At 45.9% G+C, this 144,179-nt stretch overlaps 2 protein-coding genes and 1 long non-coding RNA gene across 4 annotated transcripts in view; 1 reads left to right on the top strand and 2 right to left on the bottom strand.

Annotated features, from left to right (window-relative positions):
- The window catches only part of Scrn1 (secernin 1), a 67,884-nt gene extending 13,472 nt beyond the window's left edge, over positions 1-54,412 (top strand). The window contains exons 2-8 of the mRNA XM_052173765.1: positions 4,881-5,040; positions 27,302-27,483; positions 37,403-37,605; positions 40,091-40,285; positions 43,052-43,217; positions 50,860-51,040; positions 54,156-54,412. Coding sequence (XP_052029725.1) covers positions 4,882-5,040; positions 27,302-27,483; positions 37,403-37,605; positions 40,091-40,285; positions 43,052-43,217; positions 50,860-51,040; positions 54,156-54,314 — 1,245 coding nt within the window. The 5' untranslated portion in view covers position 4,881 and the 3' untranslated portion in view covers positions 54,315-54,412. The remainder of the gene's footprint in view (positions 1-4,880; positions 5,041-27,301; positions 27,484-37,402; positions 37,606-40,090; positions 40,286-43,051; positions 43,218-50,859; positions 51,041-54,155) is intronic.
- Positions 21,745-26,905, bottom strand: LOC127678642 (uncharacterized). Its single transcript, XR_007976612.1, has 3 exons — positions 26,840-26,905; positions 26,533-26,675; positions 21,745-22,038 (listed from the first exon to the last, which is right to left on the bottom strand). It is a non-coding gene; the product is annotated as an uncharacterized LOC127678642 (long non-coding RNA).
- A 5,915-nt stretch (positions 54,413-60,327) lies between the features above and the next one.
- Wipf3 (WAS/WASL interacting protein family member 3) lies at positions 60,328-135,452 on the bottom strand. 2 transcript variants are annotated; one of them, XM_052173763.1, is made up of 9 exons: positions 135,184-135,452; positions 110,024-110,185; positions 80,197-80,329; positions 77,321-77,455; positions 75,536-76,315; positions 72,830-72,952; positions 71,798-71,899; positions 63,677-63,753; positions 60,328-62,737 (listed from the first exon to the last, which is right to left on the bottom strand). In XM_052173763.1, exons 2-9 carry the CDS (start codon positions 110,126-110,128, stop codon positions 62,714-62,716), a joined length of 1,479 nt encoding a protein of 492 aa, XP_052029723.1. In that variant the 5' UTR covers positions 110,129-110,185; positions 135,184-135,452; the 3' UTR covers positions 60,328-62,713. The 2 variants fall into 2 exon arrangements, with proteins under 2 accessions (XP_052029723.1, XP_052029724.1); XM_052173764.1 differs by lacking the exon at positions 71,798-71,899.
- Between the last annotated feature and the right edge of the window lie 8,727 nt (positions 135,453-144,179).

Genomic DNA, 144,179 nt, shown 5'->3' with positions numbered 1-144,179 from the left:
CCAGCCATTAAATAATTAATTAAAGAATTTTTCTTCGGGAACCTAGAGAGCACAAATGTGCTTTAAAATGTTCCCAGCACGGACTTGGGAGCTGCTTGTTTAGCATCGCCATTGATGGGAGTTAAATTAGAATGTTTCATTAATTAGAACTGAATTGCTAACCTGGCAAGAATCCTAATTAGCTTGTGCCACAAAGCAGCCATATTCAGCAGGCAGGCCTACCCCCTGGTCTGCTGCTTTTAAGGCTTTTTTCCTTGAGATCCCCAGTGACTGGGGAACGCTGTGTCAGTCCGGCATGCACAGAAATATGTTTGTGCGGATATACACAGACCAACTTTGCCTATGGCGGTACTCACCCTTACTCTGTGAGAAGCACATATTTATTCCACCCCGTCACCCACAAGAGGACCGGAGCCTCGGGTTTGGAAAGTGCTGCCTTGGTAGCACTGCCTCTATCAACAGTGAGTGTCCCCTACCCCCTCACACACACAAACAACTTTTCTTTCTTTTGAGATTATAATTACAACATTTCTCCCTTCTCTTTCCTCCCTCTGATCCTTTCCATGTAGTCCTCCTTGCTCCTCTTCAAAGTCATGGCCTCTGTTTTCACTAATTGTTATTGCATGCATATATGTATTTCTATATATGTATATATTCCTAATTATAACCTGTTGAGTCTATGTGATGTTATTTGTATGTATGTTTTCAGGGCTGACCGTTTGGCACTGGACAGCCAGTTGGTGTGTTCCTCCCTGGAGGACCACCTCTTCCGCTCCCAGTTTTACTCAGTTGCTATGGGGTTGAGGCTTCATGGGCTTTTTCCTGCAAAGAAGGCTAGGAAGCCATGCCTGCTCAGGGGAAATGGGTGGAAGTTGGAAGTGGGAAAAAAAATGAAGGCATCAAAGATCTCCAAAGAGAGGAAGTAAAAAAGACAACCCAGGGTAAGACGATATTGTCTTCCTGGTGGATTCTGCCTTACCACCATGATACTCACATCGGGATAAAAGAATATCCATTGAGAATGTCAGCTTTGGTGTCCTCGCCTCTCATCTTTGCTAATGTTAGGGGTTTTGTTGTTGTTGTTTGTTTTGTTAGAGGCAGGGTTCCACTCTCTGGTCCTGGCTGACTTGGAATTTGTTAGCTAGACTATGCTAGCCATCACCACACAGAGCTCCTCCTTCCTTCAGCATGCTGGGACTAAAGGGTCTGTCTGCTACAGTGCCCCACAACTGGTCACTAATTCGGTTTTGGTGGCTGATTAAGTATTTTGGCTAAATGGGCATGTTTCCAAAGTACTTTGGAGTTAGCAGGAACCTTGATGTAGAAGTCTTCATTTCTGGGTTTCTTTGGGAAATGATATATCCACTCTACCCAGTAGAGTTCTTAGGTGGCATATATGTCAGCTGAAATGTAATTGTTAAGCTTTTTTTTTTTTAAAGAAAAACCAAAAACCAAAACCAAAAAAAAAAACAACAAACAAATAAACAAACAAAAAACAACCCCAAAGTTGACAGTTCAGTTCTGTGTCTAAACTGTGGAGTTCTGAATGTACTCCAGTGGCTGTGTAAGGCTAGTGGTCACCACACTAGAGTGAGATGCAACATTTCCATCATCAGCTAGTCCAGGAGTCTTGTTCAGTCACCTCTGAGGCTAGTAGATGAGACTCAGGCAAATTAAGTTGATGCTTACCTCAGCTGATAGTTGTGAGATAGTTTACTAGTTCTTTTAGCACTACACACACACACACACACACACACACACACACACACACACACACGGCAGAGGTTGGGGGGAGAAATATTGATTGATTGATCCTACCACCTTCTAGCATTCCTGCTTATCCACAAAACCCGGTGAAAAAGCCAGAGTCACTGCTTCCTGTCTCCCTGGGCTTTTCTTCTGTGTTCTCTTCCTGTTTACCTGACGGAGCAACCCAGCTGACTTACTGAGCAAGCAGAAGACCTGACTGACAACTAGGTGCTTCCTAAAAAAACCCTTGGATTTTGTGTATTCTTGGAGTACCTCTTACAAATGAACGACCTGTGCTTGGTGTAGCCTGTGCATAGAACTGATCAGGTAGTTTCTAAACATGGCTGACTCTGAGACTCGATAGCTGCTGTAGGTATGAATGAATGAAGCTAGCCAATTTTGACTGGCTTGGTCAGGGGAAGTTTACTCTATTTGAAAAGTCAACCCCAAGTTATCTTCTACTTACACAGTCTCCAACATTTATAAAATATGTCTTTTGGGTCGTTTAATTTGACACTCGTAAGGAGAAGCGCATGGGCCAAGACAAAATATTTGTGGAAGCGGCTGAGGGAGCTGGAGGGGCTTGCCTGCGGTCACACAGCTGGTAGCTGACAGAGTTGAGCGTTGGGTCAGCCTAGAGCAGTGACTCTCTACCTTCCTAATGCTGCGGCCCTTTATACAATTCCTCATGTTGTGGTGACCCTCAGCTGTAAAATTCTTTTCATTGCTATTTCATATCTGTAATTTTGCTATTTTATGAATCATAATATAAATATTTGTGTTTTCCCCTAGTCCTAGGTGACTCCTGTGAAAGGGTCATTTGATGCTCAAAGGGGTGGTCACCCACAGGTTCAGAACCACTACTGTAGAAAGTGGACTCAATGAGTGTCCTTAATGCTGGACTTGGAGAAGGGTTCACTGTAGTTGGGTGGCAGGGGACCTGCCCTCAAGGGCCAGCTCTCTCTCTCTCTCTCTCTCTCTCTCTCTCTCTCTCTCTCTCTCTCTCTCTCTCTCTCTCTGATGTAGATTTTTATTTCAAAGCAACCAACATATGCTATTTTAGACCAAGCTGAATGTGTTAGTGCTCATGGATACTGAGTAACTGGCGGGGTCCTTTCTGGAGCAGGCCTCTTTCCAGTTCTCCAACCTTTGATGGTTGGAGCCTCTGCCCCACCTCTTTCTCCACTCCTACTCTGTCCCTGCTTCCTGTGTAGCTGTAACTGGAACAGCTTCTGCTCAAGTTCAAACAGCGTTCCAGCTCCAATGACCATGTTACACCAAAAGCCTGTCTTCTGCATTTGAAGTGACAAGCACAGTCTGAAACACTTCTATAATGCCCTCATTGTCAGTAGCTTTGAATGAGTTCATGATATGCAAAAAGACTCAGGGAAAAGGTTCTCAGGTGCAGAGGTCACAGCAAAGGAGACACTTGTAGACAGAAACTTCAGTTTGTAGAATGTTAGAAAGCAAGAGGGGGCTTGTTTATTGAAAATACACTGTGCATAATAGATGTTGTGGATCCAGGTTTACATGGTCACAGAAGCTAGAATGGTGTTTGAACTTGAGCAGAAGCTGTTAAGAGTTGCTATCCAGAGAGCAGGGAGAGGGCTGGGGTGGAGATGGGAGCAGAGCCAAGGCCTAGGGTGTTGGAGAACTGGAAAGATGCCTGGGTGCTGCAGACGGGGCAGGGGTGAGTAGGGTGGGGGCAGGGGTAAGTAGGGTGGGGGCAGGGGTGAGTAGGGTGGGGGCAGGGGTGAGTAGGGTGGGTGGGCTGAGGCAGGGAGACACAGGCTGATTAGGCTTCATTTACCAGGCCTTTGTTTTAAGAGCTGTCATCAGCTTTCAAAGTATTTAAAGCAGAGATTACATATTGAATGCATTCTTTAAAAAAAAATTGCTTTGGCAGCAGTGTGGAGAATGTTTTGAAGTAGAAGTAGGCAGTGTTTTGTTGGTCTTTTTTTTTTTTTTTTAAAGAAGTTCCTGGCTAGAGATGGTGGTGCACAGTGGTGTCAGTAGGAGATGGTGAAGCAGCCAGTGAGGGGCTTCTGAGTGCTGGTGCTTTAGTGGGATGGATGGTGGAGCTGACCTCGAAGTCTAGAACTTTGAGAAAAGGCTCATCTAGACAAAGATCAACCTTGGACATCAGAGAGGTAGCAGGACAGAGTGCTTGGAGACTCAAGTTGAGAACTGAGCTGGGCTTAGCTGTCAAAGGTACCGGTGTAAGGAGCCCCTGGGTATGTGAATCCTGCCACTACCCAGGGAGAAGAGAGCAAGCCCAGGAGCCAGCAGAGAGGTGGAGGAACACCAGAGAACTGGCATATTATGCCACTGTGGCTGAGTAAAAGCTGATTTTAAAGGAGTGCCCACCTTTTAAATCTCTAAATCATTTTCCTCATAATGCCCAAATGCATTAAGTGGTGGCCTCCATGCATCTCTGGTCCAAGGGACGTTGACTCACTGCATCATTGCTGGTCCTAAATGTATGGTTTCAGACAACTGAGTGTCAGAAAAGAGGAATTGCATTGAAACTAAACACACACAGACTACTGCATCCTGTTATTCCCCAAACAATATAGTATTTGAATTATTTATGTAGCATTTACACTGTGTTAGACATTCTAAACAATCTAGAGATGATTTAAAAGTCTACAGGAAATGTGTATAGGTTATAAGTGTATAGGTTATAAGCAAATACTTTTATAGGAGGGTCTAGGTGTCTCTGCAGGATCCTGGCATCAATCTCCTGTGAATACCAAGAGATAACTGTATATCATTTATTCATGTGATTGTGGAGTGTGTGTGTGTGTGTGTGTGTGTGTGTGTGTGTGATATACCAGGAACAATAACCTCTTTTCCTCTCTCCTACATCACTGCCCTTTTTGGCCGCCATTATGGCCTGCTGCCAAGTTGAGTTTACTTAACCCAGGAAGAACTGAGCATGTGTGGTCTCTGCCACTGTGCAGTTCTCCATCAGACTGCCCGGATTGATGCCAGCGGGATTCTGTTTGGAGTTAACCACAGCAGATCGATAGTTAGCCTGCATTTCTGCTGCTGTGTGAGTTAAGCGCCAGTTGCTGAAGTGCTCGCTGTCTAACCTGCTGCCTTGTCCCTCGCTGCTGTTCTCATTGCAGGATGTCTGGCGCTCCTCCGAGTTACTCTTTTGTGGCTTTACCACCTCGAGCTAAGGATGGTCTGGTGGTGTTTGGGAAAAATTCAGCTCGGCCCAGAGACGAAGTCCAGGAGGTTGTGTATTTCCCAGCTGTTGACCATGAAGCTGAGAGCAAAGTTGAGGTAAGTGATAGATGTGGTCCCTCTGCTCCTTCAAATGGCTTCTTCTGGCTTCACCTCTAACCACCGACTTCTTCCCCGGAAGCCTGCTTACCTTCCAGATGGTTTTGTCATTTCAACTGCTTCTGTTTTTCATGTAGATGTGCTCAGAGCCTTAACAACAAGAGAACACCTGAAGAATTCTGTGTTCACAATTGTCTTATGGTTAAGGAAAATAATTAACGTAATTCCAAAGACAAATCTGGAAAATGAGATAGATTCATCGAAGGTTATCTTGCCTCCTTACTCTGATTCTTTTCTCTCCATGAGAAAGCTTGAAAGCAGTCTCCTTGCCTCGGCCCCCGAGTGCTGGGATTATGGAATTACATGAGTACACTACAGCTGGGCTGCTTTTATGTTTCAACAGAATTCATATTGTGGTGTATCATTACCTTTCTATTGTTATGATAAAACGCCATGACCAAACCAACTTACAGAAGGGAGGGTGTGTTTGGGTAAGAGGGGTAAGAGTTCATCACCACCACACTGGGACTGGCACAGGCAGGCATGACAACTGGAGCAGCAAGCTGAGCGCTCACATCTCAAACTGAAAACAGGAAGAAAAGAGCACTTTGGGAATTGCACATGGCCTTTAAAAGCCCAAAGTCCACCCTCAGCGATAAACTTCCTCTGGTAAAACCATAGGTTCTAAACCTATCCAAACAGTGCCACACAACACACTAGGGACCTAGTGTTCAACCGTCTGAACCCATGGGAACATTTACACAGAAGCCATCACACTTGGAGGTCGGAAGATTCAGTGTATACTTCATAGGCATCTCCACTGTGTAGCTGTGCACTTAGTGGCTCTGCCGGCCACCCTACACTGGTGTTGGACACTGGCTTGTTTTCCAGGTCTTTGCTGCTATTAGCGGTGCTGGATGAATAGTTGTAGCCTTTGTCTTTTATTTAAGATCTATCACAGAAATTTTTTTTTTGTATTTCTATCATGTTAAAGATTGTCCATCATTTTCTATTTTGAATGCTTTAAAATTTCATTTTTATTAGTACTTGTCTGGGGTACATGACTAGGAATGAGAGTCCAGGCCACAAGCTAAATAAACATGTGATCTTACTTCTTTTCAGAGGCGGTTTACTATTTTGCATGTCCACCAGAAATGCATGACAGTGTGTGTCTCTGTATTTCTCGAGAGTACTATTGGACTTTCATGATGGTTATCTTATGTTATTTTTTTAAAATCCAGATATTTTACCAAATTCTTTGTCAGCGGTGTCAGCTTTTGCTGTAGATGCATTTGGTGTTTCCAGGGGTCCTGTCACCCTGTCACGGCCTCGGGGGTGGGTGGGGAGGTGGGGTAGGGGGTGGGGAGAGGTCCTTTGATTCCTGTACCTCTGATTCTCTTCTTGTCTGATTGTGCTGGCTTCTATCTTGAATGCAATAAGATAGTGGTGCCTTTGCAACTGGGCCTGATCAGAGTGGGAGTACCTGTAAACACCCCATCAGGATGCTGGTGGGGGACCAAGACTTGTATAGCTTTATTTATCAAAGTCTCTGCATACATTCCTATTTAAATGTCTTAAAATAGGTCAGAAGTATGTGCTAAATTCTGTTGAAGTTCTTTTTATTTTTGCCACTTAAGAGGAAGATTGCCTAATTCCTTCCTTTCTATTTCTTTGATAAATTGAGCCATGGGTTATGCTTCTTAGTTATGGTATACTTAGTTGTGTGTTTAAATGGTAGTTGTTACATGATTAAGAGCTTATAGCTGGGTAGTGCTGGCGCACGCCTTTAGTCCCAGCACTTGGGAGGCAGAGGCAGGCAAATTTCTGAGTTCAAGGCCAACCTGGTCTACAGAGTGAGTTTCAGGACAGTCAGGGCTACACAGAGAAACCCTGTCTCTGGGGGGGAAAAGGAGTTTATAAAGAAAAACTGGGCTGGTGAGTGAACAAGCTCTTTCTACATCTAAACTCCTTAGTATTCTATGTTGGAACAAATAAACGATTTTTCTAGCATCCCGCTTGGTTTTAAAGGTGCAGTTACCAACATTTCTGAACTGTTTCTGTTTAATCTTTTAAGTACACATCAGCCCCAAAAGGTGACAGACCCCCAATGAGGAGCTACCTGTTTTGAGGAAGGCAAAGTTGGGTGTGACTTGGTGTAGTCATTCATGTACAGGAGACTGTGTCCCATGGGGCTTTCGGCAGGACCACTTGCTTCCCGAGTTGAGCACTAACTAGGCCATATCTCCTGCCTTCAGTGTCATTCTCATGCAGGCGAAGAGAAGCGTGAGTTTCTCTGGTGTGCCTGTCAGATTCCACTGTCTATTCCTCAGTGAGTGAATACCAGTGACATTTGGATGGGAATGTTTGTCTTTTCCAGGAACAGAGAAGACTGCATGGATGAAACTTGCTGGCTTGAGTTGTTGCCCTCTCCTGTCTGCTTTCCTGAATATCTTTGCCCCTCTCCTGATTCTGACTGTAGCGACATACAAACTGAAACAGTCTTATAGATTTTAGAGGTTGGATTTAAATTCCCAAAGGCAGTGGTGTCAAGGACCATCCCACGTGTACTTCTTATAACGTGAAGAGCGGTCCTCGCAGGCAGATGGATGGTTGGGGTCTGCATCATTCACCCCAACCACAAACATGGATGTTGCTGATGGCTGGTGATTTCTCTGACCAGTGGGTCTTGGAGAAGCGGTGATACTGAGTGATGCCCAGGACTGGATAATAAGACAGTGTTGCTTTTTTTCTGTCCGTCCATGGACTCTATGCTAAGAACTCAGTCATCTGTCCTGCTAGGAGGTATGAAAGCAGTCCACATATGAAGACAGGTCCCACATTGATGAAACCCAAGGACTAATAGTCAGCTACCAGCATTAACTGTCTGCATGTGGATGAAAGACATTTTTGTTGATCAAGCCCCAGATGCTGGTGTGGAGAAAGGAAATACAGTGCCCGTCTGTTTGCTATTCTCATGCCTAATCCATTGAATCTACGAGCACAATAAATGGTTGCTAATACCATTTGCTTTAGGGATAATTTGTTAAGTAACCATAGTATCTATGCTATTATACAAAATCCCGGTATAAACTTTTATAGGGGTGAAGGCTGCTCTGTCCGAGAACCCTGGTTCAAATCCCGCACTCACATGGCAGCTCACAATCATCCCTGACTCCAGTTCCAGGGGATCTGGCACCCTTTTCTGAATTCTTCAGGCACCAGAGATACTTGTGGTGCATAGGCATACACACAGACAAAACATACATATTTTTTTTAAAAAAATAGTAAAAAGTAAAATTAGTAAAAAAAATAAAAGTTTCAGAAAATCTGTTTTCTTTCTTCATTAACAAGCTAAGTAGCTACTGGCACTCTGCTGGTCCATCAAGCAAGAATCATCTCAGGAAACAGACAAGGCTCTGTTCACTGGCTAACCCACTCATGTATGCTGTAAGTTAAATCATGAGCTCTTGCATAGATGGAGGCAGGGTTAGCTGGTCCCTGAGACACTCCTGACCTCTTCTCTAGGCTCTGCATCTCTGTTGAGAGCTTCTGCTGCGTGCATGTCCATTTGGCAGGTAAAACAATACCCCAGGGGAAACCACATCCGCGGCCTCTATTCCACTTGTCTCCTGTCCGTCCACACCACTGCATACACACAATTCACACTGGAAGCCTCTCACAGAGGCTGGCCCTCTCCACATTCCCACATCCCAGGATGCACAGGGACAGCTGTCATTGTCACACCCCACTGTTCCCATCTCATTCCTACGGTCTGGTCCTCATCTGCCTTCTGTTAATCTCTTCTTGCTGGTACCCACTTCTCTCTGCCTTGGGTCCTTTCTCTTGAAAGATCACCAGTGGTTTCTGTACAGAGGAAAGCTGCCCCTGCCTTTTTGAAGTGTTTGGCTGGATGACAGTCAGAGCTGACATGTGTGCTGTGTAGAACTCTTCTTAAGGTGCACCCTGTCCGCTTCTTTCCTTTCCTTTCCTTTCTTTTTTAAATTATTTAAGTTTTTTTAAAGAGCAATGTTATGTTTACAAGAACGCGAGCAGAAAGTGACTTCCCACAGACCCCTCATTTGTGCCCACCCTGCCCCCCTCCCGCATCTGGTGCATTGGTGTAGCTGATGGATGGATATGCATATGAGCTACGTCATCTCATTTATGCTTCTATCTGTCTTTGCTCTTAGTTACTCATTCAGCTTGAACCCTAGGCCTCAGCCACACCGAGCTCCTGCCATTTCTTAGACACACAACTCATATTCCCCTGTTCTTTTGGTCTTCCTGTCTCTGTCCTTTCTTCCACTCTTGCTTCATTTCTTTGGTAGACCCCTAGGCATCCTTCAAGGTCTCTATCCCAATATGTCCTTTCTCTTCTACTCTGAGACTCCTCTACAGATATGGAGCATGTTATGCATGATCCTGAAGCCAACACACTGAGTTCCGACCTGATGATCTCTGTGTTGACTTTTCTTTCCTTTAATCAAACAATGTTTGATCCAGAGGCTCAAACTCAGGTCTTCAGGGTGGGCTGCAAACCCCTTTCCCTGTTGAGCCGTCTTGCTGACCCAAAATCTGAGTCTTAAGTGACTTCCAAAAGCTCATGTGTTGAAGGCCTGGTCTGCAGATGGTGGTGATGTTGAGAAGCAGTGGAAACTTCGGGGCCTGGCTGGATGAAGTGAGTCTCTGGGGGCCCAGTCCCCTCCCTTTCTCTGCTTCCTGGTCACCATGAGGTGAACAGCTGTGCTCTAACACACACACACACACACACACACACACACACACACACGCACACGCACACGCACACGCACACGCACACGCACTCACACACACACACCACACACACACACACACACACACACACACACACACACACACTGCCATGATCTGCTGCACCACAAGCTCAGTAACAGCAAGCAGAGCGTGGTGTTGTGAGCCAAAGCACGTGGTCCCTGGCGCAGGTCTCAGGGATGGATTGTCAGTGATGTCTGTGTCTCAGCCTGCTTGGCTGTCTTCCTCTTGCTGCTTTTGCTTCTTATAGGTGTGAGACTCCATTTTATCCTTGTCATTTGTGTTTGTTGTTTTTATTTGTTTGTTGCTGTGAACCACAACCACTACCATGAGACTTCCTTAGAAGTATTCTACGACACAGACTTAACAAAACAAAACAAAACTCTCAGAGCCTCTCATAAAAACAAACAAAAAAACCCCAAAACAAAAACAAACAAACAAACACCAGGCAGGGTCTGGAGAGATGGCTCTGTGGTTAAGAGCACCCGTTGCTCTTGCAGACGACTCAGGTTCAGTTCCTGTCACCCACATGGTAGTTCACAATCATCTGTGACTCCAGTTCCAGAAGATCTGATGACCTCCTCTGACTCCCATGGGCACCAGGCTCACAAGTACAGGAAGGCAAAACACTCATGCACATAAAATAAAAATGAACCTAGAATTTATTTATATCATCATTTAATAAAATCAACATCTCACCCATCTCTTGCTGGTGTAGGCACATAGGTCCTGAAGTTTGCTTAGAAATGCCCACGAGGGTGTTAAAGCAGCCTCCTGACATGACAGCTAGCTTCCTTCCATGTTGACCCCACCTTGATTGTTCACCTGCCCTTCTGTCTCTCCCCCACCCTCCCTCTTCCCCTCAGTCATGCCTATCTACCTGTCACCCTGCTTGAGATGCTGAGAATAAGAATTGGGGTTCCCCCAGCACACGATGATTCTCAGTTCTAAATTTACACCGAGCGCCTTTGTTCTAGCGCACAGCTGGGGCACTGAAACATCTGAGTTTGATATTCTTTAGTCTTTCAATGAGGATTCTCAGTTTATAACAACTTCTTTGAGGGCTGGAGACTACTTTTTTCTTTTTTTTCTTTTTTTTTTTTTAACGCTGTGTTGAGACAAAAGTTTATTTTTTTTATTTTTTTTATTTTTTTTATTATTCGATATAATTTATTTACATTTCAAATGATTTCCCCTTTTCTAGCCCCCCCCACTCCCCGAAAGTCCCGCAAGCCCCCTTCTCTTCCCCTGTCCTCCCACCCACCCCTTCCCACTTCCCTGTTCTGGTTTTGCTGAATACTGTTTCACTGAGTCTTTCCAGAACCAGGGGCCACTCCTCCTTTCTTCTTGTACCTCATTTGATGTGTGGATTATGTTTTGGGTATTCCAGTTTTCTAGGTTAATATCCACTTATTAGTGAGTGCATACCATGATTCACCTTTTGAGTCTGGGTTACCTCACTTAGTATGATATTCTCTAGCTCCATCCATTTGCCTAAGAATTTCATGAATTCATTGTTTCTAATGGCTGAATAGTACTCCATTGTGTAGATATACCACATTTTTTGCATCCACTCTTCTGTTGAGGGATACCTGGGTTCTTTCCACCATCTGGCAATTACGAATAGGGCTGCTATGAACATAGTAGAACATGTATCCTTATTACATGGTGGGGAGTCTTCTGGGTATATGCCCAGAAGTGGTATAGCAGGATCTTCTGGAAGTAAGGTGCCCAGTTTTCGGAGGAACCGCCAGACTGATTTCCAGAGTGGTTGTACCAATTTGCAACCCCACCAGCAGTGGAGGAGTGTTCCTCTTTCTCCACACCCTCTCCAACACCTGCTGTCTTCTGAATTTTTAATCTTAGCCATTCTGACTGGTGTAAGATGAAATCTTAGGGTTGTTTTGATTTGCATTTCCCTAATGACTAATGAAGTTGAGCATTTTTTAAGATGTTTCTCCGCCATCCGAAGTTCTTCAGGTGAGAATTCTTTGTTTAACTCTGTACCCCATTTTTTAATAGGGTTGTTTGGTTTTCTGGAGTCTAACTTCTTGAGTTCTTTATATATATTGGATATTAGCCCTCTATCTGATGTAGGATTGGTGAAGATCTTTTCCCAATTTGTTGGTTGCCGATTTGTCCTCTTGATGGTGTCCTTTGCCTTACAGAAACTTTGTAATTTTATGAGGTCCCATTTGTCAATTCTTGCTCTTAGAGCATACGCTATTGGTGTTCTGTTCAGAAACTTTCTCCCTGTACCGATGTCCTCAAGGGTCTTCCCCAGTTTCTTTTCTATTAGCTTCAGAGTGTCTGGCTTTATGTGGAGGTCCTTGATCCATTTGGATTTGAGCTTAGTACAAGGAGACAAGGATGGATCAATTCGCATTCTTCTGCATGCTGACCTCCAGTTGAACCAGCACCATTTGTTGAAAAGGCTATCTTTTTTCCATTGGATGTTTTCAGCCTCTTTGTCGAGGATCAAGTGGCCATAGGTGTGTGGGTTCATTTCTGGATCTTCAATCCTGTTCCATTGATCCTCCTGCCTGTCACTGTACCAATACCATGCAGTTTTTAACACTATTGCTCTGTAGTATTGCTTGAGGTCAGGGATACTGATTCCCCCAGATTTCCTTTTGTTGCTGAGAATAGTTTTAGCTATCCTGGGTTTTTTGTTGTTCCAGATGAATTTGATAATTGCTCTTTCTAACTCTGTGAAGAATTGAGTTGGGATTTTGATGGGTATTGCATTGAATCTGTATAGTGCTTTAGGCAAAATGGCCATTTTAACTATATTGATTCTACCGATCCATGAGCATGGGAGGTTTTCCCATTTTTTGAGGTCTTCTTCCATTTCCTTCTTCAGAGTCTTGAAGTTCTTGTCATACAGATCTTTCACATGTTTGGTAAGAGTCACCCCAAGATACTTTATACTGTTTGTGGCTATTGTGAAGGGGGTCATTTCCCTAATTTCTTTCTCAGCCTGCTTATCCTTTGAGTATAGGAAGGCCACTGATTTGCTTGAGTTGATTTTATAACCTGCCACTTTGCTGAAGTTGTTTATCAGCTGTAGGAGCTCTCTAGTGGAGTTCTTTGGGTCACTTAGGTAGATGATCATGTCGTCTGCAAATAATGATAGTTTGACTTCTTCCTTTCCAATTTGTATCCCTTTGACCTCCTTATGTTGTCGAATTGCCCGAGCTAGTACCTCAAGTACAATATTGAAAAGATAAGGAGAAAGGGGGCAGCCTTGTCTGGTCCCTGATTTCAGTGGGATTGCTTCAAGTTTCTCTCCATTTAGTTTGATGCTGGCTACCGGTTTGCTGTATATTGCTTTTACTATGTTTAGGTATGGGCCTTGAATTCCTGTTCTCTCCAAGACTTTAAGCATGAAGGGATGCTGAATTTTGTCAAATGCTTTTTCAGCATCCAATGAAATGACCATGTGGTTTTGTTCTTTGAGTTTGTTTATGTAGTGGATTGTATTGATGGATTTCCGTATATTGAACCAACCCTGCATTCCCGGGATAAAGCCTACTTGATCATGGTGGATGATCGTTTTGATGTGTTCTTGGATTCGGTTGGCAAGAATTTTATTGAGTATTTTTGCATCGATGTTCATAAGGGAAATTGGTCTGAAGTTCTCTTTCTTTGTTGGGTCTTTGTGTGGCTTTGGTATCAGCGTAATTGTGGCTTCGTAGAAGGAATTGGGTAGTGTTCCTTCTGTTTCTATTTTGTCGAATAGTTTGAAGAGTATTGGTGTTAACTCTTCTTTGAAGGTCTGGTAGAATTCTGCACTGAAGCCATCTGGTCCTGTGCTTTTTTTGGTTGGAAGACTTTCTATGACTCCTTCTATTTCTTTAGGCATTATGGGACTGTTTAGATGGTCTAGTTGGTCCTGATTTAATTTTGGTATTTGGTATCTGTCAAGGAAATTGTCCATTTCCTCCAGATTCTCCAGTTGTGTTGAGTATAGGCTCTTGTAGTAGGCTCTGATGATTTTTTGGATTTCCTCAGTTTCCGTTGTTATATCTCCCTTTTCATTTCTAAGTTTGTTAATTTGGATACTTTCTCTGTGCCCTTTGGTCATTCTGGCTAAGGGTTTATCTATCTTGTTGATTTTCTCAAAGAACCAGCTCCTGGTATTGTTGATTTTTTGTATGGTTCTCTTTGTTTCTACTTGATTGATTTCGGCCCTGAGTTTGATGATTTCCTGCCTTCTACTCCTCCTGGGCGAAATAGCTTCTTTTTGTTCTAGGGCTTTCAGGTGTGTCATTAAGCTGGTAATGTATGCTCTCTCCATTTTCTTTTTGGAGGCACTCAGGGCTATGAGTTTTCCTCTTAGCACTGCTTTCATTGTGTCCCATAGATTTGGGTATGTTGTGTTTTCATTTTCATTGTGTTCTAAAAAGTCTTTAATTTCTTTCTTTATTTCTTCCTTGACCAAGGTATCATTGAGTAGAGTATTGTTCAGTTTCCACGTGTATGTGGGCTTTCTGTTGTTTCTGTTGCTATTGAAGACCACTTTTACTCCATAGTGATCAGATAGGAGGCATGGGATTAGTTCGATCTTCTTATATTTGTTGAGGTCTGTCTTGTGACCAATTATATGGTCGATTTTGGAGAAGGTACCATGAGGTGCTGAGAAAAAGGTATATTCTTTTAGGATAGAATGTTCTATATATATCTGTTAAATCTAATTGGTCCAAAGCTTCAATTAGTTTCATTGTGTCCCTGTTTAGTTTCTGTTTTCCTGATCGGTCCATTGAGGAAAGTGCAGTGTTGAAGTCACCCACAATTATTGTGTTAGGTGCAATGTGTGCTTTTAGTTTTAATAAAGTTTCTTTTACGAAAGAGGGTGCCCTTGCATTTGGGGCATAGATGTTCAGGATTAACAGTTCTTCTTTTTGTATTTTTCCTTTGACCAGCAAGAAGTGTCCCTCAGGGTCTCTTTTGATGACTTTGGGTTGAAAGTCAATTTTATCTGATATTAAAATGGCTACTCCAGCTTGTTTCCTGAGACCATTTGCTTGTAAAATTGTCTTCCAGCCTTTTACTCTAAGGAAGTGTTTGTCTTTGACCCTGAGGTGTGTTTCCTGTAAGCAGCAAAATGTAGGGTCCTGTTTATGTATCCATTCAGTTAGTCTGTGTCTTTTTATTGGGGCATTAAGTCCATTGATGTTAAGAGATATTAAGGAATAGTGATTGTTACTTCCTATCATTTTTGATGTTATTTTTTAAATTTGAATGCTTAACTTCTTTTGGGTTTGATGAAAGGTTACTATCTTGCTTTTTCCAGGGTGAAGTTTCCCTCCTTGTATTGGTGTTGTCCTCCTATTATCCTTTTTAGGGCCGGGTTTGTGGATAGATATTGGGTAAACTTGGTTTTGTCACGAAATATCTTAGTTTCTCCATCTATGGTGATTGAGAGTTTTGCTGGATATAGTAGTTTTGGTTGGCATTTGTGTTCTCTTAGAGTCTACATGAGATCTGCCCAGGACCTTCTAGCCTTCATAGTCTCAGGTGAAAAGTCTGCTGTGATTCTGATAGGTCTTCCTTTATATGTTACTTGGCCTTTTTCTCTTACTGCCTTTAGTATTCTTTCTTTGTTTAGAACATTTGGTGTTTTGATTATTATGTGACGGGAAGTATTTCTGTTCTGGTCCAGTCTGTTTGGAGTTCTGTAGGCTTCTTGTATATTCATGGGCATCTCTCTCTTTAGGTTAGGGAAGTTTTCTTCCATAATTTTATTGAAGATGTTTGCTGGCCCTTTAAGTTGTAAATCTTCACTCTCATCTATGCCTATAATCCTTAGGTTTGGTCTTCTCATTGTGTCCTGATTTCCTGGATATTTTGGGTTACAAGCTTTTTGCATTTTGCATTTTCTTTAACTGTTGAGTCCATGGTTTCTATGGAATCTTCAGCATCTGAGATTCTTTCTTCTATCTCTTGTATTCTGTTGTTGATATTTGCATCTCTGTCCCCTGATTTCTTCCCAAGGCTTTCTATCTCCAAAGTTGTCTCCCTTTGAGTTTTCTTAGTTGTTTCTACTTCTGATTTTAGATCCTGGATGGTTTTGCTTAGCTCCTTCACTTGCATGTTTGTGTTTTCCTGTAATTCTTTAAGAGATTTTTGTGTTTCGTCTTTCATGACCTCAGCCTGTTGACCAAAGTTCTCCTGTATTTCTTTAAGAGATTTTTGTGTTTCGTCTTTCATGACCTCAGCCTGTTGACCAAAGTTCTCCTGTATTTCTTTAAGTGTTTTTTGCATTTCCTCCTTGTTGGCTTTTGTATTCTCCTGGATTTCTTTCAATGATTTTTGTGTTTCCCTTGCAAGGGCTTCTAACTTTTGATCCATTTTCTCCTGAATTTCTTTATGTATGTCCTTCATGTGTTCCTGTACCAGCATCATGACCAGTGATTTTAAATCCAAATCTTGTTTTACTGGGGTGATGGGGTATCCAGGAGAGGAGAATTGGGTTCAGATGTTGCCATATTGCCTTGATTTCTGTTAGTGACGTTCCTGCGTTTGCCTTTTGCCATCTAGTTCTCACTGGTGTTAGTTTATCTTGTCAGTGCTGGACTCACCAGTGCAAGCTGCCCCTTCCCAGTTGGCCTCTGGTGCACAGCTTACCTCCTGCACTGCTTGTAGACAGTGTGCTGCTGCCCAGGCTGTTCCGATCCCAAAGCAGGCACCCGAAGGCTCCCGCTGGGGCCCTCTGGATTCACTGGAGCACACTGACCTCTCCCAGCTGGCTGCCCGGAAGCCCAGCTAGCCACTTGCAGGACTTGGAGATGTAATGCTGCCGCCCAGACTGATCTGGATCCGGAAGCGGAGAGAGTAGAGCTAAGGGCTTCTGCCTGAGCCCTTGCCCCAGATTGTGTCTGTGGACCAGATGGAGCCTGTGTGCACCCCCAAGGAGTGCCGACAGTGTATGCTACTGTGACCTCCCCTGTGTTCCGCTCACTCCACTGGGCAGCCGATCCGCCAACCGGGCTGTCGCACACAAGGTTAGCCTGGCCGCCCAGTCCCTGAGTCCAGGCAAAAGCCTGGGAGGCCAAGGTCCGAGCAAAGTTCCCCTAGGGCTATGACTGTTAATTGGGTCCGTCAGGTGACTAGGATGGCGGGCGTGCGCGCCCGCGCTCCCTGAAAGCGCTGGGAGAGTCTAACAATCACCTGGGCGGGTTGACTCACAGATGGCCCACCAAGCCGCCCAGTTCTTGGGGTCAGTCCTGTGCCTTTTGGGGACTGGACCCCCGCTTTGTTAGCCTTAGGCTATGCCTGTTACAGGTCTGCCCACCTGAGCTCTCTGTCGTCCTGCAGGCAAAATGGCGGCGGCGCGCTCGCAGGCCTGGGCAAAAAACCTCCTGGCTGGGTTGGCACCCCGATGGCCCCCCGACCCGCCCAGTGCCTGGGTGCAGGCCAACGCCCGTCGGGCTCAGACCACCGCGGTGTTGGCCTCGGATTATGTTTGTGTACCTCAGTCTGTCCGATCCCTGGAGTATGGAACCAAGATGGATGCACCTCTCCTGACTGGTGGGAGGCCGAGTTCTGAAGTGGCCTCCGTGCAGGAAAGGCGCCGCACAACTGCAGCTGCTTGCTGCCCAGCTGGTCAGCGAAGGTCAGTGGTCGTGGGCGCAGGGCCTAACTGGTCCCTGTGACGCCTTGGTTCCACTGCTGATGGCCCTTCAGCTGGAGCAGCCACTGCTGCTGCTGCCGCCGCCGCCGCCGCCCGACCAAGACCTTTTTTCTATTTATTATTATGTATAAGAACTATTGTGGAAATTATGTAAATCCCCCCAGGTGCTTCTACCCTGCCTTTGGTTATTGAGTTCCCAGATAAAACACACTCCCTGCCTTTATATTTACCGTAAGCCTTAATCAGCACAAGAGCTGAGCAGTGCCTACCCTCCGTGCTGTTAGAACCTATTTTCCTATCGATGATTCTTACTTATCGATTATTACTTACTATGTTTCATCTGGGCTGCTCTTAGCTCTGTTCGGGCAGCCCTCAGGGCCACACTCTCCTGACTCTTAACCCATGGCTACTCCTCCTTCCCCTCCTGCGCCTTCTTCCTTCTTGTTGTTCTCCTTTTCCCCTAAGCCCTCAAAAGCTAAACCCCACCGATGTCTCTTCTGTCCAGCTATTGGTTGTCCAATTTACCAACAGAATTAACAGGGGATCAGAGTCACAATGGCAACTCCTGGTCTGGGGGGCCTGCACTTAGCATTACAATAGACAGTAAAAGACAAAACCTCAACAAAGGACTGTGCTAATCTCCATGTGATTCTAATTTTAGAGTCTGTGTCACTGTAGTCAGTTCCTATATTTATCTTTGAAAGCCCTCTCTGCTGTCTGGGGATGTTGTATTGCTGTGAATCTCATGCTTCATCTCTGTCTTAGGGGGAGAATGTGTGCAGCTTTTCCTGGCCTGGGAGGGGAAGCGAGAGGAAGCAGATGAACATCTTCCTGGCTTATGTTATACTGTGTATGTGTGTCTCTGTGTATCCATATATGTTTGTGGACACACATTTATCCTTCTATGGCCAGTTCTTCTATTTAGGAAAGCATTTTACCAACATTAGAATACTGTTTCATTAAAAAATGAGGTTTTAGTAAAGTTCATATTTATACTTGGTGCCCACGAGAATAAATGTTAATAGCAAAGTTAGATTTGCTATTAACACCTAATATATCCTGAACGAGTCCAGTGCTGCTCAGTAATGAGCCTCAGTCACTGTTATTTTGCAGTTTGTTGTTTCCCTTGTTTATTCTTTTGGAGGTCCATTTTTATTTATGTCCATTTTTTTTTTAACATGGAGGACTTGCAAGGCATGTAGTCTCAATGAGTCTATTTAACTTCCATGATTTGGGATGAGCTTTTGTTAAATTATTTCTCTTGCTCCCCAGGGAAAATATTTATGAAAAGAGTAGAAATAAAAAAAATGGGATGATGACTTGTACATTGTTAGGAACATGGTTTATATGGAGACTATAATTGTGAGGTGCGTGGGTGCAAAAACTATAGCTCTCCTCTTAAATGGAATAAGAGACAGTTTATTCTGGAACCAAAAATTTGGGTGACCGTAACCTGCGAATACATATTTACATTACCCCAAATTCTATGTTCCAGCATAGAAGCAATTCCATGAAGTTTTATAGTTTTACAGAAAAAAAGAAAGGCATGAATCAAGGCAAGTTTAAAATACCTGGTATAGTCTCAGGATGCTATCTGATATTCTTAACATTTGGATTGGTGGAGGCTTGAGGTCTGCTAAGCTAATAGATTCTAAAAGGTTTCTGCCTGTTATTCACAAGATGTTAGTGCCATCACAGAGGTGGTCAAGGGATGGCTATTCTGGAAGGCTAGAACTAGCCCAAGATAAGGTAATTAATTAGCCTCTGGATCTGCAACATTCCAACCTCTCCACAGTGCTGCAGTTCTCATAGTCTCTCAATGTTTGTAGACAGTCTCTTTCCAGAAATTCCCCTTCACAGGTGTGTGTGTGTGTGTGTGTGTGTGTGTGTGTGTGTGATTTTACTCTGTAGGTAATTCCTTATAACAGGTGAACACAGTTCACTGTGGCATCACTGTCACAGTTTCAGGGAAATGTTAGGCAGTTCTGAAATGTGATCAAGAGTGGTCTTCTGTGCCCTCAGCACCTTCTTTAGAACCCAGTGAGAGGTCAAATAGCAGATGTGACTCTGGGCTAGAACAAGCCCCTGGCCTAAGCCCTCGGAATCAGGATAACACTGCTTTAAAGAGGCAGGCCTCCTAGCGTTCTTTCCCAAGCCGGCCAGTCTCCAGCCCTTTCTCTTCTGCCCTTGAAGTCTGGCTGACTCATCAGCTCTCCCACAAAGGTCCTCCCTGGTGGTGTCAGGACTGTGGTCCCCATCTGAGTACAGTAGGGAAGATACAATGGCTGCATTTCACAAGCTGAAATGCCTATTGTGTGAGTCTGTGTCGCCCTTTCACTGGGTGACGTCCAGAAATAGCGTGCTCTGGAACTCGGGTGGCCTAGACACCCATGAAGCTGACCTTGCCTTCCAGTTTCCATCCCGCCCCACAGGACAGTGGAGGGCTTGCTCTACACAGTGTTGTATCTGTCCTTGTATGTGGGGTCTTTTGAAGGCCTAGCTTCTCTGCTTCCTCCCTCGGGTGTCCTCCTGAAGCCACCTGAAAGAATGAGACCTCAGGAGAGGTAAATGCTGACTGACAATGGAAAGTGCCCCTCCTGCTCAGGTCTCCCTCTGTTCTTGTGGCTTTGACACCAGACGTCACACTCACTGACAGACTGTTTAATGGAAGGCAGGGTGGGAGGGGCTGTGGGGCTGTGGGACAAGATGCTCATTCCTTTCCTTAGATTCTTCTAAGTGGTATATTTTGTGTACACATGTGTTCATGTATGTGCACAGTGTGTGTGCGTGTGTGTGTGTGTGTGTGTGTGTGTGTGTGCTCACGTGTTCCACTTAAATATTGGAGAAAGAATTTCTCACTGAACATGGAGCCTACCAGTTTGGCAAGACCAGCGGGCATCCCCCTGTCTCTGACTCACCAGTATTAGTGTTACAGGTGAGTTCCACTGCGGAGAGCATTCCCTGGGTTCTGAGATTGGACTCACATCCTCACGCTTGGGTGGCAAGCACTTAATCTTCTGAGACCTCCCCCTACCCTCTGGTCTTCTGGGTCTTGATGTTTGTTTTACTATAAATTTAACTAGGAATTTTGACTTGGGATGCTCACCTGCTTTTGCCATGAAAGATTTCCGGTGCTTTCTGGATCTGTGTTTCTGGGTGCAGGGGATGCCTCTGTAGCTCACTTCTGCTTCTTCTATTCCTTATTAATTATAGCATAGTTGCCAAGGGCCATTGATTTTATTTATAAAAACAACTTCTTCAGAGCCCAAGTTCTAGATGGCTGGCTGAAGAAAACCTCACTATTTCATCTGTTGTGAATGGCCCTGGTTTTGTGAAATTTACTTTCCCACCGGCACAGTGAGTGTAACCAGCTGTGTGAGTGTGTGATGCTCACTGCCCCCCAACCCAGCCCCACCCTCAGGCAGGCTTGTGATTAGCTGTGTTTAACTGACAGTGAAGCAGAGAGGGCTTGAATAGCCGTCACCCAAGGCCCCTTGTCAAGCCAGGGCTCCTGTGGCCTGTGACAGAAGCTTCTGGGGGCATGTGTTACAGGCTCCCCGAGGCTCCCCTAGAGGGTGGATTTGGAGCACTCTGAAGGAGCTGACTCCACCCATCTGGTCACTTGGGAATCCCCTTCCTTCCTCATCATCTAAATTTGGCCTGAACAGTGTCAGGTTGGCTGCATGGATTTTTAACTCCCACAAATACCATCTGATCCTTCTGATTCAGTGTGGGACACATTTACCATCCAGCCCTTACTGAACCCTTGTAGTTCTGTGCTGCCACAGAAGCTCCTCTCAGTGCCACTGAAGGGGTCTTTTTAAACTGTGAACATACAAGGAACATATGGTTTTCTGGTCTCAGTTCTGCATGAGATCTCCGATGCCCAGACCACTTTATAATTACTTCAGATGTCCCTTCCTTGGTAGAGTGGCCAACTAGATGTATTGCTTATATCTTATGAGACCTTTCTTTTCTCTCTCTCCCAGCAAAAAATTCATTGACATGTCTGGAGAGATGACTCAGAGGTTAAGCACTTGCTGCCCTAATGGAGGACCTGAGTTCAGTTCCCTGCACCCACATGGTGGCTCATGGCTGTCTATAACTCCAGTGCCAGGGGATCTGACATCTTCTGCTGGCTATGACAGCAGAATGTATACAGTGCACACACATACATGCAGACAAAAATTCATACACATTAAATAAAAATAAATCCTTAGAAAAGCTCTCTGACAATTACTAAGTTCAACCTCAGGATGTGTTAATAAGCTAGCCAACAAAAACATCTTTATTAGTAGAACTGACATCCCCACTGAAGGAGGCAGCAGTTGTGTAAATGACACATATAATTAAAACATCAATTATACAGAATAGAATAGGAAGCATGATAAAGCTAATCAGAGAAGGGTCACAAGATACCATGTGTATGAGATACACAGGCCCCTGTGACATGCCCTGAAGTCATCCTGATGATGGTCACCATTGTGCATGTTCCTTCTCCTTCCCATTCACAAGCAGGGACTGGCCTCCATGATGTCATCCAACAGTAGTAAGTATATGATGTCAGTGCTCTTGAGGCAAGATGGAAATAAAAACCAAAGGGAATATGAGGAAATCTCTTTGCAGATGAAAGTCAGAAAATCCAGTGTAACATTTGCTGTAAAGGTGGCCTACGTGGTGACATTACTCCTTAAACAAATACATTTCAAATATACATATTAAAATAGCAATGGACTGTGTTTGAGGACCACAACAGTGAAATCAGTTATCAAACTTGTTAGGATCTAGAAATCACCCAGGAGATAAACCTCTCACCATGCCTGTGAGGGAGTATCTGGGTTGGGTTAGCCTCTGACCATGCTGGTGTGGGAGTACCTAGTTTGGGTTAGCCTCTGACCCTGCCTATGAGGGATTATCTGGATTAGACACTTTGACAGAATTCTGGGCTTTGGTCCTCACTGCGTGAACAGGGGAGAGGGAGCTTGCCCCAGAGTCTCCGGTTCTCTGATTTCTAACTGTGGACTATGTGACCAGTTGCCTTCAGCTTCTGCACCTGGACTTTCCTGTTGGGGCTGACTGGACCTGGTAACTGTGAGCGCAGATAAACCCTTTGTTTATTTGTCTCCAAAGTTGCTTTGTTTGTCAGGATACAAAGTTGCTTTTTTGGGGGTGGGGGTGGGGGTCAGGCTACTCTGTCACAGCAATGAAAAAAACAAGGCAAAGAGCGATTGTATCAGGCTTGAGTGGAGCCTTTCCTCTGTTACCCACCATAATCTGCAGTTTCCAGGGACCCAGAACAGGTGTCTCTAGCCTTCTGGAGCTGCTCCTATGACTCAAGATTTACCTTACAGACTAAAGCCCTTTCAGGACATCCCCAGAGATACCCTGTAATCCCATTTAGAGTAAATAGGAAGGAAATAATGCTTCTTAGCAGTCTTTTGAGGTGCAACTTGACAGCTGCCACAGTGCTGAAGTATGGTCTCCCTTAATCTAAACCCCACACTTGAGTTTATCTTCTGTTTTCCTTGAGTGCTTTTATACTAACCTCCGCACTTAAGCCTCTAAGCTCTCTTAATTAACTAAAGCTCTGTCTCAACCTGACTTGTCCTGAAATTATTTTCTGTCCTCAAATCAAGAATTGTACTTCCCCTGAGTAGACGCTACTAGAAAGAACTCCCGAGTCTCTGGCCCAGGCTCCACTGCGGCTGTCACTATCTCTGAGAGCAGTGGGTACACTGCAAATAGTTGGAAATGAGTGTGTAAAAATGAACCTAGGACAAATTAATAAGACCATGTTGTACTTTAACTTTGTTCCTGTCTTTAAAAAAAAGCAACAATTAATCTATATACTTAAGAAGCCACAGCTCCTTCCTGGAGTCACTCATTCTTTTCAAGATAAAATTTGTCACTGTGTCTTTGGGGAAGGAGTTGTAAAGAGTCTGGGCCAGTGCCTGAATTAGTCAAGCTTTTATCAGGATAAAGCTACTCCAGATAGGTAGGCTTTACAGGGAAAGGATTTATTTTGGCTCCCAGTATGGGGGTCCCAGTTGTGACTGTTGGGTCTGTGGGAAGGCACGCCATTAAGGCAGAAGCACGTGGTTAAAAACCACTTACATCAAGACTAAGGGATCAAGGTAGAAAGAGGCCAGAGTCTATAGTCCCCCTAAGAACACCTCTGAGAACCCAAGGCTTTCACAAGGTTGCACCTCTAAAGGACTCAATGATAGGTTTTGAAGCTTTTGCTACGATACATCAGCTCCTCGTCTGGCCCCCGCAGGTAACTGAAAGCAGGAGAAAGACCTTTGCCTTGGTTTCTCTACCATTTTACTTTGTGTAAGATTCCTTCCTAGCAAGAGAAAGACCTTTGCCTTGGTGTCTCTGTCTTGTCATTTTGTGTCAGACTCCTGCTTACTAACGCACATCGGCCTGGCCTGTTAGTCACCCCAGGTGTGTCTGCAGTGGAGGTCAAGGAACCCATCCTGACAGGACCAAGGATAACCTCAGCTCAGGAAAAGCTGGATGCTTGGCTCTGGCACACAAAGGAGTTTCAGGATGAGCCAGAGTGAAGCAGAGATAGTAAAGTTAGGCATTTAGGCAGGGATCTGTACAGGAAATGGTAGGTAGTGCTCAATCTCAGCGCAAAGACACTGCCTTCTCTAGGGACTTGGGAGTCCTGTGACTGTAAGATTGATCCTGAGGCTTTCTAAGTTACAGTCCTCAAAGGATGTAACTTACAGAATTTAAAGATTAAGCAATGCTTAAAATGAAAAGTTTCAAATTAAGGGAACAATGTGAGATGACGTAGTTTTTATATATCAATAATTTCTCTTTGTAAGTGCAATTTCATTTGTAGAAGAGAGGTGTTAGGACTTAGGCATGAATGAGGGAGGAGAGCTAGTTCAGTGGACCTCAGGTATACAAACATTCTGGGCTTCAGTAAGCACCAATCATTTGTTATTTATTTTTGTTTTATGTGTGTAGGTGTTTTGCCTGTATATATGTCTGCATCCCATGTGCAAGCCTGGTGTCCATGGAGAGCAGAAGGAGGCAATAGATGTTCCGGAATTGGAGTTATAAACAGGTGTGGGCCGGTGGTGAGCCGCGATGTGGGTGCTGGGAATTGAACCCAGGTTCTTTGAAAGAGAGGCCAGTGCTCTTAACTACAGAGCCACTTCTCTACCTTCCTTATCTGTTGCATTGAATATTTTTGTTTGAGATATTTCTAGGAAAGACCATAGGTAATATGTCCTTGCCAGTTGTGTTGAAGCTTCTAGGCTCTCACACGGCAAACTCAATCCCAGAGTGAGGGGCTTTCCCCCGCTTCTCATGTCCATTTAAGTTCCTCTGTCTTTCTATTGGGCCTCGTGTTGCTTTGCCTATCTTACTTCCTGACAAGGATGCGCGCACACAGGCCATCTGTTGTCTGAAACCTGCAGTCACTTTGAACTCCAGGAACAGCAGTGCCTCACTGGATGACCACCTCCCAGAAGAAGGCAAGGCCGAAGCCTCAGACAGAAGTGATCATCTCCAGAGAACCAGCTTGGCCCACAAGCAACAAGTCATTCTTAGATCATCTCCCAGAATCACCTGGGTCAGTGATCAACAGACTGCACCCCGACTTTGTGTATACCCTGTGCTCTCTCTCCCTGTTAAAACCTAGAGCTCATCACCGGTAACCGGAAGATGGAGTTGGGGTCCTTGGACTCTTCCTGACATCCACTAGCTCCCTGTCATTCTCTTTCACCATGGTAGCTCCTTTTAATTGTCACACTGCATAGGCAGCAGAGCCTAGTCTGCTGGGGCTCCTGGAGCTGGGGAGACAGCCCTAAATGTCTGGTGACAGATCCACCGTCTCCCAGTAGTACCATCCTGAGGATCAGGCCTTTAAGACATAGGCACCAGGGGACATTCCGCAGGAAGCCATGGTGATGCAGAACTGCTTGCTTTGTACACTGTAGTGAATACATTTCGAAGATGGAGACTTCAGTTCCATTTAGAGAAGCATGGAGAAATATAGTTGTAAGTTCTGCTGGGTCAGATTTTTGTTCTGCAAGAATCCTTTTTTAAAACAAATTATTTTCAGCAAGTAAGTCAGGGAAAACATTTCAAGAGTGTTTTACTGTCAGTTTAAGACACATAATTACACGCGCATAAATACACACACACATACACACACACACACACACACACACACACACACACACACACACCCCTCTCAAGGGTTTCTTGGCAACCTCTGGGATTAATTAACATTTGGTTTCCAAAAGTGTATCAGGCAATTTAATATTATCCCTGTGCTGAGAAACACCTGGTGCAGAGGCTGAAGCCATGGAGTGTGTGCACTGCCCGTGTTTCAGAGAGATCTAGGGATTACAGGGAATCAGTGCAGAGTGACTATGTGGGCTGCATTCAGTCACTTGAGAAAAAGAAGGCTATCTCAGGCTATCTCAGGCTATCTCAGGCTGCTTTGGATCCAGTGCTTTCAGCCTCCCAATTTGAAATGGAGATGGCGCCCACAGCTAGCTTAGTGCTTCTACTCCACACACACCATACAACACGCAAGTTACAGGCTTACAGAAGGTGGTCATGAGGCCCCATGGATAACTGAGTGCCACAGCCCAGTCCCCAGGATGGAGGTGGGGGATGGAGTGAGACAATGATGTGGGAAGAGGAAAGGAAGCAGTGTAGGCAATGGTCCAAGCGGCTCTTCCCATTCCGCGGCCTCCCCACCATGGTCTCGCGCCCCTTCCCACTGATGCTGCGCTAGCTCTCTCTGTTCTTTTTTGTGCAACAGTTTGTTTGAAAGAAAGATGCTTATATTTTTTGTTGCTGTCTTGTTTATTAATTTACTTATTGACACCGGATCTCACATAGCCCAGGCTGGCCTTGAATTTATTACATAGCTTTGAACTTCTGATACTCTGCCTCCACCTCCCAAGTTCTGTGATTACCCATGCATGCCACTGTAACTGAAGTGTGGCTTCAAGCTCAGGACATTCTGGAAAATAGGGAAGCACTCTACCAACACCCCAGCCCATGGCAGGAGGATCCAAGATTAAAAATACCTTACAAATCGTTCCATTAGGCTCGAGTTCTTGGAGAAGTGGGAACGGTGGCTCGGTCAATGGTGAAGTACACCTCTCCAGAAAGTTTTTCTGTTGGTGGCTTCATTAGCTTAAACGGGCGAGTCCCGTGGTTAGGCTGGGGACTGAGTGTGAGAACACCTTGTCATGTGGAAGGGTACTGTTTCTGGTTCCCCTTAACTACACCACTGAGACCATAGGTTGTCAAATGTCCTACAAACCCTGGGGAGGGATCCTCTTGGGCTCAGAAGTCCTGTTTTAGTTTGCTTTAGACAAAGTATCTGCTTACCTGCTTTCTGGGTCAGGCTTCTGGGTAAAGTTTCATTTGAAGCTAGAGATCTATGATTTCTAGAAGGTTTGGAAACCACTGAGATAGCTGGGGTTTTGCATGTGGGTTTTCTGGGGGCCACATGGGACTGTGAGCGGGGAAGGGCAGTGCAATGGTCAGCTCGACACCTGGCTGAGGATGATGCTGTGGGGAAACTTCTGTGAACAGACCAGCTGGAACCAAGCATAGCATGCTTAGTACAGGAGCCCCAGGCTGACCACGCCCCGTGGTGTCTGGAGGCTGGGGGGGGGGTGTGCTCAGCAGAAAGCCCAGGGCTACCCACACCCTGTGGTGTCTGGGGGCTGAGGGTCTTTTACTCTCTGCTCTCTAACTAATATGATGGTCCAGCGTAGGTACCAAGGTGGAAACCGAGAGGTCTCTGACAGCTGACTTTGATACCTTCTTGCTTGTGTTCCTTCCCAGTGTACGTACATCTCAATTGACCAAGTTCCTAGGACCCACGCCATCGTGATAAGCAGACCTGCCTGGCTCTGGGGTGCAGAAATGGGAGCCAATGAACACGGGGTGTGCATAGCCAATGAAGCCATCAACGCCCGAGAACCAGCTGCTGAGACGGAAGCCTTGCTGGGCATGGATCTGGTCAGGTACAGAAGGGTGATTCTTTGAAACAACTGCCAATGGGTGTGGGGATTGGTGTTTTCCTGGACTTCCTGCATTGTAAGAAGTTTTATTTAATGGAATTCTAAGATGATGGGGAGAATAGAATAGATGGCAATGCAATATTATTTGCCAATAAAAAAGGATTGAATACTGCTGTGTGTTACAAATAGGATCTTGAGAACTTGATAAATACCAAGTGAAAGACACAGATCCAAAAGCTACTTGTGTGAATCATAGAAGTTACAGAGGCGGGAGAATGCATAGAGGAATGCTTTTTGGGTTGGGGTGGGATAGGGGAATGGGAAGGAGAATGTCTTTGGGAATAATGAAGATGTTTTTAAATTTAGGCTGTGGTAGTGGCTATATAAATTGTTTTACTAAAAACCCTGAGAGTGGAGAATTATGCTTTTAAAATATGTCTTTAAAATTCCTCATTTACAAGCTCATGTTTTGAACCTTTATAGACAATATTTTAAATAGAATTCTATTGAATTAGAAATTATAATAACATACGAGAAAATAATAAATATAGTGCATAAAATATTAGAAGAACAAAGAACATCCTCATCTGTCTACCACTTGGTGGTCTTTCTTGCTTTCTCCCTATTTTCAAACACATGGCCCAGAAGAAGACAGATGTGGCAGTTGGGGGCTAGGATCTTGGCATCTGGTCACCCCTGAGGCACAAGGACTGGGGAGTGGGTCTGGCACTGAGGGTGATAGGTAGCTGAGTGAATGACGAGAACAGAGTGTGGGAGAGAACAGGACTCCTCTGAAATGGAATCATAATATCACTGAATGAAGATGGGGCTGGAGGGCGTGGTTTTCAGAGTGGAGTGGATGGAGGGCGTGGCTTTCAGAGGGAGTGAATGGAGGGCGTGGCTTTCAGAGGGGAGTGGATGGAGGGCGTGGCTTTCAGAGGAGAGCAGATGGAGGGTGTGGCTTTCAGAGGAGAGCAGATGGAGGGTGTGGCTTTCAGAGTGGAGTGGATAGGAATAGGAAGTAATGGTTGTTCTCTGTGCTAGGTTTCCTTGGGCTTTCAATATGAGGCCTATATTGGACAGCTTTAGAACTTCCTCCCAACGCTAATTTCTTTTTTCTTTTTCTTTTTTAAAAGATTTATTTATTTATTATTTGTAAGTACACTGTAGCTGTCTTCAGACACTCCAGAAGAGGGCGTCAGATCTCATTACGGATGGTTGTGAGCTACCATGTGGTTGCTGGGATTTGAACTCAGGACCTTTGGAAGAGCAGTCAGTGCTCTTCACTGCTGAGCCATCTCTCCAGCTCCCAACGCTAATTTCTTAAGAAAAATAATTGAGGTTTAGACAATTTATTTTTCTAGAGGAAAATTGCCCATACACCCAGAAGCCCCCATGACCCATGGCTTCTGCCAGCCCTGAGTAGATCTGCTAGGGACAGCCCTTGGGAAGTGTTTCTAGGTCATTTTCTGTTTTTATTTTCTTTCCCTTCCTCTCTCCCTCCCTTCCTCTGAGACAGTGTTTTACTTTGTAACCTATGCCTCCCAGGCCCAGCCATGTGAGCGCTGAGGTGTTAGTCTGGGTAAAATAAGAATTGGGGCAGCACCATTTGTTGAAAAAGCTATCTTTTTTCCACTGGGTGGTTTTAGCTCGTTTGTCAAAGATCATGTGACCATAGCTGTGTGGGTTCATTTCTGGGTCTTCAATTCTATCCATTGATCCACTTGCCTGTCACTGTGCCAATACCATGCAGTTTTAAACACTATTGCGCTGTAGTACTGCTTGAGGTCTGGGATACTGATTCCCCCAGAAGTTCTTTTACTGTTGAGGATAGTTTTAGTTATCCTGGGTTTTTTGTTATTCCAGATGAATTTGAGAATTGATCTTTCTAACTCTATGAAGAATTGAGTTGGGATTTTGACAGGGATTGCATTGAATCTCTATATTGCTTTTGGCAAGATGGCCATTTTTACTATATTAATCCTGCCAATTCACGAGCATGGAAGATTTTTCCATCTTCTGAGGCCTTCAATTTCTTTCTTCAGAGACTTGAAGTTTTTGTCATACAGATCTTTCACTTGTTTGGTTAGAGTCACACCAAGATACTTTATATTGTTTGTGGCTATTGTGAAGGGTGTCACTTCCCTAATTTCTTTCCCTCAACAGAAGAATAGATACACAAAATATGGTATATTTACACTATGGAATACTACTCAGCCATTAAAAAACAATGAATTCATGAAATTCTTAGGCAAATGGGTGGAACTGGAGAATATCATCCTGAGTGAGGTAACTCAATCACAAAAGAACACACATGGTATGCACTTACTGTTAAGTGGATATTAGCCAAGAAGCTCAGAATATCCAAGACACAATTCACTTATCAAATCATTCCCATGAAGAAGGAAGGAGAGGCCCTGGGTCCTGGAAAGACTCGATGCAGCAGTGTAGGGGAATACCAGGACAGGGAAGCCAGAGGGGGTTGATTGGGGAGCAGGGGGAGGGAAGAGGGCTTATGGGACTTTTGGGGAGCAGGGAACCAGGAAAGGAGAAATCATTTGAAATGTAAATAAAGAATATATCTAATAAAAAAGTTAAATAAGGTACATGTTTAGAGTTCAAATAAAAAGAGGCCACATTTTTCTAAAAAAAAAAAAAAAAATAGAACTGGAAAAAAAAAGGCAGAAAAAGCTTTATATGTTCAATGGTTTTTCTCTCCAAGAAAACAAGTAGAAACCAAGTTTTGGGTTTTTTGCTTTTTGTTTTTTTTGTTTTTTGTTTTTTTTTTTTTTGCAGCTCCCTTAATGTGTTGTTTCTTTTAAATAAACATTTACATTTAGTAGAAACCACAAAATGAAGAAACAGCAACAAAAGTCACCTGTAAGCTCTTCGCCAATGGCTTTATGATAGTTTTTCAGATTGGGACCTAGGGAGTCAGCAGAAATCCTAATCATAGAAGTTAACTTTGGAGTGTTGGTGGGGAGCACCCTTCCTCCCTGAGAGCTTCCTGTCTTCCTGAGACTGTGAGCAGTGTAGCCTGCTCAGGATCAGCGTCTCCTCCCTCTCTGCACAGGAAAAGCTCATGGCTGCACAGAGATGATAGTCTGCTTGTAGGGAGAGGACAGCAAACCGGACAGCACAGACTATAAAAAAATCAAATCAAGAGAAACAATTATTTTTAAGCTTTATTATGAAAAGCTTTGCAAATAAATAAATAAATAATATCACACACACACAATTTAATCAGACCAAACATCTATACAACCTAATGAATTTATATGACAGTGGTTCTGAACCTTCCTAATGCTGAGACCCTTTGATACAGTTCCTCATGTTATGGTGACCCCCCCCAACCATAAAATTATTTTTGTTGCTTCATAACTGTAGTGTTGCTTTTGTTATAAATTGTGATATAAATATTTGATATTCAGGATATCTGAAAGGGTCGTTTCAGACCCGCAGGTTGAGAACTACTGTTATATTGTTAGGATTAAGTTATAAATCTGCTTTATTTTGGATATGATTCTACCATGGATTATTTTTGGGTTTCGGTGGTGGATCAGTGAATAAAATATAAGCAATACTGAAAGTGTAAAATTTAATGGGAAGGGTCACAGTAAACGTGTGAACGTTAATTTTACGTAAACAACACAAATCTAAGGGTGACTGAGGTGACAGAGAGGAAGCAGGGAGATCTGGGATATGATAACACAGATGTGGTACAAAATTCCAGAGCTAGCCCTCCACAGACCCTGCAGGATGTGAATTCCAGAGCTAGCCCTCCACAGACCCTGCAGGATGTGAATTCCAGAGCTAGCCCTCCACAGACCCTGCAGGATGTGAATTCCAGAGCTAGCCCTCCACAGACACTGCAGGATGTGAATTCCAGAGCTAGCCCTCCACAGACACTGCAGGGTGTGAATTCCAGAGCTAGGATTCCATTCGTCCCTGCCTGGGGCACTTGAGATATTCAGGAGAGATGTGCTCCGGGTGAGTGTACAGGGCTGAAGGGTAGGGACAGAAGCTGTGTTTGGTGGATAATGACTGCTGTGAGAGTCACCAAGGTCTGCAATAAGGACAAATGCAGGAGCAGATAATGACTGACCAGTCGGTCCCTAGAATAGACTTCTAAGTTCAGGGCCAAGTTCAAAGTCTGGTCCCAGCTTTAACCTGGATAAACCTAATCTTTCATACCAAGCAAGTCCTATGAATGACTCCTGAGCTCCAGTGTTAACTGGGGAGCTGTGGATACTGTAGATCAAAACCACAGCGCTGCACGTAGCAAGGTTGTAGGGCAGCAGTTCTCAAAGCATGGCCTCCATCAAAACACTGCCCAGGAGACAGCTAGGAAGGCAAGTACACCCCCCTGAGACAGACAGACAGACAAACAGACAGACAGGCACACACACACACACACACACACACTGTATACGGGGTTGGCCCACAGTCTACCTCAGCAAGGCGGGTGGAGCACATGGCCTAGAATACACTGCTGCACAGCTGGAGATCGCCTTCCTCACAGTGCTGGGGCTCTTCCAGCTGTTGCTGTTAGCAGCCTCATTTCTTGCGCTGTCCTTGCTTGTCCTCTGTGCTTGGCTTCCAGCTTCCTAGGCAGAACAGGCTATTTATATTTCACATGCGACTTCAAGTGTCTGTGAGACTGTGGCTGATTATTCAAAGAATATGGCTGCTCCCCATCTGCGTACCCTGGTCCTTTGTGCCTTCCAGCCACAAAAGACATAACTGAGTGGCAGCTCCAAAAGACATAACTGAGTGGCAGCCTCAGTTTAATAGGCACTGTCTTCAGGGTAAAGGTATAATTTGCATGTGCTTCTTAGAGGTGTGTAGGAATGTAAGCATTAAGCAGCACTTGTTATAATTCATTCATAGTGGTAAAAGCCAAGCATTGTCTGTTCCATTGCCTCTCCTACTCCCTCCCTCCTTCTTCCTTCCTCCCTCCCTTTCTTCCTTTCTTCCTTTATTTGTCTCTGAATAGTCCTCCCACCAGCATTCCTAACACCAAGAGGTATGTCAACCCCCCCCACACACACACACACGCATGCACGTACTCGCACACATACACACATAGTTTTGTTTCTTGGTGACTACAGATCCAAGTACCAAGAAGTGGGTAGGAGCTAACATTAAAATAGGGGGTCATTTTTTGGAAGTCAAAGTGTCTCTTACATCTGGACTCCGTCAAATCTAAGGTCTATTTGTCCTGATGATGCCTCTTGGCCTCCATCATGATGAGGCCCAGGAGGTATTTGGGTCCCACTAATTAGAGAACATGTTGGGAATCATCTAGAAGCAGGGCTGGGGTGGCAGCCCTAAATTGTGGCTTCTCCAACACCTGTGGTGTAAAGATGATGAAGGATTAGCAGCTAGCTCAAAATCCCCCAAGTTTAACCTCTGTTCTCTGAGCAGGTGGGGTGCTAGCTGGCTCCAGAGAGCGCTGCTTTCCGTTCATGCGCTGTGCCTGACTGACCCTTAGAGTCCGACTTTATCCTCTTCTTTTTCTGTAGAGTCCCCCACCATCCATTTCATGTGTCTGTGTGTGCAGTATGCACGCATGTGGAGGCCCAAGGTTCAGAATCTTCTTTTATCACTTTGCCCCTTCATTCTTTTAGGGAGGGTCTCTCAACAAGATCCAGAGCTTTCTGGTAGAGCTAGCTTACCAGCCAGCTTGCTCTGGGTGTTCCTCTGTCTTTGAATTCCCAGGCGGCTGGAATCACAGGTGAACAGCCAGCATTACATGGTATCTGAGCTCTGGTCCTCTGAGCCATCGTTCTGCAGACTGACTTTTCCTACTTCTAATTGAGTTTGGTGTTGGCACAAAACCTGGCCATTCTCATTGTTTCAGAGCATCTTGTCATTCTAAACACAGCCCACCAGCTGCCACTCATGTCAGAAATCTCAGAAGATCTTGAAAGAAAGTTGAGGAAAAGTTGGAAAGGTGTGTGGTTTTTTTGGGTAGGTTCTTAGTGAACGTGGGAGCTCCCGGGTGATGGGAAAGTGGAAGCACTGGTTCAGTTAAGGTCGTAATTTCCCTGTCTCAGGAGACTCGCTTTATATGTGCTATTTCATTTAACACTTATAACAAGCCAAAGAGCTAGGTTTTCTAATTCCTTATGGAAGATGAGCAAACTGGACTCGCCCAGCACCCCCGGGCTGGAAGGTGGCTGAACTCGGAGCACCAGGGCACCACTTCTCTCAAGAGTAGGTACTGCTTTACTTCTTCTAGTGAGACGGGACACTGAGACTGAAAGGAGTCAAAGGGTCTCAAAGAAGAAATGACAGCAGATTCATTTTTAGACTGAGTTGGCGTTTGTTCCTGACGCAGGAACCCAGGCAGCCTTCACTCTGGAGAACAGAAAGCTCCCAGAAGACAAACGTGGAGCACTGGCTTTATAGAGTTAGAGTGGAGGTGGAGAAACAGGGGGAAGAGAAAAAGAAACCCATTAGCATTATGCGATTCAGGTTAGTTTTCTGTAAGGGTTACGGCTACAGGGATGTCCTTATGCTGACTCAGGCAGACTAGAATCTATTGCTCATTAAAGAGGGGTAAGAGTGGGATATCGCTGTCCCCCAAAAGCTCCAGTTATGGGATCTTTAGCATATGTAACTCCAGTTTGGTCTGGATCGGCCAGCTGAAGCCTGTTGTAGAAGCTCAATACAAATCAACGACCTTCCATAAAGTTTAAAGTTCAAGTCCACACAGCACATAACATCCACTATTCTTAATCCATGTGGAGTGCTGTAGCAAAGGCATAACATCCTGGGAGGTTTAAATGACAGATCTTTTGTATTTTGGCTCTAGAGGCTTGGAAGTTGGAGATCACAGTGCCAAAAGGTCCCATCTGAGGTACAGAAGGCCAGAGTACAGGGAGGGCAACCTTTTGTGTCTCTTTGCTAAGGACCCTGATCTCACCGCAGACTCCACTCTCATGGCTCCAAAGCTCTAAAGCTCTAATTGCCCCAACAGGAGAAGCGGCTTCAGCTCTTGAAGACAGGCACAAACTTTCTGATCTTAGCCTCATTCTGAGTCCAGTCCTTGCTAAAGGCTGAGAATCTTCTAACTGTCCAAAGGACTACACACCAGAGAGACCGTGAGGATGTGTTGGTAGGAAGGGGTAGGGTAATTTGCACGAGAGTCCTTGAAGAACTGAGTTCCCGAGAGCAGAGTCCTCTAGGGGTGGTCTATCAATTACTTTCATTACTTGCTCCAGAATAGCAGTTTTTCAAACTCAATCCAGTTTGGGGTATAGAGGGGAGCCCCTTCTAATCTACAGAGTCATAGATACAGCTAAGCTCAGCGGGCAGATTTCTAAACCAAAGTGTGGGTGCTGTCTGACAAAGTCTTTCAGGCCACAATCCTCATTTTTTTTCCTCTCATAAAACCAAGAATTGAATTCAGGAGCGTCTAACTTTCAGAGCCAGAGCAACTTGGTCAAAGCACTTTGGAAGGTTGTAGATGTTTGAATGGACTAGCCTGGGTCCTTCCAACCCATCTCTGTCTGGTCTCTATTAGGCTAAGGCACATCCACTAAGTCAACTTAGGCACTGCGTCAGAAACATGCTCTTTTCATTTGGAAAATGTGCATCTAACCCATCTGGAAGTGAGAATGGGTGGGGACGGCTTGAAAATGTGCCTTAGGATGCTGAGTGATGTCTTCCTGTCCAGTGACTTGGGATTCATCTACACTCTTAAGCTCAGGAGGAGAGGATAAAGTCCCAGTGTCCTTACCTACTTGTTCTGTGCAGCGGGCAATTCTGTCCTCATCCCATGTCCAGGAAGCCAGGTGGGAATGGTCATGTGGGTTAAAGGTATAGATGGCATTTTACCCATGGTGCTGATCTGAGGAGCAGTGAAGTCAGAATCCTACCTGCATTTTGGGATGGAGGAAAAGTACAGGTACCGAACTTGAGTGGGATACCAGCAGCCACACACACTGGAATCTAGAGAACAGGAATTCTCCAAAGGTTATTACGCCAGCCACTGTCCCATGCTCCTGAAATATGCTCCTGTGGGTCATATTTCATCCTACATGAGGCACTGTGACCAAAGACCCTGGAAAAGGCTTTGTTTCAAATCTTGTTAGGAGGTGATGGCTTCAACACAGGGAAATCTACTTCATTTAGACTTCAGTGAGAATGTTCTCTTTATTCATGCCAGAACTCCCTCTCTCAGACAGCAGTCTGAAGCCCAGCTACCCTATTTGTGAATTCCATGGCTCAGGATTTTCTCTTATTACTCTTTTAAGGCTCTTTTAACGTTGTAAATTATGGCTCTGTGATCAAGTCTTCCTGAATAAGCTTAAAAGGAGCCCTGTCAAGGGAATTGGTATACGATGCTCTGACCATGACCATAAGCCAATTACAGAGCTCAGCCTACCGTTGTTCTATCTTTCTTCTCCATGGCAGCACAGTGGGGCATGGCTTATGACACACTCAGTTGAGAGATTTTAAATAGTCATTACTCAAGTCATGAATTTATCAAGGACAGGTTCCATCTCCACCCGAGTAGCTCTGTCGCCTGCTCTAAGATGTAAGCACTTATGAGCCGAATAGTAGTCCAATTGAAAGGATGAATAAACGAACGTGCATCTCATGTGCTGTTTTCTGTCACCTCAGCTTGAGAAGGAGCTGGTAGTGTGTGCTCATTGCCAGTACGAAAACAAACAGCTATAAAGGTCACGTGACTAACGTGTCGTAGCAGGAGCTAGAGTTAGGCCCCGCCCTCTCTGAGTTTCTGGGCCGCAGCATTCCACCTGCTGAAGTTGATTGTTTACTAGCATGGCTCTACGTTAGGGGTGTGTGTTTTCATGTTTATTATCTTCTAACACCCTGGTGACCTTGACATGTTTTATAGATGGTATAAAGCTGAAATTCACATCTGTTATGCAAGCTGTACAAGGTCACACAGATGTCTGTTCTCTCCTCGACAGGCTTATTCACTGATAGGGCTGGGGAAGGGAGATGTCTGGCTCACTTTAGTTGGAGACTATGTTCTTTTGATAGTTGATGCTGTAAAGAACAACAGTTGGTACAACCTGATGTGTAGGAGGGAGGCACGTAGAAAAAGAAGCAGTCATATATAACCTGTTGCTGGTGAGATCTCTGAGCAAATTATAGGCCCAGAGGACAATAGCTGGCAACCAAACAGTACTAGTTTTCTCAGTCTACTAGAGGATGCTGTGACAAGACACCTTAAATGGGATCTTAACACAAATGTATTGTGCATAGTTTTTGAAACAAGGACGTCTAAGATCAAGGGACCAGTATTTAATGTCTAATGTGGATGCATTCTGATTCATACACAGTGCCTATTCACCATGTCCTCCAATGGTGAAAGGAGGCAAGGCAGCTCTCCGAGGAGGTGTCTTTTATAAAGGATGCTATTGGCGCTCATTATGGTACTGCCATGACTTCATCATCTCCCAGAGGACCTGCTGCCTTATACCATCTCATTAGTGCTAGGTTTTTAACATGAACTTCAAAGAGACATAAATAGGCTATAATGGTACCCAAAATACCCAGCATAGAATAATTGTTGATCAAAGCTAGGGAGATTTCCTTTTTCTTAGGCAGCAGTGAGGAAGGAGCTGGACAGTTATACAGGACATATAGTCAGCTAAGAGCAAGAAGGGGCTGACATTCTGGTACAGAGAGTGCAGCCTCTGGCCCCTGATATTTCTATTCTTAGGAAAGGCAATCAAATCTAAAGTCAGTAGAACACATTTCTAAGTTTTTAATGGGATGTGTTAAGAGAGGCATTCTGAGTTAAAGTTCTATTAGGCAGTTCATATATTGGTATGAATATTTAACATGTTTTGTACATATTGGCATGTTTCCTCACGTGACCTTGTTCCAGCCCTCCCTTGCTATGGTAATGATCATGTGGCCTTATGATTTCCTTCAGGCTTGGTTTAGAACGAGGGACAACAGCTAAAGAAGCTCTAAACATCATTGTTTCCCTATTGGATGAGCACGGACAAGGTGGAAATTATTATGAAGATGCACACTCCTGCCATAGCTTCCAAAGTGCATATCTGCTGGTGGATCGCGATGAAGCCTGGGTGCTGGAGACTGTAGGGAAGTATTGGGCTGCTGAGAGGATCACAGGTGAGGGAGTACAGTATAAAGAGTTTTGATGATAGGACACACTGAGGTAATGTTGGTCAGATATGCTGGGCTGGCCCAGAAGAGCTGTGGTGCTGTGGTACATCCTCTGTGCACCCCACTTCAGGCTTAGGTAAATGAAAAGCCTTTCACTTCCAGGTAGCTGCTTGCAGAGGTGTATCTGGAGTCTCCCGAAGGGATATCAAGACTCAGAAAGTACACATCTAACTCTTTACATTTCTTGGTTGCTTTTTGGACATATCTAGTTTTGACTATAAACCGTGACTATGGGTTAGGCAAGAGAATGAGGAGCCTTGGATCATAATAAGTCAACAAATGCCTTATCACTCCTGGATCCACAGCTGCTTAAGCTTAGACTCATCCTCTAAAATAGAAAGTTGAGCCTGTGAGCACTATTGAGTGCCACTGGGTGCCAACCAGGTCACATGTCTGAGACTCCATCCTTAGGAGGGCATCATGGACTTGGCCATTTACATGAGGAGTGCCCCTATGGTTCATGCTGCTTCTTGTTTCTGGTTCAGTTCTGAGACAATGTACCACCACTCCAGGGCTCTCCCTCAGATTCCCAATGGGATAGAGTCCTAGAATTGGCTAAAGGGCTTCCTACATAACTCCAAAGAAAACTGGTCATTGGTGGTCCCCTTGCATTCTTTGCGACAGGATGATAAATACACGCCATGTGCATTAACATCCTCTCTTACCAAGTTTCAAGCTAGTAGGTCAACTCTTCTTGACCTACTCTACCACAGCATACTTTGTTAAGCTGAGTTTATTATGCAACCATCACCAGTTAATCAGGAAAGATATTAGGCATACAATCTGTTTGCTACTCGAGTTTTTAAGATAATCAGAACCAAATCTGACCTTAGCCAGATCTTGACAGTCACTGGGAGTCAAACCTGGTTTTGTGCACAGGTTCCAGTGACGAAGACTCCTCCATGATTAGCGCATGTTCTGTGCACAAAATTACCCTGCGGAGAACAAGAGGGTAGACCAGTTCTCAATGTGTGTGAAGACTGTGTCCTCTCTTTCTCACACAGTGTGGAACAGGCTAGCAGAGTCAGCGAGTTTTCCTACCTCCATGTGCCCAGCATATGTCTCTCAGGGCCTGTGCATGATTCCCCAGGTCTTAAAGCATTTGCAGAACAAAAGGTTCCCCACTTCCCACCCCCAGATTTCCAGCTCCCCTTCCCCTATGGGAACTTAAAACTTCTTCACACAAACCTCCCTAAGATAAAGTGATGCTATCGAATGGCTCTCTCAGGAAAGCGGATGGGCTGTGCTTCAAAGCGGTCCAGTTGCTTTTAAGTAGAATCTAAGACTTTTTGATCTGTAACTACATTCAGAAGCAGGGCTTCCTTCAAAGCATCCCTTATAAAGGTCCATCTCTACAAAATGAGTATTGTTTTTCACTAAACATTTTTTTTCAAACAGCCATTTTTTTCCCTCATTGGTTTCATGCTCTCTGACCCCAGCAGCCCTCAATTAATGGTGGTGGGGGTTATTGAACTCCGTTCTCTTGGTTCTGATTCTTAAAAACAAAAACAAATGTCTACTATAAACCAGCCCTCCAGGAAAATAACCTCGGTGGAGTATTCAAGAACATTTCATTTTTTGAGTAGCTTAGTATGGATGGTCGCAATATCACTTTTTGCATCATAACTGTTTTCTGTTGCTTAATTAGAATTTTACATTAGCCATACCCTTTGGGGGAAAAATGATCAATGACCAGAGCCTCTCAGTCAGGAGTGCATAGTTTGAAGGTACAAATCATCAAAGCAAGGAATCCTGGGAAAATGGTCCAGCTGATCTAGCTTCAAAGTATCCGTATTCAGGCTGTAAGGGTTCTACTGTAGTGGGATTCAGGCAGCTAGAGCTCTAAGGTAGCTTCTTCTTTCTTTTTTATTTGGAAGCTCAGCATGCTCCTTGGGAGCAGCCTCTGTGAACAGTCCTTTTGAGTTAGCAATGGTAACCTAGCCTCTGCAGTCTATATAGCACCTTGACGCTTAGAGACCAAGTCACCCTTCATCTGTCTGGATGTGGGGTGGGGGTGGGGGTGGGGTGGGGTGGGAGAAGTGTTCTTCCAGGTAGGAGAGGGTGTTCTTGAGGAGGAGGAGCCTGTGAATGTTGTGGAGTATCCCTGAAATGGAGTCAGACACAGATCCTGAGTCTCCTGAGCAGACCTTGCAAAAACCTGTTCAATTTCCTTGTAAACATGCATGCTTGGAGTTTATTTGGTCAGAATGAAAGGCCTAGGGTGTTTCATTTTGTTTGCGATCTTAAGATCAGTAAATCTGACATCCATCTAAGCAGTAATAATGTCCGATGGAGACAGGCTGAACCTTTTTGGTTCTTTGTCTCTTGGAGTGAGGATCAAGGATTTTGTGTTTCTCTCTTCGGAAATGGAACTGATTCCTCCCTGTAGTCTTGGGTTCCTTCCACTAACCACATGTCGAACTCTTTGCAGAGGGAGTGAGGAGCATTTGCAATCATCTTTCACTCACTACTAAGATGGATGAAGAACATCCAGAACTCAGGACTTACGCTCAGAGTCAAGGCTGGTGGACAGGAGAGGGTGAATTCAATTTTGCCCAGGTGTTTTCTCCAGCTGATGACCATTTGGACTGCTGTGCAGGCAAAGACAGCTTAGAAAAGCAAGAAGGTAAATTAACCTGCTCAGAACTTTGGAGGGTGGACAAAGAGGAGGGGTAGGGAATAAGCCTTGCATGTTAAACACAAACATGTACCTTATGTTCCTGGTGTGTTTACATGCAGGAACCTGTAAGGGTTTCTTATTTTTACCAATGCTGAACACTGCTGTTATCATGTGATCCTTGATACTTACTAGAGCCTTCCCTATAACTCTAGAAACTTAGAAGAACCCCTCTTCTGTTACTAAGCCTGCGGGATAAGCCTTCCTCTCATGTGAGATCCTTTCATTTTGCCTGAGTACTACTTTCTTTCATGAACTTCTTCATTGGATTGTTGAACTGAGTTCTCTCTATAACCTGTCTGTGGCAGACAGCAATGCCACACATTTCTAAACTCTGATTAAGAATCCATATTTAGGTAAGTGTTCTAGATGAATTGCTCCTTTTTTTATATCCATGAATAGATATCTCCTGCCTGCAGGCCTATAAGGGTCACATCTCCTATTTGCTAGTTCAACATACATATCTGTCAATCAAATTTGATTATTTAGAACTAATGGCTGCAATGTATATCCTCTAGCAGTGACTTCTTTTGTAAATAAGGTTTTATTAGAAAATAGCCATATTATGTTAGTCAGTTTTCTTATCACTGTAATATAATTACTAAGATAAAAATACTTATCAGGAGGAAAAGTTTACTTTAAGTTATAGATTCAGAACTTTTTGAACCAGTTGCTCTGTAGCTTTTGGGTCTGAAATGGGAACAGGCATCATGGTAGCTAAAGCACGCAGAGGAAGCCGCTTACCTCGTGATGGCCTGAAGGCACTGGGGTGAGGCAGAGTCCCCTTATCCTCAGAGCCACACCCAACGAGCCCATCTTCCTTATATTGTTAAGCCTTCCGCAATAGTATCATAGTCTGAGGACCAAACCTTCAGCATGACATTTGGAGGACACACCAGGTTCAAACCACAGCACAAACCTGTTTCATTGTGAACCGCGTATAGCCACCAATGATGAAACTGAGATGTTGCTGCGGGGAGAGTGTAGTGGAGAAGATATGGTCCAAGGCTCAAAATATCTTCTATCTGGTTCTTTACGGAAATGTTTTCGGACCCTTGATATAGAATAATGCCTTGGGACTTTCACCTATAGCAACACCAACCAACCAACCAACCAACCAACCAACCAACCAACCAACCAACCAGCCAGCCAACCAAAACAACACACAACCAAAAAACCCAAACAAACAAACAAGCCACAAAAGCTTGCTATGTAGAAAGGTAAGGAAGTATTCATTTTTAAGTGGGAACTTCATGAAAAAAGTTATAGAAGTTTTAAGTTAAAACAAAACTAGTCATGAAATTATTTACCTTGCTTAAACATGAACCCTAAATCTGCACTGGAGATCAGGAAGCAGAGGGTGGAGGAGCACATTATAACTCTAGGGGGCACCACCTGCACAGGCCAGACTGTGAAACTGCGGGTGGGGGGTGGGGAGGTGTGGGGAGGGGGGTGGAGAGTGAAGCATAGGGCAGAAATAAAAGGCAGCTGACAGAGACTTCCCCGGTGTGTTAGAGACGGGTTCAATAGGAGAGTAACTCGTCAAACAGGAAGTTGGGACTTGGAGTAGGTGAAGAACTTACAAAAGATTGCCAATATTTTGTGTAAAACGTCAACAGAGACTTGCAGAGAGGATGTGCATTGTAGTGAAGAGTCCTCTCCCTGCTTGATTCCACCTTTGTGCACACGGACGGAGAGTGGGGTTGTGAGCTTGCGTGCTTGGTTTTGGTACCCGGTTTTGAGGAAGAGCGACTTTATTGCAGGTTCCAATCTGAAACCTGGACTCCACCTACGACTGCTTCTCCATACAGATACCATGTTTTGTTTTGTTTCGTTTCGTTTCGTTTTGTTTTTGAGAAAGATTTCCCTGTAGCTCAGGCTGGCCTGGGACTAACGCTGTAGCCCAGGATGGCCTTGGATTAGTGTTCCCCCTGCTTCAGCCTCCTGGATGAAGAGATTATAGGCATGATCGAGCACATCCAGCTGCAAGACTGTTGTTATAGAATCATAACCAGAGGAGAACCTGTCGGAATGGGATTGTGTGCAGTCACAGACTTAATCCACACATCTGAATTTAGGATGAGGAGTCCTCAGGACTGAGTACTCTGAGTGCGGCTGTGTGTGGTTCACACTGCAGAGCGGTCCTTCTTCAGACAGTACACTACCCTGGACAGCAAGCAGGCATGAGGGTGAGAGTGCAGAGGGCTGTACACAGGCTTCACGCGTTGTTTAGTGTTTGTGTCTATTCAGTTGTTGTACAAACTGAGGTAGAGGTAAAGTTGTAACAAAGAGACCTGAATAAACGTGGCTTAAGGAAGTGGAAGCGATTTCTTTCCCTAATCAGCAGTGGAACGAGGCAGCTCAGGGCTGGAGACTTTTCTCCTCAGCATTGGGCTGCAGTTTGTGAACCACTCGTTGGCCTCTCCCAGCCAGCAAGAAGTCAGAAGGAAAAAGTGAAGAACTGAACATGGTCGTGCCCAGAGATGTGTACACACCATTTCTGCTCATCTCCCATTGGCCAGAGTTTATCACGTGGCCAAACCTAGTCACCAGAGCAACTGGGAATTACATTCAATGGTTAGAAGTTATATTCTCAGGTATGATTTCAGGAGATTTATTAGTAAAAACTGACAAGAAGTGAATCAGGTTTGGTTGGCAGTCTTCACAGCTATATATGGTCATATTTACTCTCCCCCCTCTCTCTTTCTCTCTCAGAAAGCATCACTGTGCAGACGATGATTAACATCTTACGAGACAAAGCCAGTGGTGTTTGCATAGATTCCGAGTCTTTCCTCACCACAGCCAGTATAGTGTCTGTCCTGCCTCAGAACAGAAGTTCACCGTGCATCCACTACTTCACTGGGACCCCAGATCCTTCCAGGTTTGTTTAAAACATGTCAAATGGGCAGAAACCACTTTGACATGTTTCTCCACCCTGCCCTTCCCTTGGATACTTACGTGACATTTCTCAGTTCTTAGCCTGGGGTGCTTGGCTGAAACCATATAATGCTCATTCCAAGAATGGAACCCAATTATTATTACTGAGTATAGATCATGGACCAAGCGCTGTGTTATAGATGAAGATGCAGAGATGCATAAATACAGTAAGAAGCAGACACAGGGATGCCCAAGGCTTACAAAGAGCCAGTTCTTGTGAGTTACTGGGCAAAATGGTCCAGGGGTGATACAGAGGGAGGCACCTGCCACTTTGTTGACACTGTGTTTGGGGAGCTGACGTGTTTGCCCACCCGTGTCAGCAGGGAGGCAGAACTGCACAGCACTGTGGGCACATCCTCTAGGAGGGACAGCCAGGTTTAGAATCCTCTCTCTACCACCTAGCAGTTGTGTAAGAACTTTGCCTCACCAACTTTTGTAGTTACAGTGGGATCACCCTGTCCCTGCTTTTGTGTTGTTGAGAAGACGGAACAAGACAAAGTGATAATTCACAGGAGGCTTAGCAGTTATTTATAAAGAGCATCTTTCTGTGCCAGGCAGACAGTGGCCCTTCTCCCTGGCAGCATTCAGGCCTGCAGTCCCAGGTCACGTCCCTTAGAACCAACCAGCCAGAGGTTTCCAAACCTGCACATTGAGGACAGTCTGAAGAATACAGATACCTTGACCCAAACCTACCCCAACAGAATGTGGAAGGTGCACCCCAGAACCTGTCATCCCGGGAAAACTTTCAGGCGACTTGCTAGTGTTTTCAGGTTGCCAGAAACCCTGAGTGTTGTCTGAATGGCAGTTGTTAGGCCGTTAGATTTGCTCCTGAAGAACCCACTGCTATTAATTCCCAGTGCTTTTGTGTCTGAAACTTTTCCTCCTACGGTGTCAGGAATATCAAGCAACGGCTGTGCCTTCCTCCTTTCCTAGAGGCTGTTTCACGTGACTGAAGCACCTCTTTGACCACTTAGCTTTATTTTTAAACTATTAATACCAGTAGATACTTCTGACAATGCACAGTATAAGTAGTTCTTTTACATCCCATTGACAAATGGCCAGGCACTTACTATATATTATGCTTGCTGAGTAATTAGGGATGGTGTGTGTACATGGAAAACAGTGGTATAGATGGGGTGCTGAGGGCCAGGGCCTCATAGGGAAGAAACTAACCCCAGACATGGCGGAAAGGTGGGATTCAGTAGGCACAAAACCCAAATAATGTTCTAAGTAGGCATGGCCTTTCCTTCCCTCCCCTCTCCTCCCCTCTCCTCCCCTCTCCTCTCCTTCCTTTACCCTCTTCATCCCCTTTCCCTCTTCCCTCCCCTCCCTTCCCTCTCTTCTCTCCCTTCCTTCCCCTACTCTACCTTTCTCTCCCTCTTTCTCTTGCCTTGCCCCTTCCCTGTCTCTGTCTTCCCTTCCCTCCTCTCCTCTCTCCTTCTCTCCTCTCCTCATTCCTGACCCTCCTCTTCCCCTTCCTCTCCATCAGTCTCCCACGTCACAGGCCTGAGGTACCGCCACTGGCTGGGTGTGCCGCTTCCTGCACATGAGGCTGACGGTTAGATTTCTGTCACTCCCTCCCTCCCGACCTCCTACTCACTAAGCTCAGCCGTCCTCCTGGTGTCTTTTACTCTGCAGTATTCCTGACACCCTCTCTGGATGATCCTTCTCCACTCCATCTGCTCAGTCTTCATTTTTATCTCTGCCTTCCTCCATGTCGTGGCCTCGCAGACCCCGTTTTCATCCCTCTTTGCATCTAGACCCCCTTCTATGGGCTCAGACTCGCCCCACCCCGGAGGGCTCTGTGAACCTACAAGAGCAGCAAGAGTTGTGTTTCACAGTCTGGGGAATTCTGCCAAGGTGGACAGACTTTGCTCTTTAAGGGAACCAGAGTTTTTCGAGTGGTGGGTCTGACTGGACCACGCACCATTGCCCTGCCTGGAGGTCCCACTCTAACTTTGCTTAGGATATGAGACTTGTCCTCGCCAGAACACTGGGAGGAAGGAATACAATTGCCCAGGTTGAAGCAGGCCGCTTAATCCAAGTATAGAAATGAACTGTGAAATTGCCTTCTGGTACTAAATGGAAATGTGAAAGTAGCTTTAAAAGAAAATTATTCATGGCTAAATTAATTGTAAAGACCTTGTAGAAGATTACAGTCCTTTGAGAAGACAGTTCAGTTTTGTCTCGAGTGGCGAAATGGGCTGTGTCGCTCACGCTCTGTGACTCAACTGCAGTTAGCTCATTCTGTGCCTCTGTAATTGGGCATGCTAAACATTCTGTCTTTTGTCAGCAGGCAGTGAAATTACCTGGTAATAAATTAGGGTGATCTCAGCTGACTTATGCTACTATTGAAATGTAGAGCTGTTTTAAGATGTTGATTTCTGAGCAGTAGACTGATTATGTTATACAAATTGCTCCATCTAGTCCATATCATGATCAATGGGCAGGGTCTCAGTCAGGGCTTCTACTCCTGCACAAACATCATGACTAAGAAGCAAGTTGGAGAGGAAAGGATTTATTCAGCTTACACTTCCACATTGCAGTTCATCACCAAAGGAAGTCAGGACTGGAACTCAAGCAGGTCAGGATGCAGGAGCTGATGCAGAGGCCATGGAGGGATGTTTCTTACTGGCTTGCTTCCCCTGGCTTGCTCAGCCTGCTCTCTTATCGAACCCAAGAGCACCAGCCCAGAGATGGGACCACCCACAAGGGGCCCTCCCCACTTGATCACTAATTGAGAAAATGCCCCACAGCTAGATCTCATCAAAGAACTTCCCCAACTGAAGCTCCTTACTTGGTGATAACACCAGCCTGTGTCAAGTTGACACACAAAGCCAGCCAGTACAGGCAGGCTTTGCATGCTTGGGGACTTCCCTAGCATCTCCCACGCATTCATTTATACATCTTGGAAAGCTGGCTTTCACATCTATCTCTTCTCTCGTCACTCCAATCCTTCATCCCTTTATCTCTCCATCCTCTGTGCCTCCTCCCAGTGCTCTTCCTATACAGTGTCCCTTTTTAGTGCTCCTGTACAGTGCTCTTTCCCAGTGCTTCTGTACAGTGCTCCTGTATAGTACTCTTTCCCAGTGCTCCTGCACAGTGCTCTTTCCAGTGCTCCTGTACAATGTCCCTTTCCAGTGCTCCTGTACAATGTCCCTTTCCAGTGTTCCTGTACAATGTTACTTTCCAATGTTCTTCCCCAGTGCCTCTGTACAGTGCTCCTTCACAGTGCTTCTGTACAGTGCTCCTTCCCAGTGCTCCTGTACTGTGCTCCTTCCCAATGCTTCTGTACAGTGCTCCTTCCCAGTGCTCCTGTACTGTGCTCCTTCCCAGTACTCCTGTACAGTGCTCCTTCCTAGTGCTCCTTCCCAGTGCTTCTGTACAGTGCTCCTTTCCAGTGCTTCTGTACAGTGCTCCTTTCCAGTGCTCCTGTACTGTGCTCCTTCCCAGTGCTCCTGTACAGTGCTCCTTCCCAGTGCTTCTGTACAGTGCTCTTCCCCAGTGCTCCTGTACAGTGCTCCTTCCCAGTACTCCTGTACAGTGCTCCTTCCCAGTGCTCCTGTACAGTGCTCCTTCCCAGTGCTTCTGTACAGTGCTCTTCCCCAGTGCTCCTGTACTGTGCTCCTTCCCAGTGCTCCTGTACAGTGCTCCTTCCCAGTGCTTCTGTACAGTGCTCTTCCCCAGTGCTCCTGTACAGTGCTCCTTCCCAGTACTCCTGTACAGTGCTCCTTCCCAGTGCTCCTGTACAGTGCTCCTTCCCAGTGCTTCTGTACAGTGCTCTTCCCCAGTGCTCCTGTACTGTGCTCCTTCCCAGTGCTCCTGTACAGTGCTCCTTCCCAGTGCTTCTGTACAGTGCTCTTCCCCAGTGCTCCTCTACAGTGCTCCTTCCCAGTGCTCCTGTACAGTGCAAGCTCCTTCACTGAGTGGCTCTGCCCTCAGTTGAATGTAAGATTAGAGTGACGTTGCCATATGGCCACAGGTGGTCCATTCAGGAAGATGCCTGCAGTTTTGGAGAAACTGGTTGTTCTAGGTTAGCTCCCCACTGACTCCCACCCCCTCATGGCTGGGAAGATTCATCTGAGCTACAGCCTTTGCATTGTTCCTTTCTGTGTCTCCTGTCCCTCGGGGATTTTGGTCACAAGATCCACCCAGTGTAGCTGCTTGGGGAGTGTCTTATCTTCAGCAAAAACAGAAGGGTGTTTGAGGTCAGACTGTTCTCTGGCCAGATATGTATAAAAGCACATATGTACAAAAGCCAAGCAGAAGATTCAGAATGGGAAGTGGTGGGGGAAGCTGACTTCACATTTATTTAGAAGACATGAATTTAGTCACTTAGTTGAAATCTAACTTTGGATAAAGCACTGGCCTCTGTGAGCCTCAGTCATATCATGTGTAAAATGGGGCCATTCCCTCCCACCCAGAGCAGTGTGGCCCTCAGGAACAGTGGAGCAACGTGGCCTGGGCAGTGGCTGGGAGGAGAGGCCCTGACTTGGAGAGGCAATTTCAACTTTGACACCACTTAGACGTATGACCTTGTCAAGCCATTTCTTATTTGTGGACATTAATTAACACTCATATAAGTACATTGAAGAAGTTGCTGTCTGAGATTCAGTTGTGGGAAGATGTATAGGTGTGACCTTATCTATTTAGAATCATAGATGTGCTTTGCACTAAGAATTGGCAAAAACATTAGAATGTTTGCCACCTGCTAAGTGCCACACATTTCTTCTGTAGGATCTAGGCCAGAGAGAGGTACAGATGATCAGACATATTTGACAGATATTTCTTCAGTCATCATTTAAATAATCATTTAGTTTCAATTTATTATTAGCAACAATTCTTACAATTTATAATACCTATTATATATTTTATTATTTATGTAATATATACAGTCTTAAGTTTACCCTCAACCACAAATTGATGTCTCATTTTTTAGCAGATGAGGATGCTGACATTTTTTTTTACAGACCAAAGTGGAATCTAAGAAGCTTTGGTTGTATCAAATATGATGAGTACTTGCTCAAATGTAGTGTTTAATCTGCAAATAGAAAGGGTAGCTGAGAAGACTAAACCGATGCTGCCCTTTGCCTGAGAGGAGCTCCCTGGCACCTTACATCACCGTTAGAGAAGTTCCCATGCAGCAGGTAGTGAGGGAGACTGACATTATACTGAGCTGCTACATGTTGTTACTCCATTCCCCCTGTGTATAAGATTCAGAAGATAAAGACTATGGGCGGCCTGAACTTACTTAAGCTGGAATTACAAGTTTGTAGGCCTCATAGACATAGACATGCAAAGGCCCCGAGGTAGCAGAACAGGCTCAGGGACTGGACGAGAAGGAGCCATCACTTCCTGTCCACTTGAGAAGCAGAGCAGATCCACTGGGGTCAGTGAGAATGGGGGAGGTCTTTCCAAGGAGCCTTCACTCAGCCCCTCAGCAGTCCTATGACACTGTAGCTCCCTGCTGCAAGGCTTCATCCCTCAGGCTGTCTGTCACTGGCTCTGCTTAGTACAGTCCTGAGCGGAGTGTTTGGACTGTGTGTGCAGAAGGGTCCCTGTGCCAGCCAGAGAGGGATGCTGTAGCACGGGCACTGACTGCAGCCATCTGAGAGCCGCTTGCCCCGTGGGACAGGGCAATGCTTACTGCCATGACAACTGTATGCAACCGGATGACAGCGATCTGTTGCACACACACATCTTTCTCCATCTCCCTCTCTTTTCCCTTGTGAGGAAATCAACATTGTTCTAGTCAGCTTGCAGCTTTGCAGTACCTCCTCTTTCACACCTAACAGTCAGTGGCAGAGAAAAGCAAAGATCTATTCGCAATGGGCTGCAGGAAGAAAAAGTGTGTTCCTTCTGTCCATAGGTAGCTCCCCTCTCTTCTGGGATTTCCTTTAGTAATGGCTGAGGAACAAGGAACAAGGACCCTGTAGACAGTCTAGTCTGATATGTGTTCTACTGTCTGGCAGATACATACATACATACATACATACATACATATATACATATACATCATATACATATACATATATATATGGAAGATGGCACCTGTTCTCCTGAACTTTTGAACTTCCATGTGGGCACTGGGAATTGAGTCCAGGTCCTCTGCAACAGCACCGGCCTCATAACTGCTGAGCCATCTTTCCACTCTACTCGTTTTCATATTTTTAATTAATTCCTTGAGAATTTCAGGTGGACTCATATATATGTGTACATATGCATATGTACATATATATATATATATGTGCATATATGCCTCATCTGAGAGTACAGGAGAGTCCAAGACACCTGTCTTTATTCAGCGCACTGGTTCTCCTGGCTCTGGTGCCTTTGGCTTTCAGGTTAAATGAACCTGGGCCTTCTGTTTTTTATGTCCTGAACAATATTTCTTCCTCTTGAGTTCTCTTTCCTCCTGTGGCCTTGGAAAATGAATCTAGAGGTAATTTATCAGCACCACACCCATGCATGTCCCTCAGTCTTAGATAGTATGAATTCCCTTAGGCCATGCTAAATGCAGATTCTGATTCAACAGGACAGGGCTGAGTTCAGGGCTCTGAGAGATGTTGGTGCTGTGAGTCCAGGAACATAGGCCATACCCTGGCAGCAAGGGTATCTGGTTCATGGTCCTTTTCAAGTCATAGCATCCATAACTGTTTGTGTGACCCGTGACAAGGGAGCTCTGGCTGCATTATACCTCATATATTCCAGAGCTAAGGAAGTCAAAGTTTCAGCTCACTTTTAACTCCTTCATGGCTTCTTGAAGTGGGTCCATTGAGAGGAGAAGAAAAGGTGTAAACCACACAGCTCCATCAAAGTCCCATAGAGCATGCAGGGTCTGTGTTCTCCTGTTATTATTGTAAGTGGCTGCATGGTGTCCGCCAGAATTGCCCCTCTGTCCAAGCAGCATGGTCTTTGGATATGGAGAGCAGAGGGGAAGGATCAGGCTTTCTTCCAGCTGTCAGTCAGTTGTGAGTGTCTCTCACCCATGACGGCTCTTTATACGCCTGACTGCTTTGCAGTGTGTAGGTGTGTTTGTGTGACATGTACCCAGTATGCACAAGCACATGTGAGCATGCACCTGGCTTCCGCATTCCCTCTGAGATACATACTCATCCTGCCAGAAGAATGGGAGCCAAATTGCAGGAGGCATCCACCACCTGCTCCGGCAGCCCTAGCCCTCAGACAACCAGGCTTCCGTTTCTTTGGCCGTGTCCTCAGAGCTCAGCTGATATTATCTTAGTCTATGAGATACTTCAAAGTTTTTTTTTTTTAAGAAGGTGGATCCTTAAGATCAAAAGCAAAACCCACTGTCTTCCCAGGAGAGAAATGAGCAGCCTCTTTTTGACTCAAATACACAGCTTATTCTGCCCACTCCTGGCAACAAACAGAGGCTTCTCCGATCGCCTTCCTAGAGCAGCAAAAGCCTGTTTCAACAGCAGCCTTCATAGACGGCCCTTGGTGTCACTGAAATGGTAACCGACAGTGTGTCTCCCGACCTACACCTGGCTGCCTTCCCAGGCTCATCACTGGGTACCCCAGACACCAAGCCCAGTCTGCCTGACACAGTTCTCCTTTCTCTCCAGGTCCATATTCAAACCTTTCATCTTTGTTGATGATGTAAAACTTGTCCCCAAAGCACAGTCGCCCTGTTTTGGTGACGATGACCCAGCCAAAAAGGAGCCTCGGTTCCAGGAGAAGCCAGACCGCAGGCATGAGCTGTACAAGGCGCATGAGTGGGCACGCGCTGTCATGGACAGTGACCAGGTGAGCCTGGGGGAGGTCCGGGGAGGGTGGTGGAGGACAGCGGGGAAGGAGCCAATGAGGTGGCCGGCACATGCACCTCTCTTCTCTCTAGCCTGATTGGCCTCTTTCAGAAAGACAATGCAGATGTTAACTTTCCTACCAGCTCCCCTAAAACCAAAGAAAGCAAAGCCTCTGTGTTTACTGTTACTCTGAATCCAGAAGGCTGACAACCTCTTTCTTATCTGCTGTTAATCTCGGAGTGTCAGAGATGCACAATCTAAAATCTTTGTGTACTTTTTGGGGGTGAAGAACTGTACTGTGTGGAATCCATCATACTCCATTTCTAAACAGTAACTGCCCCAAAGTGATGTGAACTTAGGGTGTCACAGTATGAGTGTGCAAAACAGTTACACACTCAAATGTGTTAAAAAGGTAGCTTCTATGCTATGAGTATTCGATCATGATCCAACAACAAGATTTTCAAGCTCCAAGTTTTTTCATTTTTAAATAACCCTACAGAGTACAACTGTTGTGCCTGAAAAAGCCTTGGTTAATAAGGTAGGACACACCGATTCAATGAAGGAAAGTCCTTAGTGTTCCCTAGTACACAGTAAACACCCACAGGAGCCATTAGTGGTGAATCTTCACAGAATGTGATTGTGGATACTCCCCTGCCTCCCCACCACCTGCATCATAACACTTCATAGGTCTAAGCGGTCCTGAACGAAAGATCTGTCTCCAGATAAGTTGGTATACACACTTCATTTTCTTCTTTAGAGTTATATTTGTCCCCATGTCGCTGTGTACATGGCTGCAGTTGCCCAAGGAAGTCAGGGGCATCAGGCACCCCCCTGTTGCTGGGGTTACGGGCAGTTGTAAGAAGCTCAACGGTGGGTGTTGAGATTCGCACTCAGGTCTTCCGCAAGAGCACTATGCACTCCTAACTGCTGAACCATCTCTCTGCCCCAAGATAATATTTAGCATTGTGGTTATCTAGAACAGATTTTAAAGGCAATGACTAGGGCTGGAGGAAGGGCTAGGTAGGCTTTTGGTAGCAGCATGAGCTGGGATCCGAGCTGAGATCCTTAGCACCTACAGAAAAGGCTGGCCACAGTTGTGCAAGCCGGAAGCCACAGCCACAGTGCTGTGGGATGCGGAGAAAAGTCGATTGTCTGTGCTTCCTAGTCACTGGTCTAGCTCCAGACTCAGTGAGAGGACATGCTCTGAGGTAATAAGGTGGGGCAGGACACCTGACATCCTCTTCTGGCCTCGGCTTGCATGCATGTAACATGTATATGTACACGTATATGCATCTGTACATGTGCACCATACACATACAAGTCACACTGTTCTACTTTGTTTTCTGTTGCTGTGGTAGATACCATGACCAAAAACAGCTTTAGAGGAAAGCTTTTATTTGGCTTATATCTGGATCACCACTGAGGGAAGCTGGGACAGGAGCTCAGAGTGGCGGGGAGGCAGGAGCTCAAGCAGAGGCGGTGAAGGACCGAGGCCGTGAAGGACTGAGGCCGTGAAGGACCGAGGCCGTGAAGGACTGCTGCTCACTGGCTTGCTTCCCAGGCTTGCTCAGCCTACTTTTTTGTATACTCCATGACCATTTGCCCAAAGATGCTGTGGTCTTGTTCATAGCAAGCTGGGCCTTCCAAGGTCAACTATTAATCAAGAGAATTCCTCCACAGACTTCCTACCTTCTAGACTGACTGAGCCATTTTCTCAGCTCAAGTTCAGCCTTAAGATTTCATGTAAATGTCACAATATAAAACACAGTCCACCTTCACAAGTCCTAAAGTCTTTAAAAATTTCAATATTTTAGCCAAATGTGGTGGGGCACACCTTTAATGTCAGCACCCAGAAGACAGAGAGGCAGGGGGATCTCTATGAGTTCAAGGACAGCCTTCTCTAAATAGAGAGTTCCAGGACAGCCAACACTAGGTCTAGAGAGACCCTGCCTCAAAGTTTGTTCAATACTTTAAAAGTACAAGTTCTCTTTAAAAGCCTCACATTTCTTAACTTAGGATCCTGTAAAATGAAAAATAAGTTATATCTTATATTTAAAAAAAAAGAAGAACCAAGGTACAATTACAATCAAATCAAAGCTAAATTGACATCCAACAGTGTTAATCAAACTTGGTGTAGCATCTGGAACTCACAATTTTCTGAACTCCAAAGAGATTGGGCAACTCTGTCTCTCGCGCTCTGCCATCTTTAACATATCCAGCTTGTCACAGGCCCAGACCAACTGGCACCCACTACTGTGGTTAATGGCCATGCGCTGACCCCGGTGTCTCCACTGAAACTGAGGTTGCTTCTTCACCAATGGCCTCTCACAGCACCAAGTCCCAGCCACTCTCCATGACCCCTTCAATCCCGCAGCTTCCCTGATGCCTAAGTCAGCATCACATGGGAGACTTAGATATTACCAAGTTTGGCTGCCAGCTCGAGATGCAGCCTCAACTTCCTGTAAAACAGCATCTTAGAAAAAGAGTGACTAGGAGATATACGTGGAGTTTATGTATGAGTTGAGCCATTTCTCCCGTCAAGGGACTCTCTTTTTGAGAATGCCTGCTGTGCCCCAGTCACTGGAAGGCACATACAGGTCTAGCTCTTCCTCTCCAGGAGGGCATGGTGTGATGGGAAACAGCCATATTGAGGAGTTCTAACAGCACAGATGATGGTGATTATGACTGAGAGAAGCTATTACATTCAGGAAGAAAGGCCTCCCACAGATCTCTGAAGATGGGGACAGGTTGACACAGTGCTGAGGGAGGGCAGAGCCTCCAGGGGGCAGAGTCACTTAAGCCATGGGGAAAGAATATCATGGAGGACGACCATATCTATGGCTGAAGGGATGGATACACAAGGCAAGACAAATGCATCCCGACTAGCACTCAGTAGTCAGGATTTATTCTGAACTCTGACAGCCAGTGGCCATGGAAGTGTTTCTGGGCAGGCCGGTAATGTAACCATATTCTAACGCAGCCCACATGGTGGTGGTGGTCTGGATCTGTGGAGCTGGGGGGGGATGGGATTGGGGGCAGGAGGCCAGCCGGACCCTGGGCTGTCATGTCCACTGCCCTGAGGAATGGTGTTCTGCGTGGTTGTGTCCTTTCCTCAGGAGCAAGGCCGCACCCTGAGGAAGACCATGCTGGAGTTGGAGAAGCAAGGCTTGGAGGCCATGGAAGAGATTCTGAGCAGCCCTGAGCCCCCGGACCCCGCTGAGGTTGGGGACCTTTTCTATGACTGTGTGGACACCGAGATGAAGTTCTTTAAGTGATGTCAGCACCCTCGCCCTTTCTCAAAACTTCCCACCCGACTAAATTACCAGCAGATAAACACTCTTCTGTTTGAGTAAACCGAGAGTTACCATGTGGCCTCCTTGTGTCTAAATGTCCCCTCTGTTCAGCTTAGCACCCCTCCCCGTTGCTATGTAACACGACCCCACTTGCCTCTTGCTCCATTGTGTGATAACTATGGGCTTGAAGATGTTCTTGTATTTCAGTGACAATGGACACCTTAGCTTCTTATGAGGAACTAGAGCTCCACCCGCCTTGGACAGGCTGCGGGGCCACGCTGGTGGGAAAGGCAAGAGCTGTGAAGGGCCTGGTCTCTCTCTAGCTAGTGGTTTAAGGTTAACAAAAGGCTTTTGTTCATACCAAAGGCTCTTGTGTGTGTGTGTGTGTGTGTGTGTGTGTGTGTGTGTGTAGGGGGGGAGAGCCCCTCAGCTTCCCGCACGGAGCACAGGCCAGTGTGTAGCTCACAGTCCTCACAAGAATGAATGTCCAGGGAAGGAACAGAGGATTCATGGGCCCAGTCCCAGCTCTGCTCCAGTGGACACAGTTTTTGAAAGGCCTGTCTTCTGTGAGCTGTGCTTGTGTGCAGTGGACCAGACCTGCTTCGACCTGCAGGAGAGCTGGGCATCTACGTTACCCGCACTGCCCCATCCAGCACTGCGCCCACCTGAGGACCTGGCCCTCTGTAGAAATTGATTGGGATTTGATTGTCAGCAACTTGTATGTGATTCACGAAATGGCCCTGGCAGAGCAGCCACATGTAGCTACAAATCTCAGCCAATGAGGGAAAGGAAAGGGTCACTCTTGACTGCTGAGAGGTGCTAATGCATCTGGGATCTGAGCTGTCGAAGTCTCTCAGTCTCTTGGCAGAGGCTGAAATTAAACTCATTTGTTCCCAGCATTGGTGTGTTTGCACAAAGGATTTGATGCCACAGGAGTGTGTGAGAAAGACAGGGCAGGCTGAGGGTAGAAGGCCACAGAACAGTCAGCCTCGCCCCACCCACTGCCCTGTTAACTAGATCCTACAAATCAGTGTGCTGGGCACCAGGCCTCCATGATCTCCCCCACCTCGTTCTCATGCCCACTGCCCAACAGATGCCTGTGGACGGTGTCTAGAGCGGGAGAGAGGTATGGGTGCCTATCCACTGCCACTCTCCATGACTGAAGGGGCCAAGGGTCTAACGATGACTGACAGACAAATAGACGAGGGAGGAGCAGCTAGTGAGTGTGTGCCGCGGGGCCTAATTACAGGTCCTCATTCTTGACAGGGCTGAGCGAAAGGAAAGTGTCCATCAGTGATCTCAGGAGTGGCCTAGGGCTGGCGGGGACCTGAGCCTTCACCTCAGTGTGATGCAGGCTACAGGTTTTATTGGGACAAATCTTGCTTCTCTTCTAACCCTCATTTTAGAGAGAGAGAGAGAGAGAGAGAGAGAGAGAGAAAGAGAGAGAGAGAGAGAGAGAGAGGAGAGGGAAGAGAGAGGGAGGGAGGATATACATTGTAAGCCTTTTTCTTGATTGTTTTGTGGGTTTCACATATAAACAAATGGCAAAATATGAGAGACAGGACAAATTCACGACAACCTGGCATTTCTTGCTGATGAACTGAGGGTCCCAGATAGAGCAGCTAAGCTGAAAGTGCCCGGCAGGTGCAAAGGGGGAAGGGTGAGGTTTGAGGAGGAAGCAGTTTCCTGCCCAAGCTCACCCGCTGAGCTATTTAAGGAAGATGATGCCATCCTGTGGTTTCCCTGTGTGATCTCCCCGCCACCTCTAAAGCCAGCTCATCAGATCTGTCCTGCCTGAGACAACCCAGGCGATTCCGGGTTTGATCAGAGAGGTCTAGTGATAGCAAACGACACAGTCACCGTCTTTCATTACTTCAGCCAAGGTCGTAGATGGCTGTGACAACCTCAAGTCGTTACTCAGGCGTGCCCTGGAAAACAACAATGGCTGTTTTTATTATTGGCTGTAGTTCAGCATCATGGAGAAAGGCCAATCCTCTTTGCAGCATTGTCCAACTCAACCATGCTGTCATCTTACCACCAGAGGGCGGAGCAGCCCTCTATGGGCAACCTGGTAGACAGTAAAGGGTTTTTCTCCTCAGGCAATGGAGAAGAGCGGAGATATGGAAGCTTTGCTTACTGGGATGGGTGGGAACAGAAGAGGAGAGAAGGGACTCTGCCGAGGTGCCTGCACGTACTTTAGCGAGTTTATCAAAATTAACAACAGAAATAATACTGGCTTTTGAGTAAGCAGACGTAGGAGAATATTTGTTTTAAAATGCATCAAACAAATTTCTCTTTGAAGAAACACTTCTTACATGGGTAATTTCTCAATCAGGGGGTCACTTTTATGAACAGCATGGAGAAAATAGATATTCAGGAATGCTCAAGATCGCTCTGTAAATAACTTCCCAGAAGACCACCCTATATCTATTAAGCCTGAGGGTGGGGAATCCTGAGCACACTTCCGATAGGAATAAGTCATGATCATGAAGAATGGACTGCCTGCCCCGCCTGCCCCGCCTGCCCCGCCTGCCCCGCCTACCCCGCCTGCCCTGCCTGCCCCGCCTACCTGCCCCATAGAACCTAACCTAAGCTAGCTAGTGTTGTGTAGATGAGATGTGCAGTAAGTGAAAATGACAGTCTAGCTGGGGGCAGACATTTGAGCGGACATCGGGTAGTAAAGCGGAAATAGTCTTTTATCTTTCTTGGGGTATCTGAAAGCTAGATTAGCATCTGATAAACGCTGTGGAGACATAGCCCAGCACAAGCTCCAGTGTTTGAAGGAGTCAGCCTCACCAGCGAATGAAGCAGGTGTATATATGCCCAGCAGAGCTGGGGTGATGCTCCCTTACTCTCAGTAGCTGTGAAAATAATTGTCATCACAAAACTACTGTCATCTCCCATTGATACAGGTGACACCACTCTGGAAGGGCCTCGGGTAGCCAGTTGTGGGTGTCTTGAAATTATTGACTGTATCCTTATATTGCAACCATCTTCAGCTGAGAGTTCAGCCTTGGGAGGAAGCACACCGTGGAGGGAGAAGTGTGGTGGGTGTGGGGCAATCATCCCAGCTCCCCCACCCCCACCCTGTGTCTCTCGCAGTTGTTTCATTTCACGTGGCACTGAGCCCCAACTCCTGTCCTGTGGTGTGTCCAATGTGCTTTATTAGACTGAAACCAACCATCCTGAACTGTCACGCAGAGAATTCTTGCAGGAATCAATAAGTACAGGTCTCTAATCATGTTAGGAAAGCCGAAATGCCAAAGCTGGAGCAGTATAACAGAAAACCTTTGTTTCCTGTGGGGGGAATGGACCATGTGGTCTTAACAGCCTTTTGTACAAATACCTACAAATCAAATGATGTCTCTATCCAGTGCTTGCCCTCGGAGTGTCTTTAAATGCACCAAGTGTACAATAAAAACATGAAGTCAATACCTAGGAGCCTCTTCCTCTATGTGTTTCATGAACACAGTCGGCACCAGTCACAACACACACATGTGAGAGGACCGTGATTTTCTGGTTGGAATCTTTAGAAAACAATCACTTCACCAGGATCCTACACTATGCATCGCTACAAAGACAAATTCACTGTTTAAAAATGCACCCCAGCTGGGTGTGGTGGGGCATCCTTCTAATCCCAGTTCTTGGGAGGCAGACAAGCAGGTGGATCTCTGAGTTTGAGGGCAGCCTGGTCTACAATGAGAATCCTAAGACTGCCAGGACTACCCAGGGAAACCCTGTCTACAACAACAATGACAATACCCCAAACTATAACCATATGCCACCCAGCTCTGTCAGAACAGCAGCTGTAATGTGGGGAGCGGGAAACACCATGCATTGCTGGCAGAAATGAAAATGGTGGTCCATTGTAAACTATGGAGTTTTTTTCATAAACTGCCATATGACCCAGAAATTCTTTTTTTTTATTTATTTTCTATATTCTTTGTTTACATTCTAAAAGCTTTCCCCTTTCCCAGTTCCTCCCTCCCCATATGTCCCATAAGTCCTCTTCTCTCCATCCATTCTCCTATCTTTCCCCCTCCCTTTTCTCTGTCCTGGTACTCCCCTACAATGCTGGATCAAGCCTTTCCAGGATTAGGGACCTCTTCTTCCTTCTTCATGGGAATCATTTGATATGCTAATTGTATCTTCAGTATTCAGAGCTTCAGGGCTAATTAATATCCACTTATCAATGATTGCATTCCATGTGTATTCTTTTGTGATTGCGTTACCTCACTTAGGATGATATTTTCCAGTTCCATCCATTTGCCTAAAAAAATTCATGAATTCACTGTTTTTAATTGCTGAATAGTACTCCATTGTGTATATATACCACATTTTCTGTTTCCATTCCTCCATTGAGGGATATCTGGGTTCTTTCTAGCTTCTGGCTGTTATAAATAAGGCTGCTATGAACATAGTGGAGCATGTGTCCTTATTGCATGCTGGGGAATCCTCTGGGTATATGCCCAGGAGAGGTATAGCAGGGTCCTCCAGAAGTGACCCAGGAATTCTATCACCTAGTATGTACCAAAGGAATTGAAATCGAGGCCCAGAAAGATGCCTGTTCAGTCAGCTTCCTGACTTATTTAATTACTTACCTATAGATAAATGGATAGATGGATGTATGGATGTATGGATAGATGGATACATAATGTGGTATACCTAGGCAACGGAGTACTATTCACCCTTAAAAGAAGGCAATTCTGACACATGCTACATACAGTATGTATGAACATTGTGTTGGACAAAATGAATGTCATAAAAAGACACACACACAAATATCTGTTTACATGAAATATTTAGAAGGGTCAACTATACAGCCTGCCTGCTTTCCAGAGTGTGGCCTGTGCCCTTACTTAGCTCTGGGACCCAAGTGTTCAGAGCTTGACAGTGTCTTCATAACTCTTCATCTTAGCTATGCATTTACCCTGATTTGGCTGGTGAAGAAACTGAGACTAGGTAATTTAATCCCCAATAGTCAAGAGACTCTCTGCCTCTCGGCTCTGCGCTCAGCCCGTCCCCCAGATGAACTTCATCTCCCCTTGCCCAGGCTTCTGTGTCCACTAGAAACACAGCTGTGGAGGGGAGAGGTCCCTGTGTGGCAGAAGAGCCTCTTTAAAGGGCTCGCTGAGTTGCAGGGGGAGACTAGGAGTTTTAGGTTGGCGCTTTCCTTAGTGGTAGAGATCTGTATTCAATCCCCGGGACTGCAAAATAAAAAAAAAATTAAAAAAAAAATAAAAAACCTTCAAATCAATACATTGGCAGAATTTATAAGCAACATTCTTATCCCACACTACAGTAATAAAACTGGTAAGTATGTTGTTTTCTATTTTTAAAATGTGTATGTGAGGCACCCCACCCCCACCCCGACATTTTTGGTGTTCCAGGGGCTAGAGGGATGACAACACAGTGATAACATTTTAATGCTTTGGGGACAATTTTCATATTATCAATGAAGATGGGAGACTTGGACATGGAGCTGGAGAGAAAGGAGCGCTGCTTCAGCCCGACTGGGCGTGGTGCCTGCGGTACCAGTGAGCAGTCAAGCAAGGTAGGCAAGGGCAGGCTGGGACACACCCTGCAGGTTGCTGATGCTCTGGGACAGGGCAGACCAGGACCTGGCAGAGGACTCAAGGTCAGTCCCCAACATGAGAACCACCTGCCACCCTAGCTCCCGGGGATCTGACACCCTCTTCTAGCCTCTATGGGCATCTGCACACATGGCCTATACACATATAATCATACATATAAATAAAAATAAATATATATTAAAGGGTGCTATTCCTGGTGTTCCAGAAATCACTGTCCTATGTTTAAGCCCTCCTGATCCTTACAAATGTGTCTTAGTACTTATGCCTGTTATACACAGCATTCCCACACCACAGCCGCACACCATATCCCACAAACGTGTATTCATCACATGTCAACCAAAAAGGCCTAGATCAGCACTGGGGATCACAGATGAGTTTTCTCAGGGAAACAACCATATGCATTCTCACTTATTAAAGTTTATTAGGTACAAAGGAATGAGTCTGCAGCAGGGGACACCAATAAATACAAAATACAGGTGAGACCTTGGGGGAGTCACAGTCTGCAATGTGAGGATAAGCAAGAAGAGCAGGGGCGTCTCCACGTGGGAGTTCACGGTCGGGGGCCTAGCCTGCACTCTGCTGGTGGGAACTGAATGTGCCCACTCGGACGTGGAGGGGTAGGCTCCACGGCAGGTCTTGAGGAGAGCTGCCAGGCCAGATCCCTGAGACTGCTCCTGGCTGGCTATTTTTGGTTTCTGCTTGTTCCTTCCTTCTGTCCTTAAATAACTTTGTAAAAAATATTTGTTTTGTGTATGTGTGCATGTACGTGTGTATGTGTATGTGTGTATGTGTGTGCATGTGTTTGTGTGTGTGTGTGTGCACATGCCATCCACAGGTATCTTTTTTGGTCTATCTCTATCTTATTACTAGAGTTTCTCACTACACCTGCAGTTTGCAGCTCATTGTTTTTGCTAGGTTGGCTGGCCTCTGACCTTCCTGGGATCGGCTGCCTCTACCCAACTTTTCCCAACCCTCTAACAAGGATTACAGACATGCACCCCACGCCCAGCTTTTATGTGGGTCCTGGGGATATGAATTCAGCTCCTCACGCTTGGGCAGCAGAGGTCTACTACAGAGACATCTCCTCACTCTTGAATAGTTTAAATTCTTGTACCAGTAGCGTAGAACATGGTGTTCTACAGTGTACATGAATGGTTCACGTAGTATGTGGACAACTCACTGGGCAAACAGACTACTTCAATGGCAGGGCTGCCTTCCTGATGGCCCTCATCGTAGTTATGAAAGCTTTTTTAATGATTATGACTTTGCATGGCCGGGAGAAGCAAAATCATACTTCACTCCTTGGAGAATCAAAGAAGGCTGTGAAGAGCTGCCCTGGCCGGGCGTGGCTGTCTGTCTATTCAGGGCAGCTGACCTTACTGCATGTATCTGCTGGGCACCCCAGGCACAACCACCAGGCAAGAGAGTTGTCTGTGTTCTTCAGCTCAGAGGGCATGTCCTTTGGGCTGATGGGTGTTCTAGGATTCCTACCAACAGGGCCAGATATTTGAGATAGACTCCAAGAGCTGCTTTGCTCTTCTCTGTGAGTTTGTATATGGTTGCATATGTTCGTGTGTGGGTTGCGTGTGCACATGTAATGCGTGAGCCTCTGAGAGGTCAACGTTGGGTGTTGTGGCCTCAGGAGTTGCCACCGTGTATTTTGAGACAGTGCCACTTTCTGGAACCTGGGGCTCCCTGATTAGCTTGGCTGGCCAGTGAGTCACAAGGATCTGCCTGCCTCTGCGTCCCCAGCAGTGGAATAACAAGGGTGTGCGACGACACCCAGCTTTTTGTGTACTCCTTAGGCTTACGGGGCAGGTCTGTGACCAGTTGATCTACTTCTTCAGCTTCCTTTGTGTGTGTGTGTGTGTTTTGTTTTTATATATATGTTGTATTTTCCACGTAAATCTTACACTCTGAGTAGAGTTTGGGAAGGGAGATGTCTGAGGTAAAAATAACCTTATCGTAATCATGAGCTATATATATATATATTTGTAGTCTGCAGGGGTGGGAGGATATCAAAATCTCCTAAAGCTGACATTACCCTGACTACCAGCACGGAGCTGGGAACCTGGAGGGGCTGAAGGGATGTGGAGACTGGGCACTAGGGATGCTGTAAACAGTAAGAGAATTGGCTACTTGTAAAAGAATTCAGATACAAAAGGGGCCCTGCGAAGGCACAGGAGGGGCCACGCCCACTCTAGCCTCTGCATTGGGATACATATATACATTAGGCAGCAAAATGACATCCCTGTACTGCTAAAAAGAAGCGAGACATGGCATCTCGCTCACTGGAAGCTGTGTGGCAACACCAGGACCTGGGGACACACTGCTTTCTCTGAGCTGTATGGTTTATAAGGCATTATTTGGTTTGATTTTGCAGTTGGTGTGGTGAGAGTTATGCCAATAAGAAGCTGTTGTGGATAGTTATGACTTTTGGACTACTTGAAAACTAAGGATGCTCTCTCTGGAAGAGGTTTCAGAAGGACCAGCCTGCAAGCATGTATTATAGTCACAGTGGACACTACAGGGCGGGCAGGATAGGGCGCCATCTGTACAAGACAGACAAATGCCAGGATGCATATTTTAAAAATATTAAAATATTACTCAAATAAAAGTTGACTAAAATGGTGCTTTAGGGTTCGTGCAAATCATATTTACAATAAACAAATGCTCCGTCCAGAGCCTGTATGTCAAATGCGTAGAGCTTGAGTACAGTGGAGTCCAGAGGAGTTGTCCTGGTGTCCATCTAATCCAGAACCCCAGGACCTTGGCTTCACCATCTTCTCACCGGAGTGCCTTTAGAGATAACTGCAGAAACATGACAGAATATTACCACAAAAACATTCTCGTGAAGACTCTTTGCCTATGGAAGATGCCATGGCTGGGATCTCAGACTTGTCCCCTCAAGTGCCTGCCCCCACGAATGCGTAAAGCCTCTCTCCCTGAAGTCATTCTTGTAAGGTATTTTTATCACTATAAAACTTGGAAACAAAAGTAGACCAGGAAAGGACTAAATTCATGCATTTGGAGAAACAAAGGATTTCTAAAGAGAAGCCCACATCACGAGCCGTGAGAGATGTCACCCTTATCCAGGCTAGAAAATTCTAAAATAGAGAGCTATTTTGGGTGAGAACAAGGTATTTATGTGGTTTTTTTTCCCTCCAAGCTTTGACAATTAATTACATGTAACCAAGATCATTAAAATTGTCATTAAACTTTGGCCAAAATCATTATAACATTGGTGGAAGAAAACGCTGCAAAGAACTGTCTATTCTATAGGTGATCGAGAACACAAAATTATTTGTCTCAGATGTTATGGGGCGTTCCTCGGGCTTCTGGAATGATCAGAGTCAGGACTGACTGAGACTGCAGGGTTCTGAGTGAGTAAAACTGCTTCTGTATGCCGTGCCGACTCTAAGGAAAGCCCCTACCACAGGGCAGAAACTGTAGGTGTTTCATTCTAGGTACACCAAATGGCCTTCTTACAGAAGAGCAGTCAGAGAGGAAAGCATCTACAGAGAAGAAATCCCTGCAGAGCGGTGGTGGGTCTCAACCTTCCTAATGCTGAGATCCTTTAATACAGTGCCACACCCTCCAAACATAACTTTAATTTGCTACTGTTATGAATCATAATGCAAATATCTGATCTGCAGGACATCCGATATGACCCCTTTGGGAGCCGTGATCCACAGGGAGAGAACCCCAGAGAAGTCCAGGCTTTATACTCAGGGCCCAGGGAGGTGTTACCTGAGAATTTCTGGCTTTGATGTCATCAGAGCTCTGCCCAGCTGCCTCAGCTTGGAGCCAGGAACCAGGTGTGCGGCCTGAGAGAAACAAGAGTGATCTCACCATCTATTGGCCCAGGGCCTCTGTACTCTGTGGAGACACTTCTGCTAAACCAGCACTCAGAATACCAGCAGAAGATCTCCAGGCAACATGAGCCCAACCTGAAACCTTCTGCCTTCTGGCCCCGGGCTGTGTGTTTCCACCCGTCTTCTGTGTCACACGCCGTGGGATCAGGGAGCCACAGGCAGTGATGTGTGAGAAGGCCTTTCTGACTGGCATGTCCCAGGCCTCTGGGCACACTTCTCTGTCTGCCATTGTCTCAGTGTCAAGTACCATGCAGGGTCTGCTAAAATGGAGGAAGATTACTATCGGAAGAATTCAGGCTTCCATTTACTGAAGCTCCAACAATATGTCCAAGATCTATTGGGCTTCAGTGTAGTACAAGTTGCCCAGGACAGAATGACACAGTTAAGAATTGAAAGAATGTAGAAGATAACCGGGGGTTGGGGTGGGGTAGGGGTGGGGGTAGAGGTGGGGGGTGGGGGTAGGGTGAGGGGGACCCCAATGCTTCTTACCCTGTGTGTTCCACATTCAATTCCAATTTCCTGTCCTAGTGTCACAACAAAAGTCTAATTTTTTTTTAAAGATGATTTACTCCAGTTTTGAAGTCACATCTCCAGGTGCTCCCAAAATTTCCCTTCAGTCAGAGCTCCTGGACCTCATTTCCTGGTATCTTCTCCCCTGAGGCGTTTGGCAGGAACCCCCTGCCACCTGTCCCTTGTCTTGCTGCTGTGGTGGACTAGGGACTCCACAGCCATGTCTCACAATGCCCTCTATAATCTGCATTTCTGAGCCAGTTAAAAGCCATGTGGTTATTGAGAACCGTCTCTGACAAAAGGTTCTAGGTGCTGGGAGCTTTATTTAGGGTGACATTACAGAGCAGCAAGCAGCGGCTTGAATGTTCATGAAGATGGTTTTGGGGGGTGAAATTGTAGGACAAGAAAAATACAGGCTTTTAAAATCCATAAAAAAACATAAGAAGCAAGTTTCCTTCTTGGGTGTTAGAATTACTATTTTAAAAATCTCCAACACTTTGGCAGCGTTCTAGAGTCTTACATATTTGGCACCATACAGTCTCACAGGTAAGGCACAGTTTTCAGTGAACCCTCACCGAGTGCTCTGAAACTCACAAAACACTGATCAAGGTCCGAAACAAGGACTGCATTTGTTCAAGAATAAAGGTGTTTTGGAGCCAATCACAGAGAGCATGCTAGCTTTTCAGCTAGCTTGAGTAACAAGAACCAAGACACTGACAGGCAGCCCGGGTGTACTTCCGCATGGGGGAGAAGGCTTGCAGACTGTGGTCCTTAGCTTTACATACAGCCTGCCTGCTTCAGACAAACCTCTCACTGGCCATAGATTTCATGGGCAGGCTGTTACGAACATTTTAGTTAGATTGGTATCCCCTGTGGATTGCAGTGCGGGATACTTGCCACATCGGTCAGCATTACTCAGTCAGTGCCTTGCCTAAGCACTGGCCTACTGGTAACCACCGCAAAGGACTCTGGGAACAACATCTGCCCCCATCTGAAAACTAATGTGTGGTAACATAGGCTTCACAGGTAGGCAGCTCCCACCAGCTTCCACAAGTCAATCAGAACACAGTGGAAGGAGGAATTAGTTTCTCTGTGAAAAAGCAGGGCAAACTAATTAGTTCTAAGAAAGACTTCACTGCTGTTGGAAGTGAGTGGCTGGGACATCCTCTGAATTGACAGAGCAGCTTAGAGGGATATTCCCCTATGAGGTGCCACTAGCCTCTCTGGGGTCACTCTGTAAGTGCAGCACTTGCCACCTGCTGTCTCCACACAGATGGGCAGAGACTCGGATCCTGTGGGGTTTCCACGTTTGCTTCTGTAGCTCATAATATGAAATGCATTTCAGCCCTCTTCCTCATCCCATGACTCCGTTGTACAGAGAGCCAGATACTGCCATCTTCTGTCTCAGTCATGGACATGGCTGTGGATAAAAGGCAGAGGGACCATGGGCTTAAAGATTAGCTGTGCTTGGACCACTGAGCCCCTGATGGCTTCTAGCCTAACATTTTGTCATGTGGAAACCAAGGGTGCCCTGTTACCTTGTCTAACCACAGCTATACTTTCATACTAGGAGTAAAATCCATTTACAGGCAACAGGAAGATGGACAGGTGGGACTTGGACAGGGTGCGGAAAGGGTTTACAAACTTGGATGGCCATTAAGGCAGTCTTAGATGCGCTAACACCAGTCTTGGAGAGCAAGCACTGTGAAGTGTTAACTCCATTTGGACTCTTAAACAGACCAGACCTTCAGACCTGTCACTCAGGGGCCAACACTGCTTAAACCTTGGCAGGAAAGGAACAATATACATTTTTTACATATTCAATACACATTTTATACACTATGCATTTTGTATATTGAACAATATACATTTTTACATATTCAATATACATTTATTATAAAAACCTGGACAGAATAGTAAAGAAGTAATGAAAACTACGCAGATTCTCCACATTTAACCTTTTGTGCACTTCTACACTCAAATTCTCCTTTACTATACAATACACAATTCAATATACTTTTATAAAGTGTTTTTATGTTCTTTTTGTGTAGCATTGCTTGCATGACAATTATTGTGTCACTGAATATTCAATATACTCTTTTAATGGCCACAAGAGTTCTAGTATGTGACTCTGTCATAATTAATTTAAACCCATTGATGGAACTTCATGCTATGGCAATTTTTTACTCTGAAGGTAGTTTAGCAATGTACACGTGGCTGGATATTTTAAAATATGGCAGGGCAGGGGGGTGCCCTTGAGGTGATGGTTAGGAGGGTGGGCCCCCTCTGCAAAGAAGAAAGGGGTCAACCTTACTGGGACCTGCCTGTTCCATTGCCACCACAGAGGTAGAACTAGACGTGACCAGTGGCCATGTGCTTTTTCTACTTAGGATCACACTCTTGGAACACCCAGCCTTTGATTTCTGTAGAATGAACCCCTTGGTGCGGCTCGTTATAGCAGGGTGGTGGGGAAGTCCTACAGCTTATGGAAAGCATTGGCAAGTTGGATCAAAAATGCCTCTAAATTAAGAGTTGGACAATGTAGAGCTGTACTCACTGGAGTGGCTATGAAAATACAGAAAAAGAAAATTAAATCAAAATCTGAAGGTTGTGATGAGGGTGTGGAAAGATGGAAACTACTCTGCACAGACGGTGGTAATGTAGAAGAGTGATTGGACTGCTATAGATCCCAGCATGGTGGTTCCCCCAACAATTACAAACAGAATTTCCTTATGCCCTAACATCGTACTTTAGGATGTGTGTGTGTGTGTATAAATCAACTGAAAACCTAGTCTTGAAGAGTCCTCTGAACACCCATGAGTTCCATTATTCTCAACTGCTAAAATAAGAAAGCAGTCCAAATGTCTGACAGTGATGCATGGCAGGGCAGTGGTGGCGCACACCTTTAATCCCAGCACTAGGGGGGCAAAGGCAGGCGGAATTCTGAGTCTGAGGCCAGCCTGGTCTACAGAGTGAGTTCCAGGACAGCCAGGGCTACACAGAGAAACCCTGTCTTGGAAAAAAAAACCCAAAAACAAACAAACAAACAAAAATAAAAAAAAAGTAATGTGATGTATAATACATGCACGTACCTGTATGTCTATCAGCAAAGACTATTAAAGGAAGGACATTCCTGGGATATTCCTTGGGATATTCTACAAAGTGAAATAAACCAGCAACAAAAAGCAAATAGCATATGCTTCTACCTATAGCAGGTATTTACAGCATTCAAAATCATAGGGAAAAAACTGAATGGTGGTTGTCAGGGGCTCAGGTAGGAGGAGGCCTAGGGCTATGACTTAAGGTATATGGAGTCCTGGTTCTGCAAGGCGAGACTCAGCCTCAAGTTTGGTTGAGTAGCAGTGTGATCACACTGATCAGGCCAACACTAAAAACTTGGTGTAGATATGGACGTTCATGCCACATGTTTTATTTTTCTCGAGACTGAAAATTCCTTTAGAAAGTAGACACTGGGATGTGAGCACAGCCTGGTGGAAATCTGCCACTTTCCCACTGAACTGACTGTGATGGATGTACTGGGAACATGGGACTAAGATGGCACGTGTGGCGTTTCCCCTCCCAACCTCTACCATGGTGTGGCTCTCGTGGGTATATGTGTGGTACTCACGGGTCTAAATCTCTCTAGTGGGTAAGAGCATTTGGTGGGCAGGCATTTGGTCACATAAACAATGACCTTCCTGCTATAGTGACATTAAGTATTTGTGACCTAAGCATTTTCCTAAAAAATTCCAACTGATAAGATTTTTTTTTTTTTGGTTACTTGAATACACATTAGTAAAACAAAATTCATTGTTAGTGAGATTGTGTGTGTGTATGTGTGTGTGTGTGTGTGTGTGACACATGACAGCCAGCCCTAACCTGACTGCACTGTGCTTAGAAATGAACTGCACTGCCTGGTCTCTAGAGTGCTCGGACTTGAGTGATAATTACCCAGGTCCTGTGTTGACTAAAGAAACTTACTATGGACCCAGGCATCCTTAATGGCCATTGACCTTTACCCTGGAATGCCTGGGCCGGCTCCGCAGCCTGCAGGGCTGTGAGGTATTAGCCGCAGTCTTTGCCTCTGCACAGTCCATTTATTGCTGTGGGGAAAGGGATGGGATATTCTTTTTATTACTTTATAGTGGGAAAGTAAGAAACAACTGAAGGAAGTAAAACAATTTCACCTCCCAGCTATGGATTCCATGGATAGCTGTAACACACGCCTTGCTGAGGGCCGCCTTAAAACCCAACCCTAACCCCACCTTCTGCACAGATTGCAGGGCTTCTACCACACCTTTGACCATTCAGTTCCTGGAGAAAAGACACACAGCTGTTATTATTTCCAATAAGCCTTAATCAGCACCAGAGCTGGCCAGACAGCCCCTCCCTGCTATCAGAATCTACTTTCCTATTGGCAACCCTGAGTTATTACTATGTTTCATCTGGGCTGCTCTTAACTCTAATTGGCCAGTCCTTGGGGCCATGCTTTCTTGACTCCTAACCCATGGTGTCTTTCTCCTCTCTCCAGCTTCTTTTTCTCTGAGTGGCTTCCTCCAAGCCCCGCCTATCTCAACTCTGACCAGCTATTGGCTGTAGGCATCTTTATCCACCAACCAGGAATAACTTGGGAGCAAGGTCACACAGAGCCACTTGGGTCTATGTGTGGACTAGCTCTTCTCTGGGGCAAACAGATCTAGGGGGCCCACACTTAGCATTGCAATACATAGCCATAGACCAAACCTCAACAGAGAACAAATTTATTTAATCTAAATTGGAGCTGGGTCTAAGTATCTGGTTTCTCCCAGTGGATAAGGATGCCACAGCATATGCATTCATAAAGTGTAACCACCATCAGTAGCTGTCTGCAGAACTTTTCCATCACCTTAAAAGGAAACCCCAGGCCAACCAGCTGCCACTCTCATTTCCCAAGCCCCAGTCCCTAGCAGCCACTGTTCTAACCACCTCTATGGTCCTGCTCACTTTTGACATTTCATATTGGTGGAATGTGGTCTTGGGGAGGGCTGGCTCCTTTCACTGAGCGCAGTGCTTTTAAGTCCACCTGGGTTGTATGCCGTAGCACTGACTCCTTTTTAGAGTTGAACTGTATCTTATGGTGCGTCTATACCCAACTACATTGACCAGTTCATTTATGACTCTTGATTATTATCAGATTATTATTAGGCTATAAATATTTACATTCCATGGTTTCCTTTGAACACTAGCTTAAAAGTTCTTTGGAGTCTAACTAGTGCCATTAGTTTGGATTTGGAGTGTCTCCAAGGGCCCATAGGTTAAAGGCTTTGTGACACTACTGGAGGTGGTAGGGCCTTTAAGATGTGGGGCCTAGGAGGTCTTAAGTCACTGGGAACTTGCCCTTGAAACAGACTGACATCTGAGCCCTGCCCCGTCTTTCTTTATGAAGACACTCAAATTTTCATCCATCTGAGACCCGTGCACACTTTATAAGTTTGAGCCCTAGGCCGCCAGCATGGCCTCACCAGAGGCAGGCACACTGGGCCCTGAGGATTGTGAAATACACCTGAACTAAAATGCTCTCCTGGTCTGTGCTGTCCCTGGCCTGAATGTTTTCCTGCTCATGGGGAAATGTGGCTTTGTCCCTACCTAGGGATCTCTGACTCTGCCACCCTCCCTGTCCATGCCCGACGTGGCTCCCTCAGTAGTCAAATCCCAAACCTCACATCAGTTAACTGAGGTGTGCTATAAATAACCATCAGCACTCTTATGCATTAAGAAAAAATTCTACTCATCTGTCCTGGCTAGTTTTATGTCAACTGACACAAGCTAGAGTCACCTGAGAGGAGGGAACTTTGATTGAGGAAATGCCTCGGTGAAGACTGAGCTTTAAGTCAGCCTGCAGGGACTTTCCTTAATCAGTGATCAGCGAGGGAGGGCTCAGTCCACTCTGGGTGGTGTTATCCCTTGACTGGTGGTTCTGGGTTCTCTAAGAAAGCAGTCTGAGCAAGCCAGGAAGAGCAAGGCAAGAAGCAGCATTCCTCCAAGACCTAAATCAGCTCCTGCCTCCAGGCTCCTGGCCTGCCTGAGTTTCTGCTCTGACTTCCTCAGTAATGGACGGCTTCCTGGAAATGTAAATTAAATAAACCCTTTCTTTCCAAGTTGACTTTAGTCCTGGGGTTCCATCAGCAATAGAGACCCTAACTAAGATACCCATCCATACAGCGTGTGAGGTGAACCTGGCATTCTCCTCTCTGTGGCATCTGATGTCTACTATGCATCTGCCAGTTCAAGTGCCTCTACTGCCCTGCAAAGCAATGCTAGGCAGACACGTGCCCACTTCCACCCACGGCTTGGTTTCCTTGTTCATCAGAACCTTGAGAAGGCTTGGCTTCCAGAGCATTTACAGCTCTCTTTTCTTATCGCTATTCAGAGGGCACAGCAGGCTCCTCTGTCTTAAGTGAGCACAGCCAGCAGAGAGAGTTGTGCCCATGCTGGGGCAGGGATGCTGGCAGCTTCTCTGTATTGAGCAGAACAGACGTTCCCCATTCTGTTCCTAGGGAGGTGAGTCCCATGGAAGGGCTCTGCAGGGACAGGACCTCTGCAGGGACAGACCCTCTGCAGGGACAGGTACATGAGTCTATTGTTCCTGGACTTGGGTTTGAGGCCAGCCTTAAAGCTGTAATTTTCCTTTTGAGTGCACATGAGTGGGACTAAGGCTCTCCTTTGGTGGTCGGATAAGAACACCTCCAACCTCATGTTGCTGCTTCTGCCATCTCCTGCCTTCTGCCACATGGAATGATCTAGTTCTGCACAGGAACTACTGAGGAGTAGCTGCAGAATCCCTGTGCAGTCATCTCTCCAACTCTATTTTCTTTGGCCTTCCTGCCGTTTTGGCCCTGAGTGGCATCCATCCATCCAGCCTCCTCCTTTCTAGACTGGATGGAGCTAAGTGAAAGTGCCTTTTGGAGCCTGCCTGTGAGCTGAAATTTGGAGGAAGAGCCCCCGGCTCCGTGGTTCTACTTTAGCTGTGCATCGCAGACAGCGGGCAGCTTTCAGGAACTCTGACACCTGTCTCCCTGGCTCTCACTCTTGACTGCTTGCAGGGGTTAAAAGGGCTGCAGGGTCGTCGTCGTCGTTGTGTGTAGGCAAGGTTGACAACCATTGGCCTCTGATCATTTTCTATTTTGTAGTTTGCCAGAATCTAATGAGATTCTTCTCCAGATATGAATGCAAGGAGCCCATGTCCCATGTTGTCTGGTTGTCAAGTCTCCCGGCCAAAGGCCCTGGGGAGGGAAGGATGCCTGGTTCATTTCAACATCTCCAAGAGGATGCCAGTGAACACTGGCATTCTATAGACATCTCTCCGTGAACCATTAGGCATCAGGACAAATACATGTGCTTAAGATGGAAGTCTGCACACGCAGCATCCTTGCTAAGGTACAGTAAAGGCACAGTGTTATCTGTAGGTGCCTTGCACTGTGGAGGGGCTTGGTAGAGCAGTACTTACTTCTGGGGACCTTGCTGGGGTAAATCTTCTGACAAGGTTTGTATTCATCTGGAGGGGGAAAGTCTTCCATGGAGTGGAACGTGAATTTAGACTCGAAGTCATCTGTACATGTGAGAAATACGGGAATTGGAGTTTACTTAGATTACTACTGGGACCCACGTGTGACTGTTTTCAGAGGCACACTGGTCATCCTGGCAGGATACCCTGCTTGCAGCTTGCCTGCGCTGTGCAAGGGTTTTGATGGCAGGGTCATTTCTCCAAGAGTCCACCTGCTTTTCAATTGTTCCTGGCGGGACAAGGGGATGCACCAGAGGCCAGGTGCTGTAATTCCCCATTCCCATGTCTGAGATCCAGATCCTCCGCCCACCTCAGGGAGCCACTGGAGGAACAGAAGGGCTCCAGGCAGGGGAAGGACCTAGCAAAGAAGCTGGTCCTAGCGTTCAGTAAGAGTACCTACTGCAGTCAGCTTAACTGTGTCCAGTGTGAGGCCTGGGCTTCCCAAAGCAAATGGGTTCTGCCCTGGGGCTCTGGTGAGGAGGGAAGTGGCCCTGTCCCCTTCCTGACTGACAGTCCCCTTTGTGATCTGACAGTAGTTGAACACACAGAAGGGATGTGGAGGGCCTGAGGACCCTAAGTGTCTGTCTTCCAACCTTTTTTAGTCCTCCTCCTGCCTGTCCAGAAGTCAACTCGCCCTTCCCTTTCTCCGAGCCACTCTGGTCTTGTAGGCTTATAGGTTTACCCTCCGTGGCAGTGTGCATAAATGTGCATGCACGGTTTTAGTGCCAGATGTCTTCCCTTCCTCTGTCTGAGTCACACAGCTAGAGAGGGTCCTAGACCCTTCCAGACGACGTGGAGAGCGAAGCCCCATTTCACACATCCTGAAGGCTCTTCCTCGTCTCTCTTCACTGCTCACTGAGAAACAGATACCACAGTGACAGCAGGGGAAGCTGCCCAACTGTCCGCCCCACTTGGGTGGGCAGGGAACGCTTGTCCTGTCTTTGGGGGGCAGGAAGCCTGAAGTGGGGTCCTTACCTAGCACGTGTTGGCTTCCATTCCGCAGCTGGCCTCCAAGCTGCTGGCTTTTGCTGGAAAGCTCTGTGGTGGGGGATCTTGCAGGTGGAGCTGGAGGTGGGTTTAGCTTCCCCCCACTGGTTCCTTAACAGAGAAGAGGCAGCTATTGAGATCCAGCAGTAACTTTATGTGAGAGGCTAGGTGCTTAGTCCCTGCGATGATGCGGAATAAGTAAGAGGACAACAACCAGCTGGAGCCAACCTGTTTCGGATTGAGTTACAGCTTCCTTAACTGGCATACGTTGCATACCTCTCTGAACCTCGGTTTGTTCATCTATACAATGGGAATGATAGCAGCAAGTAGTTGAGAAGATTAAGTAAGTTAAAGTGCACGATACAGGAAATGTGTTGACCTTAGCTGCCAGCACACTATTAATGATGTAATAAGCCTCATGGTCAGATGGCCCAGCCCTAGAGAGGAGCCCACTGCAGAGCAACAGGAACTGGAACGAAGACCTCCAGGCAAGTGCCCAGTGAGATCAGAAGGAGGACCTTCAGGGCTGTTCCTGTCCTGCACTCTGTCTGGTCTAACTCCCCACCACCACCATGCTTTATAAGCCTTGCTTTTCTGTCCAGCCTGGGTAAAACCTTCTTGCCTGCCTGGGTCCATCTCACACCAACCTCCTTCCTCACACCTTCCGGGGTTGGTCATGGAGGTGAGAGGCTCTCTCTTTCCTCTACAGTGTTTTGCTTGCTGCCTCCTACGATGTCTCTAACCCACACCCTGGCGCCTCAGTACGGATGTTCTACTGCTGCTCATTTCCTCGGTGACCCTGGCCACCATGGCTCACTGCTCCTCCTAAGGATAACAGGGCCTCTTCTTTCACCCCATGCTGGGCTGCAGCAAGAGCACCCTCATGTTGGAGCCATCCAAAGACACAAAGAGAAAGGGCTGATGAGTGCCTGCTGTTAGGGCTTGGAATCTGCACCCAGGAGCAGAGTGCCAGGTGAAATGGATAGTGTTGATACTATCCAGCCTCTGCCCTACCCCCAGGGCTTCTGAGCCTGCATCTTTCGTTCCCCCCACCCCCGTTCCCCATACCAGCACCCTTTCTCAATCCCTACATCACCCCTCCTCCATAGTCTTCCTCCAAGCCCTGCCTCCTTCCCAGTCCCAGCCTCCTTCGCCCCCCTCCTTCCTCACCCTCTCTCCTTTCCCCTCCCTCAGTACCATGCTGTCCCCTGGCAAGCCTGCTGCAGGAGATGGGGGAATACGGCTCCGATTCTCCACTGGGTGGGACTCCTCAAGGGCCTAGGAAATAAGTCATGCACTGCATGCAGGCCCTCATTTAGCAATGCTATGTAAAAGGTGGCATTATTTAGGAAATAACCGCTTAAGCAGCTTCCCTTACACAGTAGTGGATGGGGATCCTAGCATTAGGTGCCTACAGATCCCAAGATACCTGCAAGAGCCCAAGAAACTGCACATGTGTCTGAATATTTGTATGTAGTGTGAAGACGTGTGGTGTGCATGTGATATATGCGTTTAACAGTATGTGTGTATATGTGTAGGTAGTGTGCATGTGTGGAGCATGTATATGCGTTTATCTGCTCTGTGGAGTGTGTACATGTATATGTATGTGGTGTGTATTGTGTGTGTGTATATGATGGATGGACCTTGTATATGTGCGCATGCATGTGTATATGATGTAAAAAGTATGTGTGTGAGAGAGGGACTGGTATGCATGAGTGTCATGTATATCAGTGTACTTGTGTGAACAGATGTGTGCAGATGTGTGTTCATCAGCCTGGGCATGTGTTGCGTGTTTCTGTATGTATGCATGCATACACAGGAGTATGGCTACTTGGTTTCTGCTGCACATAGTCCTTGCATGCTCTCTCCAATACAGTGTGCGCTTCATTCACAATCCTCTCTGGGAAGGAAGTATTCTTACTTTGGCTCAATACACAAGCCTGTTTTCTTGAGTGGGCTGGAGAATCTGAAGAACGCAGACTGTGTTCCAGTGGGATGGGCTGTCACTGCAGCTGGAAGCCAGACAGGTGTCAGTCACTCAGGTAACTAAACCAGTCTGGAAACTGGATCTACCAAATCCAGGGAGGAGGTCCGGAGCCAGACTGAAGAAACACCACATCTCCAGCCCTCCTGGCTGCTGGATGCAGCATCCTACAGACTATGAGAGAAACGTCTGCCTGTCACCCTACTTGACAGACAAGAAAGCACAGAGGGGCTGGAGAGATGGCTCAGTGGTTAAGAGCACTGACTTCTCTTTCAGAGGTTCTGAGTTCAATTCCCAGCAACCACATGATGGTTCACAACCATCTGTAATGGGATCCAATGCTCTCCTCTGGTGTGCTTGAGGATAGTTACAGTATACTTGTATAAATAAAAAAATAAATCTTAAGGAAAGAAAGAAAGAAAGAAAGGAAGGAAGGAAGGAAGAAAGAAAGAAAGAAAGCACAGAGAGGCTAAGAGGTTGCTCCGTGACACGTAGCAAGTAGCTGGCAATGCCAAGAGGATCGAGGTTAGAATCTCTGGTACCATCTGTGGGATCTAAGACAGGGCTCCCAGTCTCCCTCAACAGTGGCTTCCATCTCGAAACAAACAGTAAGGTCCCACAAAAAGGCCAGGTTTTAGTGTTCGGATGGAAACTGGATTTGAACCTTGCCAAGGTGTGCACCTGGCTCAGAGGATTCGAGGGTGCTTTACCTGGACCTCGCCGCTTCTTCTGCAGGATAGCCTGAGGGCCAGGGCCTGGAGCACCCGGAGGTGTGGGCAAGGCCTTCTGCGCCTGGAAGCTGGGGGACTTGGGGGGCAGCGGGGGCGGAGTCTCGCTGCCGCTGTTGTTTGGGCCTGGCAAAGGGGGCGGGGCCGCAGCGGCCCTGGAGGAGCCGGAGGCGTAGGTGGGGAGCGGAGGTGGTGGAGGTGGAGGTGGAGGTGGTGGGGGAGGTGGTGGCGGCGGCGGCGGTGGAGGAGCTGGAGGTTCTCGCACGTCCTGTGCAGGGCTGCTGGGCTCTGAGTGGAGCCCCGGGAACCCACAGGGTGGGAGGAGAGGGAGTGGTGGTGGGAAGGGTGGCAGGTGCAGCGGGGCTACTTGGGGCCTCACTGCCTTGTCGCTGAGCGCTGAGGCTGGGGGCAGCGGGGGCGGAGTCGGGGGAGGGTGCGGAAGGGGAGGTGCGCAGGGTATTGGGGGTGGCACCACAGACGGATTCCCCTTGGTTGGAGGGACAGGCGGGGACACCAAAGGTGCTTTGATGGGGGAGGCTGGGGGGAGGGGCGGAGGTGGAGGCGGAGGCGGGGGTGGGGGTGGAGTGGGAGGCGGTGGGGCGGGCACACTGGGGCGAGGAAGGACAGGCCTGGCAGAGCTGTGCGTCTCTGAGGCGTTGCCTAGCCTGGGAGATGCCGGAGCAGGAAGGGGGCCGCTGATGGCTTTGGTGGGCAGCCGGGGTGAAGGTGCTCGGGAGCCAGGGCCCTGCCCGGTCTTGCCACCTGGAGGTGAAGCACATTCTAGGTTAGACCTGCAATATGGGAAGGAAAAGGCTGTGCAGGCCCACTGTGAGGCTGCAAGCCACAAGGCCCCTCTCAGCTGGATCTGATCTCCTCTAAGGCAATAACAAATAACACACCCTTTTCTACGCTTACAGCAGCAGTGTATCTGCCCAGTTTGTAATACAACGTTAAAAAAAAAAAAACACCGAATGCTCCCTGAAGCATAAATGATTACTATTGCTTGCTAATGGTCTTAGAGACCAGATCAGGCCCTCCTGTGTCATTTTTTTGTGTGTGTGTGTGTCCTGTCAAGAGGACAATGCTCCCTGTCCCAGATGGACTTGTCCCTTGCTGTGACTAACCTAGAGGAAGGCGCAGGGAGGAACACTTGGTAGATGTCTAAGTTAGCTCCTGACAAGCTTCCAGGACTGTCTCTAGAGACTATGGGCATCTTACTTCTCGCTTGATGTCTAACACGGTGGCAAGCCCTATGTAGCCTGCTGTAGATTTGCAGATCATGTGGCCCTGAGGACCATCTGGGGCCCTGGAGACAGAGGAAGCAAGCCACCTCTCCGCTTTGCAGCTGTTTACCGATGCTAAGGGGCTTAGGTAGGACCTTCCTAGATTGATAACAGACAAATTGCAGTCTAAGTAAGCAGGTGTTGAAAGCTCCTACATTTTTACACTTGGCTACACAGCAGTATCTAACTGATACGGAGATGGAGATTCGTTACAACTCAGCACAAGCTGGCGGATCAACACGTCATGAATGGCGCTCTGTCTAACATGACACCTTTGCTAAACAAGTCATTCTCCAATTATGATGATGCAATTTAAGTAGATTTAAAAAGATCCCCAGGCAACAAGTCTGGGATTTGGGAGTTTCTAGGATTAAAGTTCTCAAAGGCACATCTTCTTGCTTTATAACTACTTATAAACTATGTATCACACATGTTGGGGGCATGAAGAAAGACCACCAGGCCACCAGGCTGGACCCTTCCTTACCTGACACATCTCTCTGACCTGCCGGTCTCAGCACAGGAAAGCCACCAGCAAAGAGATCTCCCAGGGCAGGAGGCGTGGTTCCTCCCCGGGTGTTGCTGCCTGCAGCTCCTCCCTCTTTGCTGGATCCTTTTGAACCTGGAGAGAAGAGGCAGGAAGGTGAGTAGGAAGCCTGCATGCAGGCCTTTCCCACTCTAGCCTAATGCCGCCATTTTCACTGTGTGTGTCCTCATGCCGTAGCCTGTGTGCTACCCAGTCTAGTCAGTCCTATCAAAGTGCTGACCGTGCCAGGCAGTGATGGCGCATGCCTTTAATGCCAGCACTTGGGAGGCATAGGCCGGCAGATTTCTGAGTTCAAGGCCAGCCTGGTCTACAGAGTGAGTTCTGGGACATCCAGGGCTATACAGAGTCTACACACTTCCCCTTCCCCTATGAAGTCCAAGCTCAACTCACTGCAACATTTTAACTTCATATTTTTTTTTATTTATGCATCAGAATGCCCAGGCATGTGGCATCAGTAACCTTGCCTTCCGTGTATGGTGGTTACCAACCATAGACACTCAGAAGACACTCAGCAAGATACTCAGACAAGAATTCCTGGTTTGAGTGAGGTCTCAGGTATCTGCACACTTGCTCCCCAGTTGATGGCACTGTTTGGAGAGGGTTGGGAGGGGCGTGGCTTTGTTGGAGGAAGTGTGCCATTGGTGGTGGGATTTTGAGAGTTTAAAGACTCTGGTCATTTCCAGTTTGCTCTCTGCTTCTTCATTGTGGCTGAAGATCTCAACTCGCAGTGTCTAGCTCCGTCTGCCATGTCTCTACTCTGCCAGTCCAGCCTCGCATCCCTCTGGAGCCGTAAGCCCAAGTAAATCTTCCCTTTTATAACTTGTCTTGGAAATGCTGTTTTATAATAGCAATAGAAAAGTAGCTAATACACAAGCTAAGGCTAACACATGCAGTCAGGGCATGGTGCCCACTGCTGGATGACTGGTCAGATTACTCTGAATGTTATATACAGAACTCCTCATTGAGATTAGGTAGTAGGTAGGACAATAATATGTATCAGTCTGTTAACTGAGCTTAACCAATTAGATAATGAGTCCCATCAGAAATGGATCCTTATAATCAGTGTTGAAAAGGTTTCTTTTAAAACGTGCCCATCTTTGGGACTAGAGAGATGACTCAGTTGTTAAAAACATACACTCCTCTTCCAGAAGACCTGAATTCGATTCTCAGCACCTACATTGAGCAGCTTATAACCTGCTGAAACACAGGTCTCAAAGGATCTGGTGCCTCTGGCCTCTGCAGGCACATGTATTCACATGTGCACACACACAGGTGTGTACCCACATGTACATACACACACACAGGTGGGTACCCACATGTACACACACACACACACACACACACACACACACACATGGGTGGGTACCCACATGTACACACACACAGGTGGGTACCCACATGTACATACACACACACACACACACACACACACACACACACGGGTGGGTACTCACATGTACACACACACACACACACACACACACACACACACGGGTGGGTACCTACATGTACACACACACAGGTGGGTACCCACATGTACATACACACACACACAGGTGGGTACCCACATGTACATACACACACACAGGTGGGTACCCACATGTATACACACACACACACACACACATGGGTGGGTACCCACATGTACATACACACACACGGGTGGGTATTCACATGTACACACACACACACACACACGGGTGGGTACCCACATGTACATACACACACACAGGTGGGTACCCACATGTACACACACACACACACACAGGTGGGTACCCACATGTACATACACACACAGGTGTGTACCCACATGTACATACACACACAGGTGAGTACCCACATGTACATACACACACAGGTGGGTACCCACATGTACATACACACACAGGTGGGTACCCACATGTACATACACACACAGGTGGGTACCCACATGTACATACACACACAGGTGGGTACCCACATGTACATACACACACAGGTGGGTACCCACATGTACATACACACACACACACACACACACACATGGGTGGGTACCCACATGTACACACACACACACACACATGGGTGGGTACCCACATGTACATACACACACAGGTGTGTACCCACATGTACATACACACACAGGTGTGTACCCACATGTACATACACACACATAGGTGGGTACCCACATGTACATACACATAGATGGGTGTGCATGTTTGCACATACATGTGCACACACACACATACCTACACATAATTAAGAATAAAAATAACTCTGTAAAATATGTGTGTTTATGCCCTAACACATGTAGTTATAGGTTATCAAGGGACAATAATAGTTACAGGACTATTTTTGAGAATTGCCATCATTTTGAAATATGTGAAATCATAATAATACCTTGTATTACAAAATGTTTCTGGATATAACATGTGAATGTTTTGCAATCTTGACTGAACAAAAAAGAGGGTTTTTCATTTGCATGATTTTCATGTTGCATTCACATTGCAAAAGCATTGAGAATGTATCTGATGACACCCAATGGGACAGTTAAAAATGGCGAAATTTGCTATGTGTATTTTATCATAATTTAAAATTATCCAAGGGGGTTTTGTTGTTTTGTTATTGAAAGTAATGAAAGATACTGCTGGCTCCACGACATGTGGCCTTTCAGAAAGGAGTGTCCGAGCCTCTCGCCTGGTGGCCTGTCCCTGCAGTAGGTCTGAGGTGGTTTGAGAGTGCACGGGTCACCAGTGCAGACCCTAGTGTGGAGTCTGACATGCTCTATGCGTCGGGGTCCTGGGCTCCCTGAAGGCTGCGCTGAGCTGCTCACTTACTCTCGATTTGTGGGGCACTGCGGTCATTGATCTGGGTGACTTTTCGCAGCCGTGTTCCTTGCTGGATGTCAGCCAACAGTGCGCTCCGGCCCTTCAGATCTGTCTTCCTTAAGCTGGGGGCGTCTGTGCTGATCTGCAAGAGAATTGGGATTTAACTGTTACAAAAACAAACAAACAAGGAAAAAAACAGCATTTGCAGAGAAACAACACACCCCACCAGCTGCATCTCTCTCCCATTGGAGTTCTTTTCCTGCCCCATTTCCAAGGCCAAGAACATTAGACCATTATCCACAATCTCAGGTCACGCCTACAATCCTCTCCCTGGGACTTCAAATGGACTTTGTACTAGATGGCCCATACTAACTATACATGCGCCCATCTTGAGCATAAAGTCCTGGTGGTCTCAAGGAGCCCCAAATCAGATCCCTTTCACACACCTGGCCTTCCAGTTTTGCACCCCTGACTGCTCCCAGATTCTGAATGGGCCTATTGCAGGCCACTGTGCTCTGGGAGCCGATTGGATCCAATAGGTGTAAGACACCTTGTGAATTCTCCTGGACATACCCCTGTGCCAGGGACACAGGCATACCCTGCAAGGAGCTAATTCTTCTCTATCACCGCGCATGACTGAGCATCTGCTGATGGTCACAGAGAGGAAGGACCACGGGGACCAGGTAAATCAGGCTTCTGGGAAGATGTGAAGCCTCACACAGTTCCTGATTGGGCGCTGGGCCTCAAAAAGCCTTGCTCTAGTCAGAAAAGTGGGGTGGCGCAACATTACAAAACTCTCTCATACTTTCTAAGAAACTGGATGGAGCTTTTGCTGACCCACACCTGAGTTAATATACCCTGAGATCACTGCTATCCTACTGTGGACCCAGCCTGTCTTTTTAACCCACTTTTAACAGAGCAACATACAAACAACCTCACCTGCCTTGGGTTTCCCATGTGATGCATTTTTAAAAAAGATTTATTTATTTTATTTGTATGAGTACATGCTGTAGCTGTTTTTAGACACACCAGAAGAGGACATTGGATCCCTTACTGATGGTTGTTAGGCACCATGTGGTTGCTGGGATTTGAACTCAGGACCTCTGGAAGAGCAGTCAGTGCTCTTAACCACTGAGCCATCTCTCCAGCCCTCTTGGCTCCATGTGATAAACTTTTACAGCCTAAGCTAAGGTATAGCTTTAATCTTGTTATGTAGTCTTCCATACTCCTGACCCATGCATGTATGTTACCAAAATAGATGCTGAAAACGGCCATCAGTTTTAAAGTAAAGTCATACAGTAAACACCAGCTGTAAGCCGTGGGAGCAACATGCAGACATTGCTTAGTGGCATTTGCCTGGCTGTTAGCTGGGTCAGCTGGAGTCAATGAAATTTCACCCCTTGTAAAACCTTGCTAAAGATTTCTGTAAGGATCGCCTGTTTCTCCTTCATATGATACTTTTGTGCTGTTCAATAAATACAGAACAAAAGCCCTTTGTTAAGGACAACACACACACACACACACACACACACACGATTTACAAGACAACATTCAGACGGGCTTATACCACCGACAGATTAGAGACAGGAGAGAGACTCTGGCTTGTTCTTGGTTAAATTACTCCAAGGTTTCTTTCCTTAATTAGACACCAGCATACATTGTGATCCTGGGTTTATAACTAATGGATCTAATCCAATGCAGAAAAGAGGACTAGATTGCTTGATCGAAACTCCTGGCCTGTGCAGGATCTGGGACGCTGTGTTCTGTAATAAATGTAAGGAGCCCACGTTTCTACCAGTGAGTCTGGCTTGACATAGACCCTCAACAACTTTGAAAGGCATAAAGTCTAAAGCTTGATTCGTGTTGCCTGGAAACACACTTTGTGAGCCTTTAGGGGAGGCTTATGGACAATGGCCAGGGGCTCCAGTTCCAAACCCTTCAGTACATTTAGACATAGCTCAAATGCTTTTATGTTACATGTACAACAAGGTTATTTCTTGCACAACATGGTTTTAAAATATTCTGTATAATCCATTAAAATCAACGTCATTTAAAACTGGGTAAAGAAGCATCAGAACCCTAGGCAAGAGGGATACCGCTGTTCTTGTAAAATTGACCTTATGATCTCAGGTGTACATTATGGCTAGGGATGCAGGGCGAGGAGTGTTCTGTAATTCTCTAAGGACTGGACAAACAGCAATGGAAGTCCTATTCAGATGTTGGTTTTGAGGAAGGGGGAGGTTTATAATGTTCTGTTCGAGAAGCACTCATGTGGTGTGAGGTCTCTATTCCCCACCAATCCTCGGAAAAGGACCACTTCACCCACTTCAGACTCTAGTTTTTAAACTTTTATTTTATGCATATGGGTGTTTTGCCTGCATGTATGTTTATGTACCATATGCTTACCTGGTACCCTTAGAAGTCAGAAGAGGGTGCTATATCCTCTGGAACTGGAGTTACAAAGGGTTGTGGCCCTCTGTGTAGGTGCCGGGAACCAAACTAGGGCCTTCTGGAATACAAGCCAGTGTTCTTAAACGCTGAGCCACCACTCCAGGTCTGAGCCAGTGTTTTTAACTGCTAAACCATCTCTCTCAGCTCCTCAATTTCTTTTACTACCTGAAGACATCCTTACTCTCTGATTTTGCCCATTACAGATGTTTCAGCTGAGGGCCATGGAGAATGATGCATTGAAATAATTATCTTAATTTTGCTACTTATTTAGCACGTGCCTGTGTGTGCCTGGTGATTTTTACATGACAGATTGGTAAATGAACACATTCTCCAGCACACTGATGGGCATTCCTTCTCTCCTGACTCTGTCCTGCCCTGGCAGTTTCCCACTAGAGGGCTCTCCTGTACCTGCCGTCATAAGGCACCTGCCAATCTCTGCAAGGCAGGCCAGGGAAGAATTGCTAACTTCTGGGGGAAAAAAAGCAAACCCATATATATTTAGACTTAGTGGGTTTCAGACAAAAGGACACATTCATTCATATGTTGAAGATTGTATTACACAAAGACAGTCATTTCAACTCAAGCTACAATATTTGTCAATCTTCCAACTATAGTGGTTTTTTAAAAAAAGCTACAACCCTAAGAATCCTGGTTGCCATGGTGACAGGATAATGAAGCAGGAAGAAAGAGTTCCTAAATATCCACTGAGTGTTTTCCTCTGTGCCAATCCTCATCCTTGGCAGCTTCACTAAAATCATAAGCATGGCAAAGGAAGCAACCCTGGGCCTTTTCCCTGTGGAAAACAAGCCCGCAAACTGTCTGAAACAACCTTGGTGACATCATTGCGAAGGGCACTCTTGTTTCTTCCTAGTAACAATGTGATTGAGAGCAAAGATCTGTCTGCCTCCACACAAAGTTCTGGCTCACACAGTTTGCTACTGTTAGACTCAAAAGAAGTCCTCCAGGAACTGAAAGGGACGTGAAATCATACCAAAGACAGGCAGGCACATGAGCCTTTCCCCTTGAATGCAGAGGCTGAGAGCCAGAGGTAAGCCAATAAGCAGATTAGAAATACCAAAATCAAGTGACAGCAACGCAGGGCCAAGGGTAGCAGCAGAGCTGGAGAGGCGGCTGCTCTGACTGGGACACGTGGTAGAAGCCCTTGTGTCCCTTTGCTGTTCAGTAAATGAAGCAGCAGAGCTGCGGCTGTGATCTGGGGAGGGGGTGATGACAGTCTAGATCAGAACTTTGACATGTCCTCCGCTGCACCTCCATGCTTCCCTCTGCCTTCTGGCCCCTGTGTAACACTGTCTTTTCTGTGAGAAAGGTTGACACCGACGTCGGTGGTTCTCTCTCCTCTCATCTGAAAAGCTGCTTCTTCAAGAATATGAGTGCATGCCTTTTTTATTTTAATGTGCATGAGTATTTTATGTACATGCCAGCAAGTCTGTAGACCAAATGTGTGCCTAGTGCCCAAGACGGCTGTGAGTGGTTATGAAGATCCTGGGAATTGAGTCCAGACCCTCTGGAGATCTTCTCTCTGCGGTGGATGTAGGTTTACTGAGGGGATAACAGAGGTCAAAGGGCAGCAAGTCAGTATCACACATTCCTCCCAAGGTTCAGCGAATGTCTCACAGAGAATGGAAAGATTCTAAGGGCCAGAGCTCCCAGAGGCCTGCTGTCAAACTGTCTTCCAGATGTGATGGGCTGCTACACCCATGAGCTCTCTACAGTTGGGAATGCAACACAAGACCTTTTCAATATCAATCTGGTCAATATCCTGGCATGCATGGTGTGTGTGTGTGTGTGTTTGTGTGTACAGGTAGCCCATGAGTACCAGAAAAAGGAAGCCAGATTTCCCAGAAGCTATAAAGGGTAGCCTTACACTCATTTACATTTGGGTTACACTAATCGGACTCAACTGGTAATCTATCTATCTATCTATCTATCCATCCATCCATCCATCCATCCATCCATCCATCTATCTATCTATCTATCTATCTATCTATCTATCTATCTCTCTATCTCTATCATTGCCTGTCATCTGTAGAGTGTGGAAGGACATAATACTGAAAGGAAGAAGAGGTAGGACAAGCTAGAGAAAAGCTTAGGAAGGGAGTGAGGAAGGAATTTGATCAAAATAAAATGTATTCATGTATGAAGGAGAAAAAGGGCCGGTAGTTGACCCAAGCCAAGCCAGGTACTTCCTTCATAGATGATCTAAATCCAGTCCCTTTATCTCTTGGTTTCTGAAGCTAGCATATAACGTTATAATTTTATAATTTTAACATGTCCATGCACATTTTGTCCTTATTCACCTCAGGCCCTATTGCTTCTCCCGGTCCTCCTACCTTTCGCTGGTCCCCATACCCCAGAGCCTCTTTGCAGTTTCTTGACCCACCCTACGTGCACATGCGTATTTAAATCTAGGTCTTGCACCTGAAAGAAATCATGCCAAATCGCATCTGTCTCTGCCCCCTCTCAGCACAACCATTCCAGTTCCATTCACCTTCCTGCAGATGTCAGATTTATTCTTTTTCTTTATGGCTGTTAAACTGAAGAGGGTGCACAGTTCCCTGGCACGATGGACCTGCACATTATTACCTCGGCCCTCAGGCTACCCCCAGCATCCTCAGACTTGTGGGCAGACAGGTCTCAGCAGCTTTATTGCCAAGGCTGGATCACAAGGACAGCTAGAATAGCCTCCCACCTGCTGCTGTGCTTTTTGTGTTGAAGAACACAGGGAACTTGGAATCCAGGAGAGAGCCGGAAATATCCCCATGGAGGAGGGGTGGCGACCCACTCTCCCCCGTCAGGCCTGACACAATGTTCTCTGCACTCCAAATGGTACCTAAGTCATGCTGTTCAAGAACAAGGCGCTTTTGCCATACGCAGTCTTATGTTTTATTTTTAGAATTCCAAATTGCAATTTAAATTCGTGAGCAGCATCAATGGCCTGTCTAACCTCTGCGAAAGCCGGATATCCATGCCAAAGCTGTACGAACACGTGTAGAAGTGTACTTCGCGCTTCTTGCTTGGAGACAGGATGATCAGCTCCTTCGCTGGTGCTGCAGGATGTGGGTGAAGTCGGGCCTATCTGTTACCCCATGAGAGGTTATCTCATGCAGTGGTGCAACTCTGATGTTTAGCGCTCTCTCTCTCCCCCCCTCTCTCTCTCTCTGCCCCATTCCTTCACAAACTCCTACACTGTCCTCTTGGGGCTGTGCGCCATAAAGCAAGCTCTCACGCTCGCAGCCCAGCCCTCCTCCACAGCGGCCAGCTTGACCTTTCCCAGGGGCATGCCATTTACCATGCCACTTTCCTCCATAAAATTCTTTTCTGTCTCTGAACTGAACTGCTCTTCTAGATCCAGCTCAAAATCCCCTTAGGGACCAGCCGAGACTGTCCATTTCCCTGGGAGCTTACCTCCAGATCCTGACTTGAGCTATGGCTTTGATCTTTTTATACTTGCATTTTGGCACTCTTCCCAGGAGCCTCTGGATCCTGGAAGGCTCTGTTCCTAGAGCCGCCTTTCTACTTTCAACAGAGCACCTGCTACCCAGATCATGTCACTCCACAAATACCTGCAATGGCCTTCTGTCTCATACAGAATAAAACATTCATGCCCCTGCCTGAGCTCCCATATTCACCCATACACAGCAGCATTCCTAGACAAGATCACAAAATACATTAGTTTAGATATTACGTTAGTAACTGAGGGCTTTTCTCTTGATCCTCCCCAAGTCCCATGAACTATTTATAAATTCATTTATCAGTGACAATGGCTGTATGTTTGGGTTGGAAATCCAATCTTTACGTAAGGCCTTGTTGGAGGAAATTTGTCACTGAGGGGTTGGGGGTTGTCTTAGTCAGGGCTTCTATTATTGCACAAACATCATGACCACGAAGCAAGTTGGGGAGGAAAGGGTTTATTCAGCTTACAGCTCTGCATTGCTGTTCATCACAAAAGGAAGTCAGGACTGGAACTCAAGCAGGTCAGGAAGCAGGAGCTGATGCAGAGGCCATGGAGGGATGTTCCTTACTGACTTGCTTCCCCCGGCTTGCTCAGCCTGCTCTCTTATAGAACCCAAGAGCACCAGCCCAGAGGTGGTACCACCCACAAGGGGACCTCCCCCCCTTGATCACTAATTGAGAAAATGCCCCACAGCTGGATCTCATGGAGGCACTTCCCCAACTGAAGCTCCTTTCTCTGTGATAACTCCAGCCTGTGTCAAGTTGACACACAAAGCCAGCCAGTACAGGGGTGGAGTTGAAGTTTCAAAAGCCAGTGCCAGGCCCTGGTTCTCTCTGCTTCTTTGCCTCCAGAGCATGATGTAGCTAGCTCTGTTACTGCTGCAGTGTCTGCATACACACCAGCACGCTCCCCGCCATGATGATCATGGACTAAAGCTCTGAAACTGTAAGCCAGCCCCAATTAAAGCTGTTTCGTAAGAATTGCCTGGGTCATGGTGCCTCTTCCCAGCAATAGAACACTGACTAAGACATACCCCAAGCTGCAGCTGTTGTTCTGGTTTGTTTGTTGTTTGTTGTCTTTGGGTGTTTTGTTTTTGTTTCTGTTTTTTTGCCCCTAGAAACACAACTTCAATTTGAAATCACTCTTTTTCAATGTTCCAACATTCCCCAGATTAGGGAGTAAATTTTAAATTTTGAGCAAATTTGATTAAAAAAACCCATGTTGGATCTGGAAGGATATTTTAATAACTATTAAGAGAACCAGACTTCCCTGGGCTTAGAGTCTAAAGCTAATAAACAATCTGTGCTGGGAACAGCACCGGTCCAGTGGGCAGTGTTCCCTCTCTCCTCTAAGGATGTCAGTGCAAAACCAGCTCCCACTTCAAAGAGAATAGGAGCTTATTCTGGAGTCAAACATGAGTGGCCAGGCCATAGCCCTGGAACACAGATAGGTAACCCCAAGTGCCACAGTCCAAAGTGGCAACAGTTTCACAATGTTCTTATAACAACAGAACTAAGAAAACCCCTAAGTCAAGGCATCCTTCATAGACACGGGGAGAGGGGCAGACATAGTGGGGTACAGCAGGGTCCAGTGGGGTACAGCAGGGTCCGGAGTCTCAGCAGGAGGCCCCTGATTCCATCTGAATTGGGGCTGGCTTACAGTTTCAGAGCATTAGTCCATGATCATCATGGTGGGGAGCATGGTGGTGTACATGCACACAAGCACTGGAGCGGTAGCTGGGAGCTAGCTACGTTCTAATGAAGCCTCTGAATTGGTGGAAACTAGGGATCTGTTTGTATATCCCACCTAAGCATGTTACCTGATAGCCACAAGGATGTTAGGTCAAACACAGAAGTGGGAAACAGATGCCTTAAGGGGACTAAAGGTGGCCGGAAAGAACTTGCTTTCTAAGCTGTAACATTCCAGCTCTGCACAGTCACAGACATCTCAGCAGCCTCCCCATCTCCCATCAGCCTGGTAGAATGCACAGGTGTGCCTTTAAAAAAAGGGGGGGGGGAGCTTCATGTCACAAATACTGTCAAAGAGAACCATGGCGCCCTGAATAATTTTCCAATTCTATGGTCTGCAACCCTAGCTCACCATTCCAGCATTTCTCCTTCTGGTAGGAGCGTTTCTTTCTCCACTCATCCAAAACCAAAGCTCAAAGCTATTTGTGGCTCCTTTCTCTTTCTTGTGATATAACAAAGCTTCGACAGAGACCTGGCTCTCTCTGTTCATGAATTCCAGGCATTATCTTGCGGCTTCTGTGTGTGTCTCAACCTATTTCAGGGGCCTTTGAACAACTTGAATTGGCAATACAGTGATTGTGGACACAAAGTCCAGTGTTTGCGTGAGGCCCACACGTGAAACAGGCTCTACTTTCTAGAAGCACAGACCTTTGGAAGGATAAGCCCAGGGAACCCTGACTCTTGATACCAAGCTGTTCAGCCCTTTCATAATGACATCACCCAAGAAATGCAAGGCAGGCCTACAGTTGGGATAATTGCCCTCTGGCCTGGGACCAGGGGTTGGTAAGAGGTATCATAAGGAAAAGGAAAGGCCCAGGGAGGGAGGGCAAACCTTCAGAGAAGGTTTTGGCCACAGGAGCTTAGTCCTAGGGCTCTGCCAGAGCCAGAAAGACAGTCAAGGCTGAGTGCCGACTCCGAGAACTGGCGGGTGAGTGCATCAAACACCTTGGCGTAGGAGGGGGTGGGGTGGGGTGGGGGGGCTATAGGCACTGGATGGAAAGTGGGGAGTAACCCTATGCTGCAGAGTAACAGGCTGCAGATGGCAGTACCCTGGGCTGTAAGTTACCTGCACCTGGCACTCACTCCCTTGTCAGGTAACCCTCAGCTCTTGCGTGCCAGCCTTGCTGGTCTGCCTCCTTCTAGCCCTCCTCTCATACCTCCTCGCTGGTTACAGGCAAGATGCAGTGTGTATATAGCTTCTAGACTGGGAGCCGATTGGGTTTCTGAATATCACTCACTTGCAAAGAGTCAGAAGTAGAAAAAAAAAATAAGCAAGGGGAGGAGGGGAAGGACAAGATTTAAGTTCAAGATAATTCCGAAGTATTATGACAACGTAGAAAGATTTAGACCCACACCCACTCCAATCATCTTTTCTTTGCACAGAACCCAAAAGAAGCTTCTAGGTCTGGACATGGACTGGATCCTTGAGAAACAAGGACTCCGAGATTTGCTCAAAGAGAGACCTGCATGCTTCTCCTCCGCTCCAGAACCTTCGTGGACCACGAGGTCCCTGCTCCATAAGTCCACTGGCATCCTTACCTGGGGTCTCGGGGCCCTGCCAATGAAGCATGACCCTGTTCCTTCGCAAGGCAGCACCCAAAGCATCCTCTCTTGGCTTTAATTAGCCATCAACCTTCCCTCTTCCCTACAACATTTTCCTACATTCATGTGTTTCTATTTTGTTTGGTAACCCACTGAGTTAATATCCCAACATCCTCAATGGGATGCAGATCAACTTTGCATTAGGATAATAACCTTGACAACTTACCTAACTGCTTTAAGGCTCCATTTTCTTACCTGCAAACTTGGGAAAAGAATAACAACCACTACATACCCTGTGGTGAGGATTTAATCAAGTAATCATTTCCATTTTTTAAAAACACATTTTCAAAACAGTGAATGGCACTTATGAAATGCTCAGTAGATGTTGGCTATTAATATCTGCGCTCTCTAATAGTTTCCAATGGGCTCCCACCTTTTCCTGTTTTAAAACTTGTGATTCCCGGCAGAAAGCCAGAGATCAAAAAGAAGGTCCCAGATGACAGCGGTGGTAGCCTCTGGAACAACCAGTTCAAACCAGAAAAGAATGGGGCCATCCTGAGCAGGGGAGCTTGGGAAAAGCCCGGTGGTGACCAGCAACAAAGAAAGTAAGTCTGCTCTCTTCTCTGCCTCTGAAAACCCAAAGACAACCGCAGACTACAGGAAAAGGGGGAGACCGCCTGAGACAGGTGCTGACTTTGAGCAACTTAATAGAAAGGAAGGAGATCTGAGGTGAGTTATGTGTGAAGCAGACACTGATCTCAGACTGAGACAAATGAATGCCCACTGTCTCAAATCCAGGACAAATGGCTGAGGTGCCTACTTAACATTTGAAAGCAGACCTGGCCCCCAGGTTCCCCCAGCACCCCTCAGTAACCCTACCTGTTACAGGGTCCTCCTGGCTAACATACCCCGCCCCCATCCTAAAGCTCAGCTTCCCTTTCCTCAGCTGCCTTTCCTAGGTCCATTTTGGTTACCTGGTCATTCTATCTACTCTTCAGCCTTTTGGTCTGGCTCTCCCCTCCCCCTTTCTCCTTACACGATCAGCACAGGGTCATGTCCACTCTGAACTCTCCCCATGTCCCTGCCTCTGGCTATGTTCTCCCTTTTATCTACAATAAACTTTCTCCTCCACCATACATAAGAGCAGTCATAATCTTTCCTTTTTTATTTCTATTTTTTCTGTCTCTGTCTGTCTGTTGTCTGCCTGTCTGTCTGTCTATCTGGATACCTATCTGTGTGCATACACACACACACACACACACATATGTGTGTGTGCATTGCCAATCAATGAAACTCATATTAACACAGTGTAAAAATGAAGAAAAATCACACGATTGATCACATAATTGATTAAGAAAAGTCATTAAAAACAACAAAACTCAACATCCTTTCAGGATAAGAGCTCTCTTCAGACAAAAGGGAAAGGATCTCCATTCTCACTTGTTAACAATAAACCCAGTGGTGAGGTAGCTTCCTGCTGACAGGAACAAAGCTAGGCTCTGCCCTCTCATCTATTCAACACTGCAATGGCAATCCCAGGCGAGCAGCAGAGAGTCTGCGATAGGAAAGAAAGAGGTAAAACTACCTGCTCACAGGCTGCAAACAGTCTATGCAGAAAGCACCTAGAGCCAGAAAGGGAGTCCGGGAGGTCATGGTTTACAGGGTCAGCACACCAAAAGCAAGCTCGATTTCTCAAATGGAGAATAAACAACTCATATTTAAAGACCCCTTAAAATACTTCTAAGTATAAATGAACCGCACACAAGGTAAAAACCGTGCACAGGGCACAGGGTACAGGGTACAGGGAACAGGGTACAGGGAACATGGCACAGGGCACAGGGTACAGGGTCTACAGAACGTGATCAGAATTCTGATGAAAGCAGACCTGGCCTTCAGCTCTAGCATCCTTCGGTAACCCTACCTGTAACAGGGTCCTCCTAGCCAACACATCCTGCCCCTATCCTACATCAATAAAGATGTCCCCTGCGTCCACTGGAGGACACAACGTAGCAAAGAGAACAAGTCAATGTATAGATTCGGTGCAATTCCAGTCAAAAGCTGGGTTAGATTTAAAAATAGACACTGGCAAGGTGAGTCTTAAGTTTATACAGAGAAGCAAAGGAACTAGAGAGGCAGAAAAATCTGGAAACTACGGGTACACCCTTCAGCAGGGGCTGCATTAACAAACTGTGCATCAACAAAACCCAGGTAAGACTAGGCCAATACAAAGGAGGGCCAGAGGCTGCCAGTGACTGATGGAAACAGGGCGTGACTACAAAAGGGGTAAGGGGCGGGGCGGGGAGCTCTGGCGGAGGTGACTTGACAGTGATGGCACAAATCTACACATCATCACAGAGCTGTCACTGTCCCTGTGAAAAATCAGTCTTATTACTTAAAACTTGAAATGTATAAACGAAATAAAAATGTAGCAGAGACAAACCATCAAATGAAAGAAGCAAGAGAGACGGAACAGTGGCAAAGGCTCCAGTGGCTGCATTCTGCCTAAGAGTCAAGGCATACTGTCAAACTCCAGCAGGGAACCGCACAGGTTTAAGGGTTGTTACCGAAGCTGGGTCCCTAGTGCTAACACTATTCTCAGGCAAGATTTTGGAAAGCAACCTGGTCCTGAGGGCTCTGACCTTATGAATAGGTTAATCCATTGATGGATTCCATGTTTGATGGAGTCTTTGGGGCTGGTGGAAGTGCTGGGAGCTCAGTCCTGGTTGCAGTCCTGGGAGGTTTGCCTTGAGGGGGTGCCCCTGGCTCCTTTCTATTTCCGTCTCTTTTTCCTGGTCACCATGAAGGGAGCAGCTTTGCTTTGCCATACACTTCCCCCATGATGCTCTTCCTCACCTCAGACTCCACAACAGAGCAAGCCAACCATGGAACTGTGGCCTCTGAAACTTGAGTCAGGCATTATGTCATAGCAATGATGGCTGACACAGTACTCTGCTTAAACATTAGAGTACCACAAAGGAAGCAATGAGCAGACCAGTAGGAACCTTACACAAGGAAGAGGATGGAAGGGAGAGATGAGAGGATGGTATAAGAGATGGAGATTCTCATAGCAGCAGGTTAATGGATGATCAACAGACGATGCTTCAATATAATGAAAGCAAGACCAGTGAGATGGCTCAGCAAGTAAAGCCCCTGCCTGATGGCCAGAGTTCAGGCCCCGGGATTCACATGGCAGGAGAGACCCGATACCTGCAAGTTGTCCTCTGGCCTCCACATGTGCACTCATGCCCATGCGTGTGTGTGCACACACAGCACACACCACACACACACAATGAGCCAACTTTCTGCACTATTTAATTTTCAGTCATTGGCACATATTTGAGATGCCTACTAATGACTGTATGTCTTCAAAAGGCTGGGCTCTTCCTGGCCCCAATGACATCCTGATATGATGATCCCTGGTCCTCCTGACTCATTATCACTTCATGATAACAAAGTTTCAACATTCAGAGCAACCACACCTGGTACTTTCCTAAAGAGAAAGAATGGATTCCTAGGAGCCCCACCTTCAAACCAGCTCTAGTTGTCTAACAATGCAGTTTGTCCACACGTGGTGCCAGAAGCCAGTGTGACATGTTGTGATGATGTAAGCTTCCTAGAAGGTTTTTTTTTTTTTTTTTAAAGATTTATCTCTTTACTTTATGTATATGAGTACACTGTAGCCATCTTCAGACACACCAGAAGATGGCATCAGATCCCATTCCAGATGGTTGTGAGTCACCACGTGGCTGCTGGGACTTGAACTCAGGATCTCTGGAAGAGCAGTCAGTGCTCTTAACTGCTGAGCCATCTCTCCAGCTCCTACTGGAAGTTTTTTCAAACTCTAAGCACTCATGGAGTGCCAGAATGACACCACTCCCTTTCCACAGCCATGCCAGGCCCTTCCCAACTCTTTATACATGTGTACACATGAGCACACACGAGTGCACACACAATTCCTGTACTCCTTTACCTCACATGCAATATGTACCCCAGGAGCATCTTTTAAGTCAACCAGACTCAATCCAACTTCAAGTCGACCTTGTTAGTATTCTGTCTAAGCTCCACCCCACACTTACCTGGCAACAGCCAGGTATGCCCCGCCCCATAGACCTGGCCCACTATAAAAGGGGCTACTTGCCCCTCCTCTCTCTCTCTCATCACACTCTCACCTCTCTGCCCCTCTCAGGTTCTCCTCCCCTCCCCCTCTCTCCACGTGGTCATGGCCGGCCTCCACTCCTCCATTTCTCTACTCTCTACTCTCTCTCTCTCTCTCTCTCCCTTCCTCCCTCTCTTTCTCTGCCTTTCTCTACCTCCACTATACCAGTAACTCCCATCCTCTGTCCTGAATAAACTCTATTCTATACTATGTCTGTGTGCGTGTGGTCCCTCAGGGGGAAGAGGTGCTTGGGCATGGGTCCGCCTAGGCACCCCCTTCCCCCACACCGCCGTGCCACACTCCCTAAACCCCCCTCTCTCTTTTTATGACCCTTCAGACCTCGCTCCCCTAGAGTCATTTGACTTCAGAGTCTTTTTGTTTCTGACTTTGACCACTCAGACCAGAGCTGTGGTCTTGGCAACGGGAGCAGGTGGCCTTTCAGGACTGTGGATGGTAGTGGGGTGTCTGGAAGTCAAGGATTTAAATGGTGTTCCAAGGAACTCTTGTTTTCAAACTCTCCCTCTCCAGTTAAGTGTTGCTGTCATTTTCCCTATATTCTTCTCAAGCTTCAGATGACCTGCACACAGGATTGGGCAGATCTCCACAAGCAGAGTGTTGAGGGGCTTCCAGATGTGGCTGTGGCACCTGCAGCCATCGACCTTCAATATGTCAACTGCACCTGCCAAGCTCCTTGTTCTCCCGAGTCCCCTCTGCCCGTGAGGCCTCCTGCCCGGCCTCCCCTCTGCCTGTGAGGCCTCCTGCCTGGCCTCCCCTCTGCCCGTGAGGGTCTCCTGCCCGGCCTCTCCCTATTGAAACCCAATCCTCTCCCCATGTCCAGCAGGCAGGCTTTCTAGAGGAACCTACTCAAGAGTCGGAATTAACAGTTCTATCCTGTTAATTATATGATAGCCATACACTTACAGAGCTTGGTCCAGCAAGGCAGGCTTTTCCTGAGCCTGAAGTGAGACGAATCTTAGTCAGGTGGTCTACTGCAACCTACAAGAGCCCACTGCCTCCTGAAGATTTCTGCAACTTCACGGGGTCTCGTGTCTTCACTGCCTGTGTGGAACTTCTGCCGCCCAAACTAAGGCAACATCACACACCACACACACACACACACACACACTCACATATTCACACACTCACACACTCACACATACTCATACACACCTCCTCACACATTTACACACACACTCATACGTACTCATACACACCTCCTCACACATTTACACACACATTCACAAGTACTCATACACACTTTACACATTTACACATACACACATTCACAAGTACTCATACACACCTCCTCACACATTTACACACACACATTCACAATACTCATACACACACACTCACACATTCACACGTACTCATATATACCTCCTCACACATTTACACACACACACACACACACACACACACACACACACAGCTTCCACAGCACAGCAGCTTTGCCAAGATGTAGTAGGAAAACTGAAAGACTTTTGAGCCTATCTGTCATGCACAACTCCACACAGCTCACTGGGCTTCCCTGGACTTACGTGGTCTTTGCTCATCCTAACACCAGATAAGGATATCAGGGCCAGCATCCTACCCACGACCTGAAGCCAGTGTTTAGATACCTTACCCATCCTGACATACTTCTGTCACCTCAAGTGAAAAAGACAGAAATTTCTATCTAATAGATATTTCTATTTCAAGATAGAAATAGTACCTGAATCCATCCTTCGAGTACTTAGCCTTATACATGGTACATTCTTAAAATTCAGCAAAGCCAAATTTGTTCTTCAATGTGATAAATACAGTGTGAATTAAATAGAAAAATAAATATTTTTTTGTCATGATAATGGCAGAAGAGGCCTGTGGGTACCCCAGAGGTATGTCGCACACAGCATACTCTCCTTCAAGCTGCTCCTTGAATATATTTTCTAACAGACAGAGCCACTGCAACCCCCCTTGAAAATGCAATCGCATGGGTTCCCCTGGCTGTCAGCGAGCGCTTCCAGAGGACAGAAGTGGAAAGTCACAGCAGCTGCAGTAGCTCACCACAGAACGTGGGCCCCGCGTGAGGTCATCATGCGAGCCATGACAAGGCCTCATTTGCTTGGATGGAACACATTCAGACTATCTCAGGATGTGAACTGCAAGGAACAGGGAGGACTTATTTTTAGTTCGTTCCTCTCAACTGTATTTCTGTCTTGCACCTCCTAAAATTAGGTCTCTGACTGAGGCACGATGGAACTGGCGTGGTGCTGGCTGGTGCAACCATCACTTCCGTAACCTCAGATCTACTGCTGCGTTGTCCCTTCTTGAGGCAAATGGGTCTCTGCTCCCATGTGAGGCAGCCCAGTGGGATTCACCCTGAAGCAGGGCCAGCTCTGCTTCCATGCAAAGACCAAGAAACATCCAACTGCCCTAGACACAGTAGGCCACCAGAATATCAGTTCTGTTAGGTATCAGCTGTCCTGTCCGTCAGCTATTCCTCTGACCTATAGTATAGTTAATTTCATTTTAATAACCACACCGTAGTGGCACGAAACAAAGCCATGCTTTAATATAAATGTCAGTCACTCATGGTAGAAAGCCATCATGTAAACATCTTTCAGATTCATAATTTTTGTTATTTTTTTCCTTCATTCTGAGCAATGACACCATCAAGTGGGTGATTTGAAAAAATAAAGAGTCTTTAAGCATGGATGAAAAATTTGCTTTTTATTGTGGGGGAATATGCTTGCAGGGAGAACAGGGAGCGTATTTATATTACTTTCTATTCAGTTTTGCTAAGTACTGAAGCTGCTATAAAAAATAAAGGCTACTGGGAATAAAATCTCATGCATACTGTGGTGGATTCTGGCAACTGGGAGGCAAAGACAAGGAATCTCTGAGAGTCTGAAATCAGCCTGGTCTGTTTACATAGATAGCTCCAGACAAGACAGGACTAAATAGTGAGTACAACATTGTCTCAAATAAAGCAACAAACAAACAAAAACCAAAACAAAACAGCAAAAACCCACAACCAAACGACAACACAACCCCTGTCCCCTACTATCAAACCAACAAAACTTACAAAAGCCAAGTATGAAAGGGGGTAGGAAAGTTTTGTGGAAGTAGGTTTGTGTTAGTTTGTTTGATGTTTTTCTTTCTTGCATTTATTTATTTATTTGTTTATTTATTTATTTATTTTGTGGTTTTTTTGAGACAGGGTTTCTCTGTGTAGCCCTGGCTGTCCTGGAACTCACTCTGTAGACCAGGCTGGCCTCAAACTCAGAAATCTGCCTGTCTCTGCCTCTCAAGTGCTGGGATTAAAGGTGTGAGCCACCACTGCCCGGCTTCTTTCTTGCTTTTAAAAAAAGATTTCTTTATTCTGTTTTATGTGCATAAGTGTTTTGCCTGCATGTTTATATGAGATCAGAAGAGGGCATGGGATTCCCTTGGAACTAGAGTTACAGATGGTTGTGAGGCCCTATGTGGGTGTTGAGAACCAAACCTGACTAAGGATGATCAAGTATATGCACTTGCTCAGAGATCATCTATAATGGATGCTAAGACAGCCAAAGTTGCCAGGAATTGATCAGACTTCCTGTATAAGTATAAAGTATGATAACCCATAATAGTAAAAAAATGCATAAACTTAAATAAAGGAGACAGAAGAAACATTTATAACCTCAGTATATACAGATGAGGAGAAGATAAGCCCTGGATTTATTGGGGAGAAAGGTGAGTAAGTCTTTGAAGGAAATATCTATCTGTCTGTCTGTCTGTCTGTCTGTCTGTCTATCTGTCTATCTATCTATCTATCTACAAACATACATATCCAAGAAATATAAAAAAGACCTAAGACTTTCAGATAAAATCAGACACTCAAGTTTGAATTAAGCGCAATGGTTATTTTTATGTGTAAATATGACCACATTTTCCCCCTTCTCGTTCTAAACAAACTACTTATTAGTTGAATTTTTTTTTTTCAGATAGTGTCTCCCTATGTAGCTCTGGCTGGCAGGGAATGCCCAGCAGATCCACCTGCCTCTGCTTCCGGGGCCTAAAGGCGTGTGCCATCACACCTCACTGTTTTACTGTTGTTGTTTTTCATTTGAGTTTAGTTGTGTGTTTTCTATTTTTGTTGTCTAACTCTGGCAGCATAAATGAGGCAATAAAAGAAGCCTATGTGGAGGGAGAAGCAGGGGCGGGGGCTGGGGGAAGTGCAAAATCAAAATAAAAGGAGTAAGATCATTTGTAAAGATACAGGTGCCCATCTGAGGACTTCTGAAATCCGCACGTACTTTTCCCACCCAGTTCTACACTAGGACCCAGCGTGGGTTGCAGGTTGGTCAGTCTATGGGCTCCAGCCACATCTAAGACTCAGCATTTCAGAAAACATCTTCGAGAACTGGGAGATGCGGAAGAGGAAGTCAGCGGTGACTGCACCGCAGGTGAGCGGGGCCAAGCGCTCTGCAGTTGCTCCGAGATCATCTATAATGGATGCCAAGACAGCCAAGGTTGCCAGGAATTGATTGGACTCTCCGTATAAGCTTTCAGAAATAGCAGGTATCTGTCCATCGATTTTGAAATACATTACTGCTGAAGCACCTTCAATATCTGTGTCATTAGAGTCAGAGGCCTAAGCTCTTGGAGGCGACCTCTCTTTGGAGACAGAAAATGCTGAAAGGGGGAATTTGTTCAAATTTAGTGACCTTGGCCTTCTGAACAGTTACAGACTGGGAGGGTTTCCTTGTAATGATTACCACAATGCCCTCTGTGCTTTGTCTGAGGAGAAAGCACCGACCAGATGCCCTTGGACCAGGACAGAGAATAGCAAGTGCAAGCTTATCAAAGCACACTGTTTATCTGGTGTCCTCTTGTTCCATGTCCACGTGACTGGGAAGCAGCCAGGGAGATAAGGATGGTGAGCCTACTGCTATTTGGACAGTCTACTCGAAAGTCACTGGAAGACTAATATACCCAGGAGCAGTATTCAGCCTCAACAACTGCTGTCAGTCACCACCAATCTCATCTCCATTTCAATTAACTATTCACCTCCAAATCATCTATACATATGTGTGTGTGTGTGTGTATAATATCTCAAGGCTAATAAGTAAAATAAGCCAGAACTAATTATAACATTAACTCTTTTATAATAATCAATAACAAAGAAAATATTCTTGTATTCCAGTTTCTCTGACAGTAGAGCATGATTACATTTTAAGCTCAGACAGAAAAAGCCCAGGTCACTGCATTTGCTCTCAGCTTCCTGGAGCTGCTACAGAACCCGAGGAGCTATTCTGCTGTTGTTGTAGAGAGGGCTTACAGCCAGGCCATCCAGAATTCCCACACTGGTACAGCTGGTAATTCATACAGAGAAACAGGAGGCTTCCCTTCGGCTAGACTGTTGGTCTGCCACTGCTGTTGTCCAACAACAAACCAAAACGTTCTCCAAATGTTCACAGTATTTAAACTGTGCTCCGGACTTCCCTGGAGAGGGTGAGACACTCCCCGATGAGCTGCCTTAGCAGAGACAAGCCCCAGCAAAGGCCATGCGACCCTAATCTGCTTCCTGCTGTGGCATAGACTCAGGGCCACTCAACTCGGTGTGACCAAATGGGAAGGCCCTGGTCAGTTCCACAGAATCCACGACCAGGGCAACCTGGCAGAGTGAGTCAGGAACTACAGACAGCCTCAAGGAACACTCTTTGTTCCCTATTTTTGGATTATTTTCAGAGACCCCCCAAATTGGTGACTCTCATTTTTGAGTTCCAGCCTTGATGTTAACTCCTGCTGTCTGTCCTGACAGCTCTGCACTAACATGGCCGTTTGGCTGGCTTCGTTTCTGAAACAGTAGTTGCGGCTATTCATAAGAAGGCACTTGGCAAACTGCTGTCATCCTCTGAATAGATCCTCACTGCAAGGCGTGCAGTGCAGTCACAATCATTCAACATGGTGGGAAAACAAAGCAAAACAAAAAATGACCACTATTATCCCAATAAAATAGATGGAGAAAGTGAGGCTCAAACAAAACAGACCAATTTCTATCTTCTTGAAGCTTCCATACTAGGGGCAATGAACCTCAGAAAGTGGCCATTATTATCCCAATAGAAAATATGGGGAAACTGAGGCTCAGAGTTGTTATGTAATCCACACAGGTTAGAACCGGCTCCTGTGGTTCAGTTTTCAATCTGCCTAACTCTGAAACTTTTTTTTCTTTTTTACACAGCAAGCTATGTCATTGCAGGACCCCTCCCCCCCAACCCGGCTGCCGTGCACAGCTTCCCACAATGCCTTCTGAACAGAGGGCTAAAGGGCACAAACAAATTTTCACACCTTTGTGTTCTAACATTCCACATGGTGCTGCGGGTAGAGTCCCGCTGGCAGCATCCTGAAACACAGTCAACTCCTCCGCTGTGAGTGGATCTTATTAGCATGGTAATCCATCTACAAAAAGGTGCACCTTGTGCTTTCTGTGAGCTTTAAAATATCTCAGTGAAGAGCAAAGATGCAGGGTCTATTCTTTGTGGAAACAATAACAAATCAGAACAGGGAAGGCGGTGCTGAAGGATTAGTTGGGGCTTTTAAATAATTTCCCGAGTGTTAATTGTTGCTGTTGTCAGTTTGTTGTTTCTGCTACAGTCGCAGTTGCTTTACATAATGTTCTTATTAGTCTGGAGGTATTAGTGGTGCTCTTAAACACTGCAGCGGACAACCTGCTCTTGGCTCTCAGGGCAAAGGCAGGTGGAAGGTTCGAGGCTCACACCTAGGCTAGCCAGCTAACAGCAATCTTGCCTGTGACCTCAGCACCAACTCAGAAAATAAAGCTAGGAGCTAGGTGTCTACTGGGTCTAGCCTTGGCCTAGCTGTCTGTTTCTGAGTCAGTCACTATGACTGCATGATCACTGGCCTCCAGACCCTCTCCCACTCATTCCTCAGCCCATTCTGCTCAGGAGAGCGCTCCAATGATGAGAGACATAAGCTTGGGAAGAAGGTGACTCTTAAGCAGGGCAAGAGGGGCCTTTCAAAGTGACACTTCAAGGAGCCCAAAGATAGGAATCGATGGAGAGGCAACATATTACTCAAACTTCTGATCAGGGGCTAGGAAGGGAGCTATGTTCCCTGCTGTACCGCCAACACACCTTTGATCTGGGATAGGAAGCCAGTTCCATACTCCCCATTTCTGCCTGAGCAGGAATGTGCTATGCTCTGGATTCGGGAATCTACACTCTTCTGAGGTAGAGACCTAGCAGCTCTGTCACCCTGCACTTAGTTCCTCACAGGATGGCCTGCTCATGGGTAGGGACTAAGTTTATCTGGCACTTACTGTCCCCACTGTGGGCCCATCATTGCTGGCAGCAGAGACCCCTGAGTGAGCCCATCCCAGGGAGGGCTTAGCTCCTCTGCCTTGGCCCCGCCTCCTCCCCAGGGAGTCTCTGCTGCTTCACTTGGTTTTATTGGGAGGCTCAACTGCTACTTTGTTTTCTATTTAAAGGAAGAAACTAACACAGCAGTGGGAAAACAATTGAACCACAATAGAATGGGGCTGGGTGGTGGTGGTGCACGCCATTAATTCCAGCACTTGGGAAGCAGAGGCAGGCAGATTTCTGAGTTCCAGGACAGCCTGCTCTACAAAGTGAGTTCCAGGACAGCCAGAGCTACACAGAGAAATCCTGTCTCGAAAAAAACAAAAAACAAAAAAACAAAAAACAAAAAAAAAAGCAAAGAAGAATGGGAAGGAAAAGAGTAACTCTGGAAGCAGTGTGGGGAAGCAGAGGAGTCTTGGATCTCGTGTCTAAGGCTGGGAAAATGTGATCTATCAGTTTTCTAGCTTGCAAATTGCAGTGGACAACAGCAGTGGCTGAGAATTCTGTGGCCTCCTGATCGCTTGCAAGTGGCTTCACACCAGAGATGAGGGCCGGTGCCATTCTGACAGAGTTCAACCCTATCCGGTTTGTAGCTGTGCACCCATGGGTAAGTTTTCACCTCTGTGATTCTTAAAATGAAGAATATCACCTGGAACGGAAGAGATGGCTTAGTGGTTAAGAGCACTTGTTGCTTTTGAAGAGGATCTGTGTTCGATTCCCAGCACCCACTCGATGACTAACAACAGTCTGTAACCTGAGTTCCTGGGAGTCTGACAGCCTCTTCTGGCCTCCTACGCTGCTGCACACATGTGGTGAATGCAGATACATGTAGGCAAAGCACTCATACAGAAAAGAATAGCATCACTTGCTATGATGGCGCTATTAGGAAGAACAAGCCAATGAGTATGTAGCAGTGTGGCACATCACTCACAACTGCTGGCGGTGGTCCCATAGCTGGTGTCTGAGTGTGCAAGGAAGAACGTACTAGTGCACACCCCATAGCCGCAGAGGAATCTACCTCCGGCACTAAGTGGGTTTGTGACACTGGATCTGTCAGCACCTCTCTGTTTCCCCTGCTTCCCCACCGGGCCGACCAGAGCTGCCCTACTGAATTCTAACTGTAACTGCAAGCCATCCATGTTGGGTGTTGTTTAGCATGGTTCCCAAGCCTGGCGACTGTCCCATGCCGCCATCTTTAAACAGTCCCACTCAGCCCTGGCAGGGCATTGCTCATCGGTTCCTTTTTTAAAGGCACAGTTCTTGGAATTACAACCATAAGAACGAGGCTGGGGATGCAGAGCAACCTCTTGCCAAGTGCACTACAGGTCCGTCTGTAACACTGCAAGGAAACAGGAAACACCTCATGAGGATGTGTGAGCGGGAAGGGATCATGCAAAAGTAAGTGGAAATTACTGAGGCCTGGTCCCTGCCTGAGAACCCAACAAGGACAGGTGACACTGGTGGCTGTCCTCATGCTTCCTCTGTGTGCTCAGGAGCCCGCATGCTTTCATTTACGAACCAGGGTGCACTCTGCCTCTGCAGGCGTTACCTCATGCTCCGCCTTTTATTAAAGACTGTGGGAGTCCCCAGTATGGCTTGCCGCCGAGTCTTTGCAGAGTTGGGACCTTGTCTCAGGCTTTCACACTTGGTCAGGTGTCTATCACATGAACTTGGAAAGATTTTTGTTTTTTCTTTTAGGACAGCAGTTGGGACAAGGGATACGAGGTCGCAAAGGCTCTAGGATGTCAGCCAGGTGTCCCTTCTAGTCACCTGGCTCAGATGAAGATGGACCTGGGAGAGAGAAATGGCTGGCTTGTGGTTTTCTAGGAACAGCTAGTGGTGGTGGGATTTCAGGTTTCCCAAGGCCAAAGCCAGCAGTTTGGGCTGTGACTAACGCTCCGTCCGGCAAGGAGTCTCTAGCTTCAGTGGCTGCCTAGATCCAGGCGCTGAATCTTGGCACAGTGTAATTTTCCTTTCATATCTCTTAGATATTTCACAGGGTGGCTCCTGCTCAGGACAGGCCCGTGTGACGAAGGCCCTTCCGGTTTGTGGCAGTGACTCCTGGGCACCATCTGTGCACAGCTGTGTGCCATGCAGGCTTCTCCTTTCTGTGCCCACCACCCTCCCACCTCACAGCCTTGACAGAACAAACATATTTGAATGGCATCCTGAATGGCCCTTTGCAATTGTGAGTGGCAGGTCCTGACACACCGCTCTGGCGCAGACAGGAAATCTGATGCAAAAAAAAAAAAAAAAAGGAAGAAAAGAACCCGCCCCCCCCCCAAAAAAAAACCCAAACACAAAACCAGCTTGGTTTTCATAGACCTGTTGTTACTGTTCTCTATGCAAAGCCACAAAGAAGGGAATTGAGTTTTTAAAATCACTAGCAGACAAAGGTGTCGTTTTGTAGACTGGTAAGCAAGAAGAAATGTACAATCAGCATAGAATGGTGCACTGCAAAAGCCTCCTTCAGGATCACTGGGACCCGGGGACACTCCAGCCCCCAGCAGCAGCACCAATCAAGGCACTAGTATGTCAAGAGACTACACATGAGTGACAGTATTTAGGAATCTGTAAGCCTTTCATTATCGCTGTGCATTAGGAAACATGCAAATTAGCCTTTCCAGAGCATATATAATATGCAGTTCTACCAAGTGTCCTTTCACCCAGTTCTCCCCACCCCCACTGTTTCCAAAATAACATCACACCCAAGACTCCAGAGCATCTCATGGGACTTCAGAGAATGTTGCATTTTTTCTGCACAGCTTTCCTTATCAATAGCCTTTGCAGCCCAGAGATGATGGGGAACTCGCTCCACGTAAGTCACAGCTGACACACATCAAGGCTGACAAGGATGAGTACTTGGCCCACGAATCATGCAATCCTCAGTCCACAGGAGAAAAAAAAACGATACCACTGAGTTTCCAAAGGAAACGACTTGACAGCTAGTATGGAGGGTGCAGAAGAGGGAGGGTGCACGCTAGGTTCCGTTCAGTAGGCGTTAATAAACAGTCTTCAGAACAGGTAGGCGAATGCCTGGCACTGGGGCAGCTTCTGCATCCGTGCTTTGTCTCTCAGCGTAAAGCAAAGACAGCCAAGCCAGTTCCTCCTTGATGTTTAAATAACAAGGCTCCCCCAGCTCTGAGGCAACTGTTTCCCTTTGAGGATGTTTTAGCGTGAATGGCAACAATAAAACTAATGTCCACAAACCCCTAGATCTATTTGATGAATGAACACTTAGGCTGCAACCATGTCTGTTACCAGCGGGTCAGTGATGTCTAAGTCTTACTCTGTAAGGGACCATGGCAGGCAGATGAAGTTCCTGCGCCTTTATGAAGGCTATTCTCCCATGACATCTAACATAGCTAGATTCAAAGGTACAAGAAGATTTGAAAACAAAAGTTCAGTACAATTCTGCTGCTCAAACCTAAAGCCACTGTGAAATAAAAAAAAAAAAAAAAAGAACTCAGATATTTGAAAACCACATCCTATAAACCAAACAACCATGATAATTTAGCTCTAAGTGAGCCAGCACGTGGTGCCACAGGCAGTGTACATGGCTTATGGATTTTAAAGGGAGGAAGGAAAAGGAGGAGCCGAAAAGATGGAGGAGGTGGTTTCAGAAAAAAGGTGAGAGGCACAAAGGGCAGAGCTGCCTGGCGGAGCAGAAGTTTATCCCAAAGCCCTGGGAAGTGTCCTCCATTCGTCTGCTACATCAGAGATGCACAGGTCTGGAGCTAGGGATGTGGTGGGGTGGGGTGGGCAGGTGTTGGGGGTGAAAGGAGAGAGGGAAAGGTCTTTGCAGTCAATCAAGCTTTGGTTAGGCACCAGAAACTTCTAGACCCATCTGTGCATTTCCTTATAAAATAATCCCCGTTTTGAAAAGGAACCTTGTTGAATAAGTTTATCAGGGATCCAAATTCAGCTGGGTGGCGGTGGCACGCCTTTAATCCCAGCACTGCAGACGTAGGCAGGCAGATCTTTGTGAGTTCGAGGCAAGCTTGGTCTACAGAGCTAGTTCTAGGGCAGTTCCAAGACTATATGGAGAAACCATGTCTCTAAAAACAAAAATTTAAAAAACAAACAACAACAACAAGAAGAACCTGCCTGAACTCTAGCTATCTGATTGACCAGGGTCAAACTCTACTGTGCCAGATCAGGAGCGGTCGGCTGGGGGGCGTGGCTAACTAGTAAAGTGCTTGCCAGGCATGCGTAAGGTTCCAGGTTACTACAACAAACAGATAAACAGCAGCACAGATTTATCCAGAGTGGTCTGGAGCACCACACCCCCACTCTGTGTTTCCTCTTAGTAATTCTTTCATTCACCATCCATTTTTCCAGGTTCTTGGCTACAAATTCCCATTTCCCACACTGTATTCAGAGCTGAGTCTGGTCTCTCACTTCCCACCATTCCTGGGGTCCTGAATAATGTCTTAATTTATTGAAATTTAACAAGTGCTTAGAGCCCTGACCACTAGTTATGAAAAACTGTTTCTCAACCCTGTTTACTCTGTCATTAATTTCCTGCCTTATTCGTTCATTCTTCTTTTATTCTCTTCCTTCTTTCCTTTCCTCTACTCCACCTCTTTTCTTCTGTCCCAATCTCTCTTCCTTCTTTCACAGAATGAATGCCTATTTCAAGCTAGACACAAAAACTATAAGATTAAATGCTGACATGAAAGAAATTAAAACACAGTTTAGAAACAACTACCGCTTTGAAGGAGGCCTTTAAAAGTAAGCACCAAAGCCCTAAGGTCAGTGGACTGGACCTCTACTTTGATTTTAGTAGAAAGTTCCTTCCAGACAGAAGGAACAGATATATAAAAGCCATGGTTGAGCATGCCCTGGGAGAGGGGCTCAGGAGGAGTTGGAGAGGGAGGCAGGTCCCAAATTACAAAAGCTGGCGTGAGCCCTGTGAAAAGGTCCTGGGAAGTCCCCAGAGGAAAAGCAGAAGAGAATGATGTGGTCTAAGAGCGCTGGGATCCCTGGTGACTGGTGGGTGATACACAGGAGGCGGAAGAAGGCTGTGGGGCAGATATTGGTGACTCGTCCCTAGTTAGGGCCAGAAAGTAAATGTTCCAGGGATTGTGGGCCAGGGGTCAAGTGAGAGATAGCCTGTGTAGCAAAGACAGTCTGTAGGAAACAAGAAACGACTTCTACAAAATTGTTATTGCCCAAACTAAAACGTAGTAATAATAATGAAGTCAATTATTAGAACACAGGTCCTACAAGTGGGAAGGGAGTTCTTTTTGGTAGATTAAGGTTTTTCTTGGTTGGAATGGCAGCTCTATAGCAGAGACACAGCCACGGATAAGCAAGCAAATAAGTGTGCTTGTGTTCCAGTGAACTCTATGGGCTAAAAGTGGGGTATCTTGTCATTTCATGTCCCACGAAATATTTTTCCCTTCAATTCTTTACCCTAGCTATTTGGCTGGAACGCACCCTGGCCACAGGCTGGGTTTGGGCCACAGGCTACAGCTTGCCAAGCTCAGCAGCTCTGTCCAGATTCTCCATGTGTGTGTGTGTGTGTGTGTGTGTGTGTGTGTGTGTGTGTTTGTGTGTGTGCGTGTACATGCTTAGATGGATCTTGAGTTTGTTTCTCTCTGTGGGACAGCAGATGACTCGTGATATAAGGTCATCCTAGTGAGAGGACATTAACATAGATGCATTTTAGAGCCACAGTCACCTGCGTAATTAGAAGTGATGTGCACATAAGAAAGGGTTCTGTGAGGGGGGCTGCTTAGTGGCAGAGCCACTGTTTACAATGGGTAGGGACATAAGTCGATCCCCTACCTGGAAGAAAAAAAAAGTAATTTCTGTGTGATTCTTATACAACACACAGATTACTTATCATTGGTGTGTGTGTGTGTGTGTGTGTGTGTGTGTGTGTAAATCACAGAACAGCTCTAGGGAGTCAATTCTCCCCTTCCACCTTTCTGTGGGTTCCAAGGATCCCACTGCGGCATGCCCAACAAGTCTCTTTACCCTCGGAGTCATCTTGCTGCCCCCCACCCCCAACTCTTTACTTGGTGCCTGCAGCTTTCCTGAGTAACCTTTCTGAATCAATTGTACTTTGGAAAGTATATGCAAATTGGAGTCTGGTTTTTAATAATGATCTAGCATGCCGTTTTGCATACTGGGAAACAGTTCAAGTTTTGACTCTCATAATTAGAATTTAGGTTTTGGGTTTGTTTGTTTGTTTTTTGTTTATTTTTGCTTTCTTTTTGGTTGCCATTATAAGTAATCCATTTATTTATATCATATAGCTATATACTCTTTTTTCAGAACAACAGAAACATTTATTAATTTTACAGTTTCAGAATTTTATTTTTCAATTCAAAATAGATTTGTTTCCATATAATGTATTCTGATTATGATTTCTCTTTCTTCAACTATGTCCATATCCTTCCTATTTCTCCACCCACACAAACCCACACCCCTCCTCTCTCTCTCTTCCCTTTTCTCTCTTCTCTCTCCCCCCTCTCTCCCTTTCTTCTCTCTCTCTTCCCTCCTTCTCTCTCATTAAGTACAAACATACATCTAAATATTAAATACAATTTAAAAAGCAGAATAAAAAACAAGTAAACAAACAAATAATAAAAGAGCCCCCCCCCCCGCCACACACACACACACACACACACACACAATCACATAAAACACATGCAAACACTGACACACACACATTTGCAACACAGAAAATCCATAAAAACAAATTCAGAAGCCATAATAGATAAACAAAAGGTCTGTAAGGTTAAAAAAAAAAAAGCCCAGATACAGAACTGTGTGACAAACACATCCAGAAAAGCCAGCGCCTTTGCTGTGTTGGCATCCACCGCTGCACACGGGGCCTGCCCTTAAGTGTGTTTGCGTACCCAGTGAGGCTCCACTGGAAAAAACTTAAGTTTCCTTTGGGGGCTGCTATCAGTTGGAGACAGCTTATGGGCTAGGGATGGGGACTTGTGTGGACTTTCCCTCTCAGCTCTGGGAGCCTGTCCGGCTTAGATCTCTGCATGCTGCCGCAGTCTCTGAGTTCATATGTGTGTCAGCTCTGCTGTGTCTAGGTTTTCTTGGTGTCTTCCATCCCCACTGACTTCCATTATTAATTTTCTAAAGAAAGATCACCTGGGGTGAACCTCAAACTTAGAGTACATTCATTGCTTTTAAGGACTGATCGCTATCACAAAACTGTCCCTCAGGAAGTCACAATTTTGCTTCCACAAAGCATCTTCAAGACCTGGTACCAACACTCAGGCCCATTTTGGAACCTTCCGTGGTCAAACATGCAGACGAGTCCTGTTGTTTCACCACAGGTGGGTCATTTCTTTTCAGAAACCATGAGACAAGGGGGGTTTCTAATTTGGTATTTTTAGGTTTTGGAAGTTACATCAATTTTATAGAATGAGTATCCCTGATTGGAAAATTTGAAATCCAAAATGCTCCAGATCTGAAAATCTTTCCACCCACATCTGTTTTTCCATCATCCTTCCTGTGTTGATCAATAAGAGCTCTGTAGACACAGATGGCATGAACTCTGTTTGCCTTTAATATGCATGGTAAGCATTTTTCCAGACTGCAGAAACATTTTTAAAATTTACATAGTTATTTTCTGCTACAAATGACCTGTTCCTCCATGAGCAGACATTACAAAAAATATATGAAAAAGATGATGCAGAAAATTAACCAAAGAATTTCCTGATGAAATATTGTTTTATATTAGCCTATCAAATTTCCTTACATTTTTTTCTACTTATGGTGTTAGTTACACAACAGATTTCACTGTGTGTAATAGGCATATTGGCAATACCCTAAAAACAATAACCATAGTTGTGGTTCTTAACTAACACTGTGGCATGGTGCAGTTTGTAACTTACAGTGTAACATTAAAAATGTACTTCTCATCACTATTCTTTTTACTAGTCTGAAATATATTTCTGTGCATGTCTTTGTATACATTTTTTGGTTCCTTTAGGGTTAAATTCCTAACCACTCCTAAAAAGAAAAACTATCTGACTACACAAAGATGCACATGGGTTTCCTGTGTAGAACACTCTAGAACTGTTGACCATGTATGGCGCTGTAACTATGTGCACCACCAGTAATGTTTGCCAAAGGTCATTCTTCAAGATCCACTAATGGCTTTCGATGCTTCTATCTTTCTGGCTGTTACATTTTTTCAGCATCAGCAAGTCCAGGATGCAGGAACAGTTTCCCAGTTGCTTTCTTTAGTCGTGGACTGTTTATCGCAGTGTGCTGGTGACCCTCAACCTGAGCATGTGAAGCCAAGCTCAGCAACAACGCTTTAGTATTTAGTACTAGTCTGCCCAGGCATCTTCCCTCCGACAGGCAGGATCTGAGGACATCTTTTACTGCCACACTTGAGGGGTATCTCTGGCATTACACAGGTAGATGCCGAGGATGTTGTTAAATATCCCGAACATGTACAGCTCAGCGACTCCCTACTCCAGTTAACTGGTTCCAATGTCACTGGTGCTGAGGTTGGCTCTTTGTTCCAGAACAAAACAGCTACCCTCTGTGGCCCTCTTCTGGCACAAATCAAATGATTAAACTGAGAAAATGTGACTTGGATAGAAGTAGACTAGAGTCACTGCTGCAGACACTGGAAGCTTCTATCAGTGAACCCCATCTCCCTGGGGCTTCCACTTAACATGTAACTTGCTGGACATAGAACTGGGGGGCTGAGGCCAGGGTACCATCGTCTTCTGATTGATACCCCATGTGCAACTTGGCTTCTCAGTGTCTCACGGGCCTGAGTTCAGCACGAGCCTCGTACTAGACTGTCCAGTGAAATGGAAAGTCACCCAGGGAGACTGGGAAAGCCTGTACCATGTGGTGGCACTTGAAGGGAACAATCGGAGACTGAAGTAAGGTGCAATGACATATGTATAGGAGTAGGGGAGAGGAACGTTTAGTCCAGACTGGCTAAGAATCAGACCCCAAAGCAGCCGGAGCCAACATCCCAAGGTGCACCTGTCACATGGGCGCCCATGGCAGCTGCACCAAACATCAAAATCCTTCTTTTCAAGATTATTCAAAGGCCTGAGTACAAAGGCCTGTGCTCCACAGCAAAACACAGAGAGAAAAAACAAACAGGCCTTACCGGGGGCCCTGGTGGCGGTGGAGGGGGAGGAGCCCCCAGTGGTGGAGGGGGTGGAGGCAGAGGAGGTGGTGGAGGTGGTGGTGGTGGAGGCGGTGGCACCGGCATTAGTCACAGTGTTGGTGTCTCTTGCTTATGAATGGTCCCAAGAGAGCAGTTTCTGGTCTGCAAAAGAGAAAAGGGATTGTTTTTTAACGTGGATGTGTTTTGTGCACAGATTCTGCGGGTCTCAATGACATGAGCATTTGTTGACAGACAGCTCCAATCTTTTCCTACTCCCTTAGCTCATCTGATGGTTCAGTCAGTGAGCACTCACCGGGAGGTGAGCCTGGGCCATGTGCCGGCAGGGAGAGAAGCAGATAGGTTCTAATCTGGTGATAAGACTGAAGGAACTTACTCTTGATTCTCCATAGAAAGGGAATATTTAAACACACACACACACACACACACACACACACACACACACACACACCTCCCTCATTCTGAAGTGATTTCCCAATGACTCCTTCATCATTAACCTGCAGTTCTATCAGTTTTAACGTGTTCTGCACAGACCCCATCTTCATTCACAGAATGATGTCTGACCGCTCAGTGTCGCATGTTCAGCCTCACCCAGGATGCCAGCCTTAAGCAAGGCTTACGAGGGTGCTCTCATCTTCCCTGCCTTTCTAATATGTCAGCTATCCCTTTCCTTGCCATTCCTTTAGCACCATTTCTGCACAGCTGTCCCAGTGCAGTCTCCTCGCGTAGACTTTCCACCAGGTGTTCGTGACATACAGAGCCTCTGGCAAGGTTCTACAAATACAGTTCTGTTTCTAATGGTTGATATTATAAGATATCGATCTCCAGATACATGCATTTCTTTGCAACCCATGTGTGTGTGTGTGTCCATATACATATATACTTCTTCACTGCTAAAGAGGCAAAACAACCGAGCCACACTATTCTGTAACACCACATCCACTGGTATTTCTCTTTACCTTTTCCATAGCGCAGACTCTGAGCCAAGCTAGCCAGAGTTCCCACAACAACCCTTCGCAGCCTGCAGGACTGCCCTGGCTTATACAGGTATATGCCACAACAGCCACAACTTCAGACGTGGTCTGATGTGATGAGGAGATGAAATAAGGACATAGACATATGCACAGAAAAGCTGGGATCGGGTGGCCAGTCTGCTCTGATGGAGATGCACCACCAGCAGCCGGGAAACTCAGGGCATTTATTATAGATCACTGGATGAGGAGAAGACAGGTTATCGCACACAGCTAAAACAGGAGGCCAATTTAGCTAATCTTGGCAGGAGGTTCCTGTAAAGGAGGTTCCCATCCTCAGCTCAGCTGTCCCACATCTTTCATTAAACTAACCAGTTTGTGTTACTTATGTTACTTTGGTTTGCAAAGATTTAAAAATTCTTTTCAGGCCAAGAAAGGAATGAGGGCCCATGGGGTGAAAATAATCCTTTGTTTGTCTCTCCCTCTGCCCTTGTTCTTTACCTGGCTTTGGCCCTAGGAACTGGGGAGCAATTAGGTACCCCTGGGATTCAGCCTTACTGAAATCACAGGGCATAATTTCCCAAAGTTTGGGATTAAAGGATATTTTTGTGTGTAGTGCTTTTTCTTCCCTTGGCAGATATAATCATTCAATGCTCTTCTATAGAGGCGCTTCTTAGAGCCCGACGATTTAGAATACCGAGCTCCAGGCGGTCACTGGTGGCGCCAGCCAGCTCTTTGATGCTTGATGCTCTCTCCAACCATTAAAAAAGTCTTTATTTTGTTCAGAAATTTATTCAAAATGCTTAAGATATTTGAAAAGCCAGATAGCTTTTATACTTTCTTCCAAAAGCTTTTATACTTTCTTCCAACTTGTGAAATATTCAAAAAGCAGCATTTCAAAAAGCAACACGCATTAGCTATTTAAACAGGAGGGAAGATTTAAACAGACTAGGATCCAGGTCTACTTGGCTTTTTCCCCAGCTACATTTTACCTGAGGGGGGAAAAAGTGCTTTAAGGCTTCATGCTTAGCCTAAACAGAGCCTACAGGACCAGTCCTCTATACAAAGAAAACCACACAGGTCCCAGGACATAGGGGCCATGCTGAGGTCACCGTGAATAACTAGAATAACTAGAATAACCATCATGGACTTCCCATGGAAGTCAGAACAGCAAGCGGGGCAACAGCACTTCAGTGTGGAGTGGGGGCATAATAAACGGACCTTTCGTGGACATTACTGAGTTTTCAAAAGGCCAGCAGGTGTCTCTGAGACCTGTCCTTAACAGGAATGGCACGAAAACAGGAGGACAGACATCTGCTTGTGTGGGAGAGACGAGCAGAGGGCTAGGGACACGTGGGAGTTGGGGGTGCTCAACTACTCCGCAGATGTCTCTCACCTTGGATGAGGTGGAAGATTGTCTTGTGCCCTCCCACTAACTTTAAACACATTTTCTATAAAATACAAGAAATCCCCTGTTGTGTGAGCCAGCTAGAATCCAGGACCCCGTCTCCAGCTCCCCCTTGTAAGCAGAGAGCAGGCTGTGGCCACAGATTCAAATAGGACAACAAAGAAGGGTAGTGGGATGGCCTGGGTGTGGCCTGGAGACCTCACTCAGCTCTCAGTAACTGGTACTGCACAGGAAGGTAAGACTAGCATTGGCCAGAACGTCCTCCTCTCTCCCCAAGAAAAGCCATCTTTTATTTTAATTCAATTTTGAGATGTGACTAAGTATGATTTTCCTTCAGTATCTGAAAGGGTTAGTTCCAGGAACTCCCATGGAGACCAAATTCTCAGATGCAATGTTTTCTAGTGTTCTCAGTCTGCAGTTGGTTTAATCAGCAGATGCAGAGTGCATGGTTTGGAGGGCTGTCTGCTTTTCTCAAAGCATCTGTATGCCCAAGGGGGCCAACAGGACTTGTGTCACACAGCTCTCCCAAACTGCCGTACTGCAAACTCTTTCCAGAGAGCTCAGGTTGCATGGGGCGGGTCCCTGATACCGATGACACACTATCTGACCATAGCCTCTGGGCTCTTTCCTTCTCTGCATGGCCAGGCATCTGTGTCCATTCAGAGGGAGGCTCTGAGCATGAGGTTTTTCTACATCCCCCTTGGTCTTAACACTTCTAATAGAGTTTCTCTGATTGGTTGGCTCATGAAACCAGATAGAAGAATAGGGATCTGCTTCCTCTGGTCTAACGGGGGAGGAAGGAACCCCAGGAAGTACCCCACACTCACACTACAGGGGGCCTGTCCTGTCTAAGGACTGAACACTCAAGCATATTTATCACAAGGGTCCTGCAGCCAGGACAGGATAACTTCTGACTCTGGGCAAACACAGTGAGAATTAAGGAACCTCAAAATATGTGTGGAAAATGTGCATTCCTATAAATACACAATAACGAAGGACTTTTATGGCTTAAAGATAGTCTGCAGGTGACCTGCAGTCACTTCCTGTTGCTGCCTGCTATCTAGAAAATTCTCTGAGCAGCTGGTCCAGGACCCCCTGACCAGGTCACACTCACCCCTAAGCCTGTCCTCCTGCTGGTCTCTTGCACATTCTACATGATATAAGATTGATGGGAATATTTGCCTTTTGAAGAGGCAACTTTGAGGAAGGGCACATTAGCCTGAGTAAAAAACGGGACGGGTGTTGGGGTTTTGTGTAAGCTCCACCCCACACCTACCTGGCAATAGCCAGGTATGCCCCGCCCCAGAGATCTGGCCCACTATAAGAAGGGCTACTTGCTCCTCCTCTCTCTCTTTGCTCACCGCTCTCACACACACTCTCACCTCTCTGCCCCTGGGGCCCTTCTCCCCCCCCTCCACGTGGTCATGGCCGGCCTCCACACTCCCTCCACTCTCTCTTTCTCTCTCTCTCTCTACCACTAACTCCCATCCCCTATTCTGAATAAACTCTATTCTATATCATGTCCGTGTTCACTGACTCCTTCATTGACTCCTTCACTGACTACCTCACCATCCTGTTTACTCCTTCATTGGTGCTGTTGGCCCGGATACGAGAAACACCCGAGATATTAAGCCTCTTCCACCAATGGGCAGTCCATGACTGGTCTTCAGCCACACACAGGCAGGTGAAGCAAGGTTGGGGGACCGGGTCCCACAGCCAAGCAGTCCACACTGACTTCCATGTTCCCTGATATCGGATTGCACTTCCTTAGCAAACACCATCGGCCCAATAAGGTAAGGTCTTTCGGTTGGCTGGGCGGTTTCTTAAGTTCAGAAGAGACCTGGCCAGTTTCCTTCTAGAGCTAGATGCTGCCTGAGCTAACACTCGTTTTATGATGCTCTACCACGGGTGTTTTCCGTTCCAGAAGTAATCCTGACTCCCCCTCATTGGCTTCCAGCCGTTCTGAAAACCCTGGGCCTCAGGGGGATTACTTCTTCCGGCTTTTTGCCTCAGCTCCCAGGAGTCTGCACGACGGTCCGGACTCTCTGGCTTAGCTGCCGTTCTTTGTTACACACTATCCGGGACGCCGGTAGTGGTATAACAATGCCCCCACACACCTGATGGGAAATAGAGCATCTTCGCCGGTACCCCCAGGAAGTCCCCTCGGTTGCCTCCTGGAGAATCTCAAGTCTCTAAAACTAACTCACGATGTGAGGCGGTCAAAACTAATTAACCTCTGTAATAAGGTCTAGACTCAATATAAGCCAGACAATAATTCAAAATGGCCACCTAATGGCACCCTAGATCTAATGGTTTTAAGGGATCTTAATACATACTATAAGCAATCCGGTAGATGGGACCGAATCCTATCTATCTCTGGTCTAAGCCTTCTCTTTGCCCTGCCTGCTCCCCATCTGTGTTCCCACACCCTTAGCTCATTTGCTCCTATAGGCTGTGTGCTCAAGTTGATGTTAACAAGCCTAAATCTGCCTAGACATCACAATTTTATCCATTGCTGCCAGCTTTCTTTCTGTGATCCTAGCATCTTTACTAACCAAGGCAATATACTTTCCTCTACCTATACAACCTGTCAAAGCTTTACTAACCAAGACAATATACTTTCCTCTACCTATACAACCTGTCAAAGCTACTTAAGCCTTCCATTCCTAGTCTCTCTTTAACTATTGCTCTCCTATCTTGCGCTCAATCTTGTCAGAAGTTTGTTATTAGATTTAAGACAGACAGAATTCCCAAAGGCCTGACAGCTTCTCCCAGGAGGTCTCAGAAGAAAGATGGACACCGCCACAGGATGTCTCAGAAGAAAGATGGACACCGCCACAGGATGCTGCCTGAAAGTGCAGTGAACAAAACCGGATACCTTGAGTCAAATGACTTAGCTAAACAAAGGTAAGCCATTTCTCATGTCATGGGTATCCATTCCACAGAGAAAAGCTGTGCATCTTCTGTGTTTGAAAGCCACACTGACAGCCAAAGCCGCCATGGAGACCAGAGACCACAAAGAACTGCTGGCCACTAGAATCTGTCATTCTTTAATAATATAACTGCTAGGTTATTGTTTATTCCTCAGACTTCTGACTACATTGACAGCTAGACAGTTATCTCCTTACCTAAACTCTGTTTCCATTAAATGCTTCATATTTCCTCTTCTTGCTCTGTCACTTTTCCAACCTTCAATTCTATTCCTTCTGATCCACAAAGGCTCATCTTAAAGACTGTTCATGTGGTTAACTCATGTTGTTATCTCTTTAATAAACTTGTTAGCTACAGGAAACCTACCCAGATCTACTGCTCATGGACCAAGTAGGCTCCATCCAGATAAGTACATCTGCCCAAGTTCCCACTTTACTACCTTTCCAAAGGGTGGGATTCCTCTGGGTTTTGATTGTACATCTTAAAAAATTTTCCTTTCTCCCAAATGTACTTAGTCTTATTCCCTAACTATACTAATGTGTTCCAACATCTTGTTAAGTCCAGGCCCTTGCCATATCCAGGACAGCTCCAGAGAAGCAATCTTCAGATGTTCCAATCTCCTCTCAGCTTCTCCAGACGCAGACAGCTTCTACTGGACCTGTTCTCCTGACCTATCTTCAAATGGCTCTACAAATCCTGGACAGCAAAGAAGCAGCCAGTCCTCATGAGACTGGACAATCACCCCCCATACCCCTTTCTCTAGGTTCCCCAGAGAGACGCCGCCCCAATGTCAGCATGAAGCAGCCAGATCACAACGACGACCCTATTCCTGCTTTGCCGTATGCGCCGTCACTTCTTTTCTTTTTTCTTTTTTCTTTTTCTTTTATTAATAAACCGGCCTCCACACTCCCTCCACTCTCTCTTTCTCTCTCTCTCTCTCTCTCTCTCTCTCTACCACTAACTCCCATCCCCTATTCTGAATAAACTCTATTCTATACCATGTCCGTGTTCACTGACTCCTTCACTTCATCATCCTGCTTACTCCTTCAACGGGGAGGGCAAGTAAAAACAGCACAGGATTAAAAAAAGAAAAAAAAATCCCCAACCAAGAAAATGTGCTAGACAGACACTCACACACACATCACATACCACCTGAACTTACATTTCTAGCATTTTCTGTCAACTCATGCTTTTAGATAAAATTTCAGCCATAAAAGAAAAGTCATATGATTTGCAGAACAACTGGTGAAGGCAATCCTATTTATTGATAGAATTAGGTCAACCTCAGGAAAAATAAAATATCATATTTTCTCACTTGTAACTCCTGGATTTCATACAGCTACATAAAATCAGGTATGTGCATATGACATGGCATTCGGAGTAAAACTGTCTAGGGGGACAGAGGGGACTAACGGGGAAGGAGGTGGGAGGAAACAGGGGTAGCGGGTGTTAGGGAGAATGCGCTTAGCAGAGAACATACATGTGAACACTTAGAGAACCTTGGACCATATTATGACGAGCTGCAGGGAACCCAGCCACAGCTCGAAGCAGGTGCCTCTCCTCCAGCTTCTCACATGCAGATACTTAGCTTGCTTTAGGGAATTCACACAGAGCCCAGGACGGGCTACTGCCCTGACCCAGGCAGGGCCCAGCATTCTCAGTACTAAGGTCTCAGTCTATCTGCAGACAGATTTTATAGATTTTAGAATACCCACCTGGACTTATGTTTTCAGCATTTTCTATAAATCAACCCATGTTTTTAGATAAATGCATTTACTTCGAAAAAGAAAATTTAAATTTTGACTGTAAATGGTAAGGCTACAGTACCCACCATTCATGTAAGTTAGTATTAAGAATAACCACAATCATTATCAAACTGAGGGTGTTTACCCACATGCCCTCGAAATTCATCTCCAGTTTCTCAGGGGAACCTACACTGAATACTTGGGAGCCAAGGCCTAGGGTAATGGTCACACATTTTTCAGAGATATTGAACACAAGGTCTCTTCTCCACTTCCCTAGGACAGGCCAACACTGATCCCTGGGGACCACAACACTGATCCCTGGGGACCACAACACTGATGCCCTGGGGACCACAACACTGATGCCATGGGGACCACAACACTGACCTCTGGGGACCACAACACTAATGCCCTGGGGACCTCAACACTAATGCCCTGGGAATCACAACACTGTTGTCCTGGGGACCACAACACTGATCCCTGGGGACCATAACACTGATCCCTGGAGATCACAACACTGGTGCTCCGAGAGACTCTGGTGGAAACCGGTGAGAAAGGCAGCCTCTCTGCCAGACACAGGAGTAGCAAACATGGTAGTATCGTCCAGTAAGGGATGCATATGCCAGCTAAGGCCTCCTGGGTCTAAGATGCTGAACTCTGGCTCACAACCACAAGCTGTGTCCTCCCGGAGAAAACAGATTCACTGACTTTCAGCAGGCCGAGCCCATGCAAATGGCAGGCTGTACTTAGAACTGGAAATGACTAAGGCAGGGTAGGCACGCCTGTCTCATTTCAGAGAAGCCTGGAAGGACTGTGCCAGCCGAGAAACGCCAGTCCGGCATCAGCTCTGAAGCTCTGTCCTGCTCAGATGCTCCAGTCATAGGCTCATCTATGCAGATTCTAAAATGATACATTCCTTAACCACCACCAGTACAAAACCCAGTGCCACACCTGCAGTGAGCTTAAATCAGTTTCCTTTTATTAGACTCTTGCTGAAATGCAAATTGGTTACCAGCTCATTCACTGAATTCCTTATAATGTTTGAACAGCACTTGGTGAAGGGAAAATTGAAGATATTGATAATATTCACCATGACTCGAATGCATAATAACCACTGTGTGCGTGGTTCCCCACGGTGAGGGGAGAATGATGGCTTCCTGTCTGTTCTTTTCGCTACCACTGGGATGACTAAAAGAAGAGCTGGGATCATTATAATCATATTCATCACACACCTGTAAGGAACTATTACCTTTATGTAATAGGTACATTTCTAAAAAGCACATCTCTACTTTTGCAAAACAGAATCTACCTTATCCACTATCACAACCAGATTATTATCCAGTATAATATAACAAATCACTTTCTAAAATGAAGGCTACCTCTTTAATTTATGGTGCAGTATTTTACCCAGAGGATGTTTTTAACTTCTTAACAGCTGGGTGGAACGTCTTCCCTGGGAACTATTATGCAGAAATGCTGTCCTTTGGGGTAACATCATGTGGATTAGAGGTGGCGGTGAGAAACCTGCCAGGCACAGGATCAATGTCCTTAGCAATATCTTCCCAGTAAGGGATACACATGCCTGCTAAGGCCTCCTGAGCTTAGGATACTTAATGAATAAGGTGGACTCTGGTTTTCAAAAGAAAAGGTGCATTTTTAGAAGCATAACTATTACACAAGGTGATGCTTGCTGGAATTACAGATGGTTAGAGCTGCCCCACTTGGAACTCAAGAGTAGTAAATGCTCTTAACCGCTGAGCTATCTGGCTCAGCACGCCTTATTGTTATGGAGAAAAGCAATGCTGGCCTTTGTGATAACTAAGGAAGAATGATTCAGCTTCAGAGACACTATCCACATCACAGAATTCCAGACAGACAATGTAAGACACAATAGTTTACACCCAGCTTAACTGCCATTGCAGTGAAAAAGGCAAGTGTACATGTTTTAAATATGCCAAGTTCGAGCTCCTGGCTGTGCACTGATGACAGCACCCAGGAAAAGCCTGGTCCACAGTCAGCATGGTGTGACTGACATTTCTTTGGGCCTACTTTCTCTCCCCAGCTCGCAGTTAGATCTCAGGTTTCCCTATATACACTGCATGTCTTCTCTCGTATGTGAAATCTTGACGTAAGTGTGTGTGTGTGTGCGTGTGTGTGTGCGTGTGCGTGTGCGTGTGCGTGTGTGTGTGTGTGTGTGTGTGTGTGTGTGATGGGAGTAGAAACAGGGTCTTGATGGAGAGGGCAGGATCTTAAGGGTGAGAAGGCGGCCGCAGGCAGCGCCATTTGGAGAAAGAAGAATAGCAAGAGGGTCGGAGAGGATGGTGCGGGTGAATAAAAACAAAGAGTTCTAACTTTAAAAATATTAAAGAGAAAGGAATACAGCTAATACCCAAAACAGCAATCCTACTCTCCAACGATCAACCAGAGGGATGTAACCAGGGAGCATCCTCAGGTAAAAAGGGACACACAGTGAGAATACATGCAGATTTTAGCTATTACACAGAAATTCAAAATACCTTTGAACTGAGTCAACCATATACATCCAAGAACAAAAGTATATTAAAAGATGTAAGTGTAAATTCTATAAAAATTAAGGGTAAAAAAAAATCCCACAACTAAAATTGAATGGCAAAGAGAGAGAGAGATTTCAAAAGGAATGGGGTGTGTGTTTCAGTATTTGGCATTGATTATGGAAAAAGAAGTAGACATTCACTACAGTAAAAACATATACAAGCAAAACCATGGCCCAGAGGAACTCAGGGATTAGAGTTAGCTATAGAAGCATCTGGAAAAAATTAAAGCAGAGTCTACTCTCAGGTAGAGGATGGAAACAAAACAAATTAAAATGGTCCCTTAGGTGACAGGTAAAAAGGCAAATTTAGCAGTAAAATTTATGCAGAACAGAATGAAACTAAAAGCAAACATATCTGAGCATCAATTCACTGCAAGAAGCTAAACTTGCAAGCTACGGAGGATGCTTTCAGATTGGACTCAAATCTGCCTGTGTGCTATCTAAACCATGAACACTGAATCAGAAAAAGTTGAAATCAGTCCAAAACCATAAATAAGACAAATACGAATTCTTTACAATGTTGAAGATGGGGGCGTGGGGGGAGTTAGCGCCAGAAATATCAACTGCCAATTAGCATTGACCAAAGCAATAATAAAAAATTGCAAGGAGTCTGTGGTAGATCATTTCTACAACACCAGTGCTCAGGAAGTGGAGGCAGGAAAAGCACATGTTCGAGACCAGCCTGAGCTCTGCAGTGAGCCTTTCAAGCAAGGAAGGAAACAAACAAAACCACTCTAGGCCACCCAAGGAAGACCAGGCAGAGTTAGGGTTTTCATTGTGGAACTGTCTGCCAACATCTGACCCTATTAGACAGCACTTGAAGCATGATGCTAAGGCAGGTAACATGGCTAAGTAGTGAAGTGCCTGCCACAGAGGCATGAGGACCTAAGTCCAGATCCCCAAGACCTGTATAAAAGTTGGGCTCACATCTCTAGCCCCATCACTGGGCGGCAGTGGAGGACATAGGCAGATCCCTGGTGCTCACTGGCCAGCTAGACTAGCTGAACTGAGGAAATCTAGGCTCAGTGAGAGGCCCTGTCTCAAAATAGAAAGTAGAGAGCAAACAAGGAAGACACCTGAAGCTGACCTCTGACCTCCGTGTGTGCTCACACCTGTGCAGACACCCACAGGAACAATGCATAGGCGGGATATACTAACAGAAAGGCTTATGTAAATGGAAGGTAGACAACAAATCACTCCATGCACTGAGCATAAGAGATTCATTCTTTAAGTAGTTCTTAATATAGGCACAGAAGCACTCGCTGTACATTTACTGCTATTGTGTGGGGGGAAAATTGCCTTAACCAAAAGGCAGGAGCAGAGCAGATTAGACTCTCTTCAGAATCCAGTACAGGAAGTCTCAGAGAACACCTTCAAAACACCGGGACACTAAATAAACAACTGAACCATCCAACGAAATAAGGCTGTAACAGACAGAACATTGCCAAAGTCCAGGTCAGAGCACATCACAGCTGTCAGCGATGACTGTGATACAGACAGACAGGAGGACAGCTCCTGAGGACTGTAATGGCAAAGGCTCTGCTAAAGGAAGGAGAGAGAAAGGGAACCATTTTATCTGTGAGTTTAAAAAATTAGAAATTAGACAAATGATACATGTTACACCTTCTAAAGGCACAAGGCTTCTCTGCAAATCAGATAGCAGAACAAATCTTCCAAAAGATCAGAAAATACGAAGAACAGGGAACAGCCAGGAGGATGCTAAACGTTTCTGCTCTAACTGGAAAGCAGAAATTAAAGTGGAAGGCTTTCTGTTAACATGTGGATTAGTGAAGTGACCAAGAAAGGATGGGATACACTAAAAATATCAATGCAGAAAGGCCCTATCACCAGATTCCACCCAGCTGCTCTGGGAAGAGGTTAACTACAGACAGCAGACAAACCCAAAGGCTAGACAGACAGACAGACCCCCCCCCCCCCGCCCCAACTCCCACAGCACTGACCAATCTCACTTATGAGCAAGATCTGAGAAACAAAAATAAGCAGAAATCTGAATTATTTAAAGTAACACCATCAACCAAGGCCAGTTCAAAGACAAGAGTATTTCGGCCAGGTGTGGTGGTGCACACCGTTAATGCCAGCATCTGGGAGGCTGAGGAAGGCAGATCTCTGTGAGTTGGAGGCCAGAGAGTGAGTTCCAGGACAGTCATAGCTACATAGTAAGACACTGTCTTTGAACACCAAAGGCAGGGACATTTCAAGGCAAAAGCCACATACTGATCTAATTTCTCATAGTAGGAACGCTGAAAATCAGTACTGGCAATGTAGGCTCTGACGGTGAAGGTGCTTCCTGCCCAAGTCTGCAAAGGTGAGTTTGATCCCTAGAACCCAGGCAAGGGTAGAAGGAGAGAGGATCAACTCTACAGCATTATCCCCTGACCTCCACATGAGCACTGTGTCACACAAACCCACACACATTTCATACTCCCCCACATACAATGACATAAATAGAATTATTTCCATAGATATCTCGCGATTATAACACAAAACACGTCACAGTAAATGATGAGAGACTCAATACATTCCAGTTAAAGTCAGGAACAAGTCAGGAATGAATACACTGTCACTGCCTGATGTCACCACTCCAGAGGTAGGAGTCACTCGATTCAATTATAAAGGAAATAAAGCATGTATTTATATATTAGTTGGAAAGGAGCTCACTTGCCCCCTCTTCAGTAATATGACAATATACATGGGAAAACCTAAGAGAATCAGTAGGGAGATAACTTTGAATCATAAGGAAAGTTTTAAAGGTGACTCTTCAGAACCAATAAGCAAAATCTCAGCATCCCTTCTGAAAAGACCAACACCAGACAGACATTAACTTGGTCTATACCGTGCTGTAAACCTCAGTGACCATGGTGGAAATACAGATTTGCTTGCTTTTCAGAATGGGACAAGACACTCTGAAGTTCACACGCAAGGCTCAAGTCCTTGGATAACAAAAGGATGATGCTGTACTATTAGAAAGAATAGAGAATTAGTTGGGTAATGAATCTCGAGGGTCCAAACAAATCTATTATTTTTAGAAGTTTTTGGACACATATAATATATATGTATATATGTTTATATTGTTTATATATGTATATATGTATGTGTGTATATATGTATATATATTTATATAACATATTTATAAACATATATTTAAAAGGCACTGTGTGTGGGATGAGGGGAAAAGGCATGCTATTCAATAAAAATTATTGAGAAAACTGGAGAGCAAACTAGAAACATAGATGTCAATGTAGGGATCACTTGCCTTGCCTTAAAATAAAACCTAAAGTACTAAAATCTTAATGCCAAAAAAATCAGAAAACTATATCATATGAAAACTATAAAATATTAAAAAAAAACCCTTCAAGACAGGGTGTGGGGAAGAGCTCCAGCAAGCAATGAAGAAATGAAGACCCAAATCTGAACTCTCAGCTCCCACGAAAAATCTGGTCATGATTGCAAAATCCCAGTGTTAGAGGTGGGGCAGGAGGAGGACTCTGGGAAGGCACTGGCCAGCCTACCTCAAAAATTGGGTCTGGGGTCACTGAGAGTCCCTGCCACATGGGAATAAGGCTGAGGGCAGCAGAGGAAGAGTCCCAATGTTGTCCTCTGGTCTCTGTATGCACACACACCGGTGCATGCGCCAGTGCGCTCACACATGAGCCATTCACAGATGTACCACATACACATACATATGTGCACATGCATACATACATACATACATACATACATGCATACACACCCTACACCCTATACACTTCACACACACACAAACGTCCACAATAAGAAAGACCTTTCTAAAAGGCAATAAGAGAAAATGTTTCTGCAGTTAATAAGTATATAAAAACATAAAGCACAGTATTAAAGGCATACATCACTACAGATTGGAGAAAAGTCTTACTGACACAAGCAAACTACAAATTAGGGAGAAACTATTATCAGATTAAAATTATAGTAAAATGGCTTTCTTTATTTTTCATAAATGAAGAGTGTAAATGACATTAGATCACATTCAAAGATGCTCCACATTATTCATGGAGTCAAAAATGTGAGTCAAACCCACACAACACCATGGTGCGTCCATGAGATCATCCAGGCTCCCAGGGAGGCAGGGGAGGGGGCTCACTCACTCTCATGTACTGGGGAGAGTGTGGGGTTAAATGTATGAAGTTTTAGGGGCTGGAGAGATGGTTCAATAGTTTAGAGCACTGAATGCTCTTCCAGAGATCCTGAGTTCAATTCCCAGCAACCACACGGTGGCTCACAACCATCTGTAATGAGATTAGATGCCCACTTTAGACAGCTACAGTGTACTTACATATAATAAACAAATAAATTAATTAAATAAAAATGTATCAAAATTTACATGCACTTTCCAATTCAAGACTTTATGACACAGCCATACTTGTGAGAATTTTTTTTTAATAACTAAAGACCAGAAATTCACACTCTATGATGGTTAAACAAGATAGCTGTTTATAAAGAATATAGTAGACTTAGGTGTGGCAACCGGCATGGTCTCTAGGTTACAGTAAGTAAAAAAAAAAAAAAAAAAAGCAACCAGCAGCAAATGCACAAAGAGTGCGTAGGCTTCTATTTATGCTGTGTATTTATAGCCATGTTCATGCTTAGATATGTGGCGAGCATCTAGAACACGGAGTAGTTAGGTGGCCCGAGAATGGTCCATCCTGTGCATTCCTTTAAGCTTTCGAAGCATCTGTACGGAGTGTTACCTGTTCCCACGTTAAGACCACGGCTGAACAGATTCAGTAAGAGCTTTGCTAGTTCTGAGTTCCTAATTTGGAACTGTGAAGGTTTTTTTTTTTAAGCTTCATGCTACTCATAGGAGACCTGTGCCAGGAGCTCAGTAGAGCTGCTTGGTCTGCTCCTATGAGGATTCCCCACACACAGCCACTGCCCTCCATGGGGCTGCGGGGCACAGGGTTGGGCTGTGGTGGGGGGGGGGAGAAGGGAGGGTAGCGGGACTGGCCAAGCACACCAGGAAAGCAGTCCGAGGTGGAATGAGTCACTGCCCCAGCACTGCTCACAGTGAACTCCTACAAACACACGCTGAGCTCACGCCTTTATTGCAGTCTTCCTAAACTTTTTCTATTTTTATTTTTTTTAACCCAAGATTTTTTTTTACATCACCTGGGCATACAGATGTGTAAAAAAGGTATAAAAATCAAACATTCATGATCAAAATACATTGTACGAAATTCTCAAAGAATTAATAACAACAGTACATAAACAACAAGATTCCTCCATTCTTGGATAACCATGTAATGTGGACATTGTTTAAGGATTGGATAACCATGTAATGTGGACATTATTTAAGGATGAAAGCCAACGTGTTTTTAAAATTTTCCATCAAGACCTAAATCTCTACTGAGTTTTGATACCACAGGATGGGGCCATCTTTAATAGCTTTCAGAATTGCTTGATAACTTGATTTTATAATACATGCTGATTTTGCTCCTTTGTGTAAAAGTGTACTATAAAATCCTAGACATGTATTAGAGCCTGTTCTGGTTTGGTTTTTGTTGCTCTGATAAGTGACTGGCTACAAGCAAACTTGTGGAAGAAAGGATTTATTTCATGTTACAGCTGATAGTCCTCCAGGAAGGCAGGGTGGGGCAGGGACCAAGAGACAGGAGTTGAAACAGAGGCCTTAGAGGAATTCTGCTTGTAGACTTGCTCTCCAGGGCTCCTCAGATTTTTTTTTAAATACACCCAGCATCACCTATCTAGGGATGGCACTGCCCATCTGTAACACTAGTCTGGACCTGCCCACATCAATCACTAATCAAAAAAAAATGCCCAAAGGCTTGCCTACAGGTCAACCTGATAGAGGCATCTTCTGAATTTATGTCCCCCTCTTCCCAGATAACTCTAGCTTGTATTAAACCAAACTGACAAGAAAACTAAGGAGCACAGGGCCCTTTCAGAAATTGTCAGAAATTGTCTTAATCCTAAACTAAACTAAATAAATTAATTTATTCTGTTTTATAGACAGGGTCTTGCTGTGTAGCCTTGGGTGTTCTGGAACTCAATATGTAGACCAGGCTAGCCTGAAACTAATGGATCATTAGATGAATGAAACTCAAACAGCAGTTTTTAAACTCGAACAGTCAATCTAATTGGATACTTGCTAAGGAATACGTAAACCCCCATGCTCCCACAGGAGTGGAAAACTTTGCAGCTGCAGAAAAACACCACAGTTTAGGACTTAGCAGTGCTCTGGACTCTGACCTGAGGGTTTTCAAGTATCTGTTTTGGTGTTGTGTGGTAGAGTGGTACCTGGAGTGACGCAGGCATGGCCACGGCCATGGCCACAGCTGCAGGGAAGTCACATGATACAACCCAGGGAAGTCACGTGATGCAACCCAGATGACTGCATTCCTCGTTTGATGGGTAACTCTGAAGTTGTGTTTGGTCACTGAGTGTTCAGGGACCTTCTACTGTCACCACATTTCTGAGACTGCCACATTCAGATACATGATCCCACAGTCTAAAGAGTTATCCTCTACTCCAGGTGAGTCATTTGTGAATTGATTCCAGCTGGGAATCAATCCTTGCCATATGTTAAATGTGGAACACCGCAGGCTGCTGGCCACAAGACATACAGCTTGGAATCACCAGCTACTCACAACTGGTGACTTTCTTCTGTCCCTAGAAAATACGGATTCCAGTGTCCATAGATAGATGTTCTGGGCGATTGTTCTCAGTATACACACATCTGCCTGCCTGCAATTTACATGGCTAATGTGAACGTAACAGGGTGAGCATTCTCACTGAGAACCCACTGTGCATCTATAAACACCAGAAAGGCGCACACCAGGCACCAGCCCACTTTGGTCTTCTCTCTAGAACTCTGCTAGTGGCTTTCTTGACCTTAGAACATACACACTTGGGTAAAAAGCAGAACAACAACTCTAAACCATGCGAGAGATGTTGAAATGTGGGAAAGGCAAATTTTGCACTCGAGATAGTTGTCCATCTGACCTAGGAGCTCTAGGTTTAGTATTCATGTCTGAGTGAGTCAACTTTTCCTCTGATTTACTATAAAGCAGAACAGTGGGAACAAAGATATCTCATTCAGATATCAAGATAATATTAGAATAAACATCAGCTCTAAGTGGACACTTAAAACCAATTTCTGTCATTAAAAGGAAGTAGAAAGTATATTTCTTATTCTTTTTCTTGCTTTTCCTCTCTCTCTCTCTCTCTCTCTCTCTCTCTCTCTCTCTCTCTCTCTCTCTCTCTGTGTGTGTGTGTATGTGTGTGTGTATGTGTGTAAACATCACCCACTCTGATAAGGCACATTCATTTTTCACTATAGCTTTGTTCCCTGATGGTCATGGTTACTGTCTGCTTGATGGAGCTCAGTCTGGGATGAGCTCCACAGAAGAACACTTGCTCAGCATAGGCAAACGCCCTGGGTTTGGTCCCCAGCACGCCCAAAACAATACTTAAAGGCATGGTTATAAGAAGCCTTTCCTAAATAATTTATTAACAAAACAGCAGTTCACATGTTCTGATGATGGTAAGTAGCAATCTACTTGTTCCTATACAATTTGCTTTCACCCTGCCCTTCCCCCAAGAGAGACCTAGCTCTGCATGACATATAATATCAGTCCCACTTCCAAGATATGGAAAGGAGGTTCAGATCTGTAAGCAATCACCCTGAGAAGCAACTGCTGCAGAATTGCAAAACCACAGAGCTCCTAGGTCAGTGTGACAGCAGACCCACGCTCCTCTGCATCCAGCCTTTGCCAAGTTCATCCATCTCCCTGAGCATTCTTATAGCACACAGTGAAATTTGATACATGTGTAAACCATGTATTGAGCATGCTTGATCATGCTTGCCGAGCTTCTGGATGGTTGGCACTGTTCTTCCTCTTCCCTGCCCCTCCTCTTCCTAGTCCTCCTCTTCCTTCTTTGCACTGACGGGATCAAAGCCAGGGCTTGTGCATTCTAGGCATGTGTTCAATCTACTGTTGGGCCATATCTCTAGACCAGCAGCATTTACAGTCAACCATAGGTAGAAACATGTCTCATGGCCATCAACTCATGAATGCAGTATTAATGGACAATAAAAATCCATGGACGCTGATTCACACTATATTGTGGATTCGCCTTAAGTGTTATTGTAAGGAAAAGCAAACACACACACACACACACACACACGAACGCAAACAAACAAACAAACAAACATCCCAGTACTTGTATGCATCCACTGAGAAAAGGCCAGAATAGGCAAAGGCGGTATGAAGGTAGATTAATGGTGGTCAAAGCTGAGAGGAGAGGGCATGGAGCTGGGTTTCTTTGGAGACGCTGCTGCCTGACTCTGCATATGCTTTGCTTTAGTCACAGCCGAAAAGGCAGAATCCAGGGCATAGAGCATCAAGAGAAATAAAAGCACTTTGAAAACATGAATGTGAAGCCAAGGAGGAAGGCACTTCCACAGGTCTGGAGCAAACACAAAATGGAAGAAGGAAGTAGGGTAGGCCTGCCCTGACCAGTCCGGTGCTGAGCGGGAGCCAGCTGTGCCTGGTACAGGGTATGGCACGCTGCTCGCAGTGGACAGGCTTCTGTGGAATTCAGCTATGGGAATTATTTTGTAACGGTTTAGATCAAATGCATGTGGCAACATCGCAGTGACTTTCGTAATTTGTACAATGGTACATTAATAATAAGGAAAACATTCCGGAAGGCAAGCAGGCTTAAGACATAGGTGGGCCTGTGCGGTTTTGGTCCTGAGGGCTGCAAATGGAATACAGTCTGTAGAGAGGAAACAGACACCATCATCCAGGAGTCAACGCCAGCAAGGGAGACTGTTCATGCGAGGTTGATTGACAACAGTGGGAAATGCTGGATGTGTGGATGGGGAGAAGGACACCTTGCTGGACGGATGACCTAGGGCTAAAGAGCAGAGTCGGGGAGGGGAGCACGGGCAGAGAAAAATGAGTTTAATTTGAAATGGAGCCCTGGTGAGGAGACGCACAGCCCCAGACCCGGAAGGGCCGGTGCTGGCTGAGAGGTCTAGGAATCTTCTTGGAGACCTTCCTTCCTTTTCCAGCACTCTACTGCGCAGATCTGGAAAGTGTGACATTTAAAATGACTGAGTCACCTTTGTAAATGCTAATTAAGTCAGGCCGTGACTAAGGGTGGCAATGCTGATCTCTACCCACTACCCACCCCCTCCTCCAATGGGGGAGGGGCTATCCAGCTGAAAAGAAGTGCTTTCTCAGACTCTTACACTTAATCAGTCATGTGACCCAGTCATTCTGCCCAATGAGATGAGAGCGGATGGGGGGGGCATCATTTTCTGAATAAAAAAGGCAAAACCTCTCAAATAGCTTGTATCAGTCTTTAGCTATGTGTTCTCCTTTCCTCTAGACTAGCCATGTAAACCCAGAGATACAGCAGCCATCTTGTGACCATGAGGCAAAGAGATTTAGGATGAAGTATTACAACTGAGAGGGAAGAGACAGAGAGCTGGGAAGGAGCAGGTCTCTGAGGTGAGTGCTCCTTGCCACAGCCCCAGATGGCCTTTACTGGGAGGCTTGCCTTTATTTAAGGTAGATCCAGATGTATACACTCTTCCTGTTTATTTTGGCTGCTAAATATAATCCTAGTTGAATCAAGTCATATCTGGGCATTATATACAGACAGACACACAAACACAGGTTGTGGGAGGAGGAGGGATGGGGACAGAGAGAAACAATATGACTATCAGTATTTTAGTTTGAAAATGTTTAAAACACAACTTTACATTATTTACTTTTTCTACAGAGTCTTTCTCCTTTGTAAACTGGAAACTAAAAATGTTAACCAGTATGGGGACATGAGGTGGGATGGCTCAGTGGTTAAAACACTTGCCATACAAGCTTGAAGACCAGAGTTCAGATCCCCAGAACCTAAGGAAATGTCAGGTGGGATGTCAGGCTTGTAATGCAGCTTTGGAGGTAGAGACAGGGATCCCCAGAGCAAGCTGGCAAATGAGCCGAGCCATATCGGTGTGCTCTGGGCTCGATTGAGAGACCCTGCCTCTCTCAATAAGATGGAAAGGCAACCAAGAATGATTCCCACCAACCTTGAGTCTCCACATGCATGTGCATCCATATTTGTGCAAATCTGTACACATGTGCTCACAAATATACAAACATGCAAATACACGTACACCCACATGAACATGGAAAATAATCTGCAGGTACAGCAAAGAATTGGCTTCTAGAATGAAAAAATCCACAATCACAGTGTAGTGGCTATTCCTGGTTGTCAACTTGACTATATCTGGAATGAGGTACAATCCAGAATTGGAAGCCTCACCTTGATCCTAATCTGGATGCTGAGAGATACGAGTTTCTGACCTGGATCTTGGCATGGAGATCTTGAGGCATAGTGGCTATGAATTCCAGAAGATAAGAACAGGGAGATCTCTGAGTTCAAGGTCATCCGGGATTAGAGGCATGGTAGCACACACCTACATAAGGACATTGGAAGAAGGAAGATTTATTCTCTCTTCTTCACCTGCTTGCCTTGTGGGACTGCTAGATCCTTGGACTTCCATCCACAGCTGCTGCTGACCATTGTTGGGAGTTGGACTACAGACTATAACTCATCAGCAGATTCCCTAACTATGTAGAGACTGCCCATACATTCTATGACTCTAGAGAACCCGGAGTAGCACACACACAGTCATCTGTTAAGGGGCTGTGCTCCCAGACCCCCTCCTGGCTTTTCTGGTTGACTGGTGTTGTTCATGTAGACAGCTTCAGCCAAACCTGTCCACCCTCTCCTAAGGATCTCTAGAAGAAGGGATTTTCCTCTCCCTCAGGCACGCAGTTGAGAAAACAGCAAGTCTCTGGGCCAAAGTGTCCCGGCCCTTTACACAGGCACTCTCCTTAGCCGCGCTCTGGTGTGCCATCTCCAGAAGCACAGTCAATAAAGTTCCAGGAAACATGTATTATCCTCTGCCACAACACTCCCATTGTCTGTTGGCAAGAATCATGCTGAAGACTTGAATGGCAACAGTGCTGATTTTAAAGGCCTGCCAGGGGAAAGTTACCCAAGGTTTCAGGACCAGGAAGAGCTGGAAACTGATGTGTGTTCATCTCATGGTTGCTGTAGATGGGGTAACGATTTGTGTTTTCCTTTTTGCTTTGGCTGCTGGGAAGCTCTGATCAGTCTTTGGTTCTCCTCTAGATACTGCATTCACCTTATAATCTCTGCTGTATAGATTATCTCTGATCCCTATGGGCTGTGAGGTTTAGGGGTAATCTCAAATTCTGCCCCATTTGTTCCTTTTAGTTCACTTCATTATGAATTTTCAGTTGCTTTCTACCTACTTCTGGCAAACTCAATTGTTTTATGGAATGGGGACCATGTAAAGCCCATAGGTTGTAAAAGGCACCAGGTTACTGTTGTAACAAAAGTATCTCTAATTTGTCGAGGATCACCATGAATACAGCACAGTCCTATTTACCCAGCTGTAAGGCCTTGTTATCCCATTTCATAGAGAGAAATTGAGTCGCAGAGAACTTAGGGGACTTACCAAGGATCATTCAGAGAATCAACGGTCAACTCAAGCCAATGAGTTCTGAAGTGTACACCACACAGCTAGTACTCAGTTTCTATTTGCATGAAGTGGAAGCATCCTGACTTCACAAGTTAAATCTAAAAATTTTCATGTGAAGGCTCTTGGGATGGTTTTGCATCTCTCAGACTCTTAGCTTCACCCCGGCAGGAGTTAGTCATTAGCTACTAGGAACAGTAGATAGCAGCCTGGTGCCTTCCTCTGACGGCTGCGCATACCGATCTGAAACCACCTGTGCCTCTTCCCAGCTAACCCTGGAGCTGACTCCAACTTCCAGTCTAAAGATAGGTCTGGCTGTCTCTTCTGGGTGCCACCATCTGAGATTCATCCTGTCACTGGAATCCATCACCCACAAAGGATGGGACGTTCCCGAACATTTCCCAGCGGTGTCCGGCTCACTCATACGGCATTTTTACCACATCCGTTCTGCTTCAGTGTATGGCCCTTGGTGTGTGAATGCTGTTGTTCATGATGCAATGTCTGGCCGCACACCTGGTGTAGGGGAAGCCCCTCTGCAGTGCTCTCTCTCTCTCTCTCTCTCTCTCTCTCTCTCTCTCTCTCTCTCACACACACACACACACACACACAGGAAAGAGCCAGGTCACATAGGAAGGGGAGGGTTCAACTGCATCACTGATCACTGGCTGCAGCCAAGGAGAAGCAGGTGGTGTGTCTGCGGGGCGTCCGCAGGAGCCGGACTGCCCCTTGGCTCTGTGGCAGTGGCCAAGGAACTAATGAATCCTTTTCTCACCCAGCAGAACTCCGATTTACTAGTTCCCTCTTCGAGTTTGTTTTGTCATATGCTATGAGCCAAGTTAGTCAAATATTACAATTCCTTTCTAAATATTTCAGCAGCCAGATGGCGGGAGTACCGCCCTGAGAAGGCAGAACTCGCCAGGAGAGAACTGCGTGACAGGCTCTTGCTTTATGTGTGGGACAGTGCACCTACACATAAAGACGTCTTGGTAGGACTGCTCAGTGCTCTCTAGCCCTAAACCTCATAGTCCAGGAAGACAACATACAATGTGAAGTAGGAAGCTTGCAGTAAAACAAACATGTTCCTATATTTCTAAGTTTGGGACTCAGAGCAGACATAGTCATTAGGTCATATAAAAGGGCAAGTTTCTCAGGACATCACTCTTTTTATATTGTGACTGTGTCCTGAAAAATGATCACATGTATACAAGAAATTTTATTTATTCTGTTAAGTTATGCTTTATAAGCTGATTTTACATTTTTTTCATTTTTGTTTTTCATTGCTTTATTTTTGTTTGTTTTTGATATGTGTGTGTATGTGTGTGTGTGTGTGTGTGTGTGAGAGAGAGAGAGAGAGAGAGAGAGACTGAACTTGTGGAGGTCAGAGAACAATTTGCAGGGTCAATTCTCTCTCTACCACACAGATTCTGAGGGTTGAACTAAGGCTGTCAGGCTTGGTGCAAGCTCCTTTACCCACTGAGCCATCCTGCCTGCCCTTTCGTAGATTTTTAAATGTTAGCAGTGATATATTTATTATATCTGTCAAGCATAGAAGGCAGGAAATGTCTAGGCTTCCTGATGAAAACCCTCTCTGTTCTTCAGTGTTAATCTCATTTGGTGTGGCAGCTCCCTCCCTGGCTCTGTAATTCCTTTTGTGTGTGTGTGTGTATGTGTGTGTGTGTGTGTGTGTGTGTGTGTTAGAATGACTGCAAAATCTCAACCTGTACTCTACGGCTGCTGAACAATAATCGCCTAACAAGACCGTTGCCAGGCTGGCCAGCTGGCTGTCTCCCATTCCTGAAACTGAATGTTCTTAGACACACACGCTCTCCTCCGCCCCTTCTGCTGCTGGCTGACTTAGTGCAGCACCATGTCACACTCACAAGTGTCTGAAACCGAGGCTCCTGGAAGGACTCAAAAGGGGTGCACAGCAGCCCTCCAGCGCTAGCTGGGCAGTCTGACATCCCCACCCAGATTAGGGCGCGACAATTTATGGGCGGTGCATTTCTAGTTTGAAGTGTGCAGACCCAGGTCCTTATCCTCGGCACATTCTGTGAACCTCTGTCTCTTCATATTTCTCATCTGTGGAAAGGCACACTAATTACAGGAACCGCAGGACTCTTGAGTTAATGCCGATGGAAGCATTTACAGTGTCTGGGCATTTCCTGCTACTTCTCCACTGTTTTTCCTCCCCTGTCCTTGTCCCTGTTTTCCTGATTTGGTTTTTGCTGGGTTTAAAGTGCATCTCTAAAGTACATTAGCTGGCAGACTGCAGCAGCCTGTGCCCTTCAGCATCAAATATCCACTTAAGTTGTTATTAAAGTTAAAAAAAAAGCCACAAGTAAGGTGTGCAAGTCTAAAGCATGTAACTTCCCGAGTTTCTATGTACGGGGAGCAAGTCCAGACCAAAGTGCCTTGAAGACCTGCCCAGGCCAGTAGGGAGCCCAAAGGCAGCCTACTTCTGACCTCTACTGCTACTTTATACTTTAGAGAGGATAGCTTTTAGAAGAAGGCTGGGGCTGGACACGTAGTTTATGGGTGAGAACCATGATCTTGTTGAAGACTAGGATTCATTCCCAGCACCCACACAGTGGTTTAGGAACATCACATCCACAACTCCAGTCCAGGGGCTCCAGTGCCCTCTTCTGACCTCTAGGGGTACCAGGCACACAGCCGTGCACAGCTGTACATGTCCGCAAAAGACTTACACAGAAAGTAAAAGGAGTGAAAGTTAAAAACAAGACTGGAGTGTCTGATGATTATAATGCGAACTGGTGGTGAGAAACCCTCTCTTGACCCTCTCTGAGGGGGTGAAGGCTTCTAGCAAGGACAATGAGGCACACAGGCTTTTAAAGTCACGCAAGTCTGCCCAACAAATGTCCTCATTTACATCCAAGGACCCCAGGCACAGAAGAGGAATGCTAATGTCTCACTGGAAACTTTCCTCAATGTCCCCGAGTGTGTGTGTGTCAGAGATGCTTCTGGTTTGTCCTGAGGCCATTAGACAGGCTTCCTGGATTTCTGTGCAGGACTTCTATCCAACTCAGGTTCTCACACTCACTGCTGATACTCCAACACGCACAAGACATTGTTCCCACAGGAGAATGGGTGCCTGCCATCCTACCAGAGAGTCCAGCCTCTTCCTCTCTCAGGTTTGCACCCCTCGAGCTCCTGGCTAGGTAGCCAGGGGAATGGCCACAATTACTCAGTCCTGCACACCTCCAAAGGACTTTAAAGGCCATTTGTGGCCAGATGTAAATGGCTAGAGATAATAAATGGACACCTACACACTCAGGCTCCTGACTTCGGCAGGCTTGCAGATAAGCCTGGGGGAGTCAGGACATGAGCTCCTGGCTGCTCTGTCACCAGGAACTGTGTGACCTTGGATAAGTCACTTTTCCCTTCGGAATTGGCCTTCTTCCTGAGGGATGGTCCAGTATCCTCAATCCTTGTCTGATTGTTCAGGTTCCCGGTCTCTCCTAATCGCCAGGACCCTTCCTTAGGAACATCCCCCACGCCAACGAGATCCACCCTTTTGTTCTCGGGGGAGGGGTGGGGGTGACGTGGGGAAGGGAAGCAGAGCCCCCTTGGGGCTTCAGGCCTAAAAGGCCTCCATGCCAGAAGCTGATTACGGAAGAGTGCTGTCCTGGGAGGTCACCAGGGAGCCCTGAGGTGACCTGGTGTCGCCATGGTCCCTTTCCGACCTGTGGCGGGCGGGGAGTGAGTGGTTGCGGCTCGAGCTGCGTGGAGCAGCGCCGGGACTTAGTCGCGCCTGAGGACTACAGTCTGGAGAGGGTCCTGGGCACTCTCACGCGCCCAGCGTCCCTAACACCGCGGAAAGCCACTCCGCCTCGGGACTGTCCCCAATACCCTCCGCGACAACCCCAGTTGGCCCCTTAACCCAGGGCCCGGACCCGAGCAGAGCAGCTACCTGCAGCTGGCCGTACCCCGGCTGACTAGACTTTAGCTGGCGCTGCCGTCCCCCTCCGTCCCCGTCGTCTCTGTCGTCTCCGTCGCCTCGAGGATCCTGGTTGGTCTGCGGACAGTGCCTGGCGTTGCTTCTGCGCGCCTGGCTGAGCCGGGCTCTGCGCTCCTCGCTCGCTCGCTCCCAGCCGGGCTTAGGCGCTGCCGGGACGCGGAGGCGGAGTCGCCGCCCCCACCTGCTCCTGGCGGCCGCCCTGGAGCCTCGCCACCCGGCGCATGGGGACGGCGGCCCAGAGGGCGGGGTCGCTCCGGCACCCGGGAGGCGGTCCAGGCTGCGCAGCGCAGCTCCCAGGTACAGAGTCCCGAGTGGGAGCCAAGGGGACAATAGGACCAAGGGCTGGAGTTCCTCTGTAAGCCACCTCGTCCGTTTATTACAAACATTCCTGAGCCCTAGCTAAGCCCCAGACAGCGCTATAAGCAAAGGGGACAAAGGGAGAATGGGACAGCCTGTTGTCGCCAGCACGAGCAGGTACATCCGGTGTGCACAAGCAGAGGAGCACCCAATTCAGACCTGGGCTTGAGAGGCAGGGGTGGGTGTGTGAGTGGAGACAGCTGGGGGCGGGGAGGTAGAGAAAGGTGAGAATGAAATATCCTGGTAACACAGGGAAGTAGCTTCGGGTGAGGCTGAAGGGGAAAGAAATAGGTTTGAAATCTAGAGTAAGCCTTCCGAGTGGAGCAAGTCGCTGTCCCACTTCACCACCCCACTGTCCAGGGTTTGGCTGATGCTGTAGACTTGTGCCCGAGGCTCCTGTGTACACTGTGCTGTTCCAAGGGCAGCAACTCCGGCTGGTATTTCATGACTCTCACATCTTAGGCATTCCTGCCTGATAAGGATGTCCTGCTGGACTCTTGACTGGTCCTTTACTGCTTGAGGTTCTTCAGCGAGCTTGTTGCTGGCTCTGCAGGGCCCTACAGTGGGCTAGCTAAGGAGCCAGGTTCTCCACCTTCAAAACCTTGGCTTCCAGTACTGGGAACACACCTGAGGGAGTCAGTGCCAGCAGATGACTTACCACACCGGATTACAACCTATCTCTCCATTCACGTGGTCCAAGTTTATATGCTCAGTAGACCTCAGCTACTTTCCTAATTATTTATGTTTATAGCCTGACAAACTTATAGCTATAGCAAGGATTGATAACACACTCAGGATGTCTTTTGGTTTATGTGAAGAAGGGATTATGTGTAGAACCATAATGTTGTGATTTCGGACAGGGGACATGAAGAATATACTTCAACTAAAAGTCACTAGCGGGGACATGAAGAATATACTTCAACTAAAAGTCACTAACCATTCTGCACTAATTATTGCCAAGGATAATCTTGGGCCATTAATCCTCACTCTCGTTACTTAGCTACTTGGGTTCTGATTTGAAAAGGAAGGAAAGCTCAGTTTGCAGAGAATTATTATTTCCATGGTCATGTAGAAATCCCACCAGGTTTTCTATGGAACCCCAAAGTACAAACTAGTTAGTTGCGTGGAACATAGTCATTTATTTTGCAAGCTGGACAGTTTCTGCAAGATACACTAATTCAGCTTTTTATAATGCTTGATTCAAAGGGATGGTGTCTGTAGAGTGGGGCTATTTGGGGCTGAAAGCATCATGAAGTTTTTGTGTTCAAGAGCTTGGTGTCTCATGGCACATGTGGTACTTCCTGCATCCTTTTTCTCTGGACATTGCAAAGGATTGAGTCCCAGGGAGGCATGTTCCAAGTAGCTAAGCTGCTCTCCCCATCGCCTCTATGGACAGAATCTAGACTGATGGCCCGTTAAAGATGAAAGAGTACAGTGCCAGTACCTTTCCTGATCACCTAGACTTTCTTAGCATACTTGCCTAGCTGTGTTCAATTAATTCCCAATGCTACCAAAATAAAACGAAGCAAAATGCTCAAACAACAACAACCATAATAAACCTTTTCAAAGTTAATACAGTGGGGATAGATGAGATGGCTTGGCTAGTAAGGCACTTGTTACCTGGCGACCTCAGTTGGCTTGATGAATTGAAATTGGGAGTTGTGTGTATCTGTGTGTGTGTGTGTGTGTGTGTGTCTGCATGTCTGTTTCTGCCCCTCCATTCCCTATTCTCTTTATGCTTTGGTAGCTAGTGATGCTACAACTAGATTTCAACCAAGAAACAACTAATGTGATACCACCACTATCTACAATAGATAGAGTAGAAGATGGAGGCAGTGAGGTCACTTGAGACAGCTAGGCACCTAAGACAAAGCCAGCAGCTGTCCAACTCTGGACTTTTTATTAGATGAAAAAAATTGTTTGTATAAACCACTGATAAAGGGGTTCTTTCTTTCTTCCTTCCTTCCTTCCTTCCTTCCTTCCTTCCTTCCTTCCTTCCTTCCTTCCTTCCTTCCTTCCTTTCTTTCTTTCTTTCTTTCTTTCTTTCTTTCTTTCTTTCTTTCTTTCTTTCTTTCTTTCTTTCTTTCTTTCTTTCTTTCTTTCTTTCTTTCTTTCTTCCTTGCTTCTTTCCTTCCTTCCTTCCTAACATTAGTATTTATTTATTTACTGTCCATTTCTTCACAAGTAGGGGAGACTCATTTGGAAAAGAACAATTTTTAGAGGTCCAATCTTACAGTTAAATGTATTTCTAATGGAAAAGTATAACTCGAGAAGAAACCTTCCCACCCCCTTCCACCATTTACCAAACACCTGCAATAGCTCACTTGCAGGTGTATGTTTATGTCAGCTCTGCAACTTCTTGGGGGTCTTTAGGAGGAAAGCACCAAGGAAACCCAGGTGGTCTACAGCATGTCTTCACTTCACCTTGTCAAATATTTACAGACCAGCTATTACATGGTCAAAGCGCTCTGGTACTCAGAGAATGAACATGGATTCGCAGTTCTGTCCTCTGGGAAGTAGCAGCTTAGCCATTAGGAAGGTGAGAGGAGGAGATTCTGTGTGAAGGGTGAGCACATCCTGGATGGAAAGCCAATTCAGAAGTGATGGACCCTCGGGAGGGCAGCCTTGTGGAGGAGGGAGGCGCCGACACCAAACTGCCTTCATGGATGCACAGATATGTCTAACGCCAGGGCTTGGGGAGGAGGCCTTCAGGGAAAGTCTGAAAGAGCTTGGAAATACTTGTGTCAAAAAACGCAACTTAAGAACCTTATGGAAAAAAAGGTTTTATATAAACAAGTTGCACTCATGTAGAGTTTAATGTACATGCTGAGGTACCCACAATCTTGGTCAACAGATGCACTGTTTCTGTCAGCCTGGAAGATTCTCATATGTAACCTGTCACAGGTTATTACCTCCAGCCCAGAAAAGTCACATATCTGGCACTGTTAATTTTGTCTTTTTTATGCTCTAACCATATGATGACTTGAGACTTGCCCATATGTTCTACATGGGTTGTTTTTTGTTTTGTTTTTGTTTTTGTCTTTACTGTTTAAATTAGTGTTTCCTTGTATGGATAGGCCAATGTTTGTTAGTGGACATTTGGCTTGTTTCCAGCTTGAAAATATTACAAGCTAAGCCACTCTGAATATTCACATCATAGCCTTTTTGTGAATAATCATCTTTAATTTTATGTCATTAACATTTACAATAAAAATGACCTGAGGACCATAATGAGGCACTAAGTCACACACACAAAGAGAGCCTTAATGAAACATCAAGAATTGTCAAAGATGTCAGCAACTTGGAGCCTTCATCCATTGCTCAGAAGAATATGCAGTGGTCCAGGCGCTATGATAGTTCATGTGCTGGTCAGTTATGTTTCAACTTGACACTGGAAAGAGGAATCTGAATGGAGACAATGACTCCAACAGATTAGCTTGTCTGTGGAGCATTTTCTTGATTGACGACTGAGGTGAGGGGGCCCTGCCCACCATAAACAGTGCCATTCCTGGGAATGTGGCTCTGTGTTTTATAAGAAATCAAGCTATGGAGAGCAAGCCAGCAAGCAACATTCCTCCATGGCCTCTTTCTTCAGTTCCTGCCTCGAGGTTCCTAGAAAGTCATCTAGTTGACTTTCTAGATGATGGACTTTAATATATAAGCTGAATAAACCCTTTCTTTCCCAAGTTGCTTTGGTCACGGTGTTTATCACAGCAACCAGAAAGAAAACTAAGACAGTGTGTCTATTCCCCTCAAATGTTAACAAGAGCAACCATATAATCTAGAAATTCTTCTCCAGGTCCTAAAAGAAAAGTCAAATACCAGCAGGAGCACAAACAGAAATCTTGTACTTGTACAACGGTTCTTCCTGGACTGTGAGTAGAGTCTGAAGCCCTGGGAGAGTCTGGAGGTACAAGTAGTACCAAGCCTAGTAAACCCAACAATAAAGCTTAACTTATAAATTAGATACAATAAGATGCTAGTGATAATGATGAAGTAATTATAACAATGTACTATGCTATTTCACAGTATTGTACCTTAACTATATAAAAGCTCACCTCCTTTATGCTGTGAGTAGAAAGGACAATCCCTGCAATGGAAGGACCAATGGATCTCCTGAAGCCCTCCTTGCTTTCCAGGCCTGTCACCTCTTGGGAGGATTAGTTTTCTTAACCTGTCTTTTCTCCGCTTTTTCATAGCCCATACTGCCTATCATTCACAAAAGAAGTCTACCCTAAGATTTTTGTTGTTGCTGCTACTGTTGTTATGCTATTGGAGTTATGGAGATCCGTGGTTTATAAGGACTCCCCCAGTGTTATCAAAATAATCACCCGAGCAAGCTCAGAGTTCAGTCGCCAATAGTGTTAAATAGGGAAGCTCAGAAGCTAACAGGCTTGCGCAAGTCAGGGGGTTTCTGAGAAGAAGAACTATGCATGAAAATGACTCCACAGCACTCATTTCTGTCTCACTGCCCAGCCCAGCGCTAATGAAGGACAGCAGCTAGCTACATCACACATGAGGTCTCTGCTCAGTGGTGTCCAGTGCCTCCATCTTGGTAGATTCCATTCTATTACAATGGGTAATATTCTTTAAGAGAAACCCATTATTCTGGCGGTGATGACACACACCTTTAATCCCAGTGCTTGGGTGGATCTCTGTGAGTTTGAAGTCAGCCTGGTCTACAGAGCAAGTTCCAGGACAGCCACAGTCATACAGAAAAATTCTGTCACAAACAAACAAACACCAAAATCAAAGCAAAACAAACAAACAAACAAACAAAAACAGGATAGCCAAAGCAACATAAAGAAACTGTGTCTCAAAAACAAACAAACAAACAAACAAAAAACAAGCAAGCAAACAAAGAATCCTATCTTCCTTCTAAACTTTCAGCTAATGGCGCTAACATTCAGTGATTTTCTTAAGTCCCAAACTGGGTTGCCCTATCATCTCACCATTTTTTACCCCTGCCACCTGGTCTGTCACATTCTGCCTCCCACACACTTTCCGCTCCTTGCCGACTTCTGCTGCTGTTGTTGGAGTTCATGTCTGGTCTCTTATCACCATCTTCAACCTAGGCTTACAGAACCCCAGGGCTCCGGGGCTCCAGGGCCGAGGGTTCCAGGACTCCAGGGTTCCAGGGCTCTAAGGCCCCAGGACTCCGGAGTTCCAGGTCATTACTCCTTTCCTTGAAATCACTTCGAGCTTTCTCAAGTGCAACTTGTCTTCTTGCAAGCCTTAGTCATTCCCTTCTGCTCTTGGGAAAAAGCCCAAAGAATTTAGTACTATATATAATGTAACCTACAGGACCAGCCCCATCTCATCTTCTGCCTCTTATTCCTAAAACTACACAGGGTCTCAGCTAAGCTCTGGGATTTACCATATGCTCTCTGACCACCTCCACCCACACCATTTCTTTGTCCACATCTTCCTGCTCCTTGTTTTCCCAAGAACATCTTCCTCCTATGATATTCCTTCCTTTGAGAAAGCCTTCTGGACCATCACAGTAGATCAGGCCTTTAGTGTATAAAACCCCCCTCCTCTCTCCCAGTTCAGCACCTAGAGCATGCTTTGGCAGATATTTTCTGATCTGTATCCTTGAAGGTAGAAATGCTGGCTTACTTTAGGGCCACTAGTACCTTGCATGTCAAAAACCATAAAATAAGGCAACACTCAATTCTTGAATTAGCAAGTTAACAAAAAAGCTTCACCCCTTTACTAACGCAGCCAGAGAAAATTCTGCAGTCTCAGAGGTGTCAAGCCAACTAATGTAGATGCACTCCCCCCTCTCTTAGTGAGACAAGGTTCCAAATACACAGGAATGCTCTGGAAGCACAGCAGGCTGATAAGTCATGGACTCTCCCTTCAGCAGCCTTGAGTCAAATCTCTACTGTGTAACAGTTTTCTTTATACTGGAGAGAACTTGCAAACAACATCAGCGCAGAAACCAAATGTTAGAATGGAGCAGTAGTCCAAGGTTATACAAGCACACTCTAGATTGCTCAGTCTTAGGACTCTCTGTCCTCACACTCCCTAAACAGACAAGCTGTTTGCGGGATCTCCGAGAATTGACTGTCCTCAGAGGCCCTGCATAGCAGGTAACAGTGGCAGCGCATAATGTTGCATTCAAGTGCCGTTTATCAGCATCAGTGGAGGGGGATGGCTCCGTTCTCAGAAACGTTGGTCCATTAGGTGCTGCACCAGATCTCAGTTAGTCAGTTCTTCAAAAGAGGGCCTGTGTGTCTCCCTTTACACTTCTCACAGGTGCCAAATGCAAATATAAGACGAGCCTTGTGCTTTCCTGTCACAGTGCTGGTGCCTGTTGGCCAGAGACAGGGTTGTAGGAAGAGAGGTACTGACGGAACCCCACCAGTGTTCCACAGTGAAGCAAGAAGTCACTGTGCCACGGGAACCCCTGGAAGAAATGAAAAATAACCAAGAGCACACTTCACCAGGTGAAGGTGTTCACCATTGGCTGCTCAAGGAGAGTAGGCAGGAGGCCCCTAGTCAGGAAGGCAGACAGAATGGCCGAAAAGGTGAAGAATGGAATAGCACGTGATTCTGAAGAGACCCCGCGCATGGGACTGGGGGTGTTGAGGATGTGACCTCCAGTTCATCTCCACACAGCAGAGATCTGCAGGATAATGTCGGTGAGGATGGGAAAGAGGAGCTGGGTGTCCTTTAGGACAACAGAGAAGTGCCAACTCACTGTCTTTAAGAGGAGAGGACCTGGGTAGTCAAAGTCCTCCATGATGCTAACGTCATGAGGTCTAGGACTGATCAGGTAGGTCTTACCCTCCCGCCAATCCATGTTTCCTCATCACCATGTCCTGAGCATCTTCCCAATGTGGGTACCCAAACCTTCTGCTGTTCCCGGATGTTCTTTGTCCCTAATGTTTCCTGGGATGCATGTTTGGTCCCCAGTGTACTGAGGTTTAAAAGGCAGCAGGCTTTTTAAAAGGTGGGGCTTGGTGGGAGGAGATTGGAGCATGGCCACCCAGGAGAAGAGATCAGAGTTAGCTTCACAGAAGGGTTTGGAATGAATTTACTTTCACGGAGGAGGCTGTTTTTAAGAGCAAGAGACACCCTGCTCTCACATGTGCTCTCTCTGGTGTGTGTCTGGTTCAGAACATCCACCATGTCGTGACACAGCTAACAGGCCTTGCTGTTGGTCAGCACTGTGCTGTGTAGACTCAGCACACAGGATCACGAGGCAATGAACTCACTTATGCATTACCCAGCGTCAGAGGCTCGAGTACACTAACACTATTACACTAAGGAGAACTAATAACCTTTTGTGGTGACTCCATCACTGAGTCCTTTTTCTATTCCTCTTCGTTCTCCTCAGGAAGGCAGACATCATAGCTCCTTTTGCTTTAAATAGAAAAAAAAATGTCCTTAGGGTAGCTTTGTTTTCAGTGATGAAACAGTATATGTGCCTTGGCTCCTTCAGAAAAAATGGAAAATAAAGAAAATTATTAAGAAGAAAATTACAAATCACCCCATAGTTATAACATAGATAATCATGAATTGTATTTTGGTTTTTTTTCTGAGCTACACCTCCATCTATATAATATATATGTATACACATGCATACCTCCATCTATATAATATATGTGTATACACATGGTCTCCTTCATCTATATAACATATGTATACATACATGAACACCCCCATCTGTATAACATAAGAGTACACACACACACACACACACACCTCCATCTAGGTAGGTATACACACATGCGTACTTCCTTCTATATCACATACATGTATACACATGCATACCTCTATCTATATAACATGTGTACACACATGGACTCCTTCACCTATATAATGTATGTATACATACATGAACACCTCCATCTGTATAACAGAAGTGTACACACACCTCTATCTAGGTAGGTATACACACATGCTCACTTCCTTCTATATCACATACATGTATACACATGCATACCTCTATCTATATAACATACATGTACACACATGCTCTGCACTTGTCATTTCACACTACATTACAGGCAGATTCCCTTGTCATTAGTCAGTGGTAGGAATATGGGACTCAAGAATCTAAAGCTTTTTGCAGCCCACTCCTGGAAGTGACTTTACTGTTGAGGACACTTCCTTGTAAAACCCAGTGTTAATTTTGGGTGAGGCTGGGGGCTAGCATTCACTATTAAGTGATAAGTTTGTATTTGTGAAATGAAATGGTATGGCATGGTAGCCCTCCTGGCAGGAATGAGGATACTCTGAAAGGGAGGCCTGTGCCCCTCCCTTGGCCTATCAGATTATTAAATCAACCGTACCCAAGGGATTGGAGTATCCCCAAGGGGCTGATGCTAGATGAAGGGAAAGGCTGAAGCCTGGTTCCAGCCAGAGGAGGAACTTGTCTCCTGGAGAGATGTCACACAGTTCTAACAACCTGTCAGGTCACCTTGAAGGACAGAGCAGTGCCAAGTCAAGCCAAGTTAGCATTGGACAGGGCCACACCTTGACCAGAACTACCTAATGCTAATCATTTCTCTTACCCAATGTTTCTCCCAAATGGTGTGTGTGTGTGTATGTGTGTGTGTGTGTGTGTGTGTGTGTGTGCA

Source organism: Apodemus sylvaticus, chromosome 2, assembly GCF_947179515.1.
Source record: "Apodemus sylvaticus chromosome 2, mApoSyl1.1, whole genome shotgun sequence".
Lineage (NCBI taxonomy): Eukaryota > Metazoa > Chordata > Mammalia > Rodentia > Muridae > Apodemus > Apodemus sylvaticus.
Note: the sequence above shows the minus strand (reverse complement) of the source record. Positions and strands in the feature narration are given on the sequence as shown.

Excerpts from the sequence above, each read along its gene's own strand:
- Wipf3 (XM_052173763.1), bottom strand. The coding sequence starts at position 110,128 with ATGCCGGTGCCACCGCCTCCACCACCACCACCTCCACCACCTCCTCTG. Across the intron at positions 80,330-110,023 it reads CACCGCCACCAGGGCCCCCG|ATCAGCACAGACGCCCCCAG; the intron begins GTAAGGCCTGTT and ends ATTCTCTTGCAG. Across the intron at positions 72,953-75,535 it reads GAAGAAGCGGCGAGGTCCAG|GAACCAGTGGGGGGAAGCTA; the intron begins GTAAAGCACCCT and ends TTCTCTGTTAAG.